This window comes from Rana temporaria, chromosome 4, assembly GCF_905171775.1.
Source record: "Rana temporaria chromosome 4, aRanTem1.1, whole genome shotgun sequence".
NCBI lineage: Eukaryota > Metazoa > Chordata > Amphibia > Anura > Ranidae > Rana > Rana temporaria.
Window position 1 is genome coordinate 95,767,202 of NC_053492.1, and position 144,179 is coordinate 95,911,380.

At 43.8% G+C, this 144,179-nt stretch overlaps 3 protein-coding genes and 6 non-coding genes across 12 annotated transcripts in view; 1 reads left to right on the plus strand and 8 right to left on the minus strand.

The window, feature by feature from the left end:
* Positions 1-4,496: 4,496 nt before the first annotated feature.
* On the minus strand, positions 4,497-77,464 carry COLEC11 (collectin subfamily member 11). 3 transcript variants are annotated; one of them, XM_040348654.1, is made up of 7 exons: positions 77,208-77,464; positions 33,861-34,016; positions 26,179-26,250; positions 14,653-14,724; positions 12,376-12,429; positions 10,121-10,216; positions 4,497-4,942 (listed from the first exon to the last, which is right to left on the minus strand). In XM_040348654.1, the coding sequence occupies exons 2-7, from the start codon at positions 33,988-33,990 to the stop codon at positions 4,533-4,535; spliced, it is 834 nt and encodes a 277-aa protein (XP_040204588.1). In that variant the 5' UTR covers positions 33,991-34,016; positions 77,208-77,464; the 3' UTR covers positions 4,497-4,532. The 3 variants fall into 3 exon arrangements, with proteins under 3 accessions (XP_040204588.1, XP_040204590.1, XP_040204589.1); XM_040348656.1 differs by having other exon boundaries at positions 4,497-4,924; positions 77,208-77,440; XM_040348655.1 differs by lacking the exon at positions 77,208-77,464 and adding an exon at positions 38,820-38,938.
* A 34,875-nt stretch (positions 77,465-112,339) lies between these two features.
* RPS7 (ribosomal protein S7) lies at positions 112,340-127,207 on the minus strand. The gene is made up of 7 exons (XM_040348659.1): positions 127,101-127,207; positions 120,825-120,906; positions 119,803-119,874; positions 117,654-117,797; positions 115,422-115,486; positions 113,547-113,697; positions 112,340-112,452 (listed from the first exon to the last, which is right to left on the minus strand). The coding sequence occupies exons 2-7, from the start codon at positions 120,897-120,899 to the stop codon at positions 112,375-112,377; spliced, it is 585 nt and encodes a 194-aa protein (XP_040204593.1). The 5' UTR covers positions 120,900-120,906; positions 127,101-127,207; the 3' UTR covers positions 112,340-112,374.
* LOC120938396 lies at positions 112,527-112,748 on the minus strand. Its single transcript, XR_005749017.1, has one exon. It is a non-coding gene; the product is annotated as a small nucleolar RNA SNORA73 family (small nucleolar RNA).
* Positions 115,026-115,247, minus strand: LOC120938397. Its single transcript, XR_005749018.1, has one exon. It is a non-coding gene; the product is annotated as a small nucleolar RNA SNORA73 family (small nucleolar RNA).
* Positions 117,122-117,343, minus strand: LOC120938398. The gene has a single exon (XR_005749019.1). It is a non-coding gene; the product is annotated as a small nucleolar RNA SNORA73 family (small nucleolar RNA).
* On the minus strand, positions 119,321-119,542 carry LOC120938400. The gene has a single exon (XR_005749021.1). It is a non-coding gene; the product is annotated as a small nucleolar RNA SNORA73 family (small nucleolar RNA).
* Positions 120,459-120,680, minus strand: LOC120938395. The gene has a single exon (XR_005749016.1). It is a non-coding gene; the product is annotated as a small nucleolar RNA SNORA73 family (small nucleolar RNA).
* Positions 121,061-121,283, minus strand: LOC120938399. The gene has a single exon (XR_005749020.1). It is a non-coding gene; the product is annotated as a small nucleolar RNA SNORA73 family (small nucleolar RNA).
* An 11,197-nt stretch (positions 127,208-138,404) lies between the features above and the next one.
* Positions 138,405-144,179, plus strand: part of RNASEH1 (ribonuclease H1) — a 34,313-nt gene continuing 28,538 nt past the window's right edge. The window contains exon 1 of one of the 2 annotated variants that reach the window (XM_040348658.1): positions 138,405-138,508. Coding sequence is in view for 1 of the 2 variants with exons in the window: in XM_040348657.1 (XP_040204591.1) it covers positions 138,639-138,672 (34 nt within the window). In the remaining variant the exon portion in view is untranslated. Of the gene's footprint in view, positions 138,509-138,567; positions 138,673-144,179 lie in introns of those variants that run through there. The other variant, XM_040348657.1, reaches the window with a different exon arrangement.

The following is a 144,179-nucleotide window of genomic DNA, read 5'->3' on the forward strand; positions in this document are numbered from 1 at the left end:
CCTTTCTCCCTGCCCCGGGTGGCAATGGCGGGTGTGTGAGGGGGTCCTCCCACACAGCCCGCCCTACCTGCTCCGCTTTGAAGCCCAACGGGGCAGAGGGACTCCCTATAAGGGAGTGAGAGGATTAGCCTGCTCAACCAGCCCCATTAGTCCTTCGCCTCTCTTTAGAGACCGCGTGGTCAATGGGCGTGTGTTAACCCAATTTAGAGTGCGTGTGTAGGTGTGGTGGTTTTTGTGGGAGGGGGGTGGGCGTACTAAGCACAGGCTTACCTTGCATAGCACACCCACCGGGAGCCGGGCTGAGACCACCAAACTCAATTCACATGAAGCCGAGACCGGGATCCGAACCTCTAGCTGCAGAGGTGAATGGCTTGTCAGCGCAGTGCCAATCGCGTTGAGCCACCGAAGCTCCCTGTCAATGATTTTGTTATAGTCATCCTTCTAATCTATCATATTTCTGTTTTTTTTTTCCAAGTTACCCTCTTGGTAACTTAAAGCAGAATTCCACCTTTTGTAAAAAAAAAAAAAAAAATGCACCCGTGTGCATTTATTATTGTTTGCATTGGAGCCTGCAGAGCATTGCCCCCAATCAGTGGATAGTGGGTACAGTACTCTGGCTCCTGCAGAGTCTTTCTCCAGCCCTGGTCTATACCAAGGTACTGGTACCTTCAGTTACAAAAATTGAGGAAATATCAATAGACTACAAATCAGATGACATCCCTGCACTTGTGCTCCATGTAGAGCTTCAGTACAAACCGCTTTGTCATGGTAGAAGATGCGACTGCCCGCTTTATGGGGAATGAATGATGCGGCTGTGTAGAAGAAGCCATGAATAGCTGCACCAATTTAAAATTTGACAGAAATATCCCGGGAAAAAAACTTAAGATCCTCCCCCAGTCTGAGTGCTGCTGCATAGGGGACTGAAGGAACCCAATTCAAATTTAGGTACTTGTCCTCCCTGCATTAAAATAATACTTTTAATAGTGATTAATGAATAGAGATGCATTGTTATGTTTCCTTTAAATCTGATCGGACTTGTGCAATGTGTAGTTAAAATTGTAATACATACCTTCTTTTTTTTTTTTTCATCAAAATGCTTGACTAGAGCTGCCACACTAAACTGCATATACCCATTAGGAAAAACAGTCTGCTTGATTTTTACCTAAATCTCATTGAAATAAACATATACTTCACCGGTAAGTAAGTTGTTGCTTTTCTACAAAATATGTATATCTAACTAGATGATTCCAACAGACATAAAAAGTAATAATATAGAGGGAACTATACGCTTGTAATAAACAATCTATGAAATACGTGTTATAGATAGTGCCCAGGTGTAGGTTTAACCTATGTGTATTAATGCACACATTTTTACTTTGCACAATTGATTTGTTCACATACAACTCAGGGAATATGACAATATTACAAAAAAACTAACACAGAACATCAATAATATTATTTCTGGATAGTCTAATTTATCATTTACAGTAGTCCTCTATATTTACACATCTACAATATATATAAATGCTGTTTATCAAAAGTGGTATGCATACTGATGATATGACATTAAATAACGTAAAAAGAAAAAGTGAACCATATGAAAGCACATACATGATGGCAGCTTTTAGATTTTATACCGAAATCCTGCATATTCAGTTAAGAAAGAAAATTAAAAATGTTTAGCGGTATATGTATCATAATTTTAACTAAGATTCTCTAATTTTTCACATAAGATTATATTAGATAATCAGTGAACCTTGCTTGAAAGTTGGGTGAATCTTGTGTGAGAACATTTATAAATAGACCTCTAATGCCGCGTACACACGGTCGTTTTTTGTGATTTAAAAAACTTCATTTTTAAAAACGTCTTTTTAAATCACCGTGTGTTTTATGTCTTCTGAAAAACAACAAAAAAAAAAAATTGAGCATGCTTCAATTTTTTATGTAGTTTTTCAAAACGTCGTTTTTTGTGTCATTTAAAATTACATGGTGTGGGTAAAACGACGTTTAAAACAATGTTTTTTTAAACAACGTTCATAAGCAAGATATGACGCGAGCTTGAATGCAACAGAGTGTCGTCGTACGTGCTGAACGCAACCGCGCTTTGCTAGAGCATTTTGAAAAAACGATGGTGTGTAGGCAACGTCGTTTTTTAAAATGAAGTTTGAAAAACTTTGTTTTGTTTCATGATTAAAAACGTTGTTTTATTTCATCACAAAAAAATGACTGCGGCATAAGTGTTTTTTAAATTTCTTTCTTAATTGAGTGTGCAGAATTGCAGTAAAAATAGAAAAAATTCCATCAACCAAGAAAAACATGCTATTTGACTTTATAGGCCTACTGAGTAAACTGCTTCTACAGTCTTCTTGAAGGACATTGGAAATGTGTATGTCATTACAGTAACATAATTTAAACAATGTGTTTGTAGAGCCTAAAGTGTTATTAAACCCAAACTCTGAAAAACTCATTACATGCTATATAACAGAATGTTCATACTCGAAAAGTGAACAAAGCATTTATTTTTGTGTAGGGTGAAATATACTTGGTTGATCCTGCCTTCAGCTGTCCTTCCCATCGTCTCTGTGTCTCCACTGCAGGCTGAGATTGTGTAAACCAGATGGTGTCCTCTATGGAGCATTTTCAATTTCAGTCCCCTGCCAAGCTCTTAATTTCCTCTTTTTTCTTATCTGTGCATATACACAGTGGTAAATGACACTCCCCTCCCTCCTCCTCCTCCTCCATGTCCTCATATTGCTAAACACTATTGGGGCGAGATCTAGTATACAGCTACATAGTGGTGGCCCGTCCATTAGGAGAGCATGGGTGCTGCCCCCCTGTCCATGAATCCGGCCCCCTAATCTACAAGCGGGCGCCAGACACATGGATTCCAATGTTTTTTTTTTGGTGTTTTTTTAATCACGTAATTAGAGCCAGAGGCTCTAATAGGCTTCAAAAAAGGGTGTGCTTGGGGTGCAGAGCACTGCGCCCTGAGCCCACCCAGGTGTGTGACAATAGTGAATGAATATTGGCTATTTTCACACTAATCCTCCTCCCAGCCAATCAGGAAGCGGGTCCTGAGACCCGTCACCCAATCCTATTGGTTGCCTAGGACGATGACAGAGGAGACACATGGCTGCCGCCGCCCTTTAACCTGGAGTGAAGCGATGCTCGCCTTTATGGGGTAATTGCAGGGCCAAACAACCGGGGGGGCGATTGACCCGACCCGGGCCTCCTGACCTAGTAAGTGGTACCTAGGGAGCACCACAAAGCTCTTGGTGTGCCCCTGGATGTGTTTGTGACAGAAGCAATGCAACCAAATATGAAGTATGTGTGTACAGACATCTCATGCTGCTCTGCTTACCTGCTGAGCAAGGTGGATAATGGAACTAATGTTTGGGTTTGCTTTACAAGCCTCAAATGATTTGATCACCACAAAAGATCCTGTGTGGCTGTCCACGGTAACTGATTATAAGAGATGGACAAAAGTAATAGATGTGGACCTGGTTGCCTTGTAGCTGTCTGGGAAATAGGGAGTCAGTAAATCGCTATGCATTTTTTAGGGTTAGCATTTGACTGTCATTAGAATGAGCTTCAGTCTTAGTAAAGATGGAGAAGGTTTACCCCTAGTAGTCATCTTTAATCCACAATTACAGTATCCCTCATTTCCTTCTCCAATCAGAATTTACATCCTACCCTTCCCAAAGTAATTTGCGGAATATATTAGGAATAAGAATATAGCTAAGTCAATTCGCTAAGCTGGTATTGATCATTATTTGCCATAGCGATCATTATTTTCAACAATTTGAGCCAAAAATAACAGTAACCTTGTAAAAAATAACAATCATTCTAACAAATAATTAATGGTCTATAGTTTAGCAAATTGCATTTATAGTCTGTTAAATAACCCTTTATTTGCATATTTAAAATTGTAGATACAAGTTTTCCTGGGGAGATGGTAATGTGATGAATGTAAATGTCTCCTTAGCAAGAACAGATACCTATTACTTTTTTTTTTCAAAAACGTGATTAGAAAACAGCAACTGACCCTTCAACTATCAGTGGTATAACACAGATATAGTTCAAAAACCTTATCAATGCAACTAGAACATATTTTTTCTAAGTGTTCCACCATTATGTGATATTGCCTCAACTGAGATCTCAGTCTTTTAACATGTGTTGGCCCACCTGACAGATGATTAGACAAGTTACTGCAACAAAGGGGGCATAACCTTACCAGAAATAGGGTCTGGTGTATGGTACAGCTACCAAGAAGAAAAGATATACCATATAACCGCATTTCTGGGCTCATGAGATGGCTGGAATGTAGAACCAGATGCTTCTCCCTTAAAGCTGCCCATGAGGACAGCAGTAGCCATGTAGGCTGCAGGAAATGGTGTGCTATCTCACTGGCAAAAACATCAGACATAATATATCATTGCAAAACTGCATAGCCACACACTCACTTTAAAGTTTCACTGATAAATTGCTGAAGTATGTGCTTTCATATGTAATTTACTTGTATAGAAACACAATTATACATTTTCTTTGTCAAACTCACAAATAAAATACATAGTTATGAGACAAGAAACATCATTCCACCCTCCTGAAGAGACCATCTCAGCACAGTCCTCCTCATCGTAGGCGTTATTTGGCTCCCCTTGCCTCCATTTGTTGAAGGTCTGCAAAGGAGACCGGTCGGAATACACAAAGTGACCTTCCCTATCCAGGTCATTGATGCCAATAAAAATCCTGCTAAGGCCAGCTTGGTTAATGTAAGAAGCCATCAGACTGTTGGTTGCCTCATCCTTGGGCATGCTGAGTGTACCGCCTCTTCCTTGGCAGTAGGCTTGGGCCTCTATGTATTTCTTCTCCTCTTTTACCAGGAAGTAGATCTTAGTGTCTGTCTCGCGCACTCCAGCAACAACTGCGGGGGAGGGCAGTGCTGAAAATTGAGCACTTATATTTCTATAACAATCTTAATGTACATTAAAAAAATTAGGCAGAGATAAAACCACAAACATGCATGACACATTTCTATTTTCTTGTTTTTGGAAGATTACAGGTTTTATTAAATAAAAATAAAGAATTAGTAGGGGGTGCGGCTATGATACTCAGTTTGCAAATAGATGTAGCACCCTGGTGTTTAGGCAGGTTTGCTAGTAAATTTGGTTTCCCTGGTTAATTGTTAGTAGATCCACTGATTCCTCTCTAGTTCTGTACCTGCTGCACCTTCTCTCTTCTGTCGCTAGGTGGCGTTATGCTGGTGATATTAGTTAGCCAAGGGCTTAGCAAGGTCAGGTTATGAATGGATGGGGTGTCTCAGCCAATTGGCGGGGGTTACTTTAGCCCCTTGGCCTGCTGGGAGAGCCTATTTATTTGGGTGAAGTCAGGTGATCAGGGTTCTGTACCACCCTGATGGCTAACTGGGTGGACATGTTTTATGCTGCCCCAGGCTGCTAGATTGGAAGCCTGAGGCCTATCCCGGGACATCTGGCTGCTGGGCTATCTGAGGGACTATCCAAAAGCAGGAGAAGTAGCGTAGGGTTAGGACTGCAGGATTTGAGTCCAACCAAGAGTAACGGATCAGCCGGACGGGGAACCAGTTGTGATCGGAGGTAGAGGGGAAGCTGTCTTCACTAAGGGACCATCCACCTTGTTACTGGAGACCACTGTGAGTAAGCTGGAGCCAGTACCAGAGCAGTCTTTTCACCAGCCAGGGAAGGTGAAGAAGTGGGAAAACTTCAGCAAGTGCCAAGCCAGGGACCCAGCGGGACAGCAGAAATGACACTTGAGGAGCATCAGTGAGTGCCAAGCCAGGGACCTAGAGGGTCAGCAGGGGTGACATTTAAGGAGTATGTGTGAGTGCCAAGTCAAGAACCCAGCAGGGAAGCTGAGGTGACACTTGAGAAAGATACATGGAGTTATGGAAATGGAAGAGCTCAGGGGATCCAGTGGCGATTGGGTCTGAGAGTCTAGTGAGAGACTGGGAGATCAGTGCGTGAAGACCTATAGTAAGAGACTGTAGAGAGTTTCGAGTGCGAGGAGAACTATTTGTGTTACCAATAGTTAAATATAACTACCGTTAGTGACTGTTACAAGATTTTTTGCCAAAGGAGACAGCAGTCCTACCTATACAGAAGTGGTATCCGACTGGAGGCCTTCCACTGTATAGCTGTCTAGAAGTCTCTGAGTCTGCCAATTATCATTGCATCTACTTAAGGGTGTCCTGGCCCCAACCCGCTCTCCCACAGTTCTGTTAAGAGACAATAAATCTCTTTTGCATTCAAAAAGTGTCTGGCACCCATCACTCCATCTTGCATTACACCCATCATGCCTTGTAACCCACTCTACAAAGACGGATGTCAGCTATCCCTGACTCTTTGGCCTGAGGTCTTTGGAGGTTCTGGGACCTTCCTTTATAAATATTAAGAAAGCTCATCTGCACTCTTAGGAGCATCCGCTTTATAGCTGACATCAAGATCGCATGTACAAAAATCAATGTCTCCCTTCCTGGCCTGTGTTGATCGGTTGGCTCCCAGAAACAAGTGATGTGGGATTTTAATGCGATGTACGCTTCCTCATCACATCAGGCTATGTTGTTGCTGTGAAGCACACGCATGGGCCCGCCGGTGCTGCGTGATGTCACTCACAGCCATGAAGGGAAGACACGGTGAGTACGGTAACCCCTCTTGGCTAGACTAAAGCTGTTGCCACAACTACATGTTTCAGAGGCGGAGCCTCCTTCTTTAGGCCTGAAGACCTGAAGAACCTGACCTGAACTAGACCTGAAGAAGGAGGCTCCGCCTCCGAAACATGTAGTCCTGGCAACAGCTTTAGTCTAGCCAAGAGGAGTTACCGTACTCACTAGGTCTTCCCTTCACGGCCGCAAGTGACGTCACGCAGCGCCGGTGGGCGCGTGCTTCACAGCAACAACCCATCCCGATGTGATAAGGAAGCGTACATCCCATTAACATCCCACATCACTTGTTTTTGGGAGCCAACTGATCCACACAGGCCAGGAAAGGAGACATTGATTGCTGTACATGCGACCCTGATGTCCGCGTTTGTGAGTTTAACCCTTTGAATTGATCCTGTTTTTTTACATTAAACGATAATACACTAGGTCCGCTTTGCGCTCTCTTTCTTCTATATGTTACAGACCAAGTCCGCCACCCAGTGGATTCCCGAGAGAGCTGCAGCACCTAGAGCTAAGAGAACTTTTTTTTATATAGACTGTTATTATTTGAATGCTGTGTATGGGGACAGCGCTAGTTTGGTGTTTTGTATTTTTTGTTGGACAATACTATTGTTAGCCTAAAACAATTTTAAAAGATTTTAGATTTCCTTTAGAGACCATTCGCACTTGACTGTCTTGATGTGTTGCATTAAAAAGTGAGCATTAACACGCGTTGCTTTAACGCAGCCCATTTCTTTGAATGGCTGTCAACGCACCAAAGTTGACCAAAAATTTGATGTGCACCATTTTTTCCGATGCAGAGCAACACAATACACAGTAGTGCATTACCATGTATTGTGGTGTGCATCAAAGATGCATTAGGTTTGTGCTTTGAGGTGCTATTAAAACATGGCATGTAGTATGCAGTAGCATGTGTTCTGTTAACACATGAATTATAACTACACTGGAGAGGTGTGAATGAGCCCCTAAAGGATACGCTTTGTTTCCCCAAAACATCAGGAATGGGAAGTTAAAGGGAACCTGTAATAAGAGAAATATGGAGGCTGCCTTTTTTAACCTCCAAATTTTAGTTACCAGGCTGGAATACTGATGCAGTAGATTCAATATTCTAAGATCAACAGTTCCGATTTTGGTCTAACTTCAGTGGAAGCACCATTGTTCTGAGCCAGAAAATCATTGGGTAATTAACCTAGAGACATTCAGGCAGGAAGTAAATGCAGAAAAAGGTCTGCATTGGCAGTCTCAAATATCTCTAAGTACAGGTTTTACATCAGCCACAAGTACAACACACTTGCAGTACTGGCAGTCCGATTCAGGAAAATACTGTATAAGGGGCAAACATAAATCTGGCTGCAGATCCTAGAACTACTGACTGGAAGATCCAAAATACACAGATTAGTAATATTTACAGTAACAAATTTCAGTCAGTTCCTGCATCTTCTAAATCCATATTTTGGGGATAGGGAAAGTTTATAAGTGAAAGATCATGTTGCATGGACAGATATTTTTAAAAATTGTTTTTTTGTTTTTTTTTATTATTATTAAATTTACTTCAGGAATTTTTCTGTTCCCTATAAAATTAGTATTTTCTTATATAATGAGCAGTAAAAGATGAAATAAAAAAATAGAGAGAATTCAAAAAAAGTGAACTAAACTGGTTAAAGAGGAGCTCCAGGCAGAAAAATGAAAAGTCAGCAGCTACAAATACTGTACTTACTAATATTAGAACACTTGCAAGTCCAGGAATCCAGCAGTGTCTTCACCCAAGCTGATTTTTCAATCGGCTATCGGGTGCTGCCGCCGCCGCCATCTCCACTATAGGAAACTGGCAGTAAAACCTTGCGGCGTCACAGCTCGTTCCCTACAGCACGGGCAGGAAGCGCTCTGCGCACTCTCATTGGGCAAACTGCAGAGGAAAAGTTAGGGGGACCGAACTTCCGGCTGAGTTTGCAGAGTTCAAAACCAGGTATCTGCGCCCCCCCAAAAGGTGCAAAATGTGGCAGCAGAGGGGGGAGGAGGCAGACAAGCGGACTTCCCCTTTTGGGTGGAGCTCCGCTTTAAGCACTTGTTAATGAAAATAATATACAAAGTGTACTATAATGTATTTGTTTAAATGTGGAATAGCACAGGCTTGTGTAATGATGGTGCATTAGGTGCAACATAGTACCTGTAGCCACTGATAACATTTTGGCTGTGCAATGAAATGCTCAGTGGTTTGGCTGCTATGAGTAACTGCACTTAGACTTCATGAGCAAAGGTTTGCGGGCACCTATTTGCACTAGACTAGTTGGACATCCTATTGCAAAAAAATATGGTTATTTTTATAGAGTTGACCCCCCCCTCCCTTTGAAACCATAACAGCTTCCATCCTTCTAGAAATGTTTTTACAATATTTTGGAATGGGTCGGTGGGAATATGTGCCCATTATTGGAAAAGCATTTGTGAGGTGAGGAACTGATGTTGGACAAGACCTGGCTCACAATTGGCGTTCCATTTTATCCCAAAGGTGTTTAGTGGAGTTGAGGTCAGGACTGTTGATTGATTGATTGATTTTTGAGCTTAATTAGGTGCCAAATGCCCACTGTGAAGTGAGCGTCTAAGCGCCGCTGGTGAGATGTAACTTTGAATCAATCCGTGGTAAAGAAGAGAGAGAAAAGAGAAGAGAGGGCAGTGAAAGGAAAGGGTATCCAGCCCTTAGGGGAGCAAGAGGAAAGAGCTGTCAAGTGTATGAGAAAAAAATATAAAAGAAAAAAGGAACAGTGGGGATACTAGAGGAGGGGTAGAAGACATCATAGTTATTAGAGAGGCAAGTGGCCCCTTCAATGAGGGGGCGGACTGTGAGAGGGAAAAGAATATACATTTATCCATAGGCCTGGATGAACAGCTCCGTCTTTAGTTTTTTTCTGAAGAGGAGAAGGTTAGGTGTCATCTTAAGTTCCAAGGAGAGGGCATTCCACAGCATGGCACCCCTACTCTGGAGTCGTTTGCCTCCCATGGAAGAACGTTTAGATGGAATGACTGTGGCTAAATGTTGGGTCTTGGATCTTGTTTGAAGGCCACTTTAGTTTCTCCACACACAGTTTGTCATAACATGTTTTTTGGACTTGATATTGTGCACAGAAGTACAGTCATGTTGGAACCAAAACCTTCTGCAACCTGTTGTTACAAGGTTAGAAGCACGCAGTTGGCTAAACTGTCTTTTTGTGCTGTGGCATTAGCAGTATCTGTCACTAGATACACCTGAACTCAATAATTTGGAGGGGTGTGGAAATATTGTTTGCCAAATAGTGTAAGTGTAAAGGTGAGAATGAGATGTGGACACACGTTTTGTACCATATTACATAACGTGTTGATCTTTGTCTTGCTAAATAGGCCTATATAAGCAGCATGGATGCACAACTACAAGGGTAAATTAATACATACCATTTTTTACAAACTTCAGCTCTGTTGACAGCTGCGTGACCTGGATGTCCATCTCTCCAACAGCTTTCCTCAGCTGTCCGCACTCACAGGGTATCCCTTCAAAATGAAGTCGAGAGAGCAGGTATCACTATCCTTTCTTATTTCTTGGCTAATCCTCATAGGAATTGTCTTCAATACATTACATATACCAAGTGCTAGCCATCTGGGATGGGCTGCACACCCAAAATTTGCAGAGATTCTGGTTGAACATGTCCCAACAATGGGATGTGTTCCTAATCAATACCAATACCCCTGGATTCTGTGGCAGAAAGACTGAATTAGATTACTACTGTCATGAAAAATATTGTTTTTTTTTGGTTATACGTGTAATAACAGTATTCAGTATATGAATTTTGTTTTTGAAGGTTCACATAATTTCTCGTAATATTTTATTCATATTTATATTGGTTTCAATGTGTCTTGCAAAAGTGACAATGATGGGACTGAGACAAACCATAATACTAATATAAAAGTAACACTACTAGGGAAGCTTAGAACAATCACCTTTGAGTCTCATGGTTACAATTTTATAAAAAGAAGTTGAGAAAGCTCTAAATACTATTATTGCATGTATTGACCTCATAGGGTTAACAAAATGCAGTGAGGGAAATTTTCTCAAAACTGGCACATACAGAACCTGGAGCAACTGTGCATAGCAATCATCTTCTACCTTTGATTTTTGAAGCACATCTGAGCAAACTGAGGTAAGAAGCTGATTGGTTACTATGCACAGCTGCTGCAGATTCTGTTGCTGCAATTTCTCCTCTGTGTTTATTTTTTAGTTTTTTGTCTTTTGCAAAAACGGTCTTCTAGGCTTAAGGAACACAATAGATTTGGTAAAGGTATTAAGTGCAATGTGGCCAAATGTATATGGTGGTAACATTTGACCCTAAAGAAAATAAAGGTTTGGGGCCAGATCCACATACAATTGCACTTGCGCCGCGTATCAGAGATACGCTACGCTGCTGTACCTTACCTGGCGGAATTTCGAATCCACAACGATTTTGCGCCGTAAGTTACAGTGGCGTAGTGTATTTCTGGCGGCGGAATTCAAATCGGCGATCAGGGGGCGGGTTTCATTTAAATGAAGCGCGTCCCCGCGCCGAATGAACTGCGCATGCGTCGTCCAGAAATTTCCCGCCGTGTTTTGCGCGAAAAGACGTCGCAACGAAATGACGTCCCTATTCAAGGACGACTTACGCACAAAAAAAAAACAAATTTCGACGTGGGAACGACGGCCATACTTAACATGGCAAGTCTATCTATACGCCGCAAAATACCAGCTTTAACTATACACCGGAAAAAGCCGACTACAGACGACGTTAGAAAATGCGACGGCCGCGCGTACGTTTGTGGATCATCGTAAATCGCTAATTTGCATACCCGACGCGGAAAACGATGCAAACTCCACCCAGCGGGCGCCGAAGTATTGCACCTACGATCCGAAGGCGTACGAAGCCGTACGCCTGTCGGATCGAACCCAGAAGCCGTCGTATCTTGGTTTGAGGATTCAAACTAAAGATACGACGCTGGAAATTTGAAAGTACGCCGGCGCATCAGTAGATATGCCGGCGTACTTGCTCTGTGAATCTGGCCCTTGGTCTCTGGAATTTATTAATTTAGGATGGTATTAAAGCTGAAAAGTTGTGCTTTTTAAATAACAATTTGCTGTTATGTCTCTTCTACAAGCCAGCTCCCTTTCTACTAAATATACTTTGAGTCAGACATGAATGGCTCAGTCTATCTTCTCTGCGTGCCATGTTACTGGGATGAAATTTCTTTGCGCAAGCATGGGAGTAATGACATCACAGGGCAGGCAATCAAGATGGCCAAAGATGCTAAACCTGCAAGACTGGGCGAAGATAAAAGATTTAAACAAGCTAGCCACCTTTTCTAAAATGTAAGATGCAGGCAATAGAATGCAACTGCCGATGCCTTTATTATTAATATTCTGTAATCCAACAGAAAGATTGCAGTGAACATGAACTGGCAAGATGGAAAAGATCCTGAGAAGGCCATATACCAGAGATTTTGGGGACAGACGAGTATAAGACTGGAAGACCTGCCTTCACTTTAGGGCCTAGCAGATTTTTAATGCACAAAATCCTGACACTTTGAGGAAAAACTATCACACGGGAAATAACAGTAGATTAAATTAGGTCAGTGAATATTTTTAATACCATTAATGGCATTAATTGTGAAAATCTTAGGTATACCTGGATCTCCATTTGGACCTGGTGGACCCATGTCACCAACATCTCCCTTCTCACCTGAAAAGTAAAAAGAATTGCAATGCTCTATCATTCGTTTTTTGTTTTTTTTTTGGGCAAAAACTGCTTATTCAAGAAGCTTTTAAAATTACTAATATACAAAGGTGCATGTGATTACAATACTATAACAAGAAGCGATATTTGTAAAGGATATCTAGGATTGAAATAATACTATGTATATACAATTACCCTGTAGCAAGCAGGATGCTTGAAGTCCATTATGAAAACCAATTGTTGGAAACATATCACTTAAAAAGGATACCTTAAAAGTGTAATGCCTTGTACACACGAGCTGAATTTCCGACGGAAAAAGTCAGACGGCAGCTTTTCATCAGAAATTTTGTCTGCGTGTATGCCCTGTCTGACTTTTTCCATCGGAAATTCCGACGGAATTAGTTAGAGATTATGTTCTCAATTTTTTCGTTGGAAGAAAATTTGATCGGAAATTCCGATCGTCTGTATGCTTTTCCGACGGAACAAACACCATGCATGCTCGTAAACAATTCAACGCATGCTCAGAAGCATATAACTTCACTTTCTCAGCTTGTCTCAGTGTTTTACGTCACTGCATTCTTGACCGTCGGATTTTAGTGTGACCGTGTGTATGCAAGACAGCTTGAGCAGAATTCCGTCGGAACTCCATCGGAAAAACCTTCGGAGTTTATTCCAACGGGAAAAATGGTCGTGTGTACAAGGCATTACAGGGGGATTTGTAGGAGGAAGGATATGGGTGACTAGAAAGGGGAGAAAGAATCCAAAAAAACACTCAAAGAAACCTCAAGAGGAGTCAACCAATTATTTTGCCACTAAGGCTCGGAGAGTGGAAAAATCACTAAAAACCGCCAGCATGTCCACGTTGTGCGTATCTTTTCAAGATTAGGGCCATTATCCGCGACCAAAGTTTCCATTGCTATGATCCTGTTTAAAATATGGGCCCATTCCAAGAGGTCAGGAGGTAGATTTACAGTGTCGGGATATAGCCAACTGAGCCACTAGTAAATCATGCTGTAAGATGCCCTTTTTTAATTTTGGAGCTGGGCCAAAGGATCATATACAATAGGGCAATGGTAGGGTTGTAGGAAAGGAATATATTTTGCCAGAATGGTAAGGGCAAGCGGCAGTCTCACCAAATGTGAAGGTAGACACTTTCAGTTTCCTGGCATCTCCAGCAAATGTTGGAGGTGGTAGGGTATATACGCTTTAGGTCAACTGGGGTCCGGTGCCATATGGACATAGTAGAATGTTTTCCTGGAAATATGAAGACATGGACAGTTTATGAGTAAAAATTAAACATTTCCTCTAATCCTCTTCAGAAAAGGAGATACCAGGAAATGTTTATTGAAACAGGAGATCCCCTCCAGAAGGGCCCCCTCTCAAAATTCTATATAACTGGGATACAGTGTGGTCAAGCAGTATGTTATGGGAGAGAAAGCCTCCCAGTTGGGTGAGATTGAGCACTGGGTGGGTTTCTTTCCTAAATGTATGGAGAAAGGCAGTAAGTTGTAATTGAGTAATCCACAATTGGATGAAGGGAAATTAAGTTGAGCCTGTGAAATGGTGCAGTCAAGTGTCATAGTTAATGTGGCAGCCCACATGGAAGGATGAATCTATCGCATAAAGAGAGAAGATGTTGGGTCAGGTAAGGAGGAGTAGTCAGGGGCGGTCTTTGAGATGGAGGGAAGGGCCCACAGTTCAAAAGTGTATATAGCCTTTATCATTGTTTTTTAAGGGGCTTTTTTGTTTGATTAACATAGCTGCTCAGAAAAAATATATAAAATTATTATTATTTTTTATACATGATTTATATAGACCCAACATTTTGTATAGTGCTTTACAACATCAATAGAGTTTCTTACAAATGGCATCTTGACTAATATTGAATTCTTGAATACTTGCCCACCAGGTCATCTACACAGATGGGCACAGAGAGACAGTGCACAAAAAGGCATGACTGATGGAAAAAAGATCAGCAGCAGGGAGCCTTAAGCCTCGTACACACGATCAGTCTATCCGATGAGAACGGTCCATCAGACCGTTGTGCTCTGGTTAACCGATCGTGTGTACGAGGCCTTACAGGCAATACTATTGATTAGACCTTTGTTCTCTGATTGTTTTGTTCCAGTTATCTTTAATGTGTATCTAAAGCCAAGAATAAAAATGTACTGTATTTCAGTTTACCATACCAACAGGCATATAGTGTAACCTGGTCTCAGAATTAAATACCTTTAGAACCAATGGGGCCGATTTTACCATGGCGACCCATGCTTCCTTTTATTCCCTTTTCACCCATCATTCCTGCAAAACAAAACATAAATATCAGATTCCTGCAAGTGGTCTTGTAGTCTTGTAAAGTAACATTGGCTTTGCATATTACTATGATTAAGGCTGGCCATAGACCATCCAAACATCAAAAGCAATGTTCTTAATTTAGAGCACTGTAGGCAATTATCATGCTATTTCTGAAATGTAGGAAGGTCATAATGAGTGCCTGAGGCACCCTAGGGAGCCCACAGGGAACAGGTACGGTCCTCATCAATTCTCTATGTAGAAGAGTAAAGGATCCAAAGTATCACATATGTGCTGCTGTCACAACTGGGCCAATGCATTTTGAGGATTAGGCATCCACATCATTAGGAATAATAATAAACATATTTTATCTTAATTAAATGTCAGCAAAATATGAAAAATATACACTCAAAGTATTTACAGACTATATTTATTATATATTTTTATAACTGTGGGCTTTCAACATTTCAGCGACAGTTTGGGGAACATTCCTTTTCAGCATGACTGTGCCCCTGTGCAGCAAGCCAGCTCCATAAGATATGGTTTAATGAGTTTGGATGGGGAGGAAGTCATGTAGCCTGCACACAGCCCAACCCCAACCCTACTGAACGCCTTATGCCTCGTACACATGACCGGTTTTCCCGGCAGGAAAACTACCATGAGAGCTTTTGTCTGGGAATCCTGGCCGTGTGTATGCTCCATCGCAGTTTTCCCGACAGGAAAACTAAGGGAAAAAAGAGAGAACATGCTTTCTTTTTCAGACTTTTTCCTGTCGGGAAAACCGGTCATGTGTATGCTTTTCCGAAGGGAAAACAAACGTGCATGCTCAGAATCAAGTATGAGACGGGAGTGCTCGTTCTGGTAAAAGTAGCGTTCGTAATGGAGATAGCACATTCGTCACGCTGTAACAGACTGAAAAGCACGAAGACTGAAAGCGCGAATCGTCTCTCACCAAACTTTTACTTACACAAGGATCAGCAAAAGCAGCCCAAAGGTGGCGCCGTTTGAATGGAACTTCCCCTTTATAGTCCCGTTGTACGTGGTGTACGTCACCGCGCTTTGGACGGGCGGTATTTGGCCTGAACGTTTGTATGCAAAGCAGGCTTGAGAGGAAACGTCGTTTTTTTTCCTGCCGAGAAAAACGGTTGTGCGTACAGGGCATTTGGGATGAAATGGAATGCTGAATGCAAGCCAGGTCATCCAACACCAGTTCCTGATCTCACAAATTTTCTTTTAGTTGAATAAGCACAAATTTCCACAGACACACTGCAAAAGCTTGTGGGAAGCCTGCTCTTGGTCTATAAACTGTTGGCTGTACAATGTAAAAACAAAGCACACTGAATTTTCAAGATCACATCATTCATTACAATTTAAAAAAAACATTACACTTATATTCCATAAGCTTGAAATCAGGCTTGAAAAAACAGTCTACCAGTGGGCCAAAAACTCTTTAGTGTAAGTCCTCAACACCCACAAATATTGCAAGTGGAGGGGGAAAGTGTAGGAAGATCCTGCCTGTGCTTTTTGTGTGAAGATGACACAAACTCAGCAGACATGCAAGCTTATGACAAGGGGTGAAGCTTCTGCTGAATTTGAATCCACTTCACATTGACAGTGTGGGCAGGATATTCCTATAAGCTGCATGTTTTTATTTGCTGGCCCTGCAATAATCACCATGCTCTGCTTTTATGTTCGATTTATTAGTTTTACAGTAGATTTATTTTGGGATACTTGACACAGTGCTTGCAAGGACTTGTAAAATCGCGATTCTGATGGGCCGTACAGACGACCAAACATGTCTGCTGAAACTGGTTCGCGGACCAGTTTCAGCAGACATGTTCGGTCGTGTGTAGGCCCGAGCGTGCAGGATTCCAGCAAACATTTGCCCGCCGGGCCTTTTCCCAGCGGGCAAATATTTCTGGACTTGTTTTAAAACAGTCCGCTGGAATCCTGCCCGCTCGGACATGTTCGGTCGTCTGTACAGACCTACCGTACATGTCCGAGCGCCCGCCATCCCTCGCATGCGTTGAATGACTTAGACGCATGCGTGGAAGCATTTAACTGGCAGGCCCGCCCACGTCGCCGCGTCATCATCGCGGCGACGGCGCGGACACGCCCCGCGTATTGTTTACGAGCGGATTTCTGTACGATGGTTAGTACAGCCATCGTACAGAAATCCCCGGGCAGACATGTACGGTGAAAACGGTCCGGCGGACCGGTTTCATCGTACATGTTTGCCCGTGTGTACGCGGCCTTAGTGCTTCAGAGAGCAATCCCTGGCACATTCATAGAAAAACTCTCACTTGAGTTTTTTTCCCCCACTGCATGAAGGGCCTTACTAAATTGCAGACTAGATAGAAATTTCATTCCCTTCCCTACATATCCAAATATCTTCTCATAATGAGAAATACTCAGCTTCACAAGGTAAACACCATACTGCTTACTCCTTATGGAGGAACCGGGTGGCATCTCCACAACAGGTCATCTATTTATCATAGACATTCTAAACCCTCCACCCATTCCAGCATTGTGTACTCTATATAACATACCCCCAGGCTACTTTTTGTATTATTCCCAACAAACACACAATTGAGAAACACTCCCCCTCCAATCTGCACAAAACTCACATCCCCAAATCCATAAGGCACAACAGCACCTACTCCATTGCTTCTCTATACCCATACCTCAATGCAAAATTGCTAATAACGTTCGGAAAAACAAAAAGCTTGTGAAAAAATATGTATATAGTTTAATGTCCATAGTGTTGGCATAGATGCACTTTAAATCTATGCAATCAATTGTCACCTAAGGTCTATGGGCCACCAAAGAGAAAAACAGTAAGGTACAACCACTGTGCTGCACTTATGATGATATGTGCAGCGCCTAAAATAACAGATAATAACATCAAAGGTTCATAATTATCCAAAATGGTCCATATTATTTGGATAGTTAAAGGGTTACTAAAGGAATTCTTTTTTTTTTAGCTAAATAGCTTCCTTTACCTTACTGCAGTCCTGGTTTCATGTCCTCATTGTTCGTTTTTGCTTTGATGTTGCTGTAATTCCTCTCTGTTCTGGACACTTCCTGGTTGTTTGTTTCCTGATCACCACAGTACTGGGAGATTTCTCTCTGTGGTGACTAATCAAGGAGGTGTGATTACTGTGGGCCAGATTCTCAAAAGAGTTACGACGGTGTATCTCAGGAAACACCGTTGTATCTCATGTTTTTGGACCCGGGTATCTATGCGAGTGATTCCTAGAATCATTTTCGCATAGATACGGCCAAGATCCGACAGGTGTAAGTCACTTACACCGTCGGATCTTAGATGTAATTCGACGCTGGCCGCTAGGTGGTGTTTACGTTCAGTTCTCATTTGACTATGCAAATGAGCCTGATCCGCCGATTCCCGAACAAATTTGCGCCGCGTAGTCGTCATTTACATGGGCGTCCGCTCCATAGGGCAAGGGGGGGCGTTTGACCCCCCCTGGGATCGTAAAAGAGTGTCACTGCCATGATCATTCATGTCTGCAGTCTGTCAGTGTGTTACAATACATTCACTCCGCTCCCGCTGAGCTGGCTGTGAACGGCAGCTCAGGTGGCCGGCATGGCCGGATTCAGTACTGCAGCGATGAGCTCTGTTCAGGGCTGTAAGTCTGTGTGTCTGAGTTCAGCCCAGCCCCTCCCTCCTCCACACAAAGCTCTATCAGAGGCTGGGTGCATGGATCTGCTCTCTCTTTCCCCGCTCACACTTCTGTCAGAACGTGTGTTGTCTGTGAAGAGGATATGTGGGCGGGAAAGTTAAAACAGAGCAGTCTGCTCAGTCGCCATCCACAGCCTTAGAAAAAAAAAGTGAGCCTCCTGGGACTGTCCATTGCCACCAAGTAAGTGACAAGTGAGCTTCTCCTCCCTCACTTCCTGCCCCCCCCCCTCTGCACAGTACTAGGCTAGCAGCCTGTTATTACTAGCACTGCAGCCTGTGACAGTTTCTTGCCCTCCTATGTTTTTTGATGTGGGTTCACGCACATGTATGCTGCAGTTTGGTCGCAATGCTGGTGTACTGGCACTGTCTTGCTGCATGTTACCCCCAGTCCCCAGATACAGCGCCCAGAGGCGATTCAGTTCGCATATGTTGCGCTTTACAAGTCTCTCTCTCTCTCTCCCATAGACGTCTATTAGGTTGTACATTTTTGCTGCATGTTCTGAAAGTGCACATAAAGTCCTGCATGCTGCATCTTTGTTGCAATTCCAAAAAATGCAGCAATGTGTAATGTAAAGGGGTCCAGAGGTGCAGGGTGCTGTGTAATGTAAAGGGGTCCAGTGATGCAGGGTGCTGTGTAATGTAAAGGGGTCCAGTGATGCAGGGTGCTGTGTAATGTAAAGGGGTCCAGAGCTGTGGGGTGTTGTGTAATGTAAAGGGGTCCAGAGGTGCAGTTGTGGAGAGGGGGTACACAGTAGTGACAAAGAGATATTGAAGATGCAGGGGTCACAGTGGGGCGTTTTTAAATTTTAACGTGGGGGGGCACTTTTAACCCCCGCTAGCGGTTAAAAAATGCGACTGTGTGTCGCCGCTGCCGAAGCGCCCCCCCCCCCCCCCCTGAAAAAATGTTAGCGGACGCCCATGGTCATTTACGTTGTTTCCGTAAGCGTAAGGTTACCACTGCTATATGAGGGGTAACCTTACGCCAGTCCGCCGTATGCCATGTTAAGTATGGCGTCGGCTCAGCGTCGTCTTTTTCCGTCAGTTACGTCGTTTTACAAAGTCGTCCGCGAATACGACTTTACGTCAATGACGCTCACGTCGGCGTCATTGACGTTTTCCGTCGTGAGCTGGAGCATGCGCACTGGGCTCTTTTTCCGCCCGGCGCATGCGCAGTTCGATCGGCGCAGGGGCACGCTTAATTTGAATACAAGCCGCCCCCTTTGAATTACGCGGCCATACGCCGGGCCATTTACACTACGCCGCCGCAAATTACGGAGCAAGTGCTTGGAGAATACGGCACTTGCTCCAGTAAGTTACGGTGGCGTGGTGTAAATGGCTTACACTACGCCAACGTCGATTCTTTGAGAATCTGGCCCTGTGTGTCTGAGGCCCCGTACACACGACAGAGGAACTCGACGTGCTTGGCACGTCGAGTTCCTCGTCTCGTTTTGGGATGAAGCCGCCGAGGAGCTCGGCGGGCCGCCTTCTCCTATAGAACAACGCGGCCAACGAGAAAATAGAGAACATGTTCTCTATTTTCTCGTCGAGCTCCTCGGCGGCTCCATCGAGCCAAAACTGTACAGACGACAGAGATTCTCGGCAGAATCCGGGTTTTGACCGAGTTTCTCGGCGAATTCTGCCGAGAATCTCTGTCGTGTGTACGAGGCCTAAAACTTCTCAGCACCGATCCAGTTACATTTTGCAAAACCTTCACTGCCCTCTATTGGCTCTCTGGCTCTGTACATCAGAGAACCAGGAAACAACAGCAAAAACTAAACTAAACTGTAGGTACATTAGATGATTGTTTTTTATCTATTTTTAATAATTTTTAAAAGGAATCAGTCAACTATTATGGGGCAGATCCACGTACCTGCGCGTAATCTTCCGCCGGGCGCAGCGTATCTAAGATACACTACGCCGCAACTTATTTTTTTTATTTCGAATCCACAAAAAATTTGAGCCGTAAGTTACGGCGGCGTAGTGTATCTATGGCGGCGTAAGGGCGTGGAATTTAAATGGATGTAATGGTGGCGTGTTTTATGTTAATATGTCGTGACCCAACGTTTTTTTTTTAACTGCGCATGCGCTGTCCGTGGGTGTATCCCAGTGCGCATGCTCAAAATTAACCCAGGAAAAAAGCCCATGCTCATGACGGTGATGTCATTCTACGCAAATCCCTATTCTCGAACGACTTACGAAAACAACGTAAAAAAATTCAAAATTGTACGCAGGAACGCCGGCCATACTTAACATTGACTACGCCTCATAACAGCAGCTTTAACTATATGCCGGAAAAAGCCAAACGCAAACGACGTAAAAAAATGCGCCGGCCGGACGTACGTTCGTGGTTTGCCGTAACTAGCTAATTTACATACTCAACGCAGAATTAGACGGAAACGCCACCTAGCGGCCGCCGAAAAATTGCATCTAAGATCCGCCTGTCGGATCGATCCCAGATCCCGTCGTATCTTGTTTTGTAGATACAAAACAAAGATACGACGCAGGAAATTTAAAATTACGCCGGCGTATCCGCCGGCGTAATTCTTTTGTGGATCTGCCCCTATGTCTCTATACCCTGTAAACAGTCATTTCAGCAAAAACATTTTTTTCCTTTAGTGCAGGGGTCTCAAACTCAAATTACCTGAGGGCCACAAGACAAGTTTTCATATGCCATGGGGGGCCGCATGCAAACTTTCAAACTTCAAAAACAACAGTATTGGAACACATTATTAAATTATTAGTGTCAGCGAGCGCATTATTACCACCAGCACTGGTGTAAGTAGGGGTTTGACAAATTTGCTTGGAATCTAGGAGCCAGCTAAAAAAGTTAGGAGCCAGAAAACGCACCCCGTCCCGACGAGCTTGCGCGCAGAAGCGAACACATACGTGAGCAGCGCCCGTATATGTAAACGGTGTTCAAACCACACATGTGAGGTATCGCCGCGATTGGTAGAGTGAGAGCAATAATTCTAGCTCCTCTGTAACTTAAAATATGCAACCTGTAGATTTTTTTAAACGTCGCCTATGAAGATTTTAAAGGGTAAAAAAGTTTGTCGGCATTCCACAAGCGGACACAATTTTGAAGCGTGACATGTTGGGTATGAATTTACTCGGCGTAACATTATCTTTCATAATATTAAAAAAAATGGGGATAACTTTACTGTTGTCTTATTTTTTAATTAAAAAAAGTGTAATTTTTTCCCAAAAAAGTGCGCTTGTAAGACCGCTGTGCAAATACGGCGTAACAGAAAGTATTGCAACGATCACTATTTTATTCTCTAGGGTGTTAGGATAAAAAATATATATAATGTTTGGGGGTTCTAATTAGAGGGAAGAATATGGCAGTGAAAATAGTGTAAAATGACATTAGAATTTCTGTTTAACTTGTAATGCTTAACTTGTAATACCAACGGCCACCACCAGATGGCGCCAGCTTACATCTGGTGGTAATAACTTGTAATACCAACGGCTAACCACCAGATGGCACCAGCTCAACAAAAAAAAAAAAAAAAAAAAAAAAAAAAATTTTTTTTTTTTTTTGCTCCCCTCACTTCCACCCTGCCTGAGGGCCATTTATAACTGGTCCGCGGGCCGCAAATGGCCCGCGGGCCGGTACTTTGAGACCACTGCTTTAGTGACCCTTTAAGATTGAGGAATCCTGGCACCAGTTTTCAGTGTGATTGATAAATAAACACAACACCACAGTGATGGGGCTAATTTGCTTGTCCTCAAATTATAGAGCGGTCTAAAAACACCTTGGGGCAGATTCATCAATAGATACGACGGCGGATCTCCTGATCCGCCGTCGGATCTCTGAGATCCCACCGTCGGAGCTATGCGACTGATTCATAAGAATCAGTTCCGCATAGATCTCCCTTGGATCCGACTGGTGTAAGTGACTTACACCAGTCGAATCTTAGGCTGTAATCTCCCGCCGGCCACTAGGTGTCGTCGCGATTTTTTACCCGTTGCATATGCAAATGAGGAAAACCGCCGATTCACGTCCGTACGCCCGCCCGTCGCTCGTTTTCTACGTCGTTTGCGTTCGGGTTTTTCCGGCGGATAGCTACCCCTGCTTCTATGAGGGGTAGCTAATGTTAAGTATGGCCGACGTTCCCGCGCCGATTTTTAAATTTTCTACGTCGTTTGCGTACCGCGATCGGGAATACCGATGGCCGCAAACGACGTACCCGCCGCAAACAATGACGTCGTAGCGACGTCATTTGGAGCATGCGCACTGGGCTTTTTCGCCCCGGCGCATGCGCAGTTAAATCGGCGCGGGAACGCGCCTGATTTAAATTGTACACTCCCCCTAGCCGCGGAATTTGCATTCCGCCGGGGGGAGTTAGGATCCGACGGTGCAGTTTGCGAGGTAAGTGCTTTATGAATCATGCACTAGCCTCGCAAAATTGCGCCGGCGGATCGTAAATCAGATAGATCCGCTAATCTATCTGAATCCGGCCCCTTATAGCTGTTATAGCTATTAGGCTTGGTTCATAGCTATGCATTTTTTTGTGCGTTTTGCAGTTTGCAGTTTCAACAGTCCATTGAACATGGTTTCCTATGGTACACGTTCACATCTATGCGTTTTTCAGTCGCTTCATTTTTGGAAAGGGTCAGGGACTTTGTTTCCTACAGCAGATTGCATTTTGCGTGTAATGGACGCAAGTGTTGCGTTTCTAATGTATTTTTAAAATGCCTTTTTCATTTATTTATTTTCTCTATAACAGACTGTGTATATCTGGTTGTTAAGAAACGGGTCGCCGCGTCCTTAACAGCCAATGAGTCATCAGCTGTCAACGGGCTTCCCCACTGACAGCTGAATGTAAAAACGAGAATTGCCGGCAATAAATCAGCAAAATAAACGCGGGGGTCCCCCAAAAAATCCATACCAGGCCCTCCAGGTCTGGTATAGATTTTGAGGGGAACCCCATGGCAAAAAAAAAATCCATACCAAACCCTTATCTGAGCATACAGCCTAGCAGGTCAGGAAAGGGAGGGGACGAGTGAGCACCCCCCCCCCCAATTATACCAGGCCACGTGCCCTCACCATCGGGGGGTGCTTTGGGGCAGGGGGGGGGGCTCTGCTCTCCCTCAAAGCACCTTGTCCCCATGTTGATGGGGACTAGGGCCTCTTCCCCACAACCCTGGCCGGTGGTCTGCGGGCGGAAGGATTATTCGGAACCTGGAAGCCCCTAGATCTTGCCCCCCCCCCATGTGACCAAAACACCCTACTCATTCACCAAAAAAATTAAAAAAATTGAGTAAAGACACTTCACAAGTTTTTGACAAGTCCTTTATTAAAAAAATAAAAAAAAACAATGTCCCGCAGTGTAGATCCATCGTCAAACACAATGCCCGTCAGACACAAAACAACAGCAAAACGCATGAAAAACATGTGTACAAAAACACAAAACGCACTGCAAAATGCACTGTAGAAACTGCAAACTGCAAAATGCATAGATGCAAACTGAGCCCTGTGCTGGAAATTCCCAACTAAGATGTGGACCAAATGTCCTCTGCAATCCAGCAGTAGCCTCACAATCATGGGAAATAATAAGGAAATTAGCCATGCCTTTGGATAATCACCATGAATTACACATCTCCTAACAAAACATGCACATCCTCGGATAGCTTCATCAAATCATTCAGTTTAGCACCTCATGAAAGTATGAACGAAAAAGCTACCATAGTGCAGTAAGTTTATTTAAAAACAAAAAGCACTTTAATGTACAAGTAACACACTCACATGTAATTAGAACAAATGCGCATTTATCAAACAATCAAAAGGGCCGCGGCGTCCAGCGTCTTGACGTCACATGCCACACTGTGCACCATTACTAACCTTGAAGTAGTGCTACATATGTAGTGAGCAAATATATCTTTCCTAGGTACATATAGAATAGCAATCATTGCAAGGAACATGATTTAAAAAAAAAAATGTTCACATATTGATTGGATTGTTCACATGAAGCAGATTATTTTTATATGAATATAAAAAAAAGTCTGTGCAATGCAAAGGTTTCCAAATTAGAATCCTGTGTGTGGGTTGCAGCGCCCTCTAGTGGTGACAAGAATAACACATTAATAAAAAAAACTGTAATAACTAACAGATGGTATGCATCTATCCTGGGGAGTCATTTTTGTGTATTTATCTTGTTTTCTATGGCCTGGAATAAATATAACCTTCCCAAATCTTACTTCCACCAGCATCCCCAGCATAGGACGGAATGGCAGACCATAAAGAAATAATGCTTAAGCAGATGCAGTAGTGCCTTCTCTTGTTAATTTGATGTATGAAATGTCACGTTTTATAGATGTCAGAAAAACAGCACACGACGGGGAAGCGGGTTCTTCAATAAAACCTCTCCACTAGACTTTATGTTACTATTATCAAAGCCCATGCACTAAAAGGTAAAGCAATAAAGTCAGTTCTATTTTATTCCTCGGAATCCGTTGCTCTGACCGGCCCCTTGCTGGGGTTTATGGCCAATCGTGAATTTTCCTCTGACTTGTTAACATACATTAAGAGAGCTTGAGTATTAAAAATTGCACTTTGTAAGAAAGAAATCTTTCACCCGACTGCTTACAAACATTAATACCGTTAAAACAGGTCTGTCATTTGCACAGAACATAACTGGCTGTAATTGATTCATGTTATAAAAAAAAAAAAATGGCGATACCTGGCGATTTACAAAGCTACACCATCACATCCAGATTACCAATTTGGGCCTATTTTTTTATAATTTTTTCAAATATTCTCCTGCTATAACCTATCTTCTTTTTTTACGTTTCATCACATTTTCTATTTTACATACAATAAACCAGTAAAATGCATTCAAAATTCAAAGACACGTTCATCCAAGCGCATAGAGTCACCAAAAACAAAGTATGCAAAACATCAATGGTTGGGCAAGAAAACAACCACAAGGGGCAAACCCTTCTTTTTTTTACCTTAGTTCAAATATGCAGATGGCATAGTCACACATATGGGGCTAGATTTAGGTAGAGCCGCGCATTTTTACGGTGGCGCAGCGTATCGTATTTATGCTACGCCGCCGTAAGTTACAGAGGCAAGTGCTGTATTCACAAAGCACTTGCCTCCTAAGTTACGGCGGCGTAGCGTAAATGGGGCCGACGTAAGAGCGCCTAATTCAAATGAGGATGAGGGGGTGGGTTTTATGTTAATTATTGGTGACCCGACGTGATTGACGTTCCAGTGTGCATTGCTCCAAAGTACGCCGAAAGGACGTCATTGGCCATACTTAACATTGCGTACTCCTCCTAATAGCAGGAGTAACCTTGCGCCGAAAAAGCCTAACGTAAAAAAATGCGCCATGCAATTTTCCGAACCAAAAAACACACTGCCTTTTCAGATGTGTGGGGGTGCCATTAAGAATGAACGATAGGCCCCACATTTGCAAAAGAGTAGTTTCTTTTGGCTGTGGGTGGTTTCAGGTGCCGGAATAAATTGCAATTTTCAAGCTATTCCACACCTGTGACCACCCACAACGGTGTGAACCTAGCCTTACCGGTTATGGTTATATTTTGTCATTTTACAGCCCCGATGAGAGAGGTGTGTCTTAGTCCCCAAAATGTGTTGGCTAATTTCCACCCTCCAGGCAGATGTCATATATAGAGCTGTCTGTAGCATATGCTGCTGACTACAACATCTTCATGTTTTTGTGAAAGATTTATTTTATGCTTTACAAATGTCCAAAACCATAATGTCCTGTATTTAGAAGAGAAGATGGGCTACTTACCTTTCTCTCCTGGTGGACCGACTCTGCCTGGTCTTCCTGGTGCACCCTTCACTCCCTTTTCTCCTATTTCACCTGTAAAAGCAAATGTAAATGTAGTATTTTTATGCACTTGTAAGATGTACAGTGCCTTGAAAAAGTTTTCATACCCCTTGACATTTTCCACATTTTGTGTTACAACCAAAAACGTAAATGTATTTTATGTGATAGACCAACACAAAGTGGCACATAATTGGAAGGAAAATGATAAATGATTTTCAACATTGTTTACAAATAAATATGTGAAAAGTGTGGGGTGTATTTGTATTCAGCCCCCCTGAGTCAATACTTTGTAGAACCACCTTTCACTGCAATTACAGCTGCAAGTCTTTTTAGGTCTTTTTAGCTTTGCACATCTTTGCAGTGACATTTTTGCGCAATCTTCTTTACAAAATAGCTCTGCCAGATTGGATGGAGAGCATCTGTGAAGCCAGATGTACGTTTTGTAATGCTACGTCATCACGCTTCCTGATGACGAAACATTACGAAACATACGTCGAGACGCTTCCGGTCACATCATGTCCAGGTCCGAGCTTCCAGTTTGTCTCTCAGTGGCAGTGGAAAGCACGCCTATCTCACAGTGTGAGCAGAGCAGTGTGCGGTTCCCATTCGTGCAAGTCATCCCCAGTGCCGGGACAAGCCACTGCAAATGGAAGCAGGCATTTGTATGTTTCTATTAGTTTTAAAATAAAGCAGTATTACGCTATTGGTTCCCCTCTTGTCTTTCATTCCCTATGGGCAACCTTGGTGGAGAGGTGATTACAGCTCAGAAGCTCCCTGATTCATCCCCAGTCTACTTGTTCCTGAATCCAATCTAAGCATTCACAGACTAACTTTTTAACTAAAGAGGTCATGGACATCTGGTGAGCAGGTTTTTCATTTGAGCACATTTTGTGTGATGCCCCGTACACACGTACGGGTTTCCAGGCGGACTTTTTACCACGGTAAATCCGAGGGGAAAGCCGAGAATCGGCTCGGCAGCTTTTTCCCCCTACACACGGCCGGTTTTCCTGGGAGGAAAGCTGCCATGAGAGCTTTGGCCAGGAAACCCGGCCGTGTGTATGCTCCACCACAGTGTTTCCTATAGCAAAACTGCCGTGAAAAAGACCGCCGGGAATCGCGGCAGGAGAAAAGAGAACATGTTTTCATTTTTCCCGCCGGGATTTCCGGCAGTTTTCCCCATGGAGCATACACAAGGCCAGTTTTCCCAGCCAAAAGCTGTCATGTCAGTTTTCCCAACGGGAAAACTGGTCGTGTGTACGAGGCATCATTTGGATTTCTTGTCGAGTAGTTAAAGACTTTTTTGCACATTTTTTTCACTGAAGATTTATGGACTTTTATTAGATACTTTGTATATATTTTCACTCTTCAAATTTGTTATCTCACTATATTCCACTTCTTATGGTCTGCAATTGGTTTGCCAGCACATTTATTATATTGTCACACATTTAGCACTCCACTAACACTTTCACATTGCATAGTAGCTTGTCTAAAGTATATGGGGAGCAGCGCTATAGCTATTTAATCTATTTTTATTGCCGCAAGGTTTGTTAATTTTTTTGGTGTGTTCCTTGGTTTTCATGATGCTGTTTGCTCACTAAGGGGTAGATTCACGTAGAATGGTGTTTCTTTGTGCGGGCGTAAAGTATTCTATTTACGTTACGCCTGCGTAATTCAAATTGTGAAGAGGTGGGCGTGTGTTATGTAAATCAACCCTGACCCGACGTGATTGACGTTTTTCCCGAACAGCGCATGTGCCGTCCGTGGAATTTCCCAGTGTGCATTGCTTCAAAGTACGCCGCAAGGACGTCATTGGTTTCGACGTGAACGTAAATGACGTCCAGCAGAGGCGTCCCTAGGGGGGGGCCAGAGGGGGCCCTGACCCCCCCCAACATCATGCTGTGCCCCACCATGTGCCCCCCCAAAAAAAATGTATTTATTTTTTTGCAATTTTTGCATTTTGCTCCCCGAGAGGGAGAGCGTCCCCAGTCAGCTCTGCGGGGGATTCCTCCCCCTCCCTCTGCTCGCCGACACTGCATAATGCGAGCGCTCACACAACCAGATATTCTAGCCTGTACCGTGTTTAAGTGTGTGCACTGCAGACTGCAGTACACTGTAATCACTGAACTACATTATCTCCATCCCTTTTCCCCCCCATCTCTCTCCCTCCCCCTCTCCTGTTCTTTCAAAACATTCACAATTTACTTTCACTTTCAGTTAGGCAGATAATATACGGTGCAAATTTCTTTCCTGCATCCACAGATTGCAGGAAAGAAACTTGCATGATTCCCCCATCAACAGACAGTGGTGACAGGGGAATATCCCTCCTGCCCAGCAATTATATTCTCCCGACAAACAGTGATTATAACCAGTGGCTATACACAGGGCTGTCTTAATGAGAGGGCACACCTGGGCACTGCCCAGCGGCCCCAGCTGCATGGGGGGCCCCTGCACTTTCTCCAAAGTAGCTGGTCGTGGAGCCCACGCTTCCCCGAAATTGGGGGCCCCATGATGGCACTGAGAGTGATGGATACACAGGGGAGGCAGGCTGGCAGCGGTGCCCCATGCTGTGCAGAACGATACCTATTATTTCACAGCCAGCAGGGAGGGGCAGGGCCGAAGCGCCAGTGATGCTCTGACCCCACCCCATGCAGCTTGAATACTCGGGACTCGAAGGCTGTGGTGTAGGAGCCGGAGTGGTAGCTGCTGAGCCGGCAGCCCTAAGAGCCCACCTGCGGAAGTAGCATTGTGGATGGTGTCCAGCACTGTTTGCACCGAAATGCTTGGGGGCCTCAGAGCATTACTTTGCCCAGGGGCCCATGATGCTATTAAGACGGCCCTGGCTATACAGCAACCACTAGTGATAATTATAAGAGAATCTGCTCATTAATGGTTCAAATCTCAGCCAGTTTCTGCTGAACCAGCTGAGATTTAAACTGTCTATGGCTGGTCTTAGCTCTTAGGCAGCCCATACATTGATTAGCACTGTGGAGTGTCGGCTTCCTGGCGTGATCGGGCATGTGGGATTTTAAACACACCCGAGCCCATCTCTATTGGTTGTAGACAGTTGAGCTCCCTGCAGGTTGCTTAGCAGCAGTGGACCCTTCTCTGACATGCTGATCGGGATGCAATCCAGGTGATGCTCTTAGTCAAATCCTAGTCATAAATATCAGTGATTTTATTGATCAAAGCCCACACTTTACCGGCATAGAGCCCACATGGCTGCTGATCATACGGTTGATTATATTTATGTGGTTGTTCTCTTGATGCTAATAATACTGTGTTTATTAGATCTGACTGGGAGCATCACCTGGATCACATGCCGATCAGCATGTCACCAGAGAAGGTTATACAGCATTACTGCTGCTAGGTGACCAGCTGGGGGCTCGGCTCTCTATAACCAATAGTGCCAGCCTTCCCCTGCATGCACCCATAATGTCACCAGCACTAGGTCCTAATAGACTGCCGCCGCTGCCAAGGAGACAGATGCCAGACCAGCGCTGTAAATAGCAGGGACATGACAGCTGGGGATCCCCACTGTGGCAGAACACCAGGGCCCGGTGGCAAGACAACCTTTGCAACAATGATAGTTCTCCCACTGCTTTGGACCCTTATATTTTCTTGGTGTGCTGGTGACATATATCTCGTTTTCTGCCACCCTGGGGGGCCCCAGTATAGTAGGAAGGGAGCTCACTGCAGAACATGTGAAAGGGCCCATAGTGGGATCGTAGTAAAGGGCCCCAGGATATATATATATATATATATATATATATATAATTGCATTTTATAGTTGGCCCCCCTACTTTTGTCCCTGTCCCCCCATGTGCCCCCCTAAATATGAAAGCTGGAGACGCCACTGAAGTCCAGCCCCATTCACGGACGACTTACGCAAACAACATAACTTTTTCAAATTTCGACGCGGGAACGACGGCCATACTTAACATTGGTACCTCGCATATACGCCTCATATAGCAGGGGTAACTTTACACCGGGAAAAGCCTAGCGTAAACGGCGTAAATGTACTGCGTCGGCCGGGTGTACGTTTGTGAATTTGCGTATCTAGCCGATTTACATATTCTAGGCGTAAATCAGCGTACACGCCCCTAGCGGCCAGCGTAAATATGCAGTTAAGATCCGACGGCGTAAGAGACTTACGCCGGTCGGATCTAATAGAAATCTATGCGTAACTGATTCTATGAATCAGGCGCATAGATACGACCGCCCAGACTCAGAGATACGACGGCGTATCTGGAGATACACCGTCGTATCTCCTCTGAGAATCTGGCCCTATGGTTCTCTAACAAACCTCTATGGTTTCACAGAACAGCTGTATTTATACTGAGATTAAATTACACACAGATTGACTCTATTTACTATTTAGGTGACTTATGGAGGCAATTGGTTCCACTAGATTTTAGTTAGGGGTATCAGAGTAAAGGGGGCTGAATACAAATGCACGCTACACTTTTCACATATTTATTTGTATAAAAAATAAAAAACATTTATCATTTTCCTTCCACTTCACAATTATGTGCCACTTTTTGTTGGTCTATCACATAAAATCCCAATAAAATACATTTAAATTTTTGGTTGTAACATGACAAAATGTGGAAAATCTCAAGGGATATGAATACATTTTCAAGGCACTGTATCTAAACCTTAAATATACCATTGTGTTTTGCTACATCAGTTCAATAAAGAAAAAAAAAGTTGTTGATGGTGTCAGAAATTCAAAGGTGTCCTGTGTACCCTTCCACTGATATATCTTTCAGAGATTTAGGTTAACCTGCACCTGATGACGTCCATGTTTTGTGATGAAACATGTTGGGCGGAGCTTTCACGTGATGTAATTTCCGCTCTTTGGAGCACACGCTGAGACACAGGCAAAGCGGCACCTCCTGGTCCTATGTTATGAGATACATGCCTATTATGATATGTACTGTAATTGTTTTTTAGAGTTTAAATTAATAAAATGGGTTTACACTATGGAGGCCCTCTCTTCTTCCCTTTGCATTTGTTGGCTACCTTTCTGTGGTTGTGTGAACAACCGGGATTCTAAGTACATATTTGTGTAAAAAAATACTAAGCACCAGGAATATCTTCCCCAGGAGATCTACTAAGTGTGCTAGTGTAAGGGGTCATTTATGTCTGGTGATTGCCGGCAGAAACTGGGGACAAATCTCACAGATGTGCACTGAAATTCACAGACTTTTGATTTGAAAAAGATTTCACAACATTCAGTTTGGATTTGTTCTATGCACAGCACATAGCACTTTTGATGTAACCATACCTGCAAGAGTATGGTATTAATGTGTGATTTACACAACTGATGGGTGTATTTGTTTGTGCAATCACTGCAATACGCACGCCGGCACAAATGTATTAGCGTGCACACTAAGCAGTGGCTTGGCACTGGCATTGGTGCCAAATGGCTTGCTTAAGATGGATTATAAAAAGGACCGGTCAGTGGTCTCCAGCTAGTTCCCACGCTACTTGTGTTCGGACCTGCTACATTTGCCTTCCCATGCTGAACCCAGCTTGACTTTGACCTGTTATTGGATTCCTGCCTACCTGTTGTGACTTTGGATGGTAACCTGACTCTGCCTCTGTCTTACCTTTCTGTACCTTGCTTCCAGGCTGTGAACTGACCTTGGCTTGTATCCTGACTCTGCCTCTGCCTTACGTTTCTGTAACACGCTGTCCAGCAGTTGATAACCTTTTGACTTGTGTCCTGGCTTTGCGCCTGGCTTCTAATCAAGTGTCACAGTGTTCCGACCTCTGGTCCTTGTCTGGTCCTTGTCTGGTTATCCACGGTCATCTGTATCCTGCAACAAGCAGTTGGCACTGCCCACTACATCGGTCTTTATGTCAGTCTGTGTCCTCACATCTCCTGTCACCACTACCAGGGGTGATGGAAAAGAGGTGTAAAAGAAGCCTCTTCAGCTCGGTCTCCACCGGATACATAACACAAGTGTTATTTGTCTTGTGGCTGCTGTTTTAAGTTTAAATCTTCTGTAGTCTGCCCTCAGGGCTGGCGCCAGCATAAGGTAGCATAGGCAGCTGCCTTAGTGCGCCAGGCTGGGGGGGTAATCAGTAAAACCCCCACTTGCTAGGGATTTAAATGTTACGATACCTGTCTTCAGTGCCCTCAAGGTAGCAAACAAAAACATACAAGCTGCACTCGGTAGAAGAGAGATTTTAGTTTGCCTGCTGTTTACTAGCTACAAGCAGAGCAAGGAGAGAGCAGTAGGCAAGTGGGGCAGTCTGCATGTTCTGCTGTCAGAATAGGCATGCAAGGATGCAGAGGAGGGTGGAGCAGTGTCATACAGGCTCCAAAGAGCAATAGCAGAGCTGTGTTGGGTGGGTGAGGCCATGGGGTGCCGGTGGAGGGCCGTGGTAAAGAAGGAAGAAGAAGGGGAGATCAGGGTAAATGACCCCCCGCTCTAATCTTCTGTGTGCCTGGGACACAGCTACCTCTCCTGTCACCGAGTACTCTACACTGACACCGACTGAAGGAGCCACTGCAGGATAGGTGAGATCTGGGAGGACTGGTCATTCCCAAGGTGTGTGTGAGCAGAGTGGCACTGTACCTGTCCTGTCCTGCTGCCCCTGTCCTGTCCCACTGCCCCCCTCCTGTCGCGCTGCCCATCTCCTGTGATGCTTTCCTCTTCTAGTCCCCCATTTCCGTTCTCATTCCATCAATTGATGAAAGATATGGAGGAGATGGACAGAAAGGGCAGGCATAGTCAACACTGATAAGTGTCTATAACAGGTCCAGCAGCTGTATTAACTTTCGTAGCACCAGATTACTGCTGCAGGAGTATGGAGAGGGGGCAGAAGATGGAATATTTCAACTAAGACAGCAGCTACCAGCATAAGGGACACTTCTCAATGAATGCAAGTAGCATCCCTTGTGCTTATTTTATTTTATTTTTTTACAAAACTCAAGCTTTAAGTATTATTTTCAATAACACATAACTGGATTTAAGGTGGGGGGGGCTGTGATATCTACCTACATTTACACTTTAAAGTGGTTGTAAAGGCTGAATGTATTTTACCATTGTATGCATGAAGGTAAAAACCTTCAGTGTGCAGCCCCCCCCCCCCCCCCCCTAATACTTACCTAGACCTGATCTTGATCCAGCGATGTGCATGAGACCAGAGGCTCTCCCAGGTCTCTCCCGAGTCCCTACTGATTAGCTGAGGTGCAGCAGCAGGAGTCATTGGTTCCTGCTGCTGTCAATCAAAGTCAGTGAGGCGGTAGCAGAGGGTGGGGCTGAGCCGAGCTACGCTCTCTGTGTCTTATGGATACAGAGAGTTGGCGTGCTCACGAGCATGCATGAGTTCCCCAAAAGCAAACGGCATGCTATGGGGGCACTCGGCAAGGGGGAGGGGCCCAGAGCACCAGCGCGGGTCCCAAGAAGAGGAGGATCGGAGCTGATCTGTGCAAAATCACTGCACAGAGCAGGAAACATGTTTGTTATTTTTTTTAAATAAAAGTTTTTCCTTTACAATCACTTTTAAACTGGTAAGATACATCTGACTATTTTAGTAAAATAAAAACACAATGAACTTGTAACAAATTAGCAACTTGATGATTTTTTGCCTAAACTCCCAAAGCAAAGCAAATAAACTGAACAAAGTACCTTTTAGACCCGGCACAAGTATCTGAACAGAGCACGACTCATCCGCCATGTGCTGACAATAGCCAGATCCCAGCAGTATCAGGAGCAGCAAGTTAATCAGAGTCGCCACAGAAACCAGAAGTGCCTTCATAATGAGGCCTTGTAGATCATTGACTCCTGAGGAGAAGAATGCATAAACAAATTCACTGAATTAGGCCCACCACATCGACAGCGTGGTCACAGCTTTTACTGGAAACTCCATCTGAAACAAACTGCATGTGTAATGCTCATTCGCTTCTTCACTTCGTTATCTCCAATTGTCAGGGTATTTTAAACAGGACATACACTGTCCATGAGGCTGCACTGGGATTACCTCATATATTTAGCTCCTTCTGTCTAATTTAAACAGACAAACACATTTACTTCAAGAGTTTACTCCAGACAGAGGTTCCGTAATAAATAATTTTATTTTTAAAGCACGTCATGACTAAAAATATGAATGCTTCACAAATACTTTTGATATATATCTCCTAGATGACAAAAAAATAAAACCTTAAAGCGAAACTTCAGTAATTCTTTTCATCTTTCCATCTATTAAAACTTCTGCCCTTGTTGTTTTAACTTTGGATAGTAAAACATTTTTTTGTCTGCCAGTAAATACAGCCCACTTCTTGTTTCTTTTATAGTAAAAAGCCTAAGCTTAATGCCGCATACACACCATCACTTTATGTGATGAAAAAAAACGACATTTTCTGTGAAGTAAAAAACAACGTTTTTGAAACTTCAATTTTCAAAGACGAAGTTGCCTACACACCATCGTTTTTCTCACAATGTTCTAGCAAAGCGAGGTTACGTTCCACCACGTTTTTCCATTGAAGCTCGCTTCATAAGTAGCTTCTGGGCATGCGCGGATGAAAAAACGTTGTTTTAAACGACGTTTTTGCTACACACGGTCAATTTCTGTGAAGTAAAAGTTGACGTTTTGAAAAACGACACATAAAATTGAAGCATGCTTCAATTTTTTTTGGTCGTTTTTTAGAAGACATAAAACGACGTTTTCCCCCACACACGGTCAATTAAAGTGACGTGACGGGAGAAAAAAAACACATGTTCTGGAGCTCACGGAGGACATTACAAGAAAACAATGAAATATAGATTACAGAGCCATTAAAAAGGATCGTAACCCCAAAAGACAACTTGGATGTACTGGCTGCAGCCTCTTCCCTCTACCACAATTTATTTTATATATTTTTTTGATTTAGGCTGCATTTAGGGTTGCCACCTCATCCCTTTAAAACAGAACACATATGAATTACACAGGTTCTGAGGCTAATTTAATGCAGGTAAGGCACCAAATGAGTCTAATTACCACCTTAATTAGCCACAGAACCTGTGTAATTAATATGTGTTCTGTTTTAAAGGGATGAGGTGGCAACCCTAGCTGCATTCACACCTGAGCATTTACAGCTTGTAAAATGCTCGTAAAACGCCAGAAAAATGCCCAACAAGCAAAATCCCATTTATTTAAATGGCTTCTTTTGTAGCCTGAAGAAAAAAACCTGATGCTCAAAAAAGTACATGAGCTTCTTTTTGGGCAGATTACAAGTGTTTTTCTGCTTTTTACATTGGTGACCTTTTGACCTGTGCAAACTCACAGCAAAAAAAAGTGGCAAAAACGCTGTAAAAATCATGGTAAAACACGTGGCTTTCTGCCTGAAAACGAAACGCTCAGGTGTGAATGCAGACTTAGGTGAGAATGACGTTGTTGATGCATGCACATCTGTGCTGAAGACCTCTGCTGGGCTTCGGGGCCTGCTCATGCTCAAGCACGTGAAGATGGCGCAGTGAAGGAGGTAGGCCCCGTACACACGACCGAGTTTCTCGGCAGAATTCAGCCAGAAACTCGATCGGAGCCGTATTCTGCCGAGAAACGCGGTCGTGTGTACACTTTTGGCCGAGGAAACCGACGAGGAACTCGTCGAGCCAAATAGAGAACATGTTCTCTATTTCCTCGTTAGTCAATGAGGAAACTTGGCTCGCCGAGATCCTCGGCGGCTTCACAAGGAACTCGACGAGCAAAACGATGTGTTTTGCCCGTCGAGTTTCTCGGACGTGTGTACGGGGCAGTAGACTTCTCCTTCACTGCGCATGCATGAGAACAGCTCATTAATTGTGGCCATGTGCACTGCTAAATGCATATTACGAATCCCATAGTCCAAAGCCCATCCTGGGGTGAGCAAGAGAAGATGGCTACGTTCTTTTTATTTTTTTATGGAATACATTTTTAATGAAAAATTTGGGTTATATACAAATACAAGAGCTTAGTATTACAGAAACTTCAGCATAAATGTTGGAAATAGTAATTGTCACAGAGAATTATAAGCAATTTGAATTAGAGATTTTAAACAAGCATAAACAGATGAAATAATGGCACTCACTTGTAGTGGGCTCAAGGGTCAGGGGTCCACTCGGTTAGCCTTTTGTGCGAAATCAAAGGGGGTGGAAATATGGGATCGGGCCTAGCGGCCAAGTGGGCTTAACACTAGTGAGATATGGGATGTCATTCCAGACAGCAATAATCCTTTTAGGAGTCCAGATTAAAAAATTGTATACTTTTATTATTATTATTATTCAGGATTTATATAGCGCCAACAGTTTATGCCGCACTTAACAACATGGGGGCAAGACAGTACAATTACAATACAAATCAATACAGGAGGGATCAGAGGGCCCTGCTCGTTAGAAATTACAATCTAGAAGTGGAACAAAAGATAACAGCTGTGGGGGATGAGGTAATGGAGAAAATGAAAATACAGTTGTTAGGTGTGGGTAGGATAGGCTTCTGTGAAGTGTTTTCAGGGATCGTCTAAAAGCTAATAGAGTAGGAGATAATCTGACAGATTGGGGTAAGGCATTTCATAGGATGGGAGAGGCTCTGGAGAAGTCCTGGAGCATGGGATTAGGTGACGAAGGAGCTAGAGAGCAGGAGGTCTTAAACAGAACCAGTAGGTTGGTATTTAGAGACTAGGCTAGTGATGTAGCTGTTAAAAGTTGTTAGTATACTGCCACTTTTCTAAGAAAAAAGATAGGGAGGAAGATCACCTTGAATAAAGACAAAAAAGGAAACAGTAAAGAGGGAGAAGGAAAAGAAAAAAGAAAAAAGGGGGGGGTATGCCAGATCCCATAGGCCAGGGGGAGCTCTTTGGCACATCTGTGCATATGCTGGACTATCGAGCATGGCACAATCAAAGGGACTGAGGTTCCTCTTTAAGTAGTGGATCTGCACAGAGTTTTTTTTTTTTTAATTAGGGATATCATTTAGTGTCACTTTTAACACACATTAATGTACATCACATAAACACATCAAAGCAGACCAGCAACAGGACAAGCACCATTTTTTATGACACAAATATGTGCATTACAACATATTTGCATCATAGATTCATTGCATTATTACATTGGGGTGGCATCGGTATAAATTAAATTGCCAAATTCAAGTATGGTGTGTTCCCATGTGTTGCAATAATGCCTGCTATTATTCTTAGACAAAAGACAAGTCCTTGTCACACCTCTGGTCATGATCAAAGGATGTGTTCTCCTATAAGTCCAAATGCCTACAGCATTGCCCAAAAAAATTACTGTAAAAGTACAAATCTCTTTAATGGAACATGGTAGTATAATGGAACATGGTAGTAACTAATGCAACGTAAGGTGTGTGTGTTCATGGGAACAGGGCTATTCTAAGTTTAAAGCTGAACTCCAGAAACAAACAATTTTATTTAAATATATTTATCAGTAGCCATAAATTATATAATAAATACCACGCATACCATGCATGAAATACATTTACAAAATCAGATATTATCCAGCAAGCCCAACCACTACAGACTACTTAAAGAAAACTACAGGAAAAGGTACTTGTGAGAATTAGAAAATAAAAACCATAGGTTTACATTTATCTGTTTATCCCTTCTAGTGTTCTCTAGAATTATTACATTGAATCACTTGAAGACGTAGGTATTTCCTATGCTCCTCAGCTCCATCTAGTGGCCATAATGTGGTATTTTACTGTTGCCCATAATAATAAAACATTCATTCAGAGGAGAAAACTGCCTAAAGAACATGGGGCAGATCCACATACATCTGCGTGGGCGCAACGTATGTGAGATATGCTACGCCGCTGTAACTTACTTTGCTATTCTTTGAATCCTGAAAGAATTTGCGCCGTAAGTTACGGCGGCGTAGGGTATCTCTCGTGGCGTAAGGGTGCGGAATTCAAATGCGGCGAGTAGGGGGTGTGTTTCATTTAAATGAAGCGCGTCCCTGCGACGAACGAACTGCGCATGCCCCGTCCGTCAAAACGCCCAGGGTGCATTGCTCCAAATGACGTCGCAAGGACGTCATTGTTTTCGACGTGAACGTCGACGTAGCGTCCAGCCCCATTCACGGACGACTTACTCAAACGACATAAAATTATACGCGGGAACGACGGCCATATTTAACATTGAGTACACCACCAGATAGCAGCTTTAACTATACGCTGGAAAAAGACGAACGGAAACGATGTAAAAGAATGCGACGGCCGGAAATAGCTAATTTGCATACTCGACGCGGATTACGACGGGAACGCCACCTAGCGGACGTCGGATTCAAAACAAAGATATGACGCAGGAATTTTGAAATTACGCCGGCGTATCACTAGATACGCCGACGTACTTTCTTTGTGGATCTACCCCCAAATGTTTTTTCCCAATTCACAGAGAACAAATGTACATGCAGCTTCGTTGAATGCAAAGTTTTTCTAAGTAGATCCCTTTGTCTTCTGTATTGTATATGTTTTTAACAAAAAAGGATACTGCACTGTCACTTTCTGTTTTCTGCCTGGTATGCTTTGGGGATATATGTCTAATTATTTCCAGGATTGGAGGAACAGCTATTGAAGGTTCAGTTGCAAAAATCAATTCCATCTTATCCAATTACCTGGTCATCTTCTCTTGGGGAGTTTTATCCCATTGGGGATTAACCTTAGTGATGTGGAAGGAAGCTGGTTTATTGAAGAGGAAGAAGAGTTTACTTAAAAAGTAGATGAATATACTGGATTAATCACTTGGGGGGGGGGGGGTATTTACTAAAGCTGGAGAGAGCACAATCTGGTGCAGCTCTGCATAGAAATCAATCAGCTTCCAGGTTTTATTGCCAAAGCTTTATTGAACAAGCTGACGTTAGAAGCCGATTGGCCATTATGCACAGCTGTACCAGATCTTGAGTGTAGCAGTTTTAGTAAATCTCCCCCTAGGTGTGAATGAGTCTGGGACTATAAAGAACTTTTATATATTTGAATTGCAGTTTGGACATTATTGTAGCATTTTACCTTAATTGAATAAAATTTGCACCATTTTTGGGGGGGAATTTGCACAGATATTTTTGCACATGTACCTGTATATGATTTTTATGATATTTGCACATGATAGTTATAATTATTTAATTCATTTATTGGTATTTACAAAGCACTGTTTTTTTAGCTTTCATACTTTAAATTGTGTTGTGCTATTAATACGGCTGCTATTAATATAGCTGATTTTAGCCTGGACTTTTATATATAACCTCTTGCCGACCGAGGACGTCCCTGGGATGTCCTCGGCTTTGTGCGGTGATATCTGAATGATGCCTGCAGCTACAGGCATCATTCAGATAACGCCGTCTTCAGCCGCCGATTCTGTTCACGATAAGAACGATCAAAGCGGCGATCCCGCCGCTTGATCGTTCTTATAGGCAGCGGGAGGGGATGTCCCCCCCTCCCGCCGCCATCCGGTGCTTCTCCGGGCTCTCCCGTGCCATCAGGGGCCCGGAGAGCGAATCGGTCGGCGGTGCTGGAAAGCATAGAGATGACTGGTGACCAGATGGTCACCAGTCATCTCTATGACCATCGAAGGCCCGGGCGCGACGTTATGACGTCACGCCCAGTACCCGGAAGTAAACAAAGCCGCAATCGCGGCTGTCGGCATGTGATCTGTGATTTTTTTTTTCACCGATTTCATGCTTATAAGCCTGGAGGAGAGATGTGGTGTCTTATTCACCCCACATCTCTCCATAAAGAGGACCTGTCACACTGATTCATATTACAAGGGATGTTTACATTCCTTGTAAGAGGAATAAAAGTGATCAAAAAAAAAAAAAAAAGTGTAAAAAAATAAGAATTAAGTAAAAAAATTAAATAAAAAAAAATTAAAAACGCCTCTGTCCCCGTTATCTCGCGCGCAGAAGCGAACACACATGCAGGTCCCGCCCACCTATGTAAACACCGTTCAAACCCCACATGTGAGTTATCGTTGCGTGCGTTAGAGCGAGAGCAACAATTATAGCACTAGACCTCCTCTGTAACTCGAAAATAGTAACCTGTAAAAAATATTAAAGCATCAACTATGGAGATTTTTAAGTACCGAAGTTTGGCGCCATTCCATGAGTGTGCGCAATTTTAAAGCGTGACATGTTAGGTATCTATTTACTCTGCATAACATCATCTTTCACATTATACAAAAAAATTGGGCTAACTTTGCTGTTTTGTTATTTTTTAATTCCTGAAACCGTTTTTTTTTTCCCCCAAAAAAAGCTGTTTGAAAAATTATTGCGCAAATACCGTGCGAGAAAATAAAGTTGCAATGACCGCCATTTTATTCCCTAGGGTGTCTGCTAAAAAATATATATGTAATGTTTGGGGGTTCTGATTAATTTTCTAGCAAAAAAATTGTGATTTTTACATGAAGGAGAGAAGTGCCTATTAGTTGGTAAGGTAAATGTGAGTAAATAAATAGAACATGAGCTCACTTTGAATACCCAATCATGTGCAAGGGAAATAGAAAAAAAAAGGACTTTTGCTAGTACATGATTGCATTTCCAGAGCAAACACAGCTTCACTTTATGTATTAACATTAATTTTGCTAGGTAAACAGCCTCTGCTCCAGTGATTTCGAATGAATGATTTTAAACAGCATGTCTCTGTGTCAACCTTTTGGTCAACCTATTGCCCTGTACATTAACCTGCTGCAGCAGAGTTCACATTTTAGCAGGGCAGGGGGAGAGACAGCGCAACCACTCTAGTGTACTAAGTTACATATAGTTTATTGAAAACCAATAAAAAATATCTGTATACTCACAAGGGTGAATAAAATAACACATGTAAAAGGAGAAGAGAGAGCATGCTACATCGACCAAATCCAGCACACAAAGCAGATGGATGGTTGAGCTGCGGCTCACACAATGTCCAGATACGGTACCACCGGCTTCTGAATGTGGATCTGCTCAGACTTCTTGGTTCATGGGATTTCACTTGGTTTCCTCATGCCCAATGGTAATAGTCGATAGATGGTGTTACCCCTCGTCACATTAAAGATTAAAGTTGAGAAGCAGGGGGAGGGGGTGTTCTGCTGTCGGAAATTACATCTTACATTAAAGTGAGAAGTGGGGGGTGCTGACTTCTTACCTCTTCTCCCATGCAGCCAGCGAGTTGAGAAGCAGGGTGAGGGGCTGAAAATAACTTCTCACAAGGCGGGGCCTCTAGTAATTTGGGGGGCCCTCTGCAGCTTTGCGGGGCCCTAAGCAGCTTGCATAGTGAGCCTATAGGGCGGATCAGGCCTTGTTAACAGGACACGTTTCGAGAATATCTTTAGAGCAACCTGAGATTACCAAGACCCAGGTGCACTAGCATGGTACTGTAAATAGCTAAGATTGGCTAAGTAACATATAAGACACCATTCACACTTGTAAGACTCCAAGTTGCACGACTTTAGAGTGCAACTTTGGAGGGATGTGGCTTGTTGTCTCTCTGCAAAGTCAGACCCACTGTTGCATGTAAAACATTCAGGTACAACTTTTATGCAACTTTTGAGGGTTAACATTGGAGTCTATGGCCCTCAAGTTGCATGAAAGTCAGACCAAATAAGTGCATGGACTACTGTAAAGTCGCTACAGCTTTAAGACCCCTTTCACACTGAGGGCGTTTTGCAGGCGCTATAGCGTTAAAAATAGCACCTGCAATCTGCCCTTAACTACTTGCCGACCTTGGTCAGCTCCCCTGCGCGAGAGCCCGTAGCTATACATCGGGCTCTCGAAGCGGCCCCCGCTCGCCCCTGACTTTGGCGTCTGAACTCATTTTTTTGCCTTAAAAAAAAGGCCTAAAAAACGCAACTGCCTAAAAACGTCAGTAAACTAACCTGTGCATTGTGTATAAAACAAAATAATAGAACTGATACCCTCAAATATTCCAATACGGAGGGATATGAGTGTATAACCATACACAATGGTAAGTGCTTGGATACAATCCTGCAAGTGAATATAGCATTGGTCTTGAACTGGTAAAAACCTGGAATTCTGGGAATAAGCATGCAATCAGCACTAGTCCTTGGTGTTATCCAATTAAATGTTAGGGGGATAGCTGAAAAAGCATGAAATAAAAAATAGTGGTATGTTGATCAGGGTTGCGTTCACAATCTGTATGTCAAAGATCGACATGTAACCGTGAAGGCTATAATAGAACCATATCCTGGAATCACCTCCCTCACACTGTACCAAAGATCACAATAGAGTGAACAAAACTTGCGTGCAAGATACCAATCCCAGTCCCTCATGGACCAATTATAGTCCAAGGGGCATAGTCCCAAACAAATATGAAGTTCCAGGGAATTCCAAGGAGGGAGGTGATTCCAGGATATGGTTATATTACAGCCTTCATGGTTACATGGCGATCTATGACATACGGATTGTGAACGCAACCCTGATCAACATACCTCCTCTGGACCACTGTTTTTCATTTTGTGCTTTTTCAGCTACCCCCTAACTTTTCATTGGATAACACCTAGGACCAGTGGTGTATTTAGGTTTTGTGCTGCCCTAGGCCTGACTAAACTTGCGCACCCCCTTATTTAAATATGACCCACCCCTTCCTGTCAAAGCCACACCCCTTCGTTTTTAAGACCCACCCTGTCATCTTCATGGGAGGAAGACAGAGCGACGCCATGGGAAGAGGACAAAGGGTTGCCGTGGGTGAAGGACAGAAGGACGCCAAGGAAAAAGGACGCTGTAGGAAGAGGACAGAGGGACGCCGTGGGAGAAGGACGCTGTGGGAAGAGGACAGAGAGGGATGTTGTGGCGGTCAATAAGGCCTAGAGAATAGCAGGCTAAGCACTTCCTAATAGCTCAGTCCCTGGGAATAGTAATGGATAATGGCCAACAGGCCCTCTTACCAGACCCAGCGAAATCGCAACAGTGATCCCTCTGGCTGGACGTTCGCTCACTCTGGGTTGCTCAGGGTGACTCTAGTCAGTAGTGTAGCATGCCTGTATCCTGGCAGTGGCTCGGTCTTTCTCCCTCTCTGGTGGTGCGGGTACAACGTGGCTCTCTCTCTGGTGGTGCGGGTACAGTGTGGCTCTCTGGTGGTGTGGGTACAGCATGGCTCTCTGGTGGTGCGGGTACAGCATGGCTCTCTGGTGGTGCCGGGTACAGCGTGGCTCTCTGGTGGTGCAGGGTACAGCGTGGCTCTATGGTGGTGCAGGGTACAGCGTGGCTCTCTGGTGGTGCAGTGTGGCTCTCTGGTGGTGTGGGTACATCGTGGCTCTCTGGTGGTGCGGGTACAGCGTGGCTCTCTGGTTGTGCGGGTACAACGTGGCTCTCTGGTGGTTCGGGTACAGCGTGGCTCTCTGGTGGTGCAGCGTGGCTCTCTGGTGGTGCAGGTACAGCATGGCTCTCTGGTGGTGTGGGTACAGCGTGGCTCTCTGGTGGTGTGGGTACACCGTGGCTCTCTGGTGGTGCGGGTACAGCGTGGCTCTCTGATGGTGCGGGTACAGCGTGGCTCTCTGGTGGGGCAGGGTACAGCGTGGCTCTTTTGGTGGTGCAGCGTGGCTCTCTGGTGGTGCGGGTACAGCATGGCTCTCTGGTGGTGCGGGTACAGCGTGGCTCTCTGGTGGTGCGGGTACAGCTTGGCTCTCTGGTGGTGCGGGTACAGCTTGGCTCTCTGGTGGTGCGGGTACAGCGTGGCTCTCTGGTGGTGCGGGTACAGCGTGGCTCTCTGGTGGTGCAGCGTGGCTCTCTGGTGGTGCGGGGTACAGCCTGGCTCTCTGGTGGTGCAGGGTACAGCGTGGCTCTCTGGTGGTGCAGGGTACAGCGTGGCTCTCTGGTGGTGCGGGTACAGCGTGGCTCTCTGGTGGTGCAGGGTACATCGTGGCTCTCTGGTGGTGCAGCGTGGATCTCTGGTGGTGCGGGGTACAGCGTGGCTCTCTGGTGGTGCAGGGTACAGCGTGGCTCTCTGGTGGTGCAGGGTACAGCGTGGCTCTCTGGTGGTGCAGGGTACAGCGTGGCTCTCTGGTGGTGCAGGGTACAGCGTGGCTCTCTGGTGGTGCAGAGCACAGCGTGGCTCTCTGGTGGTGCAGAGCACAGCGTGGCTCTCTGGTGGTGCGGGGTACAGCGTGGATCTCTGGTGGTGCGGGGTACAGTGTGGCTCCCTCTCTGGTTTCCCCCAGCACAGTATTCTCTTTTTCTCCTCTTCTAACACCCCCTCCTCCCCTCCAGCAAAATGCTTGCTTGGTGTCTATGGACACACTGGGGCCGGAACTCAGACTACATTTCCCATGATGCCCCCAGAGTCTTCTGATTGGCCTCATGCTTTGGCCAATCATGGGGAGGGAAACAATGGGCAGAAAGCTGGGCGGCAGCGGCGAATCCAAGAGCCGCTCTCTCTCTTTTCACCCTTCGGCTTACAGAAAGGAAAGGGGGTGGCGGGGGAGATATAGACATCCTGCAGCTCTCCTCTCCCTGTTACAGCGGCGCTGCTCTATTTGCCAGAGAACTCGGCAGCAGCGCTGTGACAGGGAGAGGAGAGCTGCGGGCTTTCTGCATCTCCCTCGCCGCCCCCCTCCCCCTTCTGTAAGCCGAAGGGAGAAAAGAGAGAAAGCATCTCTAATTGAATTTGCCACTCCTATTTAAACTGTGGGAGGAGGGTGCAGGACACGAGTGCGAGTACAATTTTTGTGAGGGGGTGGCGGCCGACCTAAGCAGTGATAGTGGCCCTGCGTGCGGGAGGAGGGCGCGAGTGCCATTTTCGTGAGGGGGGGCGGCCCCGCAAAGTGCCGCCCTAGGCCTGGGCCTTGTCGGCCTAGGCCAGATTACAGCCCTGCCTAGGACTAGTGCTGATTGTATACTTATTCCCAGGATTCCAGGTTTTTACCAGTTCAGGTATATCTGCTATATTCCCTTGCAGGATTGCCCAACAAGAATTATCCTGCCTTTGTGGCTGTGTGTGGTAAAGAGATGAGCTCAGGTGTATTATTTGGATATACCATATTTATCGGTTTAAAACACACATGCAGCACCCACCGTATTGCCATGAAGGCAGCACCCACTCCATTGCCATGAATGCAGCACCCACCGTATTGACATGAATGCAGCACCCACCGTATTAACATGAATGCAGCACCCACTCCATTGCCATGAATGCAGCACCTACCGTATTGCCATGAATGTAGTACCCACTCCATTGCCATGAATGCAGCACCCACCGTATTGCCATGAATGCAGCACCCACCGTATTGCCATGAATGCAGCACCCACATTGACATGAATGCAGCACCCACATTGACATGAATGCAGCACCCACATTGACATGAATGCAGACTCACCATTACCGTCAGTGCAGCCTGATTCATGTCCATTTACAGCCTTGGAGGAGACAGGGAGGGGGCGGGACGAGCGCCAACAGACATACATAAGAAACTCCTGTTTTCTTGGCCTCTTTAATTGAAAGTCCCACCTCCTATGATGGACAGAACAGTTGTCCAATGGCAGCGCAGGAGACGGGACTTCCTTTTACACAGAAAGTGCCGTACAGGAAATACTCCTGAATCCTGTATGGCACTCGTCCCGCCCCCTCCAAGACAGCCAGTATTTATATATTTTGTGGCCCCCGGTGCTCGGGGATTTGTTGGGGGCCACAAAAGATATACATGTCAAAATTACCAGGTTGGTCGTCCGAAACCAGTTTGCGGACAGTGATTGGCTGCGGGCCGGACTTTGGACATTCCTGCTGTATATGAATGTAATTATTATTGGAAAACATAGGGTAGGATTTGTCAAGCGACTTTGATGTCCGAAGTTGTATGACAAGTCACAAAAATGTGAAGGGGGTGTACTTATAAGTTCTAATGATCAGGGCCCTCTGATTCCTCCTGTATTGAATTGTATTGTAACTGTACTGTCTGCCCTCATAAAGCGCTGCTTAAACTGTTGACGTTAATAAATCCTGTATAATAATAATAACACTTGGGTGTATTATACTACAGTATGGCCCTCAGATGGCGCTGGCTATCATAGGAAATAAGCATGCTCCTCAGCTCCATCTAGTGGCTACAATGCAGTTTTTTTAATGTTTTTTTTTTACATTCACTAATTTACTTTTGCGTTCCACATCATTCATTCATTTAAGCACACAATTCATGTACAGTTGCCTGCACATTTGTTGAAAATTAGCCAGGTTACATAAGGCTTATGTCAACTCAAACTTTGCTAGTTTTGGATAGAGTGGAAAAGGATTAGAACCCATCTAGAGCTTTATTAGAAATCTACTGACTACAGTTTTACATGATAGGAAGTGAGAGAAAAAGAAAATTCTTCGCTACAAAGGTTTTTGACTTGACAAAAGTTTTATACTTTGCATTCAACCTCCTGAATGTGTCCCCAAGGTAAATGACCGATTACCATAAACAGTATATAATAGAGATTAAGGATTGAACATGCGATATAACATGTTCCTTCCAAAACAGGTAGATAATTTCTTGTCTATTAATCAAGCAAAATTGGGCTTCATTCACAAAGCAGTATTTTCCTTTTTAGAAATTGCAGTAAAATACTTCATAGCATTTTCCTCATTTTTTTTTTTGCAATTCACGAAAACACACTACTTAACCACTTCCATACAGGGCATTTTCATCCCCTTCCTGCCCAGATCAATTTTTAGTTTTCAGCACTGTCGCACTTTGAATGACAATTGCACAGTCATGCGACGTGGCTCCCAAACAAAATTGACGCCCTTTTTTCCCCACAAATAGAGCTTTCTTTTGGTGGTATTTAATCACCTCTGCGGTTTTTATTTTTTGCGCTATAAACAAAAAAAGAGCGACAATTTTGAAAAAAACACAATATCTTTTACTTTTTGATTTAATAAATATCATTTTTTTTTTTAAAACATTTTTTTCCTCAGTTTAGGCCGTAACTTATTCTTCTACATATTTTTGGCAAAAGTTCTAGCATCTACAAAATAGGGAATAGAATTATGGAATTTTTTTTTTTTTTACTAGTAATGGCGGCGATCTGCGATTTTTTTTATTGTGACCGTGACATTGCGGCGGACACATCGGACACTTTTGACACGTTTTTGGGACCATTCACATTTACACAGCGATTAGTGCTATAAAACTGCACTGATTACTGTGTAAATGTGACTGGCAGGGAAGGGATTAACACTAGGGGGCACTGAAGGGGTTAAAAATGTCCCCTGAAGTGTGTTCTAACTGTAGGGGAGGGGGACTCACAAGGGGAGGAGACCGATATGTGTTCCTCTGTACTGGGAACACACATCTGTCTCCTCACCGCTGACAGGACATGGATCTGTGTGTTTACACACACAGATCCATGGTCCTGTCGTGATTGCGGGCAATCGCGGGTGCCCGGCGGACATTGAGGCCGCCGGGCACGCGCACCGGGTCCCAAGCAATGCGGCGGGGGCGTGTGTGCGCCGCCGGCGGGGGCATGGGTGCGCCCCCGGCGGCGCGCGCCTGCCCCCTAGCCACCCAAGAAGGCTATGACACGGTAGGGAACAGGTTAAGTACTGCATGCGGTATTTCATCGAAATATGCGGTATTCATCTCATGAAACCATGCTGTATTTTATCTCATGCGATATCCAGTGGGATTGATACAGTGCTGAAGAATTCAGCCTCATACACACGATCGGACTTCCAACTGACTTTTCGGTGGATTTTGCTCCCAATGGGCGTTGGCCGTGAACTGGGTATGCATACATATGCATACACACGGCAGCACTTTTTCAGCCAACCAAATCACGTGGTTTTTCAGCTCTTTACCGTCACCCTTTGGGCAACTTCTGCTATTGTTGGCTGATCTTTAGCATTGGTTCTGAGCATGCGTGTTTGTACTTTGGACTTTAGTCCAATGGACTTGTGTACACACGATCGGATTGGCCGATGTAGGACATTTGTTGCAGGAAAGTTTGTCTGTTCCCACTGTCATGCCTTCATTAATAAGGATCATAATCTTCTCATTGACTTTTGGTTTAATTAAATTAAAACGATGCTGCCATCTAATGGCCATTTTGTATAACTGTGCTATTTCTATTTCATTGCAGTCATTTAGAATAGTTTATTAGATTTGGTACATGCAAGCCTCTGTACTTTCAATCCCATCAGGCCTTGAATCATCCTTTTCAGTCTTTCCATTTCCACTTTCACCCTGGAAGCAAGCACATGGACTGCTGAGTTCTACGCTACCCCCATCCAGATTCATCTTTGGTATGTCTATCATGTGTGTCTTTAGCTAGATAGATAGATAGATAGATAGATAGATAGATAGATAGATAGATAGATAGATAGATAGATAGATAGATAGATAGAGAGGCACTAATTGTATGATTGATTATTAATTGCAGTTTGTTTGTATCTGTTACAGTTTTACTCTGTCTTGTACTAATAAAAGTTCAAAAGGATTCTGTGCCTACTGGAATGCATTGGTATATGAGGAGTTAGCAGTGTGCCTGAATATACCTCAGGCACGTGTAGTGAGGGGCATAACAGTAAAACGAAAGCTTCTAAGCATGGTGAGAAAGACGTTACACAGTTTATTGAAAGAGACTTTTATGTAGATGATGGTCTGAAATCACTTTCTTCACCTGAAGCTGCAATAAGTCTACTCAAGAGGACTCAAAGCACACTTGCCTCTTCAAATCTTAGACTGCATAAGATCAAACAGCAAGGTCATAATGAAGGCCTTCCCTTCTCAAGATTATGCCAGTGAGTTCAAAGATCTGGACTTAGCTACAGACTCCCTTCCTATGCAATGCAGCCTAGGACTCAACTGGCACCTCAAGTCTGACACCCTTACCTTTCAGGTTGACCAAGAGCCTAAACCCTTCACTTGGCGAGGTGTCTTATCCACCATCAACAGCCTGTATGATCCACTCGGGTTTGCAGCACCTTTGACCGTCCAAGGTAAGATTCTGCTTAGAGAGTTTACTGCAGACACACGTGATTGGGATTCTCCACTACCTCCTGAGAAAGAGACATTATGGGTAACATGGAGAGACTCTTTAAAGACTTTATCCAACCTAAACATACACAGACCATATACCCACTTTCCTCCTGCAAGGGTTCAGTCTAGAAAGTTATGTGTATTCTGCTTCAGTCAAGGCAATAGGAGCAGTAATCTACCTCAAGCCAGTAGACATCGAGGGCCAAATCCATATTTGGTTCGTTATGGGTAAGGCCAAGCTAGCACCATGTCCTGAAACCACCATTCCAAGATTGGAACTGTGTGCTGCTGTACTAGCAGTAGAACTAGCAGAACTTATTACATCTGAGATGGATCTAGAATTCGAGGACACAGAGTTCTACACAGACAGCAAGGTGGTGTTGGACTACATTTACAACGAAAGTAGGAGATTCTATGTCTATGTACAGAACAGAATCCTAAGAATGAGGAAGTCTACACAGCCCACCCAGTGGCGTTATGTCTCAACTGATCATAACCCAGCAGATCATGCCACAAGGTCTGTGCCAGCATCCCGTCTCAAAGACACTACATGGCTTACAGGACCACCCTTCCTGTACAAGCGAGTGCTTACCACTCCAGAAAGGGAGACATATGTACTGTTAGAACCTGAATCTGACTCAGATATCTGTCCTCAGGTTTCCACGCTACATACAACAATTTCTAACCAACTGTTGGGATCCAAGTGCTTCCATAAATTCTCCACTTGGAAGTCCTTACAAAGAGCTACAGCTTGCTTGGTTTGCATAGCCAGATCCTTTAGAGGCACCCTACAAGACAAAGTTGTTGCAAAGGTTGGCATTATTGTCACAAGCCATATACAGTAGATGAGCTCACAGAAGTGAAAAATGTAATCATCCACTGTATGCAACAAGAGACTTATGCACTTGCACTAGAATGTCTTCAAAATTACAAGAGCATTCCAAAGAACTGTCCTCTAAGGAAACTCAACCCCTTTATATACAATGAAGGACTGTTAAGAGTTGGAGGGAGCATCTCAAATGCAGTACTTGATAGTGGTGAAAGCAATCCTGTCATAGTACCAAATAACCATGTTGCTTCTTTACTTGTGGAACACTACCACACACAGACAAAACACCAAGGACGTTTCTTCACGGAAGGAGCTTTGCATGCGGCTGGACTCTGGATAGTGGGAGCCAAGAGACTTGTGAGTAAAACCATTTTCTAATGTATCACCTGTCGTAAGCTTTGTAGTATTTTCCAAACCCAGAAAATGGCCAACCTTCCTACAGACCGACTCAGTACAGAACTCCCTTTCACAAACGTTGGTCTTGATGTGTTTGGGCCTTGGGCTGTTATCACACGTCAAACCAGAGGAGGCAGTGCCAACAGCAAACGCTGGGCTGTCATGTTTACTTGCATGTGCATCAGAGCTGTACACATAGAAGTAACTGAGTCCTTAGACACATCCAGCTTCAGGAACCCATCAATAGAAACCCACACAAGGTACAAAACCCTCACCAAGAATTACCACAAAGCGATCTTTAAAGCCAAAAAAGAACACTTCGCAAACACCATCTCAAAAGCCCTAAACCGTCCACGGGAACTTTTTAAACTAGTCACTAAAACTATGAACCCCTCCTGCTTGGAGCCCCCTGCAAGTGAGACACAAGAATTCTGTAATGAATCATCTGACTTTTTTATCGACAAAATCGAAAAGATTCGGACAACAGTACAACAGAAAAAAAAACATTAACCCCACTCAGATACAGCAAGAAGAAGCAATCAACATAAATAGTCCACGATCGACGAATTTCGAGCTGGTCCCAATTACCATCGATACCACAAAAAACATCATCGGAAGCCTTCGAGACAACACATCACCAAACTACATCATCCCTACAAAACTCTTGAAAGAATGCACTGACATCTTGGCACCCACCATAACGCACATCATAAACCAATCGTTCAGGGAAGGGAGTGTTCCGAGCACCCTCAAGCAAGGCATAATAAAACCCCTCCTAAAGAAACCCAACCTCGACCACAAAGGCCCAAACCATCGCAGACCGGTAACAAGCCTGAACACCATCTCCAAGATCATGGAAAAAGCAGTAGTACAACAGCTTCAGCCCCATCTGGATGACCACAAACTCCTAGATCCACTACAATCAGGTTTTCGCCCAGGCCACGGCACAGAAACGGCTCTCCTCAAGATATGGGACGACGCTCTCGAAGCAGCAGATGACGGAGAATCCTGTCTCCTAGTGCTGCTGGACCTTAGTGCAGCCTTCGACATGGTAGACCACAACATTTTGCTCACGCGACTCAAAGAAGTAGCAGGAGTCTCTGACTCGGCCCTACTGTGGTTCACATCGTTCCTAGAAAATCGCACTCAGACCGTGAAACTTGGAGGTTTTACATCAGAAACACGGACCATTACATGCGGAGTTCCTCAAGGATCACCCCTCTCACCTGTACTCTTCAACATTTACATCCACCCGCTCCTCAAAATCATCAGCAAACAGGACCTGTGCTACCACTCCTATGCGGATGATATGCAGCTGTACCTTTGAATCACCAACAAAAAAGACCAATTTCATGAACTAGGAAAGTACCTTACACTGATCGACAATTGGATGACTGAAAGCTCCCTCAAACTCAACGGATCCAAAACAGAGCTACTCACCCTTCACGCAAATAGGAAATCCATTTCCAGGACCACATGGTCACCACCCACCATCCTCGGACAAACCATTGCGCCAAGCAATAAAGTCAAAAGTCTTGGAGTCATCTTTGATGCAGACATGACTATGCACAAATAGGATCAGTCGTCAGCGGTTCTCATCATCTGCTCCGCATGCTACGTAGACTCATGCCCTTCATCCCGGAAGAGGACACAGCAGTAGTGGTTGGAACAATCATCAACTCACGACTCGACTACGCAAATTCCCTCTACTTAGGACTACTGAAATACCAGATTACACGTCTACAAGTCGTCCAGAACACGGCAGCCAGACTGGTAACTGGTAAAAAGCCGTGGGAACCAATCTCTCCGGCCTTGAGGTCCCTCCACTGGCTGCCCGTACAGGACCGGGTGACATTCAAGACTCTCTGCCTCACTCACAAATGTACACAGGGTAAAGCTCCTCAATACTTAAGCGAGAAAATAAAACCCTACGTCACCCAGCGCGTGCTCCGATCAACCAACCAAAACCTTCTCCAAATCCCCAAATCTCACTACAAATCTAAGGGAGAACGTAGATTCTCGGTTCAAGGACCACGGCTCTGGAATGCTCTACCCACGACCATCCGCTTGGAAGAAAACCATCAGGTTTTTAGGAAAAAACTGAAGACCCACCTCTTCTGGAAGACCTGTAGAAACTCTGGATGCCAGCGTCTTGAGGCGATTAAGTTCGCATTTGTTTGCGCTATATAAGTTTCTCACTCACTCACTCAAAACTCACACATGAGACTCTGACAACCTTCATGGCTGAAGTATCAGCTATAATGAATGCCAGACCCTTGACATCTATACCCAATGATCCTGAAGATCCTTTCTTGCTTACACCTTCCACTTTGCTCACTCAGAAAGTTGGGGAGATCACAGCTCCTTCAGTCAATCTGGACCCAAAGGATTTATACAGATGTCAATGGAAAAAGAGTACAAGTTTTAGCTGACACCTTTTGGAACAAGTGGAAGAAACAATACTTGTCTAATCTACAGACCAGGAACAAATGGCAAGCCCAATTTAGAGCATGGTGCCATTGTTCTCATGAAAGACTCTCAATCAAGGAGAAACGAGTGGCCTTTGGGTCTGATAACTCAAGTGTTTCCCAGTGAAGATGGACACATCAGGAAAGTTGAACTCAAAGTCATTAGGCAAGGCCAGCCTAAACTTTTCCTCAGACCTGTTTCCGAACTTATTCTGTTACTCTCCTCTGGAGTGCCATGATATGTGGTATCCGTGGGAAACCAGGCGGGGAGTGTCATGCCTTCATTAATAAGGCTCATAATCTTCTCATTGACTTTTGGTTTAATTAAATGAAATCTATGCTGCCATCTAATGCCCATTTTGTATAACTGCGCTATTTCTATTTCATTGCAGTCATTTAGAATAGTTTATTAGATTTGGTACATGCAAGCCTCCGTACTTTCAATCCCATCAGACCTTGCATCATCCTTTTCATTTCCCCTTTCACCCTGGAAGCAAGCACATGGACTGCTGAGTTCTACGCTACCCCCATCCAGATTCATCTTCGGTATGTCTATCATTTGTGTCTTCAGCTAGATAGATAGGGAGGCACTAGTTGTATGATTGATTATTAATTGCATTTGGTTTGTATATGTTATGCCACGTACACACGATCGGTTCATCCGATGAAAACGGACCGATGGATTTTTTCATCAGATATCCGATGAAGCTGACTTTCATCAGTCTTGCCTAGACACCATCAGTTAAAAATCCGTTCGTGTCAGATGTAAAACTCTACAACGTGCTGAGAAAAATGAAGTTCAATGCTTCCGAGCATGCGTCGACTTGATTCTGAGCATGCATGGATTTTTAGCCGATGGACTTGCCCACAGACGATCGTTTTTTTTCTATCGTTTTTTTAACCAACAGATAATTTTAAAACAAGTTCCTATTTGTTTCACCGATGGATAAAAAACCAATGGGGCCCACACACGATCGGTTCGTCTGATGAAAACGGTCCATCAGACCGTTTTCATCAGACGAACCGATCGTGTGTACGCGGCATAACAGTTTTCCTCTGTCTTGTACCAATAAAAGTTCAAAAGGATTCTGCGCCTACTGGAATGCATTGGTTTGAGAGGAGTTAACAGTGTGCCTGAATACACCTCAGTCACGTGTAGTGAGAAGCATAACACTCAAAGCGAACATTTGTCTGATGAAAAAGTGAAAAAGTTTGTTCGATGGAGCATACACACGGTCAGATTGTCCACTAAAACAGGTCCGTCGGACATTTGTTGTCAAAAAGTCAGATCGTGTGTATGGGCCTTTAGAATTATTTAGCTAATTAATAAACAAATTAATAAAACCATTGATCCATTCATCTGTGTTACTGGAGGTATGGAAAGGGTGTGTTCTTTGATTGTTTACTTTGTGTTATAATGTATCCCTCTTTCTTTCACAAAGTCTGGAGGTATGCACATTATTCAGGCATGGTCCACTGTTGTCACCATCAGGAAGCAACGCTATGAGAAATGTCATGCAACTGGAGCGCATGTAGATAGGTATTTTATTTTAAAAATAATTATTGTTCATGATACTCAATACTTTAACAAACTAAATGTTGTTCAGTCTAACAAGATACCGGTCATAAAATAAATATGTTGGCTGCCATTGCTAACATATTCTTTTGAAAATAGTAGTTTCTTGCCTATAGGCAGGCGCAGTGTGCTGTCTCCACTGCAGGTGGCGCTTAACCACAGCAGCAATGCAGAGGGAGAGGAAGACATGGAGAACATGGTTCCTCTATGGTTTCCTGAGTCACTGGGGCAGAGATCTAATTGGATGCTGGCAGCCCAGGTAACTTTGGTCATCTTAGGTGTAGCAGAGTCTATTTAAGAACCCCGGCCCCTGAGGTTGTCGCGTCAGGTGGAGAAAGGTGCCCTGTCTGTTAGAGACAGTACTAGAATTAGGAAAAAAGGTTCCTGATGAGGAGGGAAAAAGTAGAATCGCAGTTGTCTGGATACCTCCCCAATTGAGAATAAGAAGGCCAGGCAATATTCTGTCCCCTCTCACCAGACACTGTCGGTTCGGCTCGAACCTGCTTCTTCATGTTATTGGGAACTGCGAGTGTGCTCAGCTGGGTAACTGTCCCACCAGGTTATTGTGAACTATTGCTGCCTTACTTCAATATAAGTTTACTTCAAATATATGAGTCCAGCTTCTGGACAATAGGCATGCTGGAAACCTAGCAGCTGACCGGCATCCGATCAGCACTTGGAGCAAATGGCTGCGAGAGCTGACCAGTGTGTTCTGGTGGAAGGGGGCATTCCTCCCGTCATAATACAATAACTCAGCAGGCAGATCGCTGTTCTAAAATTGCATACTTAGTACAGCAAGCTCCTCGCAAGCCCCTTATTTTATTTTTTTCATTCTGCCCGCCAGGTTGAACGAAAAAAAAAAAATACCTGTGTATACCAGGTTTTACAATATAACCACTTAAGTGACACGCCTCAGGTAAAACACATGAAACAAATCCTCCATAAGTTGTACCTGTTTATCTGTTGTCCTCTCCTTTCTACAGCCGCCTTAAACAAACAGATTAAAGGCTATCTCTTGGCTCCAGAAGGTAGGGGGCAGGGATCCGATGTTACACATCGCACTGCATGAGTGGAGAGTTCAGTGTAATCTGAAACCTTATTGGAAAGAATGGAGACACCCTTCTCCACACTCAGTTATAGCATACCTCCCAACTTTCTGAGATGGGAACGAGGCACACCCATCAGCAAAAGTATGCAGGAATAGTACACACCCTCTTGACACACCCCCTTAAAGGAGAATTCTGCAAAAAAACAAGATTGGTTAAAGCGGAGCTCCGCTGAAAAAAAAATATTAAAAGCCAGCAGCTACAAATACTGCAGCTGCCGTCCGCAGCAGAGGACCAGCAATCGCTCGTCACTCTGCTGCCCCCCCCCCCCGCCATCCTCGGTGAGGGAACCAGGAAGTGAAGCGCTCCAGCTTCACTGCCCAGTTCCCTAAGGCGCATGCGCGAGTCACGCTGCGCCTGCTGACTGGCTCCGGCTGTGCTCTGGGAGCCGAGTGTTCCCAGAACACAACGGGGGGGGGGGCGGGAGGTGACGTCCTGCCCGCAGACTGTGGCCGGAAGTGGGTGCAAATACCTGTATCTGCACCCCCGTCCCCCCTGAAAGGTGTCAAATGTGACACCGGAGGGAGGAGGGTTCCGATCAGCGGGAGTTCGACTTTAGGGTGAAGCTCCGCTTTAAACCCACAAGTGCTTTTTTTTACCATCACTATTTCTTTATATTGGCTTTTGGAATTTACAAATGCAGCAATTTAGAAATCAGATGAAATGTTTAGCGCAGGAAAATACTTTTTGACAGATAGGGACATTGCCCCAAATCAGGGACAGTCCCTCGAAATCAGGAACAGTTGGGAGCTATAGATATAGGGACACATGCACAGTTGAGGCTGTCAATCACCTGCTGTGTAATGTGCATTTTAATTTCAGAGGTTTACAACCACTTTAAAGCATATCTAATCTGAGAATTAAATTGTAATATATTGCAGTTTACAAGTCCTTAGATGCGGTGGTATTATTTTTTTTTTTTTTACGTATCTTCTTTTTTTTTTGAATGGTGAACTTGCCTTACTGTACTGTACCTACTGTATGAAGGAGCAGCATTTTTACCATAGGGCAGGACTACAGAGCACCTTCCCCTCCTCTTCTTTATAACATAATGAGAGCGGAGAGGTTCTGTAGTCCTCAGAGATATCTGGAATGATTGTAACTGAAAAGACTGAACCACAGGCAAAGAGCACCAGGAAGTTATCAGCTTATAGGATTTCTGGCAGGATCAACAAGAATTGTTTATAAAAGATCGATCAATGGTATATTTAACAAACCAAAAAAAGAAAAACAGGATTGTTTTATTTTATTGAGGGACCATGCACACTGGCTAGAGGAGTTTGGCATTTTTCCTGTACTAACTAACTACTGCTATCCTATGGGTCCATGCACATTAGGTCGTTTAGAGCAGTGTTTCTAAACCCTTTTTCAGTCACCCTTTAAAATAATGCACAATCTTGAGGCACCCCAAGAATGTTGTAAAAAAAATAAACTAATTACGTAATGCAGCAACATACATAAATGTAGGACACCAAACATTAGAGGGGATTTATTCTTCCAAAGCAAATACACCGTTGCACACTGGTACTGACTAGTATTCTAGTGTTTTTCTTCTCCCTCACTCAGCTAATGTGACCCCAGTGCTTATGGAGAGGGGCAGGGGAAGGGAAAACAAGGATGCTGTGCAGGTGTCTGACGTCCTACTTATCAACTGATGATGTCATTGGTTGTTAGAACGCCGGTGGCTAGAAGGTTGTAATGGTGCACAGTGAAAACCTGTGGCTTTGTGTATCTAAAAGGCAGGCTTTATCCACCCACTGGGTTGTATACAATTTGTGGCCAATTTTTAGTGTTACTAAACCCAGGACCCTGCATTCACTATATCTGGTCTCCCCCTGTACACAGAACATGCAAATGCAATTATTTTAGTAAATATATAATGCTAAATACCTTTTCTCATCAGCAGTATATAGCAGTCCTGTGACTTCTATTAGTGTCTAGTAAAATCTTGTAGGAGGAGTTTTCGTTCTACCCTGACTGTCCTGATCTGATCTAATAAGGCTGCAGGGCCCCTGGCCCTCTGTCTGGACAGTGCTGATTGGCGCTGTGCTGATCACATGCACCATCCCAAGAAAAAAAAAACTCTCTATCAATACACACCAAACTATGCATGTGCAGAGTGCCCCTAAGGCTCTGTATTATCATGAGATGTATTGGGGACAGTGGAAGAAGGGGAGGATCCAAGACCAGATCAAACAGTCTTTTTACACAATGCTGAGGATTAACCCCTTAGGTTCCATAGTGAGTATAACAAGTTTATTTTACTGCATATACAGACTAGTACAAAAAAAATGCTCAAAATTGGTGTTTTTTTCTGGCAAGAGAACTGGCGTTTTTAAAGGCCAGTGTGCATGGACCCTGTCTGTCAATTCTGTTTCTTGAAGTCCATTAAGGCATATAGCATTGAATGTGTTGAGTAATACTACCTATTGCAGGGGTAGGCAACCTGGGGCCCTCCAGCTGTTGTACAACTACAAGTTCCATCATGCCTCTGGGAGTTATTGTGACTGCCAGCCTTGCAATGCATCATGGGAAATGTAGTTCCACAACATCTGGAGGGCTACTGGTTGCCTACCCCTGGCCTATTGTCTATGAAATTCAATTGGTCCCTTATTGAACGATAAAGTAAAAACAGGATTTTTGTACTTACAGTAAAAATCCTTTAAAGGAGTTGTAAAGGAAAAAGTTTTTTCACCTTAATGCATTCTATGCATTAAGGTAAAAAAAAAATTAAGAGTATACCGGCCCCCCGTTATACTTACCTGACCCCTCGAAAGTCCCGCGCTCTGTCCCGAGATCCTCTTCGCCGCTCAGCCTGGCAGTTGATTGGCTAGAGCGGATGGATTGAGAGCAGCACAGCCATTGGCTGGCGCTGCTGTCAATCACATCCAGTGACGCTGCGAGCCGAGGGGCGGGGCCGAGTGATACAGTGAGCGGCTATGGCCTATTGCTGTATCAGGGGAACGCGCCCGCATGGACTACACACAATGCAAGCTTTCTTGCATGAACGTGTGTAGTTTGTGCGGGGAGGACCAGAGACAGCCGCCGAGGGACCCCAGAAGACGTGGATCGGGGCCACTCTGTGCAAAACGAACTGCACGTTGGAGGTTAGGATAACATATTTGTTATTTTAAACAAATTTTTTTTTTCCCTTTAGTTACCCTTTAAGGAACACAGGGTGGATATGTAGTATTTGGCAGTATTATTATTGATACTGATTATTGATAATTAACTATAACTATATAATATACTATGGGGTTATTTATGAAAAAGGCTAAACCACTTTGCACTACAGATGCAAACTACACTTGAAATTGCATTGAAAGTGCACTTGGAAGTGCAGACGCTGTAAATCTGAGGAGTAGATCTGAAATGAGGGGAAGCTCTGCTGATTTTACCATTCAATCATGTTTAAGCTAAAATGCTATTTTTTCTTTTCCTTGCAAGTCCCCCTCAGATCTACAGCACTTCCAAGTGCACTTTGCACTTGTAGTTTGAACTTGTAGTGCAAAGTGGATTTGCCTTTCATAAATAACCCCCATGTCCCTTATTGAATGATAAAGAAATAAGAGAAGTTATTAATTAGGGTTTACATACACTTAATTTAAGCCCCTTTCACACTGCCGCGACTTGAAAGTCGCGCAATTTTACTGCGATTTCAGGGAACTTGCATCACAGTCGGACCAAAGTAGTACAGGGACTGACTTGAAGTCGCACAGATATGAATGGTTATCATTGGAGATCGTGGGGTACGACTTGTCCTGCGACTCTGATATCTAAAGTCGCACAACTTAGAAAGGGGACTTAAACCTGTATTGTAATGTTAATCTGACCACTGACTGTATATATACTGTACATTCTGTATATATACCATAATTTTACTGTTAAAGTACAACTAAAGACAAAACTTGCTTTTTCATTTTGGATAGAGTAAGGGAGGGTTGCAACCCCTGAAAGTCTTTTTGCCATCTATGTCCCATTGGGGAGATTTTTTTTCACTTCCTGTAACTAGAACTAGCGTCCCCATTGGAAGATTTTGCCTCTATTCCTGTCCTGGTGACAACCTAAAATTTGGGATTTCCTTTTACTTTCACTCTCAGTGATAATGGTAAACAGGACAAATAGAGAGGATTTATCTCCCTAGCGGGGGCACAGACGGCGATAAAAGTTTAACAGATGTTACACCCTCTACACTCTATCCAAAATGTAAAAATAAAGTTTTGCCTTTAGCTATACTTTAATAGTGAACTGCTGCATGTTCAAGCTGTCTTTTTTTATGACCGTTTCTTATGTGACCAAAGAGAACTCTTACCTTTACAAACAGAATAGCGCATCTAAGAGGTCCAACCGGCGTACCTATCAGCCCGATCTCTCCATGGCCACATTTAACCAAACACAAGAAAGCAGAGAAAATGGTATTGGTGGTCCCGCTGGCGTCTTGTTATAGAGCAGAGATGTGCAGGTGTCCGGGGTGTACTGTGCTTCCCACCGTCAGCTGGACAAATAGCTGGCTGTGCGGAGACTTTCACGTTTTTGTTATTGCTCTCTTAGGTTTGTACTCTTGTTCTCTGCTCCTACAGCGATATTTGCATAGAGGTACAGGAAAGAAACTTTTTCTTCTGAGATCTGTACCCACAGTGATTTCCAAGCACAACACAAAGATGGAACTGAGCAAACACTGACTGCTGACTGCAGGAACTGGAGCCACATCAAAAAAGAAGATTTAAGCCGAGATTCCCAAAAATGTTTTTCAAATGAGAGAAAGCTTGTGTCACGGTGGCCAGGCAGGAAGCCGCACAAGAGCAAAGACATGCAGAACTGAATGGGAAAGACTTCATATGAAAACTGCTACTAAAGATCCACTTTATTAAAGGGTTGGCGCACCCAAAAAGGATATTATAGTTATAGGTGGAGTCTGGTGGGCTGAGAACACCGGTCATAAGTTCCCAACCAGTTGGGATCTCGTGTTTCTCCTATAAAATGGGTTTTTGCATTCTTCCTGTTACTTTTTCTGTAGTATTAAAAAAATGTCAGATGCAGCATGGAAGTTTGGAGGCCGACCTCAATGCACTGTCTAATTGGGCGACTGAGTGGCAGATGAGGTTTAATGTTGATAAATGTAAAGTTATGCACTTGGGGGCTAAGAATATGCATGCATCATACATACTAGGGGGAGTACAACTGGGGGGATCCATAGTGGAGAAGGATCCAGGGGTTTTGGTAGATCAGACGCTCAATAATGGCATGCAATGCCAAGCTACGGTTTCCAAAGAGAGCAAAGTCCTTTCTTGTATTAAGAGAGGTGTGGACTCCAGAGAGAGAGATATCATTTTGCCCATGTACAAATCATTAGTAAGACCTCATCTGGAATATGCAGTTCAGTTTTGGGCACCAGTTCTCAAAAAGGATATTGGGGAACTGGAGAAAGTGCAGAGAAGGGCAACCAAACCAACCTTGGAGCTCAAAGACATCTATAGGGCCAAATCTATACACATCCACTAGTAGTTCATACATTGTATGAACAGAGGATCAGCATTTCCCCCCTGACAGGACCGGGAGCTGTGTGTTTACACACACAGCTCCCGGTCCCCGCTCTGTAACGAGCAATCGCGGGTGCCCGGCGGCGATCGAGCCCGCCGGGCACACGCACGGGAGTCGGGAGCGAGCGGGGGGCGCGCGCGCCTCCGGCGGCGCGCACGCGCCCCTAGTGGCCGCTCAAAGAGCCGACGTTATACTACAGGCTCTCGCCCAGGAGAGCCGACCTGCCACCGTAGAATGACGGCGGCTGGTCGGCAAGTAGTTAACCAACAGGGATGGAGGTGTATGCTTTTCATATGCCTCATTTAAAGTTCCAATCCTAGTTTTCCTCCATTCATAACTGTGCGACTTCAAGTCGCACCGACTTCAAAGTAGTGCGAGTTGAGGTCCATAGACCTCAAGTTTACACAGGCATTCCCTGAAATTGTGTCAAAATCGCACAGCTCGGAATTGCAGTCATGTTTACTTTCCTATGCACACTCCAAACCCCATAATCCATAGTCCATCTCAGGAGTGGGCAAGACATGGTGGCTACACTCCTACATACAGTAGGACCATGGAGATCAAACATAATTTCTAACCCCTTTCACACTGGGTGGACTCCATTCGGATCAGCAGGGGATCCTCTCAAAGGTCCCCTGCTGATCAGAGCAGAGCGGGCAGATGACAGGTCCATGTCCACTCAGTTTATAGAGAGTGGTCACGGACAGAGGCTGCTCTGCTCTATGGGTGGCTGAGTGTAAACAGATTCCACTGTCCATTTACACCTGAATCCCTCTGATCTGATCCACCTACATGGAGGAGGACGGATCCCCTTTTGTTTGTTTTTATGAGGTTTGCACCGATACCATTTTTTTTTATCATCAAGTACAAGTACAACGATACTTTTGGTCATATACTCAGCCATACTGAGTACCGACACTTTGTGCTGTGATTTGCGTCTATACAAAATAAAATTGGTGAAAATCGCATTGTAAAGAATCACATGCAATTGGAACAGGAATTCAATCGCATTTGATTTACCCCACTGCTTGTGTGTGTGTGCGCGTCTGCGCGTGGAAAGGGATTAAAGTGCCATCTAGTGGGCAGTTTAAAAAATGTTAGAATTTACAGTACATTTCTGACCACATGCAAAATAATCTACATAGGTGTCCCGGTCCGCTGATAGTAGCAAATCAGGGCCACTGGAGGTGCTCACAAGGCTGGTAAAGATGTAGTGGTGGTTCACCCCCAAGCTGACATCACTTTCACCACATACCCATGGGGTCCCTGAAACTTCTCCTCCAGCCCTTTGAGCACCTCCAGCAGCCCTGATTTTCTACCATCGGTGGATGTAGATTATTTTGCATGTGACCAGATATGTATTGTGAGTTCTAACATTTTTTAAACTTCCCACTAGATGGCACTTTAATCCCTTTCTTTACACACACAGTAGCATTGGGGGAAACCACATGTGATTCAGGCAGGAATCACACCACATTCCTGTTCAAATCACATGCGATTCTTTGCTGTGCGATTTGCGCCCATTCATTTTGTATTGACGCAAATCACATTGCAATGTATCAGTTTCGTTATTAAGATCCTTTGGGCGATACAGTATCGGATCAGAAGTAGGTGGGTTTGAATAGATACAAGTCCGTTTACACCCCCCCGGTTCATAGGGATAAATGGAAAACTGACAGGCGGACCTAATAGGAACAGTCATGTAAAAGTTGGATCACAGAAACAAACAAAAAAAAAGGATTTGGAAGAGACTGAGAGCGTGGGTCTACTACCTGTCACCTGATTGGCTAAAGGCATAAGCGCCCTGATTGGATGCCCAATGGGACAGAAGAAGACACACATGGGAGGACAGGACACCGTATAGGACACAGGAGCTCGCCGGGGGGGGGGGGGGGCACAAAGACTGCATATGATGGGCACAGAGGCTACATATGATGGGCACATGCTGCATATGATGGGCACACAGGCTACATATGATGGACACAGGCTGCATATGATGGGCACAGAGGCTGCATAGGATGGGCACAGGCTGCATATGATGGGCACAGAAGCTGCATATGATGGGCACAGAAGCTGCATATGATGGGCACAGAGGCTGCATATGATGGGCACAGAGGCTGCATATGATGGGCACAGAGGCTGCATATGACGGGCACTGAGGCAGTATATGATGGGCACAGAAGCTGCATATTATGGGCACAGAGACTGCATATGATGAGCACAGAGGCTGCATATTATGGGCACAGTGGCTGAATTTTATCGGGCACAGTGGCTGCATTTTATCGGGCACAGTGGCTGCATTTTATCGGGCACAGTTGCTGAATTTTATGGACACAATGGCTGCAATTGATGGCACAGTGAAGCTGCAATTGAGGTTTTTTTTTCCAGTATTTTTCAGAATTTTTCAGTTTGTTCACAATACAGTTTAATACAGATGGGATAGGAGGGCCCTGCTCATGGAGCTTACAATCAAAAAGTAGGAGGGGGTGGCAAAAAAGGTAATAGCTACAGGGGATGATCTGATGGAGATGACTTGGGTACAGTTCAGGTGGAGGTAGGATAGGCTTTGATGAATAAGTTTGTTTTCAGGGATCGCCTAAAGCTAGACAGGGTAGGAACTGACCGGACATACTCAGCACAAAAATTGTGTTTGAAATCGGACCTGAAACAGTGAACAGGGACACACCGGACCCCTGCTGTGAGTCGCATTCGGCAATAGTGTGAATCCAGCTTTAATGGAACTGTAACATGTTGCAGAGTAGGACTCTTGCTCTCTGTGTGGAAGCAGTGGTTTCTCTGTAGCGGTCCAACACATTTCCTGCTAAGTGAGAGCTAGAGCTCTCCAATCAGCAGATAGGGTGATCTTTGTTGAACGAGAAACTATAAGTCTGACTTGAGAAAAATATAACACAAACATTCTAAAAAGCTCCACACAAGAATGGCTAATACAGAACCAGCGCCAGCAACTGCTGATAAAGAACAATGTCAGAAACTAAACCCAATTTTGTTCAGTAGTACGTCCTCGGTGATGGGAAAAATGTATCATTTGCTGAAACCTGATGTCCTTTAGAGATGTTTTTCCAAGTACCCCATAAGGTAAACCTAGCACCCAAGGAATGAGGTTACCACGTTCATTCGGACAGTCACTACGGTTCACATTCCATTGAGGGTAGAAATATGTTTGCTGGGGCTTGTTGATCCACTGACTCCTAGCCGAGCAGTTAGAACTATTTTGGGGAAACTACTTTATTATGCACGCAAGGCCATTGTCATGCAATGGAAATCCTCCTCCACACCATCAATTAACTTATGGAAATGTCTGGTCAGTTCAGCCCTGCCATCATACAAAACCACCTTTCCGTCTAGAGGTTGTGTCAAGAAATGTCAAAGTGTGGAACATTTGGGTGCAATCCACTTATACTAATGCTGATTCTTCGGATGACTAGTTAACACTTGGATAGGTAATTAACGTTATTTATTGTTGTACAACTCTACATTTATGCTTCATTAGAGGGAGTCTTTCCTGACACATAAGATATGGTAGAGTGTGTATTTTCATAAATTGCCGAGTTATCGCTGTAGGATGTTTGAGAGAGAGAGAGAGTGGCCAATAAGAATCCAAATTTTTTAGCCTGCATTGGCGTATACAGGGGCGGACTGACCATTGGGACCCTCGGGCACTGCACCATCAGGGTTGCCAGGCTCAATAAAACCAGGTATTTATGTTTTTATGTGTTTTTTTTTTTACATCTGTCCCTTATATGTCCGAATCCGACATGCTTTTGATGTGAAAATCCTGAGATTTTAGCTGCCCTGCCTCCTGGCGTGGTGGCCACCTGTAAGCCCAGAGGCCCGATAATATTCTATTGCCCGGGGGCCCCATGAGTTGTCAGTCCACCCCTGGGCGTTTAGAGCGTATCAACTTTTCGATAGTTTAGTCTGCCTTGATTTTAGCTTGCTTGTTTTTAATTGTGCTTTTGTTTCTGTTAGTTTATTTGTTTGTTTTTTGCTATACAATTGAGCCTGGGTATGCCCAAATAGGCTCTGTTATGTACTGTTAACTTGTAAAACCTGTAATAAAAAAAAAAAAAAAAAAAGTTGCACCCACCACCCCAGGTACATGTATGTACATGTATGTACATGCACATGTGGCTGGAAAACAGTTTTATAGCGCAATAAGCAATAACAGGCACATATGCACAGGAAAACGTGATGCCATCCAAATGTGAGAAAAGTCGTTATTTTTCCAGTACATACGAATATACAGAGTAAATACAAGAACATCGTTTTTATTAGTCAATGAACAATGTCCAAGATCAACCAACTGTTGGCCAGTGATCAGCTAATATTTAACTGCATCCGTTTCATAGCTGCCAACATTTTAGAATAATTTAAATGGACAAATTGCTGTACAGGCAAGGACACGGAGTGTGTTCTACACTTTATACTTTACTTTCTTAAAGAAACCACATAGTTACATAGTTAGTCTGGTTGAAAAAAGACACAAGTCCATCTAATTCAACTTATAAAAGAGAAAACTACACACTGGCTTAGTGGTTAAGCCCTTCTATCTTGAATCATAGGGTTGCTTTTCAAATCTCAACCAAGTTTGTGTGGGTTTCCTCCTACACTGCAGAGGCCTGCTGGTAGGTTAATTGACACCTGTCCAAAGATTTTTTTTTTTCTAATTATAATAATATTATGTGAAACTTACCAAAACGAAGCACTCCAGCAGCGCGCTGTCAACGCTGACAGGGCTTCCATCTTCACCCGGTCTTCCTTCCGGGTTGGCGACCTCCAGTCCTATGATTGGACGAGCTGCGATGATATTGCTCATGTGCATGGGAGCGACTGTTCACAAGACAGAGCTCTGAGGGAATGGTATGCTTCTTCAGAGTGCATGTGCCTGTGACGTCACCCGGGGCTTCAGAAGTAAATATCTCCTAAACGGTGCACATTTAGGAGATACTGTATTTACTGTACCCATAGGTAAGCCTTATTATAGGCCTACCTACAGTATAGGCAGGGCCGATCCACCCTATAGGCTCACTTTGCAAGCCGCTTAGGGCCCCGCAAAGCTGCGGAGGGCCCCCCAAATATTACTAGAGGCCCCGCCTGGTCAGAAGTCATTTTCGACCCCTCAACTCGCTGGCTGCATGGGAGAAGAGGTAAGAAGTCAGCACCCCCCGCTTCTCACTTTAATGAAGGATGTCATTTCCGACAGCAGAACACCCCTCCCCCCGCTTCACAACTTTAATCCTTAATGTGACATGTCATTTTGCTTAGGGCCCCAGGGAGGTCAGGATCGGCACTGCCTATAGGTAAAAGTCAACCAAGGGAGTTTATTCCCAATTTAGAGCCCATTCACACCTTGGCGTTTTGTCGCCTGTAGCGCGAAGCGCACAAACGCCAGAGGGACCAAAATACATGTAAAGCTATGGGCATGGTTCACATCTGAACGCCGATGCGCCTGACGCGCATCGCATGTAGTCAATAAAAGTTCCGGACCCGATATGCGCGTATTTGAGCGTTTCCATTTCCCATAGAAAGTAATGGAAACGCTCGATTCAAGCGACTTGCGCGACAACGGGCGTTTGCTACGGGCGTTTTGTCAATAGAACTTGTCGCCCATGCAGAAGATTAAAAAAATCTACCAACATAGCAACAAGTGATGAAAAGATGATAGTTTTTCCTATTGGTTAAAAAAAACCCGTCAAAGTACAAAAACGTCGGACAATGCTGTATGCAAACGCGCATATTAGCATGAATATGCGCGACAAAACGCCGGAAAAAAACGCCGGAAAACGCTGCTATTGCCTACGCCTAGGTGTGAATGCAGCCTTAAGGTTGTAAGCTCCTCAAGGGTTTGTTTTGTAAACAAACACAATGTAAACTGCTGCACAGATTGTAGGTGCTATATCATTACCTGCAATAATTAAATATTATTCCCAATATATTGTTAATTTATCTTAAAGGATAAATTCAGCTTCGAAAACATGTTACATGTTCCACCCGTTTTTAGGGTGGAACATGTAACATGCTTGCGCTCCTGCATTGGCTTGGCAATCTGAGACCTCTGTCCTACCAATCAATGAACTACCACGGCACTGTTGAGCGCTGTGTTAGTTCATTGATTCGTCCTGCCCGTATGAGGTACAAGCAGTCGAAGCAGGCAGCTCACACTGAGGCCTTGTACACACGTGAGGATATCCGCTGGAAACGGATTTGGCGGATTTGGATCTGATGGCTGTACACACCATCAGATCGAAATCCCAGCGGAATACAATACGCGGTGACGTGGCCGCGCCGTCGCCGCGACGATGACGCGGTGACGTGCGCGACCCTGAAGGTAATGACTCAAATCATTACGATGCATGCGAGGGATGGGAGCGGACGGACTGATCCGCTGAGTCTGTACAGACGACCGGATCAGTCCGCTAGACTGGATTCAAGCGGATAGATTTCTTAGCATGCTAAGAAATTTTTATCCGCTGGGAATCCGTCGGCTGGATTTTTATCCACTGGGAAATGTCCGCTCGGACGTACACACGACAGGATCTATCTGCTGGAACTGATCCGCGGATCAATCCCAGCGGATAGATCCGGTCGTGTGTACGGGGCCTGACTGTCTGCAGGAGTCCTGCATGGTCTGCTGATCACTGGTGCAATGGTTTCCAGGTTCCTAGAGAAAAATAATAAATGCCCATTATTTACCTGCAAAAAATGTGCATTTATTAGTTTTTTGTTTTTTAACCACTTCAGCCCCAGAAGATTTTACCCCGTTCCTGACCAGAGCACTTTTTACAATTTGGCACTGCGTCGCTTTAACTGACAATTGCACGGTCATGCAATGCTGTACCCAAACAAAATTTCTGTCCTTTTTTTTCCACAGATAGAGCTTTCTTTTGGTGGTATTTGATCACCTCTGCGGTTTTTATTTTTTGGGATATAAACAAAAAAAAAGCGACAAATTTTGGAAAAAAAATACTATATTTTTTACTTTTTGCTATAATAAATATCCCCAATATTTAAAAAAATGACCTCGTCAGTTTAGGCCAATATATATTTTTCTACATATTTTTGTAAAAATAACACAATAAGCGTATATTGATTGGTTTGCGCAAAAGTTATAGGGCCAGATTCACAGTACAAGTATGCCGGCGTATCTACTGATACACCGGCGTACTTTCAAATTTGCCGCGTCGCATCTTTAGTTTGAATCCTCAAACCAAGATACGACGGCTTCTGGCTTTGATCCGACAGGCGTACGGCTTCGGACGCCTTCGGATCGTAGGTGCAATACTTCGGCCCCTGCTTGGTGGAGTTTGCGTCGTTTTCCGCATCGGGTATGCTAATTAGCTTTTTCGGCGATCCACGAAGGTACGCGCGGCCGTCGCATTCTCTTACGTCGTTGCTAGTCGGCTTTTCCCGGCGTATAGTTACAGCTGCTATTTTGTGGCCTATATTTAGACTTGCCATGTTAAAGTATGGCCGTCGTTCCCGCGTCGAATTTAAAAAAATTTTTTGCGTAAGTCGTCCGTAAATAGGAAAGGACGTAACTCACGTCGACGTTCAAAAAATGACGTCAGTGCGACGTCATTTCGCGCAAAGCACGGCAGGAAATTTCAAAACGGAGCATGCACAGTACGTTCGGCGCGGGAACACGCTTAATTTAAATGATCCACGCCCCCTACCCGGATCATTTAAATTAGGCGGACTTGCGCCGGAGGGATTTACGCTATGCCGCCGCAACTTTACAGGCAAGTGCTTTGTGAATCAAGCACTTGCCCGTAAAACATGCGGCGGCGTAACGTAAATGCGATACATTACGCCGCTGCAGATGTACCTGAATCTGGCCCATAGTGTCTATAAACTATGGGAAATATTTATGGCATTTTTATGATTATTTTTTTTTTTTACTAGTAATGGCAGTGATCTGCGATTTTTAGCAGTGCTGCTTTATTGCCACGGACAGATTGGACATTTTTTACAATGCTATAAATATGCACTGACTACTGTGTAAATGTCACTGGTAGGGAAGGGGCTAACATTAGGGGGCGATCAAGGGGTTAAATGTGTGTTCCCTAGATGTGTTCTAACTGTATGGGGTTAGGACTGACTGGGGGAGGAGACAGAGCTGTTGTTCCAATTAGTAGGAACAACAGCTCTGTTTCCTCTCCCCTGACAGAACAGGGATTTGTGTGTTTACACACAGAAATCCCCATGCTGGCTCTCGGGCCTGCAGGCCACACACATCGGGACCCTCTGGCAGCTCTTAAAGGAGACCCAGTGCCCATAAGGGGTTTAGTGCATCGGTGCCAGTGTGCCACAGTAAATCTACGTGAGCCAGTAGGGAACCACTTAAGGTGAACTTGAGATTATTATTCAGACCACAATAATACATCTAAGGCCTTGTACACACGACCAAACTTTCCGCTGAAAAGAGCCCGCGGACCAGTTTCAGCGGACATGTTCGGTCGTGTGTACGGGGCCTAAGTAGTTACCAGCATCAGTCTCCTCCAGCATTTACAATTATGTGCCACTTTGTATTGGTCTATCAAATAAAATCCCAATAAAATACATTTACATATTTGATTGTAATGTGGAAAATGTCAAGGGGTATGAATACTTTTTTAAGGCACTGTAAGTATATAATTTTATTTATTTTTTTAAACCTTTACAAACATTTCATTCGCAAATGTGGTTAAACACACAATCTACACACAACAGTGCATGCCATATTGCATGTTAGCACACAAAACTCCATGTACTGTATTTTTACTATATTTACTGTATAAAACAGCCAAAGTGATTACAGAAACTCAACTTGAAAAGTTTACACTTCCAAGGACAGAAAATGTCATGGCCAAATCCCAAACTGCAAGTACATTCCTAAAAAGCGTTAAGATTTTCTCTATTCAATTCCTTATGTCTGTCCGGCTTATCTTTTACAATTAATTGCACAGTGCTAGTAGATAGTAGTACGCACATGTAGGCTTGCAGTCACAGAATCAAACATCACATTTTAGAACTACAATGCAAGATGCATACCAAAAATATATAATAAATCAAAGTAGAGCACTTGATAAAGATTTATTATACAGCAAGGCATTGCAAAACTGAAACCATAAATCAGATTTATTGTAAGATTGCAGCCTAAATTTATAAATTCCCCTGATCATTTCTTTAGGCTAAATTCAACATAGGTTTTGAAAGCAGAAGAGCACTCAATGTCCCCAGTCCTGGGGATGGCTTTGTACCGATGGATTGCCAGCTCCCATGGCAGAGCAAACAAAACAGCCTCGAAAAAGATGTACTACACTCCATTAAAACATTGTATATAACACCTCTTGTTTGAATATACTATACACCTACCAGTCATAACTTTATGACCACCCACCCTAATTTTGAGTAGGTCCCCCTTTGCCACCATAACAGCCCTGACCTATCGAGGCATGGATGCCATGCCACTAGACCTCTGAGGATATGCTGTGGTATCTGGCACGAAGTTCTGTAAATTGCGAGGTGGTGCCTCTATTGAATAGACTTGTTTTTTCAGCACATTCCACAGATGCTCAATAATGATCTGTACACACAATTGTTTTTTCCGTCGGAATAAACTTCGACGGGTTTTCTGAAGGAATTCCGCTCAAGCTGTCTTGCATACGCACGGACACACCAAATTCCGACTGTCAAAAACGTGGTGACGTACAACACTACGATGAGCCTAGAAAAATGAAGTTCAATGCTTTCGAGCATACGTCGAATTGTTTCCGAACATGCGTGTTTTTTTTCTCTGTCGGAATTCCATACAGACGAACAAACTTTCTCTTTCTAAGTCTGTCGGAATTTCCGATGGAAAAAGTCCAATGGGGCATACACACGGTCGGAATATCCGATGAAAAAATTCTGTCTGCCTTTTTCCAGCAGAAATTCCAATCGTGTATACGTGGCATTAGAGTCAGTTCTGGAGAATTTGGAGGCCAAATTTGTGTTCCTCAAACCATTCATGAACAGGGCACAATATCCTGCTGAAAGAGGCCACTGTCATCAGGGATTATCATTTCCATAAAGGAGTGTACACCAACCATGTTTAGGTAGGTGGTACGTATCAAATGTAGCCAGGAGCTGGATACATACCTATTTCTGCAATCAGAAGACGAAGTGTAGCATTGTTTTAGGGGAAGCTGTTCCCTCTAGTGTTCCAGTGTGGGATGTCCTGTTACTTTCTTAATTAGAGACAAGGCAGAGCAATGCATTTTGGGACATGTAGTCCATACAGATAGGATTTACCCTCTGGCTGTAATATGTGAAACTACAACTACCAGTTTACTGATTAAGAAGAGCAGACCACTGGGAGGGACTCTAAGAGGGAAGGCTTAAGGCCTGGCGCGCTCTCTTGGGACCAGCATGGATCTGCATGCAGGGGATCTGTTACAGAGAGAGCTGCAGCTGAGTTGCAGCCTGCTCTGGCGGAGTTACCCAGTGGATATCTGGAAGGACACTTGCGGACAGTTCCCCTTCACTGTCCGGTGGCAGCCCGGAGGCCCTTCCTGTTCCATCCACCCTGCAGTGATATTGGATTTGTGTGAGCCGTAGTGCGGCAGATGTAGGGCAGTGTACAAAGAATAGTAGGGTAGAGGAAAGGGGGAAATGGTGTACAGGTGTCAGTGGGATGTAGCGCAGTGTATGGAGATCATTAGAGCAAAGAACAGTGTACAGGAATCAGCAGGGCAGAAGACTAAGTGTCACAAGGGCAGAGGATGGGTAGCCAAGATGAAACAGTGGGGGGGGGGGCAGCATGGCACAGTAAAGGATTTCAGGAGAGTGCGGGAGTGAGGGAAATGTACAGGGGGGCAGGAGTGTGCACACCAGGGTGGTCAAGAGGGAAGAGTACAGGTGTCAGGAGGGCCCAGTTTAGGGGTCAGAAGGGCCCACACCAGGGAGGTCAGTGTGGGGGTCAGAAGGGCACAGTGTGGGGGTCAGGAGGGAAGAGTACAGAAGTTGCAGAACACAGTACAGGGGTCAGGAGGGCACAATACGGGGATTGGGAGGGCACAGTACAGGGTCTGAGAGGACACACAACAAGGGTCAGTATAAACCTGGAGGCAGTGAATATCATTATTCCCATTGTCAGCTAACATGCAGCACTTCTATGCTAAGCTGCAGTAACTAATCAGACTTAGCATAGAGGTGCCTGCAAGCTAATCCATGATGTACTTCTACTGTAGATGAGTTTAAATTCAGAGTCCAGACATACTAGGTCAGGACTCAGCTCCCTCTGCTTGCTATCACATCACCCTCATCACGTCAGGCACAATCTCATAGGTGGTCGGGCAAATCCCGATCCCTCCCATGCAAATATCAATAGCCATGTGAGTCCGCCTCACGGATGTCCCTTCAGGAGAGCGCATGCAAAAGCCGGGGGAGAGACTCGAGTGAGGTAGGGGAAGGTACAGGGGCAGAGATTCAGTCTGTGCGGAGACAGCAATCCATTACACTGTGGTACAGTGATCAGCGATGTGCCGATCGGGGCTCTGATTTTTGACAGTTGCCGAGTATAGCCAGTGCGGGCACTAGGGGCAGCTTGGGCACCCAACAATGAATGGGCCCTGGGCAGCTTCCCCTTTTGCCCTGCGGTAAAGACGGCCCTGAAAAACCGTCATGGAGGGGGAAACATTATGCTTTGGGGGTGTTTTTCTGCTAAGGTGACAGGACAACTTCACTGCATCAAAGAGACAATGGACGGGGCCATGTACCATCAAATCTTGGATGAGAACCTCCTTCTTTCAGCCAGGGCATTTAAAATGTGTCGTGGATGGGTATTCCAGCATGACAATGACTCAAAACACATGGCCAGGGCAACAAAGGAGTGGGTTAAAAAGAAGCACATTAAGGTCCAAAAGTGGCCTAGCCAGTCTCCAAACCTAAATCCCATAGAAAATATGTGGAGGGAGCTGAAGGTTCGAGTTACCAAACGTCAGCCTTAAAACCTTAATGACTTGGAGAGTATCTGGAAAGAGGAGTGGGACAAAATCCCTCCTGAGATGTGTGCAAACCTGGTGGCCAACTACAAGAAATGTCTGACCTCAGTGATTGCCATGTTTTGCGAAGGGGTCAAATACTTATTTCACTCATTAAAATACATATCAATGTATAACTTTTTTGAGATGCGTTTTTCTGGATTTTGTTGTTATTCTGTCTCTCGCTGTTAAAATAAACCTACCATTAAAATTTTAGACTGATCATTTCTTTGTCAGTGTGAAAAATCAGCAGGGGATCAAATACTTTTTTACCCTAACTGTAAAGGTAATAGTGTGTTCTATCTAGTAAAAGGGGACAGTACAGTTTCACAGTCTTTATTTTCTGGTAGTTATTATTAAAGTGGTGTTCCAGCCACAATTTTTTTATTTTATTTTTGAAGTCAGCAGCTACAAACACTGTAGCCGCTGACTTCCGGACACCCGGTCGCAATTGCGACAAGAAATTGTGACCTGGCGCCTGGGGAAGCTTAGGGCTGCAGAAGGCCGCAAAGCCTCGGCCTCAATTACCGGCCGGCGAGGGGCGCGATCGCAGCGGGCCCGCGCCCGCCTGTAATTGAGGCCGCGGCTTTGCGGCCTTCACAGAAGGAAACTGAGGCCTGCAGAAGGCCACAAAGCCACGGCCTCAATTACCAGCCGGCGCGGGCTGGCCGGTAATTGAGGCCACTGCTTTGCGGCCTTCTGCAGGCCTCAGCTTCCTTCTGTGATCTGGCGCCATCTTGTGGTGGCCGTTGGCATTACAGGTTACATTACATTACATTACACGTAGCAAAACAGCAGTTCTAATGTGTTTTTTCACTGTTTTCACTGCCATCTCCTTCCCTCTAATTAGAACCCCCAAACATTATATACATTTTTTTTTATTCTAACACCCTAGAGAATGAAATGGCGGTCGTTGTAATACTTTCTGTCACACCGTATTTGCGCAGCGGTCTTACAAGCGCACTTTTTTGGGGAAAAAAATACACTTTTTTTTATTAAAAAATAAGACAACAGTAAAGTTAGCCCAATTTTTTTTTTATATTGTGAAAGATAATGTTACGCCGAGTAAATTGATACCCAACATGTCACGCTTCAAAATTGTGTCCTCTCGTGGAATGGCGACAAACTTTTACCCTTTAAAATCTGCATAGGCGACGTTTAAAAAATTCTACAGGTTGCATGTTTTGAGTTACAGAGGAGGTCTAGAGATAGAATTATTGCTCTCGCTCTACCAATCGCGGTGATACCACACGTGTGGTTTGAATACCGTTTACATATGCGGACGCTACTCACATATGCGTTTGCTTCTGCGCGCGAGCTTGGCGGGACGGGGTGCGGTTTTTGGCTCCTAACTTTTTTAGCTGGCTCCTAGATTCCAAGCAAATTTTTCAAACCGTGCCTTCAGGCTTCACAACCGGTTTCCCACTGCACATCCGCGAGTCACGCAGCGCTTTCTGAATGACCCCATTGTCCTCTGGGACACACACAGGTCCCAGAAAGCAGCGGGGAAGCAGGAGGAAATTACACCTTGGGCCGCGGCCGAGGTAGGACGGAAGTACACTCAGTAATTCAGAAAAGGTAAGAAACAAAAAAATGTAAATAAATAGTTATCCAAAAACAAGTGGTGGAGGGGTGGTCTTTCCTTTAAGATAAAGTTGTAAAAGTGGGTGGAACTCTGTTTTAAAGACGAAGTAAACCCTTATGGGTTTTACTTCCTCCTTTGTTGTCTGCAAAGTAAAAGCGAAATGAGCTAGTATGCATCGCATACTAGCCTATTATGTGGCACTTACCTGCAAAACGAAGCACAAGCTGTCACCGCTGGAGGCCACATCCATCTTCTCCCCTTTTCCTTCTGGGCCCCCGGACTCCAGCTCTGTGACTGGCCCGGAGTCGCGTGATGTGACTCCTGCGCACAAGCCGCCAGTCGCGGCACTCGCTAGTGAAGAAACGGCTCGGAGGGCCGTTTCTTCACAGTGCATGCACCGAAGACATTGGCGCAGTACAGAGTAAATATCTCCTAAACAGCGCACGTTTAGGAGATATTTACCGTACCTTATTATAGGCTTACCTATAGGTAAAAATTGCAAATATAGGTTTACAACCACTTTAACCTTCATGATTATTATTGACAAGACAGCAATGTAAAAATAATCTGCTCTGGTTATTAAATATTCTAGGTAACTATTATTATTACCTGAGTGACACCAAAAATATCTTTATCTCTAATATTTCTTTAAAACCATTAGCAGCTTATTGAATGCCATTTTACTTTGGAACATAGATATATCGGCCCGGATTCACAGACAGCGGCGCACATTTATGCCGCCGTAGCGTATCTCCTGTACGCTACCCTGACGCAGCGCAGAGAGGAAAGCATGGAATTCACAGAGCACTTTCTCCCAAAACTGTGCTGCATTTCCTAGGCGTAAGCCGGTGTAGGTGGGCGTGAGCCATGCAAATGAGGCGTGACCCCATGCAAATGATGGGCCGAGCGCCGGACAGATACGTATAACGAACGGCGAATGCGCCGTCCCGTGGACGCATCCCAGTGCGCATGCTCACAAACACTTTGGAAAAACTGCCTAAGATACGCCGGATCACTGCCTACGAACTTAACCTACGCCTAGTCATATTCACGTCCAACGTAAACGACGTAAAACGCCGGCTTGTATTCCTTGGTGCAGCCCTTTTCACGTCTGTTGCTGAGTTACACCTCCTTTTTTGGAGCTTAACTTTACGCCAGACGTACAACTTACGCGCACCACTCGTAGCCTGCGTCGGCCGCACGTACGTTCGTGATCGGCGTATCTCCCTCATTTGCATATTTGAATCGAAAATCAATGGGAGCGCCACATGCGTCCAGCGTAAATATGCGCCCACTCTACGCCGGCGTAGGCAAGTTACGTCGGTGGAATGAAGCCTATTTTTAGGCGTATCTTAGTTTGTGGGTACGGCGCACAGATACGACGGCACATATTTGCACTTACGCGGCGTATCTGGAGATATGTTGACGTAAGTGCTTTGTGAATCCGGGCCATCATTTTTAGCAGGGGTTCCCTGAGAAGTCAAAATGTTATCAAGGATTCCTCCAGGACAAGAAAGTTGAGAAAGGCTGCTCTAAAGTATTGAGTTATGCCCTGTACACACGATGGGAACTTCCGATGTGATAAAATACGATGGAATTTTCTTGCATACACACTGTCAGACCAAATTCCGACCTTCCAAAACGCGGTGACGTAAAACAAGAAGTTCAATGCTTCCGACCATGGGTCGACTTGATTCTGAGCATGCATGTTTTTTTCTCCGTTGGAGTTTCACACAGATGATCGGAATTTCCGATAGGATTTTTTTCCATCAGAAAAAAATAAAACATGTTCTATTTCTAAACTCCGACGGAAAAAAGTCTGATGGGGCCCACACACAGTTGGAATATCCGATGAAAAAATTCCGTCTGACTTTTTTCATCTGAATTTCCGATCGTGTGCATTAGGTGCACAAACCAGGCCCATAAGACGTGGTTTCATGACTTTGGCATGGAGGAATTCCAATGGCCTGCACAAGGGTCCAAATCTCAATCATAGGAAAAACCTTTGGGATGAATTGGAATGCTGATTAGGAGCCAGGTCTTTTCGCCCAACAACCGTACTGACCTCAGAAATCCTCTTTCGGCTAACTAGGCCAGTGTTTCTCAACTCCAGTCCTCGAGGCGCCCCAACAGGTCATGTTTTCAGGATTTCCCTCAGATGAAACAGCTGTGGTAATTACTGAGGCAATGAAACTGATCAAATCACCTGTGCAAAATAATGGAAAGCCTGAAAACATGACCTGTTGGGGCGCCTTGAGGACTGGAGTTGAGAAACACTGAACTAGGCACAAATTTCCACAACACACTCTAAAATCTTGTGGAGGCTGTTACACCCAAAAAGGGCGAAGCAGCTACATATGAATGCCTATGGTTTTGAGACAGAATTTGAAACAGGATTTCCATCAAACGTGATGGTCAGGTGTCCACAAACGTTTGGTCATATGGGGTATGATCCAACAAAACTGAAAATATTGTCACTATTCTTGCTATTAAGAAGACTAAGAAAAGATGAACAGAAGTTAGTGAAAAGTTTCCTTACCTTGTATTTCCCCTGAGGCTTGGGACTGGAACTGTCCTCTGACTTGCAATGCCTAAGGACCCCATAGCCGCTGTTTACAAAAGCCTGACAGATCTTAATTGAAAAAGATGCCTTCAGCTCTCCAGCTCAAGAAGTCACAAGTGTTATCTGTAAACAGCTTCCTGTTTGAAAGTTTTCAGCTGCTGTGCTGGATAATTAGGCAAGAAGTGTGGGAAACAAGAAGGTGCCCTGTGATGTAACCCACTCAAACGCTATCTCTTTTTAGATAATGCCATCTGTTAGAACATTAGATGTCAGTGGGGTTCCAGGAAAGACAGGTTACTAAATGTCAGGGGTTACTTTCATGAACTATCATGACATACATTTATAAAGTAAAACATGGATGGTTATGGCTCATTAAATCCTGCTGAGATTTGTAAATTTGTAAAAAAAAAAAAAAAAAAAAGCAAAGTGCATGTACAAGTTTTTATATCACATAAACCAGCAAAAAATGATCAAGTACAGTATACTGTATTATACACTAAATAGGAATTGTCATTCGAACAGCTACCACTGCTAATATTAATAATATATCTAAGTCGAAGAACATAGGTTTAAAACTGAACTCCATGCAGAAATGAAAGACATAAATGAATACAGCTCTGTATTTATTAATACATATTTTATTTTATTAAATGCAAGCAGTGTAAGTACCAGAATTAGATTTGGCATAAGCCTTTTCAGTCCCAGTACAACAGAGTTTAGACTTTAGGAGGGAGAAGCAGCACAAGGAGCCAATCAGTTGTGCTTCAGTGTAAGATGCATGCTGATAGCAAAAAAAAAATGGAAAAAACGCTGGATGAAAACCATTTATAATAGCGTTTTTGTGCCAGCTTCAAGGCTAGCATGCACACTAGCGTGTCTTTTGTTGAAAAGAACAACAGCATGGCTGCTAATAAACTGACAATACTGTATGGATTTTACACAGGTGTCAAACTGGCGGCCCTCCAGCTGTTGTGGAACTACAAGTCCCATGAGGCATTGCAAGGCTGACAGTTACATGCATGACTCCCACAGGCAGCTCTTAAATTAGGCGGTCGCCTAAGGCCTCGCACTCACAGGGGCCTTGCGGCCGCCTAACTTACCCAATCCATTACACCAGTTTTGAGGGACCTTAATGCTGCTGTACTCAGGCAGCATTAAGAGCCATGACTCAGGAGCAGAGCCGACAGCATCCCTAACAACCAGTGAATATCGGTGACCCCACCCTTGTGACGGCAATGACCCAGCATGCCCTCAGTCAATGACATCACAAGAGGGGGGGTTCACCAGGTGACATCACCGGGTGGCCCCCGCCCCGTAGTTATTAAAGAGCAGGATCTGGAGGCCGCCTTGTTAAAGGGGGCTTTTAGATTCCGATAAGCCCCCTGCCTGCAGACCCCCACAACCATCAGCCAGGGTTGTGGGGAAAAGGCCTCTTGTCCTTGAATTATTTTTCCCATCATGGGCGTGAGTGGGGCCCCATGTCAAGTTTTGCCTAAGGCCTCACAGAGCCTAGAGCCGCCTCTGCCCACAGGCAGAGGTGTGATGGAACTTTTAGTTCTGTAGGGCCACCAGTTTGGCACCCCTTTATGTAATCAGAGGAAGTGTTATCTTTCTCAGTGTATGTGTTCTCTTATATTCCTGCTTCCTGTTCCATGATAAAGACATGCTGTAAAGATATGTTCAGCTAATTCTCCATAAAAGTAAAGCCTTTTTGCTGTATATGAGACTTCCAGCATATGATTTCAATACTCTGACAACAGGCTCCTTGCTGAGATCTGGTGTGGAATTTCTGATCAGAAGTGGAATTTTTTGAATACAAGTGGAAGAGTTAAAAACCAGGATTTGCTTTTAGCTGCTTTTAACTGTTTCTGCTGCAAGTGTTCAATTGTTTGTCTTTTTTTCTCTGACACTTTTTAAACAGCTTTATTTTTCTTTTTTTCCTTTCTGCTAATTAAGGGGAGTGTTTAATTGTTAACAGGGGAGTGTCTAATTGTTAACAGGTGAGTATATAAGTGTCTGTAAAAACTCCATACGAGCTGACTCCTTGCTGAGATCTGGTGTGGAATTTCTGATCAGAAGTGGAATTTTTTGAATACAAGTGGAAGAGTTAAAAACCAGGAGTTTAAAACAAGGGTTAAGACAGGAGTCTTCTAAAACTGTAAGTATCATCTTAATCTTCATACAAGTAATTATATTGTAACTGGGAAATGAGTGCTAGCAGGGTTGAAGGTTTTGCTCAGTGCACAGCGTGTCACATGTATGCAAAATTGGTGCAACAGCTCCAAGATGGATACCGCTGTGACAGATGTGAGCAGGTTGCCCTTCTGGAAGCTCGTATTAGAGATCTGGAGGAGCAAGTTGCAACACTGGGTAGAAATGACAACCTTGAAAGGGGTCCTCTGCTCGCTGAGCAAGTGGTCAGTAAGGTTGATGTGGGGGGTGGAGGGGCAAGTCAGGATTATCAGATAGGGAGATGGGTTAATGCAGTTAGAGGGAGTGGAAGGGGCGTGAAGAAAGGGAAGGCCAGTCCTGTATTTGTGCATCAAAACAAATTTGCCAAGTTGGGTGATGATGTGGAGGTGGCAAACACAGAGGTGGCAGCCCTAGATGTTACTGCTACCCCTAACAGCCGGGAGAGCAACCCATCTAGTAGAGGTGGGGAGGGGAGTGCAGGTAGGCCTAGACAGTTGGTGGTAATAGGGGATTCTATAATCAGAAGGACTGATAGAATAATTTGTCGCCAGGATCGCTTCAATCGAATGGTTTGCTGTCTCCCTGGTGCCAGGGTTCGGCATGTGGTGGACCGGGTGGATAAATTACTGGGAGGGGCTGGGCATGACCCAGCTGTCTTGGTCCACGTTGGAACCAATGACAGTATACATGGAAGGTGGAGGCTCCTTAAGAATCAGTTTAAAGAACTAGGCTGCAAGATGAAGGGAAGGACCTCCAAGGTGATATTCTCTGAAATATTGCCTGTGCCATGCGCAACACAGGAAAGGCAGGGGGAGATTAGAGAGCTGAATGCATGGCTAAAGACCTGGTGTAGGAAGGAGGGATTTGGGTTTCTAGAGCACTGGGCTGACTTTTCATTGGGGTGCAACCTATATGCTAAAGACGGTTTGCACTTGAATGGAAGGGGGTCTGCTGTGCTGGGGGAGAGGTTTATGGGAATGCTGGAGGAGTATTTAAACTAGGATTGAGGGGGGAGGGTGAATTAGAATTACATCGAGCAGACAGGTCAGTTAGTGGTCAGACATTAATTGAGAGTGGAATGGGGATAGATGGGGAAGGGTTATGGCAGGTGACAAGAAAGTTCCCATGTTGCAAACAGCCATTGGAAATAATAGTGCCATTTGTACTACTATAAATTATATGAAAAACACCAGAGAAAAATGTAACAATACATTTAAGTGTTTGTTCACCAATGCCAGAAGTCTGCCAAGCAAAACAGGTGAGCTGGAAGCTCTGGTGCATGAGGAGAGCTATGATGTAATCGGTATTGCTGAAACTTGGCTTCAATCCTCACATGACTGGGCTATTAATATTCCTGGCTATGCTCTCTTTCGGAAAGACAGGGTAAAAAGGAAAGGTGGAGGGGTCTGTCTCTATGTGAGAAGTGACCTCAAAGCAAGCGTGAAAGAGAACCTGGTTGATGGAGAGTGTGATGAGGCTGAAGCATTATGGGTGGAACTGCATACAGATGTGCGTAGTTCAAAATTAATCATTGGAGTTTGTTATAAACCACCCAATGTTAATGAGGAGGTGGAGACTCAGCTCCTTGCACAGATGGAAAGGGCTGCAAGGTCTGGGACGGTGATAATAATGGGGAATTTTAACTACCCAGAAATTGACTGGATTAATGGCACTTCTGGGACAGTTAAAGGACAAAAATTTAAAAACCTATTGCAGGACAATTTTATGGTGCAGTTTATTGAGGCCCCAACTAGGAATGATGCCCTGTTGGACCTGATAATCTCAAACCATGCAGAGCTTATTACTAATGTTCAGATAAAGGAACACCTGGGTAGCAGTGATCATAACATGATTTCATTTAATGTTAACTATAAGCAAGAAATACATACAGGAAATATTAAAACACTAAATTTTAAGAGAGCAAATTTTCCAAGGATGAGGGCTGCTCTCCAGGACTTGGACTGGGAGGGACTATTGGCACAGCTGAACACAGAACAGAAATGGGAATTCTTCAAAAAGACTGTGTGGAACCTCACTGCAAAGTATGTTCCCATGGGCAATACGTTTAAAAGGCTAAAAATAAAACCTATGTGGCTCACGGTCAAAGTTAAAAAAGCTATAAACAATAAGAAAGTAGCTTTTAAAAAATATAAAAATGAAGGAACACTAGTGTTGTTTAAATGTTACAAAGAATATAACAGGATATGCAAAAAGGAAATCAAGGATGCAAAAATTCAAAACGAACGACAGATTGCAAAAGATAGTAGGACAAACCCCAAAAAATTCTTTAAATATATTAATAGTAAAAAGGTGAAGTCTGAGCATGTAGGCCCCTTACAAAATAATCTAGAGTGGGTGACTGGGGACAAAGAGAAGGCAAATTTATTAAATGTTTTCTTCAGCTCTGTGTATACAATGGAGCATGGGGGAGCTCATGTCCAAAATGGGGGTGGGAGTGACACAGCCTCAAATCCACAATGGCTCAAAAGTGATATGGTCCAGAAATATTTAGACAGAATAAAGGTGGATAAAGCACCTGGACCTGATGGCATCCATCCACGGATCCTAGGTGAGTTGAGCTCTGTCATTTCAAAGCCACTGTATCTAATATTTAGGGACTCATTAAAGACAGGAATAGTACCACTGGATTGGCGCAGGGCCAATGTGGTGCCCATATTTAAAAAGGAAACAAAGTCTTTACCAAGTAACTATAGACCTGTTAGTTTAACTTCTATAGTTGGGAAGATACTGGAACGTTTAATAAAAGACCACATGGATGAGTTCTTGCTGGAAAAAAACTATTTAAGCAGCAGACAGCATGGATTCATGAAAGACAGAAGTTGTCAGACAAACCTGATTTCCTTTTATGAAGAGGTAAGTAAAACCCTGGACAGAGGCGTGGCTGTGGACGTGATATATTTGGATTTTGCAAAAGCGTTCGATACAGTTCCGCACACACGGCTCATGTGTAAGGTAAGGTCTACAGGATTGGATATATCAGTTTGTAAATGGATAGAAAACTGGCTGAAAGACAGAATTCAGAGAGTCGTGGTTAATGATTCTTACTCTGAATGGTCCAAGGTTATCAGTGGTGTACCCCAAGGTTCAGTGCTGGGACCCTTACTTTTCAATATATTTATAAATGATATTGGGTCTGAGATCAAAAGTAACATTTCTGTCTTTGCAGATGACACCAAGCTATGCAGTGGAATAACGTCCTTGCAGGATGTCTCCAATTTACAAGCCGACCTCAATGCTCTGTCTAATTGGGCGACTAAGTGGCAGATGAGGTTTAATGTAGATAAATGTAAAGTTATGCACTTGGGGGCTAAGAATATGCATGCATCATACATACTAGGGGGAGTACAACTGAGGGGGTCTGTAGTGGAGAAGGATCTGGGGGTTTTAGTTGATCATAAGCTCAATAATGGCATGCAATGCCAAGCTGCGGTTTCCAAAGCGAGCAAAGTCCTTTCTTGTATTAAGAGAGGTATGGATTCCAGAGACAGAGATATAATTTTGCCCCTGTACAAATCATTAGTAAGACCTCATCTGGAATATGCAGTTCAGTTTTGGGCACCAGTTCTCAAAAAGGACATCGGAGAACTGGAGAAAGTGCAGAGAAGGGCAACCAAACTGATAAGAGGCATGGAGGAGCTCAGCTATGAGGAAAGATTAGAGGAACTGAATTTATTCACTCTTGAGAAGAGGAGAATAAGGGGGGATATGATCAACATGTACAAATATATAAGAGGTCCATACAGTGTACTTGGTGTTGAGTTATTCACTTTACGGTCAACACTGAGGACAAGGGGGCACTCTTTACGTCTAGAGGAAAAGAGATTTCACCTCCAAATACGGAAAGGTTTTTTCACAGTAAGAGCTGTGAAAATGTGGAACAGACTCCCTCCAGAGGTGGTTCTGGCCAGCTCAGTAGATTGCTTTAAGAAAGGCCTGGATTCTTTCCTAAATGTACAGAATATAACTGAGTACTAAGATTCGTAGGTAAAGTTGATCCAGGGTAAATCCAATTGCCTCTCGGGGGATCAGGAAGGAATTTTTTCCCCTGCTGTAGCAAATTGGATCATGCTCTGCTGGGGTTTTTTGCCTTCCTCTGAATCAACTGTGGGTATGGAGTTGGGTGTATAGGATTTTACTGTGTTTTTTATTTTGTTTTTTTATTTTTTGTGGTTGAACTGGATGGACTTGTGTCTTTTTTCAACCTGACTAACTATGTAACTATGTAACAGGTTATAGCTTCAGGCACACGCAACGCACCCAGGCACTGGAAAGAGAACTCTGCCACTGTGAGTACAGTGAGTACTGTATACAAGCTACAGAAAGATGGCAAGTGGTTCAGATGTGACGTTTGCAATTGCAAAGCTGAACAGTGCCAATTACCAGCTGTGGAGGATTTAACTACAAATTCGTCTGAACAAGGATGACTTGTGGCAAGTCAGACCCACAAACGGAGAGACAGAGGATTGGGACAGGAAGGATAGACAGGCAAAAGCAATTATAAGCTTACTAGTGGAAGATGACAAGCTTATTTACAAAACAGAGAAAATGGCCAAAGGTATGTGGACTTCATTACAAAAATTAGATTAGCGTTCAAGCATCAACAGCAAGCTATTTTTACTAAGAACATTGTACAAGATGAGACTAGAAGAAGGCCAGCAAATGTTTGATCACAAGAAAGCTATGCTAGAGATCATAGAGTAGCTACACGCCATCGGAGAGGACATCAAAGATAACCATATTGTTGCCCTGCTCCTCTGCAGCCTTCCAGAGACATATACTGCTCTTATTAACGCTTTAGAAACCAGACCCAAGCAGGAGCTGACACTGGAATATGTTGGATATGTGGATGCTGACTTTTTGTAGACATTGGGATAGACATGTCAAAACCATTTCCCACTTTTGTAGACACCTGGGATGTATAAAGCTCACGCAATCAGAAAGGGTCCATCATAGAACCAAACACATCAATGTCAAGTATCTGTGGATGGGACCAGGCTGGTTGATTCTTTCTGTGGCTTTTGAATAAGGATTTGGGTGTCTCTTTTTGGATCTGTCACTCACATCTGGGGGCTTACCCTGGGAGCAGTGGCGGCTGGTAAAGTTTTAGGATGGGGGGGCGCCAGACCCCGCCCTTCCTTTTTAAACCCTCCCACTTGGTGGAGATGGGCGTGGTTTCATAAAAATAGTGGGCGTAGCTCTAAGGTGGTGTGATTAGCATCCGAGATTAATGAGGGTTGGAGGGAGAGAGAGGGAGAGAGAGGGAGAACAGGCCCAGATTCTACACAACAATAGAAATATGTGCATTCTAGAAAGTTTAACAATCAGCAGATAAAGATACTTCAATCATCCCGGCACCATGGTTGTTATGGTGTCAGGATGATTGAAGCGCATTATTTCTATTATTACATTGTAATATAAAATGAAACCATTCAACTCACCATAATGCAGAATCAGTGGGAGCCCCGAGCGTGTCGCCTGCCACCAGATGCCATCAGGTGTCCCCAGCGGAGTCCCTCCTTATTTCACGTGTCCCCAGCGGAGTCCCTCCTTACATGCAGCCCTGTTTCACATCAAATGTAGCCTGAGTCACATCAAATGCAGCCTCTCTCCCTATCACTTGCAGCCAGCGCATGTCCCCATCAATAGCAGCCTCTGCCCCTATCAATAGCAGCCTCTGCCCCTATCAATAGCAGCCTCTGCCCCTATCAATAGCAGCCTCTGCCCCTATCAATTGCAGCCTCTGCCCCTATCAATTGCAGCCTCTGCCCCTATCAATTGTAGCCTCTGCCCCCATCAATTGCAGCGACTGCCCCATCAATTGCATCGACTGCCCCATCAATTGCATCGACTGCCTCATCAATTGCATCGACTGCCCCATCAAATGCATCGACTGCCCCATTAAATGCATCGACTGCCCCATCAATTGCAGCGACTGCCCCATCAATTGCATCAACTGTCCCATCAATTGCATCAACTGTCCCATCAATTGCAGCGACTGTCCCATCAATTGCAGCAACTGCCTCAATTGCAGCCACTGCCCCATCAATTACAGCGACTGTCCCATCAATTACAGTGACTGTCCCATCAATTGCATCGACTGTCCCATCAATTGCAGCGACTGTCCCATCAATTGCAGCGACTGCCCCATCAATTGCAGCGACTGCCCCATCAATTACAGCGACTGCCCCATCAATTGCAGCGACTGCCCCATCAATTACAGCGACTGCCCCATCAATTACAGCGACTGGCCCATCAATTACAGCGACTGGCCCATCAATTACAGGGACTGTCCCATCAATTGCATCGACTGTCCCATCAATTACAGCGACTGCCCCATCAATTACAGCGACTGTCCCATCAATTACAGCGACTGCCCCATCAATTGCAGCGACTGCCCCATCAATTGCAGCGACTGCCCCATCAATTGCAGCGACTGCCCCATCAATTGCAGTGACTGTCCCATCAATTGCAGCGACTGTCCCATCAATTACAGTGATTGCCCCATCAATTACATTCTCTCTCCTATCAATGGCACCCTCTGCCCCATCAATAGCAGCGCCTGTCCCATCAATCCATCAATTGTGGTGCCGCTGAGAGGGGGGGTTTGTGCCGCCGAAATTCTCCCCGAAAATTACATTTTTCTTAAAGATGATAAAGGGGGGGGGGGGTATTGCCACCGAAATCCCCCCTGAAAGTTACATTATTTTTCAAGCTGACAAACGGCCGACATTCTCCCTGAAAATGACATTCTTTTTTATGATGATAAGGGGGGGTTGCTGTGCCACTGAAATTCCCCCTAAAAATGACATTATTTGTTAAGATAATATGCGGGGGAGGGGGGCGGGGGGGATGCCGCCGACGACCTCTACGTAGAGATGAAAATCCAACAGAGGGGCAGCTGCAGTGCACTTACCGTTTTGGTGGAGCCATGGCTGTGGAGGAGTCTGCTCCTCATACTTCCTGTCTTCTCTCTCGGGCGCATGAGAGAGACAAAACAGGAAGTGACATCATGGCCCTAGATGTCAATCAATCTGCCCGGCTGTAGTAATAGATACTATAAGCGCCGGGCAGACACTGTGGCGGCTCCGTAAGCGCCACAAGGCGGTACTAAAGCCCGCAAATGAAGCGCCGCGTCTGCAATCTTTTGATTGCATGGACGTGGCACTTCCCATAATGCACGTGGCCGGCGCCACATAGTGCATTTGGTAAAGGATTTTTTGATATTTAAACATTTTCTTTTTCTTAAAGGGGCCGTTTTTTTTTTTGTGACTACAGGAGGGGGGGGGCGGTGCCCGGGCACCCCCTATGGACGGGCCGCCACTGCCTGGGAGTGCTTGACTTCCTCTCCCTCACCCTGCGTATCCACAACTCCCGGTTACAAAACAGTGGACCTGTGGGCTGTTTCATCCTGGCCTTTCCTTTTTGTACATACTTGGAAGACGTTTGATTTTAATAATCTGCTTGCCATACTATCATATCAAGGTGGAATTTGGCCACAGCTTTCACAACTATATTCTCTCTGCTTCTCCTGAGGAAGCAAGGTTTTGAACGTGCAAAAGGTGTTGAGAATACCAGCACAGATTTTCCAGGCTGATGACTGATTTTAATACAGACCATATAGGTTCTATGCAAAAGTTTCAGTAATTGAACTGTACAGTATTTAGAATGTACTTCTATCTTTGCTATACATGTATGACTTGCTGTTTTTAAATGAATGAAATACATTTTTAGTCGGAATGCTTTAATAAGCATTCCCAGTATTGATATTCGTTTTTTATTATTAGTGGGAATGCTTTAATAAGCATTCCCAGTATTGATATTCGTTTTTTATTATTAGTGGGAATGCTTTAATAAGCATTCCCAGTATTGATATTCGTTTTTTATTATTCTTCTTCTTAATTTTAATTAGTGGGAATGCTTTAATAAGCATTCCCAGTATTGATATTCGTTTTTTATTATTAGTGGGAATGCTTTAATAAGCATTCCCAGTATTGATATTCGTTTTTTATTATTAGTGGGAATGCTTTAATAAGCATTCCCAGTATTGATATTCGTTTTTTATTATTCTTCTTAATTTTAATTTTATTCCGTACGTTTTTTGGCTCTGCGTAACTTCTGCATACTTTCAGCTATTGAGACCATTCAACTTTTAAAATGTTCATCTCGTTCAGCTAACGATGGGACTTCTTCAAGTTTTTTTGTACTATTTATACTTTTTAAAATATTAAGCTTTTAGACACTTTTTTTTAACATTGAAGTCAATGAGAACATCCTTTTTCCTGCTTCAAAACACACGTTCTGCCAAAAGTTTCAGCTCCTTCATACTTTCACTTACAGACACCAAACAAACTTTAAAGCGTTTACAAAATATTCAGCTATCCAAACATGACTTTTCAGATTGATATCTTTTACGGTTTTTGTGAAAACGCAATTTACGTTTAGCGATTTTTTCAGAAAATGGAATCGGTTATAATGTAACCCTATGGAAGGGATTTAGAGTGTGTCATGTGACCTTTACAGTGGAGATCTTTGAAAACAAAAATTATCTTTAAAAAAAGGGCGAACAAATTGCTCTCACGCCCACAAGATCTACTTGTCATACACAATTTATATATCAAAACGTAGGTATGCTTGTCTGGTTTCAGGCAATGTGATCAGTTTTGCGATAGGCATTTGACTTTTAGTTCCAGGAGCTTCTAAAGGACAAGTGCCCCAAACGCCCTCCCATTGACCGTCATGTTAAAAAGTCTAAAAAAAATTCCTGCAAAACACACAAAGACGCTCTTTTCTAAATCGCTGACATGGCCACATTTTTAAGTTTATCAACATAAATTTCATATCGATGCGTTCACAAGGGCCGTGTCTTTCAAACGGTGAAGTCGCTGTATCGATCGCATGTACGGTTGTGGATTTATTACGTTTTGTTTGAAGGCGTAATTCATGTATTGGTCTGTGAATTAAAAGGCGTTTGTAATGGAATTTCTTTCCATAAATAGCTTTCCTTACCTCAGTGCAATATTCCTCCTCACTGACCTGGGGGGGGGGACCTCTTGAGGGGGGAGGGGCGACCAGGAAGTCAGCATACTCTCTACTTTGCAGATAGAGAAAGGAGCTGTGTGTCCTAAAGATAGTGTAGTGGTTATGGTGAATGGCTTTGGCGCGGGCTCAGCAATTCAGCATTCCCACTCGCATTTTCCTCAGGGAATGCATTTTCTAGTTTTAATTTTAATTTTATTCCGTACGTTTTTTGGCTCTGCGTAACTTCTGCATACTTTCAGCTATTGAGACCATTTAACTTTTAAAATGTTCGTCTCATTCAGCTAACGATGGGACTTCTTCAAGTTTTTTTGTACTATTTATACTTTTTAAAATATTAAGCTTTTAGACACTTTTTTTAACATTGAAGTCAATGAGAACATCCTTTTTCCTGCTTCAAAACACACGTTCTGCCAAAAGTTTCAGCTCCTTCATACTTTCACTTACAGACACCAAACAAACTTTAAAGCGGTCACAAAATATTCAGCTATCCAAACGTGACTTTTTAGATTGATATCTTATACGGTTTTTGTGAAAACGCAATTTACGTTTAGTGATTTTTTTATCGGTTATAATGTAATCCTATGGAGCAGGTTTAGAGTGTGTCATGTGACCTTTAGAGTGGAGATCTTTGAAAACAAAAATTATCTTTAAAAAAAGGGCGAACAAATTGCTCTCACGCCCACAAGATCTACTTGTCATACACAATTTATATATCAAAACGTAGGTATGCTTGTCTGGTTTCAGGCAATGTGATCAGTTTTGCGATAGGCATTTGACTTTTAGTTCCAGGAGCTTCTAAAGGACAAGTGCCTCAAACGCCCTCCCATTGACCGTCATGTTAAAAAGTCTAAAAAAAAATCCTGCAAAACACACAAAGACGCTCTTTTCTAAATCGCTGACATGGCCACATTTTTAAGTTTATCAACATAAATTTCATATCGATGCGTTCACAAAAGCCTTGTGTTTCAAATGGTGTAGTCGCTGTATCGATCGCATGTACGGTTGTGGATTTATTACGTTTTGTTTGAAGGCTACGATAACTGATTTTGCGTGTGGATGAAAGCGTTTCTAATGGTATTTTGATTCCCTAAATAGCTTTCCTTACCTCAGTGCAGTCCTCCTCCCCCACCTCATGTGGAGAAAGCCTCTTGAGGGGGAGGGGCGACCAGGCAAGTCAGGACACTCTCTATATTGCAGATAGAGAAAGGAGCTGTGTGATATTAGGCTTTATAAGTACTGAAGGAACACTGCTTGTATGTCCTAAATATACTGTAGTGGTTATGGTGAATGGCTTTGGTGCGGGCTCAGCAATTCAGCATTCCCACTCGCATTTTCCTCAGGAAATGCATTGTCTAGTTAGTGGGAATGCTTTAATAAGCATTCCCAGTATTGATATTCGTTTTTTATTATTAGTGGGAATGCTTTAATAAGCATTCCCAGTATTGATATTCGTTTTTTATTATTCTTCTTCTTAATTTTATTCCGTACGTTTTTTGGCTCTGCGTAACTTCTGCATACTTTCAGCTATTGAGACCATTTAACTTTTAAAATGTTCGTCTCATTCAGCTAACGATGGGACTTCTTCAAGTTTTTTTGTACTATTTATACTTTTTAAAATATTAAGCTTTTAGACACTTTTTTTTAACATTGAAGTCAATGAGAACATCCTTTTTCCTGCTTCAAAACACACGTTCTGCCAAAAGTTTCAGCTCCTTCATACTTTCACTTACAGACACCAAACAAACTTTAAAGCGGTCACAAAATATTCAGCTATCCAAACATGACTTTTTAGATTGATATCTTATACGGTTTTTGTGAAAACGCAATTTACGTTTAGTGATTTTTTTATCGGTTATAATGTAATCCTATGGAGCAGGTTTAGAGTGTGTCATGTGACCTTTAGAGTGGAGATCTTTGAAAACAAAAATTATCTTTAAAAAAAGGGCGAACAAATTGCTCTCACGCCCACAAGATCTACTTGTCATACACAATTTATATATCAAAACGTAGGTATGCTTGTCTGGTTTCAGGCAATGTGATCAGTTTTGTGATACGTATTTTAGTTTTAGTTCCAGGAGCTTCTAAAGGACAAGAGTGACAAAACCACTCTCATTGACCGTCCATGTTAAAAATTTTAAAAATTTTCCTGCAAAACACACAAAGACGCTCTTTTCTAAATCGCTGGCATGGCCACAATTTTAAGTTTATCAACATAAATTTCATATCGATGCGTTCACAAGGGCCGTGTCTTTCAAACGGTGAAGTCGCTGTATCGATCGCATGTACGGTTGTGGATTTATTACGTTTTGTTTGGAGGCGTAATTAATGTATTGGTCTGTGAATTAAAAGGCGTTTGTAATGGAATTTCTTTCCATAAATAGCTTTCTACCTCAGTGCAATATTCCTCCTCACTGACCTGGGGGGAGGGGAAACCTCTTGAGGGGGGAGGGGCGACCAGGAAGTCAGGATACTCTCTACTTTGCAGATAGAGAAAGGAGCTGTGTGTCCTAAAGATAGTGTAGTGGTTATGGTGAATGGCTTTGGTGCGGGCTCAGCAATTCAGCATTCCCACTCGCATTTTCCTCAGGGAATGCATTTTCTAGTTCTTCTTCTTAATTTTATTCCGTACGTTTTTTGGCTCTGCGTAACTTCTGCATACTTTCAGCTATTGAGACCATTTAACTTTTAAAATGTTCGTCTCATTCAGCTAACGATGGGACTTCTTCAAGTTTTTTTGTACTATTTATACTTTTTAAAATATTAAGCTTTTAGACACTTTTTTTTAACATTGAAGTCAATGAGAACATCCTTTTTCCTGCTTCAAAACACACGTTCTGCCAAAAGTTTCAGCTCCTTCATACTTTCACTTACAGACACCAAACAAACTTTAAAGCGGTCACAAAATATTCAGCTATCCAAACATGACTTTTTAGATTGATATCTTATACGGTTTTTGTGAAAACGCAATTTACGTTTAGTGATTTTTTTATCGGTTATAATGTAATCCTATGGAGCAGGTTTAGAGTGTGTCATGTGACCTTTAGAGTGGAGATCTTTGAAAACAAAAATTATCTTTAAAAAAAGGGCGAACAAATTGCTCTCACGCCCACAAGATCTACTTGTCATACACAATTTATATATCAAAACGTAGGTATGCTTGTCTGGTTTCAGGCAATGTGATCAGTTTTGTGATACGTATTTTAGTTTTAGTTCCAGGAGCTTCTAAAGGACAAGAGTGACAAAACCACTCTCATTGACCGTCCATGTTAAAAATTTTAAAAATTTTCCTGCAAAACACACAAAGACGCTCTTTTCTAAATCGCTGGCATGGCCACAATTTTAAGTTTATCAACATAAATTTCATATCGATGCGTTCACAAGGGCCGTGTCTTTCAAACGGTGAAGTCGCTGTATCGATCGCATGTACGGTTGTGGATTTATTACGTTTTGTTTGGAGGCGTAATTAATGTATTGGTCTGTGAATTAAAAGGCGTTTGTAATGGAATTTCTTTCCATAAATAGCTTTCCTTACCTCAGGGCAATATTCCTCCTCACTGACCTGGGGGGAGGGGAAACCTCTTGAGGGGGGAGGGGCGACCAGGAAGTCAGCATACTCTCTACTTTGCAGATAGAGAAAGGAGCTGTGTGTCCTAAAGATAGTGTAGTGGTTATGGTGAATGGCTTTGGCGCGGGCTCAGCAATTCAGCATTCCCACTCGCATTTTCCTCAGGGAATGCATTTTCTAGTTCTTAATTTTAATTTTATTATTCCGTACGTTTTTTGGCTCTGCGTAACTTCTGCATACTTTCAGCTATTGAGACCATTCAACTTTTAAAATGTTCATCTCGTTCAGCTAATGATGGGACTTCTTCAAGTTTTTTTGTACTATTTATACTTTTTAAAATATTAAGCTTTTAGACACTTTTTTTTAACATTGAAGTCAATGAGAACATCCTTTTTCCTGCTTCAAAACACACGTTCTGCAAAAAGTTTCAGCTCCTTCATACTTTCACTTACAGACACCAAACAAACTTTAAAGCGGTCACAAAATATTCAGCTATCCAAACATGACTTTTTAGATTGATATCTTATACGGTTTTTGTGAAAACGCAATTTACGTTTAGCGATTTTTTTATCGGTTATAATGTAATCCTATGGAGCAGGTTTAGAGTGTGTCATGTGACCTTTAGAGTGGAGATCTTTGAAAACAAAAATTATCTTTAAAAAAAGGGCGAACAAATTGCTCTCACGCCCACAAGATCTACTTGTCATACACAATTTATATATCAAAACGTAGGTATGCTTGTCTGGTTTCAGGCAATGTGATCAGTTTTGCGATAGGCATTTGACTTTTAGTTCCAGGAGCTTCTAAAGGACAAGTGCCTCAAACGCCCTCCCATTGACCGTCATGTTAAAAAGTCTAAAAAAAAATCCTGCAAACACACAAAGACGCTCTTTTCTAAATCGCTGGCATGGCCACAATTTTAAGTTTATCAACATAAATTTCATATCGATGCGTTCACAAGGGCCGTGTCTTTCAAACGGTGAAGTCGCTGTATCGATCGCATGTACGGTTGTGGATTTATTACGTTTTGTTTGGAGGCGTAATTAATGTATTGGTCTGTGAATTAAAAGGCGTTTGTAATGGAATTTCTTTCCATAAATAGCTTTCTACCTCAGTGCAATATTCCTCCTCACTGACCTGGGGGAGGAGAAACCTCTTGAGGGGGGAGGGGCGACCAGGAAGTCAGGATACTCTCTACTTTGCAGATAGAGAAAGGAGCTGTGTGTCCTAAAGATAGTGTAGTGGTTATGGTGAATGGCTTTGGTGCGGGCTCAGCAATTCAGCATTCCCACTCGCATTTTCCTCAGGGAATGCATTTTCTAGTTCTTCTTCTTAATTAGTGGGAATGCTTTAATAAGCATTCCCAGTATTGATATTCGTTTTTTATTAGTGGGAATGCTTTAATAAGCATTCCCAGTATTGATATTCGTTTTTTATTATTAGTGGGAATGCTTTAATAAGCATTCCCAGTATTGATATTCGTTTTTTATTATTAGTGGGAATGCTTTAATAAGCATTCCCAGTATTGATATTCGTTTTTTATTATTAGTGGGAATGCTTAATAAGCATTCCCAGTATTGATATTCGTTTTTTATTATTCTTCTTCTTAATTTTAATTTTAATTTTATTCCGTACGTTTTTTGGCTCTGCGTAACTTCTGCATACTTTCAGCTATTGAGACCATTTAACTTTTAAAATGTTCGTCTCATTCAGCTAACGATGGGACTTCTTCAAGTTTTTTTGTACTATTTATACTTTTTAAAATATTAAGCTTTTAGACACTTTTTTTTAACATTGAAGTCAATGAGAACATCCTTTTTCCTGCTTCAAAACACACGTTCTGCCAAAAGTTTCAGCTCCTTCATACTTTCACTTACAGACACCAAACAAACTTTAAAGCGGTCACAAAATATTCAGCTATCCAAACATGACTTTTTAGATTGATATCTTATACGGTTTTTGTGAAAACGCAATTTACGTTTAGTGATTTTTTTATCGGTTATAATGTAATCCTATGGAGCAGGTTTAGAGTGTGTCATGTGACCTTTAGAGTGGAGATCTTTGAAAACAAAAATTATCTTTAAAAAAAGGGCGAACAAATTGCTCTCACGCCCACAAGATCTACTTGTCATACACAATTTATATATCAAAACGTAGGTATGCTTGTCTGGTTTCAGGCAATGTGATCAGTTTTGCGATAGGCATTTGACTTTTAGTTCCAGGAGCTTCTAAAGGACAAGTGCCTCAAACGCCCTCCCATTGACCGTCATGTTAAAAAGTCTAAAAAAAATTCCTGCAAACACACAAAGACGCTCTTTTCTAAATCGCTGGCATGGCCACAATTTTAAGTTTATCAACATAAATTTCATATCGATGCGTTCACAAGGGCCGTGTCATTCAAACGGTGAAGTCGCTGTATCGATCGCATGTACGGTTGTGGATTTATTACGTTTTGTTTGGAGGTGTAATTAATGTATTGGTCTGTGAATTAAAAGGCGTTTGTAATGGAATTTCTTTCCATAAATAGCTTTCCTTACCTCAGTGCAATATTCCTCCTCACTGACCTGGGGGGAGGAGAAACCTCTTGAGGGGGGAGGGGCGACCAGGAAGTCAGGATACTCTCTACTTTGCAGATAGAGAAAGGAGCTGCGTGTCCTAAAGATAGTGTAGTGGTTATGGTGAATGGCTTTGGTGCGGGCTCAGCAATTCAGCATTCCCACTCGCATTTTCCTCAGGGAATGCATTGTCTAGTTAGTGGGAATGCTTTAATAAGCATTCCCAGTATTGATATTCGTTTTTTATTATTCTTAATTTTAATTTTAATTTTATTCCGTACGTTTTTTGGCTCTGCGTAACTTCTGCATACTTTCAGCTATTGAGACCATTCAACTTTTAAAATGTTCATCTCGTTCAGCTAACGATGGGACTTCTTCAAGTTTTTTTGTACTATTTATACTTTTTAAAATATTAAGCTTTTAGACACTTTTTTTTAACATTGAAGTCAATGAGAACATCCTTTTTCCTGCTTCAAAACACACGTTCTGCCAAAAGTTTCAGCTCCTTCATACTTTCACTTACAGACACCAAACAAACTTTAAAGCAGTCACAAAATATTCAGCTATCCAAACATGACTTTTTAGATTGATATCTTTTACGGTTTTTGTGAAAACGCAATTTACGTTTAGTGATTTTTTTATCGGTTATAATGTAATCCTATGGAGCAGGTTTAGAGTGTGTCATGTGACCTTTAGAGTGGAGATCATCCACAAAAACTATTATCTTTAAAAAAAGGGGGAACAAATTGCTCTCACGCCCACAAGATCTACTTGTCATACACAATTTATATATCAAAACGTAGGTATGCTTGTCTGGTTTCAGGCAATGTGATCAGTTTTGTGATACGTATTTTAGTTTTAGTTCCAGGAGCTTCTAAAGGACAAGAGTCATGTTAAAAAGTCTAAAAAATGTTTCTGCAAAACACACAAAGACGCTCTTTTCTAAATCGCTGACATGGCCACATTTTTAAGTTTATCAACATAAATTTCATATCGATGCGTTCACAAGGGCCGTGTCTTTCAAACGGTGAAGTCGCTGTATCGATCGCATGTACGGTTGTGGATTTATTACGTTTTGTTTGAAGGCTTCGATGACTGATTTTGTGTGTGGATGAAAGCGTTTCTAATGGTATTTTGATTCCCTAAATAGCTTTCCTTACCTCAGTGCAGTCCTCCTCCCCCACCTCATGTGGAGAAAGCCTCTTGAGGGGGGAGGGGCGACCAGGCAAGTCAGGACACTCTCTATATTGCAGATAGAGAAAGGAGCTGTGTGATATTAGGCTTTATAAGTACTGAAGGAACACTGCTTGTATGTCCTAATGATAGTGTAGTGGTTATGGTGATTGGCTTTTGTGCGGGCTCAGCAATTCAGCTATTCAGCATTCCCACTCGCATTTTCCTCAGGAAATGCATTGTCTAGTTCTTAATTTTAATTTTAATTTTATTATTCCGTACGTTTTTTGGCTCTGCGTAACTTCTGCATACTTTCAGCTATTGAGACCATTCAACTTTTAAAATGTTCATCTCGTTCAGCTAACGATGGGACTTCTTCAAGTTTTTTTGTACTATTTATACTTTTTAAAATATTAAGCTTTTAGACACTTTTTTTTAACATTGAAGTCAATGAGAACATCCTTTTTCCTGCTTCAAAACACACGTTCTGCCAAAAGTTTCAGCTCCTTCATACTTTCACTTACAGACACCAAACAAACTTTAAAGCGGTCACAAAATATTCAGCTATCCAAACATGACTTTTTAGATTGATATCTTATACGGTTTTTGTGAAAACGCAATTTACGTTTAGTGATTTTTTTATCGGTTATAATGTAACCCTATGGAAGGGATTTAGAGTGTGTCATGTGACCTTTAGAGTGGAGATCTTTGAAAACAAAAATTATCTTTAAAAAAAGGGCGAACAAATTGCTCTCACGCCCACAAGATCTACTTGTCATACACAATTTATATATCAAAACGTAGGTATGCTTGTCTGGTTTCAGGCAATGTGATCAGTTTTGTGATACGTATTTTAGTTTTAGTTCCAGGAGCTTCTAAAGGACAAGAGCGACAAAACCACTCTCATTGACCGTCCATGTTAAAAAAAAATTAAAATTTTCCTGCAAAACACACAAAGACGCTCTTTTCTAAATCGCTGGCATGGCCACAATTTTAAGTTTATCAACATAAATTTCATATCGATGCGTTCACAAGGGCCGTGTCTTTCAAACGGTGAAGTCGCTGTATCGATCGCATGTACGGTTGTGGATTTATTACGTTTTGTTTGGAGGCGTAATTAATGTATTGGTCTGTGAATTAAAAGGCGTTTGTAATGGAATTTCTTTCCATAAATAGCTTTCTACCTCAGTGCAATATTCCTCCTCACTGACCTGGGGGAGGGGAAACCTCTTGAGGGGGGAGGGGCGACCAGGAAGTCAGGATACTCTCTACTTTGCAGATAGAGAAAGGAGCTGTGTGTCCTAAAGATAGTGTAGTGGTTATGGTGAATGGCTTTGGTGCGGGCTCAGCAATTCAGCATTCCCACTCGCATTTTCCTCAGGGAATGCATTTTCTAGTTCTTAATTTTAATTTTAATTTTATTATTCCGTACGTTTTTTGGCTCTGCGTAACTTCTGCATACTTTCAGCTATTGAGACCATTCAACTTTTAAAATGTTCATCTCGTTCAGCTAACGATGGGACTTCTTCAAGTTTTTTTGTACTATTTATACTTTTTAAAATATTAAGCTTTTAGACACTTTTTTTTAACATTGAAGTCAATGAGAACATCCTTTTTCCTGCTTCAAAACACACGTTCTGCCAAAAGTTTCAGCTCCTTCATACTTTCACTTACAGACACCAAACAAACTTTAAAGCGGTCACAAAATATTCAGCTATCCAAACATGACTTTTTAGATTGATATCTTATACGGTTTTTGTGAAAACGCAATTTACGTTTAGTGATTTTTTTATCGGTTATAATGTAATCCTATGGAGCAGGTTTAGAGTGTGTCATGTGACCTTTAGAGTGGAGTTTTTTGAAAACAATAATTATCTTTAAAAAAAGGGCGAACAAATTGCTCTCACGCCCACAAGATCTACTTGTCATACACAATTTATATATCAAAACGTAGGTATGCTTGTCTGGTTTCAGGCAATGTGATCAGTTTTGCGATAGGCATTTGACTTTTAGTTCCAGGAGCTTCTAAAGGACAAGTGCCTCAAACGCCCTCCCATTGACCGTCATGTTAAAAAGTCTAAAAAAAATTCCTGCAAACACACAAAGACGCTCTTTTCTAAATCGCTGGCATGGCCACAATTTTAAGTTTATCAACATAAATTTCATATCGATGCGTTCACAAGGGCCGTGTCTTTCAAACGGTGAAGTCGCTGTATTGATCGCATGTACGGTTGTGGATTTATTACGTTTTGTTTGGAGGCGTAATTAATGTATTGGTCTGTGAATTAAAAGGCGTTTGTAATGGAATTTCTTTCCATAAATACCTTTCTACCTCAGTGCAATATTCCTCCTCACTGACCTGGGGGGAGGGGAAACCTCTTGAGGGGGGAGGGGCGACCAGGAAGTCAGGATACTCTCTACTTTGCAGATAGAGAAAGGAGCTGTGTGTCCTAAAGATACTGTAGTGGTTATGGTGAATGGCTTTGGTGCGGGCTCAGCAATTCAGCATTCCCACTCGCATTTTCCTCAGGGAATGCATTTTCTAGTTCTTAATTTTAATTTTAATTTTATTATTCCGTACGTTTTTTGGCTCTGCGTAACTTCTGCATACTTTCAGCTATTGAGACCATTCAACTTTTAAAATGTTCATCTCGTTCAGCTAACGATGGGACGTCTTCAAGTTTTTTTGTACTATTTATACTTTTTAAAATATTAAGCTTTTAGACACTTTTTTTTAACATTGAAGTCAATGAGAACATCCTTTTTCCCGCTTCAAAACACACGTTCTGCCAAAAGTTTCAGCTCCTTCATACTTTCACTTACAGACACCAAACAAACTTTAAAGCGGTCACAAAATATTCAGCTATTCAAACATGACTTTTTAGATTGATATCTTTTACGGTTTTTGTGAAAACGCAATTTACGTTTAGTGATATTTTATCGGTTATAATGTAATCCTATGGAGCAGGTTTAGAGTGTGTCATGTGACCTTTAGAGTGCAGATCAACCACAAAAAATATTATCTTTAAAAAAAGGGGGAACAAATTGCTCTCACGCCCACAAGATCTACTTGTCATACACAATTTATATATCAAAACGTAGGTATGCTTGTCTGGTTACAGGCAATGTGATCAGTTTTGTGATACGTATTTTAGTTTTAGTTCCAGGAGCTTCTAAAGGACAAGAGTCATGTTAAAAAGTCTACAAAATGTTTCTGCAAAACACACAAAGACGCTCTTTTCTAAATCGCTGGCATGGCCACAATTTTAAGTTTATCAACATAAATTTCATATCGATGCGTTCACAAGGGCCGTGTCTTTCAAACGGTGAAGTCGCTGTATCGATCGCATGTACGGTTGTGGATTTATTACATTTTGTTTGAAGGCTTCGATAACTGATTTTGTGTGTGGATGAAAGCGTTTCTAAAGGTATTTTGATTCCCTAAATAGCTTTCTTTACCTCAGTGCAGTCCTCCTCCCCCACCTCATGTGGAGAAAGCCTCTTGAGGGGGGAGGGGCGACCAGTCAAGTCAGGACACTCTCTATATTGCAGATAGAGAAAGGAGCTGTGTGATATTAGGCTTTATAAGTACTGAAGGAACACTGCTTGTATGTCCTAATGATAGTGTAGTGGTTATGGTGAATGGCTTTTGTGCGGGCTCAGCAATTCAGCTATTCAGCATTCCCACTCGCATTTTCCTCAGGAAATGCATTGTCTAGTTATTCTTCTTAATTTTAATTTTATTCCGTACGTTTTTTGGCTCTGCGTAACTTCTGCATACTTTCAGCTATTGAGACCATTCAACTTTTAAAATGTTCATCTCGTTCAGCTAACGATGGGACTTCTTCAAGTTTTTTTGTACTATTTATACTTTTTAAAATATTAAGCTTTTAGACACTTTTTTTAACATTGAAGTCAATGAGAACATCCTTTTTCCTGCTTCAAAACACACGTTCTGCCAAAAGTTTCAGCTCCTTCATACTTTCACTTACAGACACCAAACAAACTTTAAAGCGGTCACAAAATATTCAGCTATCCAAACATGACTTTTCAGATTGATATCTTTTACGGTTTTTGTGAAAACGCAATTTACGTTTAGCGATTTTTTCAGAAAATGGAATCGGTTATAATGTAACCCTATGGAAGGGATTTAGAGTGTGTCATGTGACCTTTACAGTGGAGATCTTTGAAAACAAAAATTATCTTTAAAAAAAGGGCGAACAAATTGCTCTCACGCCCACAAGATCTACTTGTCATACACAATTTATATATCAAAACATAGGTATGCTTGTCTGGTTTCAGGCAATGTGATCAGTTTTGCGATAGGCATTTGACTTTTAGTTCCAGGAGCTTCTAAAGGACAAGTGCCCCAAACGCCCTCCCATTGACCGTCATGTTAAAAAGTCTAAAAAAAATTCCTGCAAAACACACAAAGACGCTCTTTTCTAAATCGCTGACATGGCCACATTTTTAAGTTTATCAACATAAATTTCATATCGATGCGTTCACAAGGGCCGTGTCTTTCAAACGGTGAAGTCGCTGTATCGATCGCATGTACGGTTGTGGATTTATTACGTTTTGTTTGAAGGCGTAATTCATGTATTGGTCTGTGAATTAAAAGGCGTTTGTAATGGAATTTCTTTCCATAAATAGCTTTCCTTACCTCAGTGCAATATTCCTCCTCACTGACCTGGGGGGGGGGGCCTCTTGAGGGGGGAGGGGCGACCAGGAAGTCAGCATACTCTCTACTTTGCAGATAGAGAAAGGAGCTGTGTGTCCTAAAGATAGTGTAGTGGTTATGGTGAATGGCTTTGGCGCGGGCTCAGCAATTCAGCATTCCCACTCGCATTTTCCTCAGGGAATGCATTTTCTAGTTTTAATTTTAATTTTATTCCGTACGTTTTTTGGCTCTGCGTAACTTCTGCATACTTTCAGCTATTGAGACCATTTAACTTTTAAAATGTTCGTCTCATTCAGCTAACGATGGGACTTCTTCAAGTTTTTTTGTACTATTTATACTTTTTAAAATATTAAGCTTTTAGACACTTTTTTTTAACATTGAAGTCAATGAGAACATCCTTTTTCCTGCTTCAAAACACACGTTCTGCCAAAAGTTTCAGCTCCTTCATACTTTCACTTACAGACACCAAACAAACTTTAAAGCGGTCACAAAATATTCAGCTATCCAAACATGACTTTTTAGATTGATATCTTATACGGTTTTTGTGAAAACGCAATTTACGTTTAGTGATTTTTTTATCGGTTATAATGTAATCCTATGGAGCAGGTTTAGAGTGTGTCATGTGACCTTTAGAGTGGAGATCTTTGAAAACAAAAATTATCTTTAAAAAAAGGGCGAACAAATTGCTCTCACGCCCACAAGATCTACTTGTCATACACAATTTATATATCAAAACGTAGGTATGCTTGTCTGGTTTCAGGCAATGTGATCAGTTTTGCGATAGGCATTTGACTTTTAGTTCCAGGAGCTTCTAAAGGACAAGTGCCTCAAACGCCCTCCCATTGACCGTCATGTTAAAAAGTCTAAAAAAAATTCCTGCAAACACACAAAGACGCTCTTTTCTAAATCGCTGGCATGGCCACAATTTTAAGTTTATCAACATAAATTTCATATCGATGCGTTCACAAGGGCCGTGTCTTTCAAACGGTGAAGTCGCTGTATCGATCGCATGTACGGTTGTGGATTTATTACGTTTTGTTTGGAGGCGTAATTAATGTATTGGTCTGTGAATTAAAAGGCGTTTGTAATGGAATTTCTTTCCATAAATAGCTTTCTACCTCAGTGCAATATTCCTCCTCACTGACCTGGGGGGAGGAGAAACCTCTTGAGGGGGAGGGGCGACCAGGAAGTCAGGATACTCTCTACTTTGCAGATAGAGAAAGGAGCTGTGTGTCCTAAAGATAGTGTAGTGGTTATGGTGAATGGCTTTGGTGCGGGCTCAGCAATTCAGCATTCCCACTCGCATTTTCCTCAGGGAATGCATTTTCTAGTTCTTCTTCTTAATTTTATTCCGTACGTTTTTTGGCTCTGCGTAACTTCTGCATACTTTCAGCTATTGAGACCATTCAACTTTTAAAATGTTCATCTCGTTTAGCTAACGATGGGACTTCTTCAAGTTTTTTTGTACTATTTATACTTTTTAAAATATTAAGCTTTTAGACACTTTTTTTTAACATTGAAGTCAATGAGAACATGCTTTTTACTGCTTCAAAACACACGTTCTGCCAAAAGTTTCAGCTCCTTCATACTTTCACTTACAGACACCAAACAAACTTTAAAGCGGTCACAAAATATTCAGCTATCCAAACATGACTTTTCAGATTGATATCTTTTACGGTTTTTGTGAAAACGCAATTTACGTTTAGCGATTTTTTCAGAAAATGGAATCGGTTATAATGTAACCCTATGGAAGGGATTTAGAGTGTGTCATGTGACCTTTACAGTGGAGATCTTTGAAAACAAAAATTATCTTTAAAAAAAGGGCGAACAAATTGCTCTCACGCCCACAAGATCTACTTGTCATACACAATTTATATATCAAAACGTAGGTATGCTTGTCTGGTTTCAGGCAATGTGATCAGTTTTGTGATACGTATTTTAGTTTTAGTTCCAGGAGCTTCTAAAGGACAAGAGCGACAAAACCACTCTCATTGACCGTCATGTTAAAAATTTAAAAATTTTTCCTGCAAAACACACAAAGACGCTCTTTTCTAAATCGCTGGCATGGCCACAATTTTAAGTTTATCAACATAAATTTCATATCGATGCGTTCACAAGGGCCGTGTCTTTCAAACGGTGAAGTCGCTGTATCGATCGCATGTACGGTTGTGGATTTATTACGTTTTGTTTGGAGGCGTAATTAATGTATTGGTCTGTGAATTAAAAGGCGTTTGTAATGGAATTTCTTTCCATAAATAGCTTTCCTTACCTCAGTGCAATATTCCTCCTCACTGACCTGGGGGGGAGGGGAAACCTCTTGAGGGGGAGGGGCGACCAGGAAGTCAGCATACTCTCTACTTTGCAGATAGAGAAAGGAGCTGTGTGTCCTAAAGATACTGTAGTGGTTATGGTGAATGGCTTTGGTGCGGGCTCAGCAATTCAGCATTCCCACTCGCATTTTCCTCAGGGAATGCATTTTCTAGTTGTATATTTTACCTGCGTTTAAGGTGTGACTCAAAAGGTCTCGTGGGCTTTAAATGAGTTGTTGTTCATTACAACATATTAAATGTTTGTACTTGGCTTTAAAGAGGCGCTCCAGGCTCTGTCAGAAAAAATACTGTAGCTGCTGACTTTTAATATTAGGACGCATACCTGTCCACAAATCCAGCGGTGTCTTCACTAAAGCTGATTTTTCAGTCAGCTATCGTGTGCTGCTCCCATCATTTCTGATAAGGGAAATCCATGTAACTGTCATTTTTAAAGCTAATAGCTGAAAATGAACTGTTACTTTTTTTGAAAATAAGGATTTTTATCCTGGAGTGTCAGCTTTGTGGATTGAGTAGTAATTTACATAAACTTTAAGCTGGCCATAGATGGATCAAAATTCAGCCAGTTCAGCAGGGACCAGCCAAATTTTGATCCATCTATCTATGCCCTGTCCCATTGACAGACGTTGATTTATTAATCAACTTTTGTCTAATTGGAATGTTGGAAATTTTTCATTCAATCAGTGGCTGCAATGCTGATCAGTGCATTCTAAAAGTAGAGTCCTGCTGTTAATCTGGCTATAGATGAGTCAATGGTTGAAAAAACTGACCTAATTTGAGTGTGAATGGGGAGTTTCCTTTCACTGGGCCTTTGTATTGTGACAGCAGGGAGACTTCCCCACCATCAGAATACACTGATCAGCTCTGCTGGCTATAGCCGGTTGCAGGGCTTTTTTTCAGGGGGAACTTGGGGGAACTCAGTTCCACCACCTCTGGCTCATACCCGTTGGTGCCTGCTCACCACAATCACTTGTAAACACAGAAGTCTGGTTTCTGTGTGTACAAGTCACAGCTCTGCACTCTGTGTGTTACCCCCTGAACTCTACACTCTGTATGTAATGCAATCCTGGTTTTTAATGCCCCCTTTAAGACCCTTCTACTGTTTATGAAATCTGAACGGGGCCGTGGTTGAGTTCCTGCACCTACTTTCTGAGAAAAAAAGCTCTGCCTGTTGTACTGATCGAGTAGGAAATATCTGATGGATGGTTGTACATTAGTCAATCAGTAGATTGACTTCTGTACTATCTCCCTGCACATGTTGTACCTGTACATTGATCAAAATGTGTCCGGTCCCTGCTGAATGTTGATCCATGTATCACACTGAAAGCGCCGGTTGTTCGCTCATTTTAGTGGCGCTTCAGCGCTGTTTAAGCGACGCAAAGGCTAGTGGGGCACCTTTAACCCCAAAACTCCCATTTTGCGACACTTTAAAAACCGCACAAAGATGCTGCTTGCAGGACGTTTCAGAACGTCCTGCAAGCGCACCGCCTGACTGTGAAAAGACACACTGCAATGAATGGGAGGTGGTTTTCAGGTGCTCAGCAGAGGCTATTTTCCCGTTAAAGGCCCTAAAAACTGCCCCAGTGTGAAGGTGGTCTCAGAGTACAATAACTCAGTGTGGGGGTTCTCCATTCTCCTTGCTTTTGTGGATGTGATCAAATAAAAAATGATCCGTATATGGCCAGCCTCACACTTGTACTCCATATATTTTATGTGTTCCATATGTCGGGATGAGACTTTTTTTTTTCTTTACAGTTGCCCATTGCTGTGTAGATTGCAACTGTTTTAACCACCTGCCTACTGGGTACTTTTACCCCTTCAGCTTTCAGCTCTGTCACACTTTGAATGACAATTGCACGGTCATGCAAAATATGCAATTTTTATAATTTTTTTTCACACAAATAGCGCTTTATTTTGGTGTTATTTAATGACCACAGGATTTTATTTATTTTTGCTTTATTCTACGGTGTGTGTTTTTTTTTTTTACAAGACTTTACACTTCCTTCGTGAAATGGTGTACAGTGTACCCCATTACCATTTCACACAGGGGGGGGGGGGCAGGATCTGGGGGTCCCCTTTGTTAAAGGGGTCTTCCAGATTCTGATAAGCCTCCCGCCCGCATACCCCAACAACCACCGGGCAAGGGTTGTGGGGATGAGACCCTTGTCCCCATCAACATGGGGACATCCTCCCCATGTTGAGGGCATGTGGCCTGGTGCGGTTCAGGAGAGGGGGGGGCCGCACTCTGTCCCCCCCTCTTTTCTGCGGCCGGCCAGGTCAACGTGCTCGGATAACGGGTCTGGTTATGGATATTTAGGGGGAACCGCACATCATTTTTGTTTTAAATTGACGGCGGGGTTCCCCTTAATATCGATACCAGACCTAAAGGATCTGGTTATTGAATTTGCGGGGACCTCCGCGCATTTTTTTTTTCCCGGACCCAAACTTTTTCCAATTATTCGGGTTCGCTCAACCCTAGTTAATACATTACCAAAGTGCCGCCGTTTAGGTGTTTTGTTGAGCCATATGTTGGGCAGTACGGCCGCCTTATGGGGGGGGGGGGGGGCAGTGTAAACTGACTTTTGTTGCCCAGGCTAGGGGATCAGGTAGTGGATTGCTGTCCTCGATCCTCACATTTAATGTCCACAGATGGACTGACGGATGTGGCGTTAGGGTGCCCAATGGCAGGTATCTGTTTAGGTGGGTTGGTATGGTTCCTCCCGGGATTTCTTCGGTGGACCTCACTGCCCATAACTCTCCCTCTGGCCTCCTACTCGTCTCACTCGCAGGAGACGTCACGTGACTGGGGCGCAATGATGAAGTCAACGCGTTTCGCCATGCTGATGGCGTAGCTTCATCTCGGACGTTCATCCATCACCAGGCATATTTATACATTGGCCGGCTGGAGATTATAACCATGGAGAAATTTAAAGGGAAATTGTCACAGAGGCATGTCGAGTTCCGTTATGCAGTAGACAACAGACAATCCATTAGTAGAAATCTATTGAGTAGATTATCATGCCGCTTGTTATTTAGAAGTAAATTGACGCCATAAGTGAGGCTATGTCAATCTCCTTACCAGTGCGGCTTTAGTCATAGACTGACCGATTTGGAGATGTTAATCCCAGAGGTATGTGGTAAAGGGAATTAGATAAACATACACATATGTGTGGGAAGAGGGACAGGGTTAGAAAGGAGACATATAACAAATAGGAAGCGTAAACGCAGTCATTACATTCATTACTTTAGCATGATGAACTGGGGGCTTGCTGTTAGGGGGAAGAAACAAGGAAGAACAGGGAAAAGCCTAGATAGTTCATTTCTAAGTCAAGCCACTGTTATAGTTAATCAATTCGATCATTTAGTGGAGATCCATATATAAAAATTAAAGTAGGGAATATAGTTATCCCTCTATTCACATATATCTCCACACGGGCAGGGGTAATTTAAGGATTGATAAATATATCAATAGTTAAATGGATAGAGAAATTCGTTTTCCCTGCTGCATGTACAAATATACAGACAAACAGAAGATGCAAAAAATGGTTTCGGCTAAGATAGAGAGCTATATACAGTGCCTTGCGAAAGTATTCGGCCCCCTTGAACTTTGCGACCTTTTGCCACATTTCAGGCTTCAAACATAAAGATATAAAACTAATTTTTTTTGAAGAATCAACAACAAGTGGGACACAATCATGAAGTGGAACGAAATTTATTGGATATTTCAAACTTTTTTAACAAGTAAAAAACTGAAAAATTGGGCGTGCAAAATTATTCAGCCCCCTTAAGTTAATACTTTGTAGCGCCACCTTTTGCTGCGATTACAGCTGTAAGTCGCTTGGGGTATGTCTCTATCAGTTTTGCACATTGAGAGACTGACATTTTTGCCCATTCCTCCTTGCAAAACCGCTTGAGCTCAGTGAGGTTGGATGGAGAGCGTTTGTGAACAGCAGTTTTCAGTTCTTTCCACAGATTCTCGATTGGATTCAGGTCTGGACTTTGACTTGGCCATTCTAACACCTGGATATGTTTATTTGTGAACCATTTCATTGTAGATTTTGCTTTATGTTTTGGATCATTGTCTTGTTGGAAGACAAATAAATCTCCATCCCAGTCTCAGGTCTTTTGCAGACTCCATTAGGTTTTCTTCCAGAATGGTCCTGTATTTGGCTCCATCCATCTTCCAATCAATTTTAATCATCTTCCCTGTCCCTGCTGAAGAAAAGCAGGCCCAAACCATGATGCTGCCACCACCATGTTTGACAGTGGGGATGGTGTGTTCAGGGTGATGAGCTGTGTTGCTTTTACACCAAACATAACGTTTTGCATTGTTGCCAAAAAGTTTGATTTTGGTTTCATCTGACCAGAGCACATTCTTCCACATGTTTGGTGTGTCTCCCAAGTGGCTTGTGGCAAACTTTAAACGACACTTTTTATGGATATCTTTAAGAAATGGCTTTCTTCTTGCCACTCTTCCATAAAGGCCAGATTTGTGCAGTATACGACTGATTGTTGTCCTATGGACAGAGTCTCCCACCTCAGCTGTAGATCTCTGCAGTTCATCCAGAGTGATCATGGGTCTCTTGGCTGCATCTCTGATCGGTCTTCTCCTTGTATGAGCTGAACGTTTAGAGGGACGGCCAGGTCTTCGTAGATTTGCAGTGGTCTGATACTCCTTTCATTTCAATATTATCGCTTGCACAGTGCTCCTTGGGATGTTTAAAGTTTGGGAAATCTGTTTGTATCCAAATCCGGCTTTAAACTTCTCCACAACAGTATCTCAGACCTGCCTGGTGTGTCCCTTGTTCTTCATGATGCTCTCTGCGCTTTAAACGGACCTCTGAGACTATCACAGTGCAGGTGCATTTATACGGAGACTTGATTACACACAGGTGCATTCTATTTATCATCATTAGTCATTTAGGTCAACATTGGATCATTCAGAGATCCTCACTGAACTTCTGGGGAGAATTTGCTGCACTGAAAAGGGGCTGAATAATTTTGCACGCCCAATTTTTCAGTTTTTTATTTGTTAAAAAAGTTTGAATTATCCAATAAATTTCGTTCCACTTCATGATTGTGTCCCACTTGTTGATTCTTCAAAAAAAAATTAAGTTTTATATCTTTATGTTTGAAGCCTGAAATGTGGCAAAAGGTCGCAAAGTTCATAGGGGCCGAATACTTTCGCAAGGCACTGTATATATAAATAGTAGTCATGCGAAATGGCATTCATGTCATGAGTCCAGGAAGACCTGTAGGTTCAATTCAGTGTTTAGGCCAACTGGCACTAGCGATTTTAGGCGATAGACCCACCATTTTACTTTCTGTAGGAGAATGCGGTTGTAATCTCCTCTTCTGTTTGGTAATTTTAGTGCATAGATGCCTTTAACAGTGAGTCCCCCGGAACTCCTGCCATGATACTGAGCGAAATGTTTCGCTAGTGGTTTCTTAGGTATTATCTCCCTCAGATGTTCGCCAATGCATATTTTGAGTGATCTCTTGGTTTTTCCGATATAGATTTTTGGACAAGGGCAGGTGATCATGTAGAGGATGAGCAGTTTATCAAACTCCTAATTTCAAACGAACCATGTCCAAGGGCGTCTAAAAATGTTGATGTGCGATGCACATAGTGGCAAATCTGACACCTGTTGCACGGAAACATGCCAAGGGTTCGGGGATAGTCAGAGCCCTAGGGCGGCTACTGAACTTGGAGAAATCCAGCCTGATCCCGTCACAACATATAACCTACCTGGGGTACTTGTTGGACTCAACTCTATTAAGAGTATTTTTCCCGACGGAGAAGGTCTTAAAACTGGACAGAGTTGTGGCCTCCCTCCAGGGCAGTCAACAGGTCTTAAAGGAACACTAAAGGTTCGTTTTTTTTTTATTAGATCAATTGATTGCTGTAAGCTAGAGCATTTAAATATCACTTACCTCGTTTTTCCTTTTGACCTCCAAAATACAGTGATCCAGGTTTGAAAATGCCATTTCCTGTCTCTCCTCTTCTTGCTTTCCACCAGCATCTGAGCCGTTTTGCATGGTGGAAAGCAGAATGTGCTCACCCCCTGCCTATGGCTACAGCCCTGCATGAAGATGCTCTCTTATCCCTCACAGGCATGGCCCTGCATGAAGATGCTCTCTTATCCCTCACAGGCATGGAGGCTAAGCCTAATGGGAACTGTAGTTCCTATTAGGCCGTAATGTAGCAAGAATAATTGCGCACCGCAAACCAGGAAGTCAGTGAGAATAACGATTTAGGAGTGCTGGAGGTGAATAAAACAGCTCGATTTCAACAGGTATCAAACTAGTTATAATGCAAAAACATTACTTTTTACTTTATCAGCTACTGTCAGACTTTAATTTAAGAGGAAAATATTTTTGTCTTTACAACCCCTTTAATAAGGCCCCTAATGTCAACACTAAGGCTGTTGACGTCTACCCTCCGAGCAGTCCAATGGGCAGGTCTACACTTTCGCCCCCTGTAGGCCTTCGTTCTAAGGGTATGGGATCACAGTCTAGAGGTCCTAGACGCCTTAGTCCAGGTACCAGATCAGGTAAAAAAAGATCCCTCTGGTGGTGTAGGAAGGTCACAAACCTGTCACAGGGACGTCTGTGGCGTCTCGGGTAGTAACCGCAGACGCAAGTGGCAGGTGCTGGGGGGGGGGGGGGGCACACCTGGGATCGCTTCCAGCACAGGGCATCTGGAAGTGCTAAGAACTAAACAGATCGTCCAATGAGAAGGAGCTGAAGGCAGTTGGTCTCGCCCTCAGGTTTTTCCAGGAACTCCAGGGGCACCACACTCAGATGAGGACAATTCTTCAGCCGTAGCTTACCTAAACAAGCAGGGCGGCACGAGAAGCGGAGTTCTGTCGGCCCTAGCAGCAGACATTCTGGGCCGAGATCAACACTCTCAGCAGTCCGAGAGGAGAGAAACATGTGGTGGCAGACTCAGTTGAAGACAACTGAGAGAGCGCGAATAGGCCCTTAATCAGGAGGTTTTCTGTCTCTTGGCCAAGAGATGGGGGACCACCGGAGGTGAACCTCTTTGCGTCACAAGATAACGCGAAAGCCCTGTTTTTTCTCTAAACAGAGGAGAGGGAGCACTGGAGGTAGACCCACCGACCCAAAGCTGGCAGTTCAGAATGTGTTACGCATTCCTGCCACCGGTATCATTACCCACAGTTCTGAGGAAGTTTCAGATGGAAAACACTTTCCTGATCCTAGTGGCACCACATTTGCTCAAGAGAGCATGGTTCTCAGTCCTCAAACAGCTGGCTGTAGAACCTCCCTTATTCCCAACACCTCAAGAGGATCTCCTCTCACAGGGTCCAGTCCTCTGCCCACAAGTGGAAGCTAGCGGTGTGGCTACCGAGGAGGCCATACTAAAATCTAAAGGGTTTTCAGAAGGATTGATTGCCACCCTCCTTAATAGCAAGAAAAAATTAGACTCGCAGAATTTACAGGAAAGTTTGGCTTCGCTTTAAGTTGTGCGTAGGATGCTCCTGTTAGTGCAGAGCCATTCTAGAATTCCTACAGTGTGGAGCAGATAAGGGACGTTCCGCAAGTACCCTCAAAGGTCAGATTTCAGCACTTGGTGCATATTCGGAAAAACCTATGGCCACCAACCCCTGGGTAGTCTGGTTTTTCAGGGCATCATACCCCATTGCAAATCACTTTAAAACTTGGGCCTTGTAGACCTAGGGGCACATGGAGTTTTCACGCAATTGGGTGGAGGAGCCAACAGTGGAATAAGTACTAAAGCCTCACTGACTGATAAATGAGGGATCAGCCAAAAGACAAAATTAAATGGGACACCTTTAAAGCTACCACAAGGGGGGTTTAGATATCAGCCATTAAAGCGGTCCGGACAGAGAGTAAGCATAAGGTGTCAACTTTGCAGAACAAGGAGCAGGAAAGTGCACAGGCTCATGCCAATACACCTTCTCCAGGCACGCTGGCAAATTTGCAATTCTCCAGAAGAGCCTTATATATCTAAATTATCAGGATTTGGCCTTAAATACTGTGCAACAGAGGGCTGAATGTGTCTTTGAGAAAGGGGCTAATGGCATGCTTCAGGAGCTACTGGCAGCTGTAGATAGGCCCCTGACAGTGGTCCTGTGTATTTCCTCCCCCTGGCCAGAGTGATGCCAACGACCAGGGATGAAATTTTGCAAGAATTTGTTGTGTTCTATAAGAGGTTGTATTTGCCTATAGCACCATATGATGTAGGGCAGTGGTCATCAACCCTGTCCTCAGGGCCCACTAACAGGCCAGGTTTGCAAGATAACTGAAATATGTCACAGGTGATACAATTTGCTGCTCAGTGATTGCAGTGTTCTAGTCTGCATCTCCCCCAAGGTAATACACAAAACCTGGCCTGTTAGTGGGCCCTGAGGACAGGGTTGATAACCACTGATGTAGGGGACCTTCTGGATACTCTAGAGCCCTTACACTTACCCAAGCTACCGGAAGAGATTAGAGTTTGTTACCCCCTTTAAGACACACCCCCTCCACACAGGAGCTGAGGCTGTCAATCAGCTGGAGAGCCCTCCTTGTCACCATTTTTCTCTTGGCATCAGCAAAACCTGTCAGAAATAACACTTGGTGCTCTGGATTGAGACAAGTACACAATAAAGCATATGCTTTGTTCGTATTTGATGTCCAAGGTTTACAACCGTTTTGAGAGTTCCATCTGCTACCTCTGCCTACTGAAAATAAACCATTACCCCTAGAACCAATATGGGTCCCATGCCAAGTAGCTGCCCTGTTACATTGTGAACACAGGTCAGCAGCTGGGCACAGGCACCATTCAAACATTCTCTGGAGCATGTGGATAGCATTATGTCACCACCATGCCTGTATCCCCAACCTAAATCAGAACACTTTGCATTCATTCAGAAAATTAAAAGCGTTATTTGTATGGTGCCCTTGCTGAGCAGCCAACCTCCTGTGTTCACGGCATGGCAGGCAGCATTGGAGCCCATAGCATTCCTTGTAGCGATAGCAGCTCCTGAAGGGGATTTTTGAACCTTCTATTGTGAAAGACATCCTTTTAAAAAGGGCATAAACCTGGGGCATCTTTTAGACAGCTTTAGCAAACCATGCTTTGAGCCACAAGATCTCATAGTAGAAACAGAAATCAGGGCCATTCTATAGAGCAAACAGAAGGTAATTGCTCAAAGTATGGTCCTATCCTAGAATACATGTTTTTTGTAGGTTGTTCAATGCATTAATACAATTAGCTGTGGTTTAACAGAAATTGCAGCACTAGCTGGTTGCAGAGTTGGGCCCACGAGTGTAAAGAGAGCCTTTAACCACTTCTGAACTGCTGCACGCTGATACAAGACGGCATTTTGAAGGATATCAAAGCAGCACTACAAGTATAAGCAGGTCACTCATGAATCAAGCCGTTTAACAAATAACATGTACTTCCCGCTGATAAAGGCACCAAACGCCTGCACAGCTACTCAAACATTAAACAATTCTCTGTACAAAAACAGCAGCTTAGTTTCTAGGCGGGGGATAAATAGTAATAAAAAAAAAATAAGACAGAGTACAAGTATTTTTTTTTAATTACATCAATAGCACTCTACAGCTGAAATTCAGGGAATTCAAAAATCACATCTTTGCCTGTGAGTTTTTTGTAGACACCAGAAAATGTTTCCACCTAGACAGAAATGGGGAGAAAAAAAAAAATTACTCCAACAGTAACAACAGATTGAAAACATAGGATTATTCACATTATGTATCCTGCATGGTTTTTCTCCCCAGTAATAGCCCGAGAGCTCTGGGAAGTTTTAGGAATATACAGGATGATGTCCACACCAGCACAAATGCTGGGGACATGCATGTTCTCCAACGTTGTGGAACGGGACTGTACATCACAGCACCAGAAGATGCTACGCTCCCATACGCCACGAGGACAGAGCCTGAGAGAGCAACCTCACAGGATATCCACGTTGGGGATTAAAAGTAAAGTTGCATGAGACAGATGTGAAAGACTGGCAATACTGCACCATTCTTTAAATACTAGATGCTTGGCTATAATGTTGACCCACTTAGCATCAATATTCCAAGTTCCTTGTTTTGAAAAGGCATTCACACAAGAACTTCATTGCACTGGCTGAAAAATTGTTCCAGGCCAAGTGACCCAAAATAGTAAGTCTGTTGACAAAAGCCTGGCAATTTGATAAGGAGCGATCAATGACAACCTTCATCTCTCTAAAAGGCTCTTTATGCGTCACATTTGCCAACAGGTACAAACTATAGGAGCTATATACAAATGTCAACCAAAGCCACGCTCAGTTTTGCTGGGATGGAGGGCAGATTTTTTTTGCAAGAGACAAGATACCTTCAATTCCTGGTTAAAAAAAAAAAATCTGAAGGTCTAGACCAGGGATATGCAATTAGCGGACCTCCAGCTGTTGCATAACTACAAATCCCATGAGGCATAGCAAAACTGACAGCCACAAGCATGACACCCAGAGGCATGATGGGACTTGTAGTTTTGCAACAGCTGGAGGTCCGCTTATTGGAGATCCCTGGTCTAGACTGTTCAATCTCAACTAGGGGGGGGGGGGGGGGGGGGGGGGGGAGAGGATAAGTCACTAACCAGCAAACCCAGTTTGTGATCAAATGACCAAGGGCCTTACTCTAAAGACATGTGGCCTTTATTGAACAAAGCCCAGAAGGTTTGCCCTTCCATTGCCAGACAACATTCAAAAAAAAAAAAAAAAAAAAAAAAAAAAAAAAAAAAGTTACCTTGTGTTCAACATTGTTCTGTTGTGCTTTGTCCAAATGGACTTTGATAAGCCGACTGCCGTCCAACTTCACACGGATTCTCTTGCCCACAATTTCACTTGGGTACACCAAATCTTCGAGGATGGCATCATGTACTGCAGTCAAAGTACGGCTGGGATAAAACAGTTGCAGCACGAGTTAGCAATAACAAAAATTATCCAAAATAATCTCCCCACTGTGGGTGGTTCATATTTTAGGTAAAGGTTACCTGTGAGAGACTAAACATTTGTCAATGATCACTATTGGAGATCAAATTAGCCTAAAAGGAAAATAAAAGCTGTCCACAGAAACCAATCGTAGCCAATATAAAAAGGAAGGGTGGATAGTGTGTGTGTATTTATTCATTCTCTCTCAACAGGACACACATGATTGTTTCTTAAAACTGTTGCATAGCCCCCCCTGCCCAAAAGCTATTGATTTTAATGTAACCTACTACTAAGCTTTACCTGAATAGATTAGAACCTTCAGACACAGAAGACTAAGGCCCCTGTCACACTTTTACAACTTGTCCCACGATTTGGGAGTGCAAAGTATACTGCATGACAAGTCGTTCCCCATGATTTCCAATGACAACCATATTAGTCCGATTTCAAAGTAGTCCCTGCACAACTTTAGTCCAATTTTGATGCCAATTACACAGGCATTCCTTGAAATCACGGCAAAAATCGCTGCCGCACAAGTGTGAAAGGGTCCTAAAGCTTACATTCTAGCAGAAGGTCCATAACCAAAATCAAAGGGTGGTTATAAAGGGAGTGGTCTTGGAATGCCCTAGACCAATGATGGCAAACCTTGGCACCCCAGATGTTTTGGAACTACATTTTCCATGATGCTCATACATATGCATTTATTGCGTTTTGTAGAAACTCACTACAGTCATTTAACATGGTTTCCTATGGATGTAGTTCACATCTGTGCATTTTATGGAAAGGGCCAGGAACGTTGCTCCTCCATTAGTCCGGTGTTTAATAATAATAAAAAAAAAACAAGTTAAATAAAAATCCCAAATTGTGGGTTGTCCCCATAACAAACGGTGGTGAATATCTTTTAATGAACACACCAGTTCAGGTGACAACCAGGGATTTTCACTGTAGAGGCATTTTCTCACTTTGTTTTTGTTGCTAAATCCCCCAATGAAACAGACTTAAAAAAAATAAAGACCGCTCATAAGATTTGACCCTCCTTACAATATCCACAAGGTTGGGGGAGGGGTGTGGAGAAGTTTTGCCTTTTTACTTAAAATTTCTTTTAAGGGTGCCGGAAAGTAAAAAAGCTCAACTCTAGACAAATTCGATTTTTGTTTTAGACAGAATGTGGAGGAATCTAGGTGAAATCACCCTAAAGTAACAAACCGTAATATTGATCGATTCTTTAAATAAATGCCAAAAAGTTTGCCTTTTTTTTTTTTTCCAACAAAAAAAATTAAACTATATATTTTTTTTAATATGTATCCTGCATGGTTTGTCTCCCCAATCACAGCTTGCAAGCTCTGGGAAGTTGTAGGAATATACAGGACGCCAGCCACACCAGCCCAAAGGCCAGGGACATGCATGTTCTCCAACATTGTGGAACGGGACTGTACGTCATTGCGCCAGAAGACGCTACGCTCCCATACGCCACGAGGACAGAGCCTGAGAGAGCAACCTCACAGGATATCCATGTTGGGTTAGTTCAATTTATTTTTCATAAATAAAACACTGCAGGAGTAAAATGCAGACATCTACTGCACCTCAAAAACCTGATGTCTAAGCAAGAACTTCAACTCGGTACCTGGGCAATGGGGCTGAGAGAGGAAAACAGCAGTTCTTTCAAGCTACAAGTTTGTGAAAGCCCACTTACCTCCTGGGACGCTTCTGCTTGTTTTTTGTGCGGCTTTTTCTTGTTGGTTTGGGCAGAATCCTTCTCTGTATAGGGAAATACAATTCACATCACTACACAGACATTAGAGAGAACTACAAAACATACAAATTATCGAAACACACAAGATCCTTTGGAGACCATGAATAGGGTAAGAGGACTCAACAGCAACTTTAATGAAAAAAAAAAAATAGAAAGCCCAACAAAAACCACTACACCAATCACTAAAATCTTTAGCTGCACTGAAAACCCAAGCGAAGTAGTCAGCCGTGACCGACTAAGAAAATGTAGCCTAGGTCAGTAGGAACCAGCAGAGAACACCTGCTGATACTTCTCTCAGCAGCTGCCCGTGCAAGAACTTTACAAGTCTACAAACATGCTCTAGCACAGGAGTCTTCAATCTTTCTAAACAAAGTGCTAGTTTATGGTCCAGATTTAAGGGGGGGGGGGGGAGGGATTATGAATGTCTGGACATTAAGGGGGTTCAACTAAAAATGACTGGTTGACCCTTAAAAAAGGGGTTGTAAAGGTTTGATTTATTTTCTAAAATCGGTTCCTTTAAGCTAGTGCATTGTTGGTTCACTGACCTTTTCCTTTGATTTCTCTTCCAAAACGAATTTCTCACTTCCTGTTTCTCCCCCGGAAACTTGCCCCACCCCCTGTGTTCTGGCTGGGGGTTAGTCAGCCAGAACAGCTTACCGAGGAGGAACAGAAAGTGAGAAATTCAGACAAAGAAAAAAAACATTTAGAAGGGAAATCGAAGGAAAAGATAAGTGAACCAACAATGCGCTAGCTGAAAAAGAAACCCATTTAGAAAATAAAAACAAATCTTTACAACCCCTTTAAGGGTCAGTCATTTTTAGTTTGAGATTGTAAAGCTTTTAATAAAATACGGTATACAATTACCTGTTCAGTGCCCCCCCCCCCCCCCACAACTTTCCTTTAGCGTACCCTGCCGGTGCTCTCCTCCCTTTTAAATGCCTCCATAGCAAGCTGCGTGCAATGGGGCATTTGTGCACGTTTGCTCCTGAGCTGGGCTGTGTCCATGGCACACAGCATGGCTCGGCCCGACCCCTCAAGATATTTTGAGCGACAGCAGCAAGTGGTAACAGCTCCCGCCATTGTCTGAGCATGTGAGGAGAGAACAGCTCCGCTGCTCAGGCACAGAGCTGGATTGACTTTGGGCTTAAAGCTGAACTTCCCTTTGGGGTAAAGTTTAGCTTGAACACCAACATTTACCAAAATAGGCATCCAAGAGAAAGCATCGACCAACTAACTCCTCATTCTAAGTGCTGACATTTTTTAAATTCTACGATTTTTGTCTCTTCAAAACATGGAGTTCTAGCAATTCAAAAACCTTTCAGTAAACAGGTGAAGAATCAAAGCCAATACATGGCTGAGAATCCAATATGCATACAGCAACTAGAGCAAGGATATGCAATTAGCGGACCTCCAGCTGTTGCAAAACTACAAGTCCCATCATGCCTCTGGGTATCATGCTTGTGGCTGTCAGAGTCTTGCTATGCCTCATGGGATGGGTAGTTCTGCAACAGCTGGAGGTCCGCTAATTGCATATCCCTGCACTAGAGAATAGAGAAATGCTACCAAGACCAAACACCGATCAAGGTCATCAATTGAACACAGGAGATTGTGTGCAGTGTTACACTAACAGGTATATGTAGTTTTATATCCTGCATGGTTTGTCTCCTCAGTAATGGCCCGAGAGCTATGAGAAGTTTTAGGAATATACAGGACGTTGTCCTCACCAGCCCAAGGGCCAGGGACATGCATGTTCTCCAACGTTGTGGAACGGGACTATACGTCATTGCACCAGAAGATGCTACGCTCCCATACGCCACGAGGACAGAGCCTGAGAGAGCAACCTCACAGGATATCCACGTTGGTATTACAAGTAAAAGCTGCATGAGACATATGAAAGACTGCACCTTTTTGTAAAAGGCTAGTTGCTTAGCCATTACACTGACTTCAATATTTTAAGCCCCTTGTTTTGTACAAGCATGCAAACAGGGAATTTTTACTGTGCTGCTGGCTGCACAATTGTTGCAGGTCAAATAGACCAAATCATAGACTGGAGCTCCACTTTGATGTGCAAGAATACTTTCTAGGCAAATGATTTCTCCAATACTTGTCTTGTGAGTTTAGGTGTAGACATTCTCGGAAGGAAAAATAAATGATATGGGTACATTTTCTCACCTGAGCAATGAAGACGACGTGCTTGCCGCTGAACTTTTTTTCCAGCTCGCGCACCAGCCTAACTTGGATCTTCTGGAAAGATTTCAGCTGAGGGACTGGAACGAAGATGATTATTGCTTTTCTACCACCCCCGACTTCAATTTCCTGTGAGAAATAGCAAAAATTCAGGTGTGTATACCATGGTTTACCCAAAGATCACCTTCACTGGGCCATAGAGGCAAATTAAATCCAGAAGATACAATTTGAGAGGAAACCTTCCAGAACAAACATTTTCCTTCAGAAAAAGCTTAAATGGTTTCCAAACACACCCCTTTGCTAAAAAGGTTTGCACTCTACCTTGAAAAGTCAAAACCCTTTTTGCCCAATGGACTCTTCTGTGGTCAATGAAGCTTCTCTTCAGAGTAGCTTACACTGAGCAGATGACACAGCGGTCAGCTCTCACATGAGTGCACCGACTCTGAAAGTTCTGGTATTGGCCCTTTTTAGAATATCCAAAAGAGAATGGGGTATCTGGATGGACAACACTAAGGCCCCTTTCACATGGGGCAGATCCAATCAGCAGACTCTACTAGGTCAGCGGGAGATCGCTCCGTTGATCCCCACTGAGCCGGCGGATGACAGGTCTGTCTCCGCTCACTGCGCAGGGAGGGACCAGTCAGAGCCCCGCTGATTTCTATGGGGAGAGCGGACGAAAGACGGACACAGCATGTCTGTTTTAATGAGATCCCATATGATCCACAAGATGGGTGGCGAACGTGTCGTATCTCCATACGTCAGTTTTGAGCAGATCGGATGGCAGCGAACACATCTCCGCTGACATTCGTCTGCCCATAGGAGTCAATCAGTAGTATGCTCGGATCCGTCTGAAAAAAATATATTAAAAAAAAAAAAAAAAAAAAAAACGGACAGGCAATCCGAGCGGGCTTATCGTGTGAAAGGGGCCTAAATGTTGTATTATGCAACAGTAAGTCCATCGTTAGAAATTTAATAAAAAGAAATACAGTAATTGTCCAGCGCGCCCGCAAAATCAGACGAGGCTGAGCGATCGCACCCCCTCCCCCCTGAAAGGTGCCAAAATGTGACACCGGAGGGATCCAAAAAGCAGAGGTTCACTTTTTGTGTGAACCTCCACTTTAAAGTACAACTAAAGTCAAAAGTGTTGTGCCAAGAAAAGTAAAATCTTCCATTGGGGACAATAGTTCTGGTGACCTGGGGGTCCCCAAGAGATTCAATACAGTGTAGCTTAGATTTTTTTAATTTAAGTTTTTGAAGGGTCACCAAATGACACATTATTCAAGCTTATGTGCACATTGCATTGACATTCTGATAGGTGCACAGAGTAAAAATGCATCAGGTCTTTAAACACAAACTCAATGCAGAGTGGTGGCATAAATTGGGCACATAGAACACAATTTGTCTGACAGAAATTAGCCATTAGGGGATGAACATGTGTTGACTGACTAACTGCACATTTATATTACTACTTCCTGAAGCAAAATAGGATGCTTGACCAATCACAAAAAATAAAATCCAGCTTCCTAAACCATGTACTATCCTTCCCCAAGCCATTAAAAACCTCACACGTGAAAATTCTCTAATGTAAATACATCACTATATACCCTTTAAACAAGTGAAAGCAACATTTAAAAAAACAGCAGTATTTTTTGTTATGTATCCTGCATGGTTTTTCTCCCCAGTAATAGCCCAAGAGCTCTGGGAAGTTTTAGGAATATACAGGACGCCATCCACACCAGCCCAAAGGCCGGGAATAAGCATGTTCTTCAACGTTGTGGAACGGGACTGTACATCATTGCACCAGAAGATGCTACGCTCCCATACGCCACGAGGACAGAGCCTGTGAGAGCAACCTCACAGGATATCCACGTTGGTAAATAGGATTTATAAAGACCAGCAAAAGCCAAGCCCAGACTGAGGGCCAACTATAATAAAATGTAACAGGAAGTTCCCATTAATAAGGCCAATTTGGTGCTTAGTATGCCAAGTTTGAAAGACATTTGTAAAAATCCTTCACACCCCCCACGCACTTAGAAGAAAACCTTTAAGTGGTAATTCCCCTATGCTCCCCCAGACAAGTCATTCATTAAGGTCAATAAGATATGAGAGATGTTTAAGAGCAATTGTATCATACCTTTGCTGCAGTAATGTTTAATTCCCTTAGTTGAGCTTTGAGGTCAGAGTTCATCTCCAACTCCAGCAGAGCCTGGAATTAAAAAAAATGACTAGATTAATGTGCAGCTTGATGCAAGTAGGAGCACAGTGATGTTAAATAGAATTTTAAACGCAAAAGTCACTTCACACCTAAAAAAGGAACCAAAGAACAAAAACACACAAGCATGCCACAAGGATATACACCTACCCTTTTTCAGCCCACTCCAGTCACATGATCCCATGTCAGCCAGTGATAGCTGCAGGGAATGGAGAGAGCGCCAGACAATGTCTGAGATGTGGGAGCGATGTGACCTATAGGCTCTCAAGGTGCAGCCATGTCACATGACTGGACCAGGTTGGGAAGAGGTAACGTACCATATACACTTTTTCACAGATTAAAGAGTTAGGAGAGGGACATTTTGGACCAATTCAGCATTGGGTGAATCTTACTTCAACATTCTCACTTTTACCATCAGGAGAAAACATGAATTTTTACTACCAGGCAACCAATTGTTTACAAAAACACTCATGCATCTTAAAAAATGGACAAACTAGGTATATTTCATTAGGATCTCCCAACCATAAGACAGATGCTGATTTGTGTTCTCAAACATTATAATGCATTCAGTTTTAAAGATCTGTATCCTGCATGGTTTGTCTCCCCAGTAATAGCCCAAGAGCTCTGGGAAGTTGTAGGAATATACAGGACGTTGTCCTCACCAGCCCAAAGGCCAGGGACATGCATGTTCTCCAACGTTGTGGAACGGGACTGTACGTTATTGCACCAGAAGATGCTACGCTCCCATACGCCACGAGGACAGAGCCTGAGAGAGCAACCTCACAGGATATCCACGTTGGGGATTAAATTCTTGTCTGCAAACATCTGAACCAAAGAGAACCCAAATACAGTTAAATGTGGGGATAATCAGTAAATATATATATATATAGAGACACACACACACAAAAGGTGAAAAACTTCTTTAAAGCCATGAAATCACTTACCTGGGAAATGCCAGACTCAAACTCGTCTGGCTTTTCGCCATTAGGCTTAACGATTTTGGCGCTTGAACTGAACATGGCCTTTCTGTAAGAAAAGGGAAATCAAGAATCATTTAGAAAAGGATAGTCATCAGAATTATCTTTACATCAACACCCAGCATCATTCACCTCAATCATTCAATAGCACTCAAACCACCAAAAGCAATTTCTGGAAATAATGTGTTACTAATGCAATCAATATCTGTATCCTGCATGGTTTTTCTCCCCAGTCAGGGCCTAGAGGCTCTGGGAAGTTGTAGGAATATACAGGACGCCATCCGCACCAACCTGAAGGCTGGGGACATGCATGTTCTCCAACATTGTGGAACGGGACTGTACGTCATTGCGCCAGAAAGACGCTACGCTCCCATACGCCACGAGGACAGAGCCTGAGAGAGCAACCTCACAGGATATCCATGTTGGTTAAAGTTCAACTGTACATTTGGAAAGGGCAGCAACATTCAAGCCCACATTAAGGCCTGTAACTGCATTAACCACATGGCAGGCAATACCCACTAGCAGAAGTTTTCAACACTCGTCTGACACAGATGTTGGCCTTTCACACTAACCCAGTGGTAACATCTCAACAAACTGCCACATGCACCACATAAATCATTCATGTTGAATTTTAGGCAGTTCTATTCAGAATGAATGCACTACACCAAGGTACATGATAAGAACAAAGCCCCAAAATAGGGCCACAAAGTCCAACTACAACGAACATAAAGTACTTGGAAAAGCCAGCATGGAGGCCATGAAAACTACTCAACTTAAAAACGTATTCTATTCATTAACAGTCCTTAGGCCTCATTCACACAGGACACATCAATGCATACAGCCTGGCAAGGCCAGGTTTACCTGTACAAAGATGTAAAAGGTGTTCTGTGCAGGCAGTCCCAATGCCATCAATTGGTATGCACAGACACAGTTGCTCCTCCCAAGTGGACATCAATGTGGGTGCATGTCCCTGAACTCAGTGTACATTTGTTGGGGGGCACACAGATGTCCAAATCAGGAACAGCGGCTGCCTCCCAAGTTACATCAATGGGACTGCCAGCATGGAACACATGTGCATAGCTGTGTGGGTACAGCCTTCGATAGGTGTATGTATTGGTATGCCTCATGTGAACGAGGCCTTAGCCTGGGTTCACACTATTGCCAACACAGACATTGTGCATGTGACTCGCACATAATTGTGCAGATCGCATGCAATGTCAGTTTGTATGGCTGAACTTGCATGGCATTCGCACAAAAATGCTGCAGGAACCGGATCGCATGGGTGACAAAACTTTATATTGACACCCGCAGCGGTTCAGAGGGCATTGTGAACTGCCTGCTGGGGAGATGCAATGCGGGAACTGTCACTGGAATTGTGCTGGGTCCCACATCGCAATAGTGTGAACCGGGGTTTACCGTCACTAAACCCAGGACCCGCATTCCCTATCTGGTCTCCCAGAGTACACGGAAATGCAATTATTTTAGTAAATATAAACTGCTAAACACCTTTTCTAAGCAGTATATAGCAGTCTTGCGACTTCTATCAGTGTCTGGTTAAATCTTGGAGTTTTCATTAGGCTCTGACTGTTTTATGAGGCTGCAGGACCCCTGACCCTATGTCTGGATAGAGCAGATTGGCTCTGCAACGATCACTCTCCCCTAGCCTCTGTCTTACCAGGAGTCCAGATGGATTTGGGACAGTGGAAGGAGATTAGAGAAGACGGGATTGAACAGACTTACACAATGTAGAGGATTAACCCCTTAGGGTCTACAGTGAGTAACAAGCATGCTTTATTGCATATAAAGACCGATATTACTGTTGTGTGTTTAAAGAGGGGGTTCACCCTATAAAAAAAAAATTCTAGCATTAAATTAAGCATAGTAGCGCGAGCTACAGTATGCCTTTATTTTTTTGCCCCGTACTCAGAAAATGCAGCAGAAATGATTGCAAACAATACTGCTTAATGCGCATGCACTTAACGTTCCAATATGGCCGCTATGCGTTTCAATAGGTTTCTTAATCTGACAGAACTTGAATGCAGTGGCGGACATCTTACACCCAGGCAAGTCTTCAATTTCACTTATTTTAGCAGTTAAAGCGGTGTTTCACCCTGCAGAACAACTTTTTAGCATAAAATTCGGCATAGTAGCGCGAGCTACGGTATGCCGGTCTTAATTTTTTTATCCCCGTACTCACTGTTATATCATACATAGAAGATTCCGAGAGGGAGGGTGATTGACGGCCGGCTCTGGCACTGGCACGTCACGTTCCCCGAAGACAGCCGGAGTAGGTCTCGGCTCTTCACGGCGCCTGCGCACAGACTATGCGCAGGCGCCGTGAAGAGTCAAGCCTATTTCGGCTATTTCCGGAGAAGCGTGGCGCTCCAGAGCCGGCCGTCAATCACCTTCCGTCTGGATTGGAACTCCCATTCCCTGTGGGCAGACGGAATCTTCTATGTACGATATAACAGTGAGTACGGGGATAAAAAAAAAAATTAAGACAGGCATACTGTAGCTCGCGCTACTATGCCGAATTTTATGCTAGAAGAAAAAATTTTTTTTTATAGGGTGAACCCCCGCTTTAACTCACCTTATATACTGAAATATGACCAAGTGAAAGTCTATTTCAGAATATAATCAGTTTGGCGTTGAGCAGTGCAGGGCGTACCAAGATGGCAGTCGCAATCTTCTGCCTTTTCAAATGCAACACAACAGCATCAGTTTACTGCTAAAATAGGTGAAATTGAAGACTTGCCTGGGTGTACGATGTCCGCTGTCGCCTTTTTTCGTCCCGTCAGATTAGGGAACCTATTGAACACTTAGCGACCATGTTGGAATGCATGGCACAGTAGGCATTTTTTGCACAGAAAGTCACTTCCGTTACATTGTCTGATGGGTAGCGGTATACTGACAGGACACCGATCATTAAAAGGGACACTAAAGGTTACGTTTTTTTTTTGTTTTTTTTTAAATAACAAACATGTTATACTTCCCTCCACTGTGCAGTTGGTTTTGCACACAGTTGCCCTGATCCTGGTCTTCTTGGGTCTCTCTACGGCTGTCTCGGCTCCTCTCCGCAAGAACTAACCCCCTTCATGGGAGCTCTCTCCCATGTGAGGTTAGTTCTTGCGGGCGCGCTCATGTGATGCAGTCGGGGGCTATAGCCACCGGCTGTATCACTCTGCCTCCCGCGTCATTGATTTGACAGCAGCGGGAGCCAGTGGCTGCGCTGCCATCAACCAACGAATGAGCCAATAAGCCAGCGCGTTCACGACACGGGACTTTCGAGGGGGCGCCAATCAGCGGATGTTTTTTCCACCTTAAGGCATGGAATGCATTAAGGTAAAAACACAGGTACCTTTACAACTCCTTTAAGTCTTTTCTTTTTAACCTTCCTTTAACAGACCAAGCTGAATAATTTCAAGCAAGTATCCCCATTTGATGACTAGAAGCGCCATGACCCCCTCTTGCTCAATCACTATACATCTCCAACACCATACTTTCCCCCGTCCTATCACTGCACCCCGAGCACTGTTCAGGTCAGATCTAGGAGATTACAGACATAAGGGACACATTACACCTCCCTTCTTCCCACCAAGCCTCATGTACACAATGATTAGTGATGATCTTAAAGGCAGAATACACTCTCCGAGTGATCAGATGTCACAGCAGTATTCATTAATACAATCATACTGACCATACATTCTACAATCTGAGACCTACCAACAAGCATGCAGTGCATGGGCCTAGCTGATGTTATAGAAATGCAACGGCTTGTATGTTTGTCCCATTAGGCTAAAGTGTGAGGGAAATGTAGAGTAGATCAGTGGTCAACTCCTGTCCTCAGGGCCCACTAACAGGACAGGTTGGCAAGATAACTGAAATACATCACAGGTGATATCATTTGCTGCTCAGTGATTGCAGTATTCTAGTCTGCATCTCCCCAAGGTAATACAGAAAACCTGGCCTGTTAGTGAGCCCTGAGGACAGGAGCATTGGAGTAGATTGTACAGCGTATAGTCATGTATGAGCCCCATAGAGAGCACACACACACAGTGTATAGTCATGTATGAGCTCCATACAGAGCACACACACAGCATAGTCATGCATGAGCTCCATACAGAGCACACACACACAGCATAGTCATGCATGAGCTCCATACAGAGCACACACACAGCATAGTCATGCATGAGCTCCATACAGAGCACACACACACACACAGCATAGTCATGCATGAGCTCCATACAGAGCACACACACACAGCATAGTCATGCATGAGCTCCATACAGAGCACACACACACACACAGCATAGTCATGCATGAGCTCCATACAGAGCACACACACACACACAGCATAGTCATGCATGAGCTCCATACAGAGCACACACACACACACAGCATAGTCATGCATGAGCTCCATACAGAGCACACACACACACACAGCATAGTCATGCATGAGCTCCATACAGAGCACACACACACACACACAGCATAGTCATGCATGAGCTCCATACAGAGCACACACACACACACAGCATAGTCATGCATGAGCTCCATACAGAGCACACACACACACACAGCATAGTCATGCATGAGCTCCATACAGAGCACACACACACACACAGCATAGTCATGCATGAGCTCCATACAGAGCACACACACACACACAGCATAGTCATGCATGAGCTCCATACAGAGCACACACACACACACAGCATAGTCATGCATGAGCTCCATACAGAGCACACACACACACACAGCATAGTCATGCATGAGCTCCATACAGAGCACACACACACACACAGCATAGTCATGCATGAGCTCCATACAGAGCACACACACACACACAGCATAGTCATGCATGAGCTCCATACAGAGCACACACACACACACAGCATAGTCATGCATGAGCTCCATACAGAGCACACACACACACACAGCATAGTCATGCATGAGCTCCATACAGAGCACACACACAGCATAGTCATGCATGAGCTCCATACAGAGCACACACACAGCATAGTCATGCATGAGCTCCATACAGAGCACACACACAGCATAGTCATGCATGAGCTCCATACAGAGCACACACACAGCATAGTCATGCATGAGCTCCATACAGAGCACACACACAGCATAGTCATGCATGAGCTCCATACAGAGCACACACACAGCATAGTCATGCATGAGCTCCATACAGAGCACACACACAGCATAGTCATGCATGAGCTCCATACAGAGCACACACACAGCATAGTCATGCATGAGCTCCATACAGAGCACACACACAGCATAGTCATGCATGAGCTCCATACAGAGCACACACACAGCATAGTCATGCATGAGCTCCATACAGAGCACACACAGCATAGTCATGTATGAGCTCCATACAGAGCACACACAGCATAGTCATGCATGAGCTCCATACAGAGCACACACACAGCATAGTCATGCATGAGCTCCATACAGAGCACACACACAGCATAGTCATGCATGAGCTCCATACAGAGCACACAAAGCATAGTCATGCATGAGCTCCATACAGAGCACACAAACCGTGTATAGTCATGTATGAGCTCCATAGAGAGAACACACACACTGTATAGTCATGTATGAGCCCCATAGAGAGCACACACTGTATAGTCATGTATGAGCCCCATAGAGAGCACACACACACACAGCGTATAGTCATGTATGAGCCCCATAGAGAGCACACACACACTGTATAGTCATGTATGAGCCCCCATAGAGAGAGCACACACACAGTGTATAGTCATGCATGAGCCCCATAGAGAGAACACACCGTGTATACTTAGTCATGTATGAGCCCCATAGAGAGCGCGCACACACACACACAGTGTATAGTCATGTATGAGCCCCATAGAGAGCACACACACAGCGTATAGTCATGTATGAGCTCCATAGAGAGAACACACCGTGTATACTTAGTCATGTCTATTAGTGTGTCCTATGCTGTATAATAAATAGCACTCTCCCCGCTCCCCACATACACACGTGGAGTCCCGGCTCCATCCCCCCACCACATCCACCATCACCAGCCGGGCCTCTCGGATCCTTCCATCCATCGCCATCCTCCGCACACACCGCCCCGCACAGGGAAGCCAGCCCACGCCAGGGAAGAGGGGGCCCTGTACCGTCAGCACACGCCGCCATTTCGGGCCGTCGGCGAGGGGAACACGCAGAAAAAAGACACATTGCTCTCAGAGGATCTGCCGCACTCACCGTCCTCTCTCAGTGACGGCCTAGGAAGAGGGCGAGATCCCGCGAGAGAGGCCCAGATCTCGCCCGGTCGAAAAGGATGATGGGAAATTGGGAGCTAGTATTTCAATGGGCTGCCACGCCTTCTTCCTTACGCTGCTCCTGGCGGAAGTAAAGGGGAATGTACAGTAAGGGCGGAATCAGATCTTTGTGAATAAATAGTAGCTAGTCCTATAAAGGGTGGAAAGGCGATCTTGTTGATAACAGTAGCCGATTTATAAAGCACCATCATACTCCAGTTCATAAAGTATCTCTAGATAATTTCACTCTTTTTTTTAGTTTTGAATTAAAGCAGAACTTTACCCAGAAGGGGAAGTTACACTTAATGGCCATATACATGATCAGACTTTCTGACAACGGTCCAACGGACGTGTTTTAAATCAGACAGTCTGTCCGTCTGTATGCTCCATCGGACAATTGTGGTCTGTGGAAATTCCAACAAACGTTCGCTGTGAAAGCTCTCAAACTTTCCGACAACAAATGTGTTACAGCGGATCATCCGATCGTGTGTACACAAGTCCATCGGACTAAAATCCAAAGTACAAACACGCATGCTCAGAACCAAATGCTAAACATCAGACAACTGTAGCGCTACCCCCTCAGGAGCCGCTGGTTGTTGTTGGGATCGGCATATTAAGTTACCTCTCAGTGTATGAGCCCCATACACTGAGAAACAGCACAGCACCCAATGATACCATCCCTACTAAAATGCTGAAGGAATGTGCCGACATCCTGGCGCCGTCCATCACGCAGCTTATAAACAAGTCATTTAAGGAAGGCATAGTGCCCTCCCAGCTGAAAGAGGGCACAATCCAGCCCATCTTGAAGAAACCTACCCTTGACCCCAAGGACCCAACTCATCGCCGTCCCATAACAGCCCTCAACGCTCTCTCCAAGGTAATGGAGAAAGTAGTGGTACAACAGCATCTGGATACCTACAATCTACTTGACCCATTTCAATCAGGTTTCCGTCCCGGACACGGGACGGAGACAGCATTGCTCAAAATATGGGACGACGCCCTTGAAGCCGCAGACGAAGGAGAATCTTGTCTCCTGGTGCTGTTGGACCTTAGTGCAGCCTTTGACACGGTAGACCACAAACGGTTACTGACTCGGCTGGCCGAGGTAGCCAGAGTCGCAGAAGATGATTTACTTTGGTTTTCCTCCTTTTTAGAAAACCGTTCACAAACAGTGAAATTGGGACCTTTCACTTCTGAAAAGCGCACGGTGTCATGTGGAGTCCCTCAAGGATCTCCCCTGTCACCGGTGCTTTTCAATATCTATCTTCGCCCTCTCTTTGAAATCATTAGTAACGAAAAACTACTATATCATTCATATGCAGACGATACGCAACTGTATTTTCGCATCTGCAAAAAAAATGATCATCATGCCAGTTTAGAGAAATGTCTCTCTTCAATAGAAAACTGGATGACAAAGAGTTATCTCAAACTCAATAGTTCTAAAACAGAACTTCTTCCGTTTCATGCCAGTCGGAAGAATCAACTAGCAACAACTTGGACCCCCCCGCCCATTCTGGGCAAATCATCACCCCTAGCTCCAAAGTCAAAAGTCTCGGTGTCATCTTTGACACCTACATGACAATGGACGCACAAATAGGGTCAGTAGTCAGCGGATCTCACCATCTGCTGCGCCTACTACGCAGACTTATCCCATTTATCCCAAGAAGACATAGCAGTCATAGTGGGAACAATTGTGAACTCCAGACTGGACTATGCAAATGCCCTCTATCTCGGACTCCCAAAATACCAAATCTCTCGTCTGCAAGTCGTTCAGAATACGGCCGCCAGACTTGTGACTGGGGAAAAACCATGGGAATCAATCTCACCTTCGCTGAGAATCCTTCACTGGTTGCCAGTAAAGGACAGGATTGCTTTTAACCTCCTGGGCGGTGTTCCCGAGTCTGACTCGGGGTGAGATTTTTGGGCTAGGATCGGTAACCCCGAGTCAGACTCGGGCTTGCCTCGCTGGATGTACAGGGAGTTTTACTTACCTTGTCCCTGGATCCAGCGATGCCACTGCGCTGTGTGAGCGAGCGGGACCTCGCTCGATTCACACAGCATCCTCCTGTGACGCCGATCTCCGTTCCCTGCGACGTTACGACGCACAGGGACGGAGAACGGCGCCAAATTTAAAAAGGTAAACAAACACATTACATACAGTATACTGTAATCTTATAGATTACAGTACTGTATGTAAAAAAAACACACCCCCCTTGTCCCTAGTGGTCTGCCCAGTGTCCTGCATGTCATTTTATATAATAAAAACCTTTTTTTCTCCCTGCAAACTGTAGATTGTCCATAGCAACCAAAAGTGTTCCTTTATGTCAAAAATAGTTTTAGATCAGCTAGAAAACAGCGATAATAAATTATAATCACTTGCAGAATTGTGCGATAGCGATTTGTGGGGAAATTCGTCATAAAAAAAAAAAATAATGACAACGACAATTCTGCAACTGAGCAAATTTCAGCGATTTTGAGTTGATTACATTATTGAATAATTTTTATTATAATTATATTATTATTTGTTATAATTATTTATAGAAATAAATGGTGATTCTGCGCAACATATCACACTAATGGAATAGTGATATGTTGCGCAGAATCACCATTTATTTATATTCCTGTTTTATGTCATGTAAACATAATTAGGTTTTGCTGCACTATATATTTTTGGTGGATTCACTCATTTAGGATCCATTTTAGCGCAAAAGCACTTGTCACTTTATCCACTATAATTATTTATAGTTATTTATTATATTATAATTTATAATTTTGTTTTTAAAAAAATGTCATACCCGGGATGCCTATTAGAATCTTGTTTGGTCAGATTTAAGTGAGTTATTTCTAAAAACTACAGGCCTACAATATAAAACGCCAAATTTCCTTGCAAATAATGGTACCGCTTTCAGCATGTTTTTTCTGAAAGAATCATACCACCAGGGAGGTTAAAGCACTCTGACACATAAGTGCATCCATGGGAAGGCTCCGCAATATCTATGCGAAAAGATAAAAGGCCACAACGCCAATCGCGTATTGCGATCCATCGACCAAAATCTGGTCCAGATACCCAAAGCCAGATACAAATCCAAGGGAGAAAGAAGGTTTGCGGTACAAGGTCCTAGACTATGGAACGCTTTACCAACCAGCATTCGGTTGGAGGAAAACCACCTAACCTTCAGAAGACAGGTCAAAACTCTGCTTTTCTGATGCTCTGGAAAGACAGCAACAACTAGCGCCCAGAGGCTATTCAGTTCGCATGTGCCGCGCTATATAAGTTTTCATTCATTCAGGTGTTGTCTAGGGGTGTAGTTGATGAGCAGAGTAGTGAGCGAATGTCCAGTCAATGAATAAAAGTTTTAAATGCTTTATTTCCAGGCCCAACATCAACATGAGGTAGAGCAAAAAGGTTGATGAAGCAATAGAGAACTTTGCAGTATCAGGCCTGGATAAGAACCAAGCAATCCTGCTCTGAACAGCACAGTAGTAGTAGTTACAGTTCGTCGCCACTCTAGTCAGAGTGGGTGAAGTGCCCCGGACAGACTCCTGCCACAAGTCTGGCAGCCGAAGTGTCACTTTAGATTGCTGGGAGGAACAGACCTCTGCCACAGGCCTGGCTCTAGGGCCTCTGCCACAGGCCTAGTACTTTAAGTGAACCCAATGGATTGAGCGAATCCTCCCAGTAAATTAGGTCAGGGTCACCGGGTGACAGTGCAAGTGTACCTGTCAATGTCCCGGTCACCAGATCCCCGATGGTTCGTTCAAGCCCTGTTGGACAATCTGCCTCCGGGTTCTCCTCAAGCCGACTCCCCACCGGCATCCAGCCGGGGATCTCCTCAGCAGAGTTGGGAACCCAGTAAGTCACTGGGGCCCCTTTTCAGAAACATGGAGCTCCACATAGCGTGTGACCCCGGCCTGGTAGGCCATCACCGGGGTCCGTTGGATGCGCACACCCTGAAAGTGGGTGCCGCACCTGGAACCCACAAAGAACACAAAAATGGCGTCTGCCACAGATATACTCTCCCCCACCTTCCCCCTTGAGGGAAAACTCCTCTAATTAGCTGCTGGGGAAAAGTGGCTCTGCCAGAACCCCTCTAGCGCCACCTGTCGCCCAGGGGTGGAATCAGCACCCCTGGAGCGCAGACTGACCTACAGGACTGACAGCAGCCCATAATTTAGCAAATTGCGAATGGGAGCAAAATAACTCTCCCGTTCCCCACTAACTTTAGCGTAGTGCCCATACTGAAAGTAAGGGGGCGCTACATAACAATAGCAGAAGTGTGGCGGTAAAGAGCTGAAAAACCACGTTGTTTAGTGTATGTTGGCTAAAAATGTTCTGTCGTCTGTATGCATACCAAGTTCACGGCCAACGCCCCAACGGAAAAGTCAGATCGTGTGTATGAGGCTTTAGACCCCTTTCACACTGGAGGCGTTATTCAGGCACTTTAGCGCTAAAAAATTACTCATCTGCAATACCAGTTTGAAAGTCCAAGTGCTTTCACACTGGGGCACTGCATTGGCAGGACGTAAAAAAAAAAAAAAGTCATGCAAGCAGCTTCATTGAGGCGCTTGCCTATTAAAATAAAATGGGCAGTGGCAATTTGCGAGCACTTTTAACCCTTTTAATGCTAATGGGGGTTAAAAGCACAAAGACAACGGTAAAACGTTGCTACAACTAGCGGCGCTTTACCGCTGATGCCCCCGCACTGACAGTGTGAAAGGGTTCTTAGTGTGGACGCGAATCACAGCAGGGGTCTGGTGCGTCCCTGTTCTCCATTTCAGGGACGAATCAGGCAAGTTTTTTTTTGCCTGAATTCGGACCTGAAATTGAGCCAAAGACACACAGGACCCTTGTGCAGTCCGCTCCGCAGCCGCCACAGAGATGTGTGAACCGGTGTTTCATCAGATTAGGCAACCCGTCAGTTTTTTTGTAATGGAAGGAACGTTCCATCACCGCCATCTTGCTACACCCCGCACTCGTCCAGTCATACCTCCCAACTGTCCCTTATTTTGAGCAATGTCCATCTGTCCCTCATTTTGGTCTGATCTATATAGTTGTATATTAAATGCTCTTTAGTAAATTCAGCTCTCTGCCCCTTTTTTTTCCCTGACAGCTCAGACAAGCTTTATAAATTAATTTTAAACAGGTGAACAGAAGACTGCAGATAAACAGGTACGGTTTCATCTCTACGTATTACCTGAGGCCAGTCACTTTATTGGGCAGATGTAAAAGTTTGCAACCACTTTAAGTTTTGGTACTACATTTATTTTGGAGGCTTCTGGGACACATCATAGGTCTCAGAAAGCTGCAGGACCATTCACAAAGCACAGCGCTGCTCACACATGTGCAGTGGGATCCCAGCTGTGAAGCTACAAGCAGTCACAGCCAGGTTGCCAAAGTAAACGGCCAGCTCAGGCAAGGACAGCACTGGAACCCTAGACAGGTAATTGTCCCATTTTTAAAAGCCAGCAGCTACACCATTTGTAGTTGCCGACTTTGAATTTTTTGTTTTCAGGTTGAAGATCCTCTTTAAGTAGGAAATGTTAACAGGAGAAAAATTGGTATATTACGCCGACAGCTGAGCGATCACACAACTCCCGATTGTTCCGTTTTCGGTCTTCTTGAGGCAAAGAGCGGTGAATATCAGTCACCGCTCGCTCTGCCTCCAGCTCATGCCTACGACCCACAAGAGAAGTATGGCCAAAACCGCTTTTGTTTAGCCATACGTCTCTTTGAAAACCCAATGCCTATTTTTTTTTTCTTCTTTGCTTTGTAACATCCATCACCAGACCCTCATTTCCACCTTCTTGCTTTTAGACATGACATTTCAATGAGGTTATTTTGGGATGATAGTACAAAAATGTGAATAAACTAACACGATACACTAACATTTCAGGGCCACGGCAGACCCCTTTCTCCAGGTGATGGACAGCATTGAGAAAGAGGTCCGCCCTGGCCCTCAAACATCGGTGTATGTCTTTTTTAGCACATTTTTGGATAATCATCAAAAAATAACTTCCTTTAAATTTTGAGGTCTATGGTTTGAGTGCTGGCTTTTTATTTTTTTCTGTCCATGTACCATTGGCAAATTATTCTCATTTTCTTTCCCAGGAGACACAACAGTAAGTGAGGAGAATTCCACTCTTGGACAATTGTCACCAGAACAGGTGTCCCCATTGGAAGATTTCACCTCACCTCTTGTTTTGAGGACAACAAATGTTGGCTGTCCCTTCCCTTTTCTGTGACATTGGTCGCTAGTACAAAAAGAATGGTGAATCTCCCCAAAGGGGACACAGACACCAATAAATACTTGGCAAAGGGTCTAACCCTTCCTTAGTCCATCAAAAAAAAAAAAAAAAAAGTTTTCCTGGAGATGCACTTACATTATGTTGACCTGATGTAACCTGTGGCAGTATAGCACTACAGAGAAGACATGTGGGCTGACATTGCTGATCTCTTCATCGCAAAGGCTTAAAGCGGAGTTCCACTTGTTTTTTTTTTATTAACAGTCAGCAGCTAAAAGTAGAACTGCTGACTTTTAATAAAACACACACACTCACCTGTCCCATTGTCCAACGATGCAGCCGCCCGAAGCCTCGGTTCACTCCCCCCCCCCCCCCGGATTACTAGTGTGGGCACCCGGCTGTGACAGATTGACGATTTGCGGTCGGATGTGCGCTGTGCATGCGCAAGTCGCAATGCACGTCCTGAATGGCCAGGGAATCTTCTGGGACTTGCGACATGTCCCAGAAGATTGCAGGGAGGGAGGAGGAGAAAGGGAGTCACCTAGGCGGCACAAGAGGAAGTAGGAGCTGGGTGTCAAAACTAGCTTTCTTCAGAAAGCAACTATTTTTCAACAGACCAAGCAAAAATGGCATTAAGACAAACCATTTACCACTGAAAGGGGTGCTACAATGGTCAGCTTTTGTTCATTTATGTAAAACCTGTATCTTAAAAAAAAAAAAAAACACCCTCTTGATGTAACTGCTTATATAAAGTGTTGGCTGGAATACAGCTTTAATTCGTTAGTCAAGTCCATGGTTATGGTCACACTGAAGGGAACAAAGAAATGCTGAACGGCAACACTCCGATGCAACACCTTTATTGTGTCAATAGTATAAAATCCAGTCAGTCCATACAGTAACAGATGTTTGGGTGCAAAATCGAATGTGTTTCACACCACTAAGTCGCACAATTTCCTATGCGACTTTGCCCTGCCACTTCATGTACTAACTTCAATGAACGTAATCCGACTTTGAGATGATTGCTACTTGGCCTTTGACCAAAGCAATTCCTTTGCTTCTGGTATATCATGTCAAATTTATAAAAAAAAAAATATATATTGGTGTGGGGTCCCTTCCCCAGGACCATACCAGACGCATGATGTCACATGGGGTGGGGGTCTCCAGGTGATGTCATCGGATGGCCACGCCCCTTCACTATATAAGAACTGGCAGACAGAGCTGACAACTCTGGGGGGGTGGCAGCGGCAGAAGATCAGAGAAAGAAGATACCAGAGAAGGGGGAAGCCCGGAGGAAGAAGATACCAGAGAAGGGGGAAGCCCGGAGGAAGAAGATACCAGAGAAGGGGGAAGCCCGGAGGAAGAAGATACCAGAGAAGGGGGAAGCCCGGAGGAAGAAGATACCAGAGAAGGGAGTACCCCGGAGGAAGAAGATATCAGAGAAGGGGGAAGCCCGGAGGAAGAAGACATCGGTGGCGGAATGGAAGAAAGAAGACACAGCTATGATGGGGGACATTCTTCATTTTTAACAACGGACTTGTCAAAAACCGTCTCCTGTTTTTTGTAAGACTACACTTCTTTCTTTTGGTGAATGGATAGAGGTACAATGTACCCCATACTCATTCACATGGGAACCCATCCCCCCCATCTTGAGGGCTTGTGGCCTGGTATAGTCCGGTTGGGGGGGGCGCACTCATTTGTCCTTCCCCCGTTTCCTGACCTGCATGTTCAGATAAGGGTCTGGTATGGATTTATTTTTTTTGGCGTGGGGTTTCCCTCTAAAATCTATACCAGACCATAGAGTCTGGTAGGGTCTTAGGGGGACTCTACGCTGTTTTGTTTGGCTTCAAGATCCTCAGAGCACAAGTTACATGCCACAAGTCGGATCAGTTAAAGGGGAGTTACAGCCTTTTTTTTTTTATGTTTATTAAGCCCAGGTTCACACTGGGTACGTTTTGCTTCGATTTGAGATGCGATTTTACATGTGAAATCGCATCTCAAATCGGCGGCAATTTTCGGCAATGACACCGTCCTAATCGGTGCGACGCCGCACCGATTTCAAAAAGTAGTTCCTGTACTACTTTTTGCAATTTCTGGCCTCAATTTACATTGACATCTGTGCAGAAACCTGCACAGATGTCTCTTAAATCGCGGCCGAAATCTGGACTGCCAGCAGGAGTGAAATCGTGCGAGTTGAGCTGAACTAGCGCGGCTTCACTCCCGCAGCCCAGTGTGAATCAGGGCTTAAAAGTCAGCAGCATCAAAAAATGTAGCTGCTGGCTTTTAATAAACATACACTTACCTGTTCCACGGTCCAGCGACGTGCCGCTGGGAGCTTTCTTCCGGTCTCCCCCCCTTCATAGCCGGCGCCTCTACTGCAACTGTGGGAACCCGGCCGTGACAGCTTTCGGCTTCTCGGCTGGGCACTCACTGCGCATGCGCGAACGGCGCATCGCTCCCTGATTGGACAGGCGATCGCCTAGGACCTGTCACGTGTCCCAGGTGATCTCCTACAGGGAGGGGCCGCTAAAAGGCGATATGACGTATCGCCTTAGTGGTCCCTGGGCGGAAGGAGGAAGTGGGACAGGAAGTCGCACTCCTCCTGAAGCCCCCACTCCCCCCGCAAAGAAAATGACATGCCAAATATGGCATGCAAGGGGGCGAGGAGTGGATTAAGCAGAAGTTCCACTTTTGGGTGGAACTCCGCTTTAAGATGATGATCCGTCTTGGGTGCGACTTAAAGTACATTCAAATCAATGGGCTGAAATCGAGCCCAAGTCGGACCAAAGTAGTGCAGGAACCTTTTTCAAAGTCGGAGCAACACAAGTCAAACCAGTTAGGACGGCTCTCATAGGGAACCACTGATTTTTACATGTCATGCAACTTGTGCTCTCGAATCAGAGCGCATGTTGGACCAGTGTGAACCATCGCTTGATCTGCTAGTGCATCTTACACTACCCTATACCAAAAATTGACAGTGCTGCTCCCAAGGGTGTACTTGGTGCTTCTCTATCTAGAGTATAGACACACTAAGACAGGAAATGTATAACTGGCTGGATCAACGGGTCAAAATAAAAGGCAAAAAGAAAACTGAGTACCCCCGCAAGCTGATTCCTAGGAGGTTGATCCCTAGCTACACTCTGTGCATCCATTGGAACACACAGCACTGCTTGGCCCCACCCCCTTGTCACTGCATTTGATTGACAGCAGCAGGAGACAACGGCTCCTACTGCTCTCACCGAGTCCAGTGAGGAGGGAGAGAGACACTGCTCTCATGCACAGCCCTGCACCAAGATTGGGCTCAGGTAATTATTTTGGGGAGTTGAACCTAAAAGGTTTTAATTTACCTTAAAGGGGTTGTACAGATTCATTTTTTTTTTTATTATTATTATAACAAACATGTCATACTTATCTGCAAAGGTTTTGCACAGAGGGCCCCGATCCTCCTTCTGGGGTCCCCCCAGCGGCACTCCTGGCCCCTCCTCAAGGGCCCCCATGGAGAGCCGCATTCCATAAGGGCACACTTCCGAGTCCTGCTGCATTCATTAACACAGACAGCAGGACTCGGCCCCGCAGGTCACAAAGGCTCCTGCTGCCATCAATTTATCCAATGAGAACCCGAGACAGTAGCTTGAGCTGCTGTGCTCGTCTGTCCATGGAACAATGGCGCTCCTGGACAAGGCTCTGTACCCATGTGATCAGCTGTGTCCAATCACAGCTGATCACATGTAAACAAGGAAAGGTTGGTTATCGCATGCCTCCCAACTTTTTGAGATAGGAATGAGGGACACCTACTAGAAAAAGGATTAGTTCAGGGGTCTCAAACTGGTGGCCCTCCAGTTGTTGCAAAACTACAAGTCCCATGAGGCATTGCAAGGCTGACAGTTACAAGCATGACTCCCACAGGCAGAGGCATGCTGGGACTTGTAGTTTTGCAAGGGCCGCCAGAATTTACAAATGCAGCAATTTAGAAATAGGATGAAAGGTTTAGCACTGAAAAAACACTTTTTGATAGATAGTGCATTTTATATACATCTATATAGATCAGACCAAAATGAGGAGCAATGAGGGACATTGCTACAAATCAGGGACAGTTGGGTGCCATGTTATCGGCTTTCTTTTCCTCAAACTGACAGCGTGAGGAGAGCCTATCCGCTACATTTTCTCACACGTGAGACTTGTACAGATGATGATTAGTGCCCTTTCAATGTTGCCTGCCAATCAGAGCCCATCAGTGCTCCTCTCATAAGTGCCAATCAGTGCAGGAGAAAAAAAAACAGCACTTATTTACTTGATTTTCTAATAGAAACTTTATTTTTTAGCAAAAAAATAAATAAAAAGCCCAGTGGCAACTAAATAACACCAAAAGAAAGTTCTACCCGTCTCAAAACAAATGTCATTTGGGTACATTGTTGCATGACTGCGCAATTGTCAAAGTGTGACAGCGCTGGAAGCTGAACATTGGCCTGGGCAGGAAGGGGTGCAAGTGCCTGGTTTTGAGGTGGTTAAACCACCTTCTCACATTTCAGCCATGGCCATTTTTCTCTGCAGATCCCTCCCTGTGTCCCTTCTTCCCCTCCCTGTGTCCCTTCTTCCCCTGATCAGAAGTTGGGCGGTGCACATGAGCTTTGTGTATCGTATTCTGTACTATGAACTATAACGGGGCCATACACCTCATGGCACAGGAGAGGAGCCGAGATCGCTCATTCAGAATCCCCACCACCCCCCGATCCCCAGCAACTCTCCCACACACACGTGTCTCTTCTTTGCCTTTCCCGCGCCCCGTACTCAGCGTGCTCTCTGTGCTTGTCATTGAGGGGTTTACCTCGTCCGTTGTCAGCTGTCCGGAGCGTCCAATGAGGAGCCTAGGGGGCGGGCTGTGCTCAGCGTGCTCGCAGAGTGTAGCAAGATGGCGGTGATGAAATGCCACTTCCGTTACAAAAAAAACTGACGGGTCGCCTAATCTGACGAAACACCGTGCATTTATTGAGTTTACCTCGTCCGGGGTCAGCTGACCAAAAAAGTCCGGGGTGTCCAATAAGGAGCTTAGGGGCGGGGACTAAACTTGCTTTACGTTATTGAGTTGAAGCATTATTGCGCACCCGGATACAGGTACCATAGAGAGCGGGTATAGGAGGGGAGGATAGGATTATGTATGTATGTATTCTCATCACATGTATCCGTTGACACCATTCCTTGGCTGTCCTGATGCCACTGGGTTAGCATCGCAGCCAGGGATTTAATGTTTTCTGGACATTCTACTGATAGTAGACCAGGTATTTCCCCAGTATAGGTTTCCATTGAGGGCCAGTTCACATTATATGCAGTGACAGTTGTATTACCATATTGTAAAATGTGTGTCACTGCAGGGATACCCAGATAATAATTGTTTCCTGGTCACACTGCAACACAACTTAGTGCTACGCTAAAATGCAGACAAGCTGCGTTTTATTGCAGTGCACAGCCCAAATTGCACTGCAGTGTTGATCATCGCACCACCCAACATTGTAGTAAATGAAGTGTATGTTTTATATACTTCAAATAAAGTTCGTCCAAAAAAATAAAAAAAGAGGGAGCAGTGTGCTGCAATTGTGCATCGCTGCCCCCCTAGTGCAGCAGCAAAGCAGTGCAAATAATTGCTCCAACTGGGCTGGCTGTGCCCCCTTCTACTTCCCTTAGAGCCCTTTCACACTGTTTATTTATTTATTTTGCAGTGATTTACTGTCGTTTTGAAGTGTTTTTAACACCCGCTAGTGGCCGAAAAAAGGGTTAAAAGCGCTCGCAAAGTCCTGCTGCTGAGGCGCTAAATATTGATTTCAATGGGCAGAAGCGCTTTAGGAGCGGTGTATACACCCATTGAAATCAATGGTCAGCACCACAAAGTGCTTCAGCGGCGGTGCCAAAGAAGCTGCTTGCAGGACTTTTTTTTTTGATGTCCTGCCCGCACAGCGCCGCCAGTGGGAAAGCACTTGGACTTTCACACTGGAATTGCAGATGAGGCATTTTTCAGGCACTTTACATGCGCTTTTTTTTAGCGCTAAATTGCCTGAAAACGCCTCCAGTGTGAAAGGGGTCTTAGGCCTCATTCACACTTGGCGGACTCCGTCGCTACGGATGACAAGCTTCTCTCTGTTCACTGAGTGGGGAGGGGCTTGTCGGGCACCGCTGTGTTCTATGGAGCGACCTGATGAAAACGGACAGCATGTCCGTTTTCATCAGATCTTACCCAATCCGATCCGCATGGACGGTGGGGACGTGGCCCCCATACGTCTGTTTTCAGCGGATTGGATCGGGTCGGATGTCAGCGGACATGTCTCCGCTGACATCTGACGCTCCATAGGAATGCATGGAGCGCCCGTTCAGGTCCGTGACAGACGGACCCGAACGGCCCGTAGTGTGAATGAGGCTTTAGGCTTGATATACGTGCATTTAGTGTGTAAAACTGAGAATCCTGTGTGTTTCCTGCACTGCATTGAAATCACACAGCATTCATGCCAACTGCAATGGATGTCAATGTTGAAGGGGTTGTAAACCTTCATGTATGCTATGCTATGCATGCGCTGTCACCCCTGAGAGGACTTCCATCTTCCCGGTCTTCCTTCCGTGTTCGTGGCCTCCAGCTACATGAGTGGCTGGAAGCGCAATGACGTCACTCTCTCACAGGAGCTGCCGATTACGGCACAGGCTCTGAAGGTCCAGATATCTCCTAAACAGTGCAGGTTTAGGAGATATTTACACTACCTACAGGTTAGCCTTATAGATGGTAAAATTGAGTTTACTACCACATTTAGCTTTGTGTTTGTTGGCCGATAATTATGTGCTGTTTGTATGCAAGACAAAAGTCTGACGCTTTGCGGAAAATCCAATCGTGTATACGAGGCTTTAGACTAGGTCAGGGGTGCCCAAACTTTTCTCAAAGAGGGCCAGATTTCATGAAGTGAACATGCGTGAGGGCCGACCATTTTGCCTGACATTCTTTGAACCATTAAAATTTGGTCTAAGTGTCTTTGTCCAAGCACTAATACACAGCCCAACAAGAATTCTCTTGCCTGTGGCTGTGTGTGGTGAAGAGATGAGCTCGGGTGTGTTATTTAAATATACCGTATTTATCGGCATATAACACGCACCTTCACTTTAGGAAGGAAGTTTCAGGGGGAAAAAAATGTAAATAAAGAACTGTGAAGCAAAATAAGGGTCATTGCCCATGAATGCAGCCTAATCAGTGCCCATCTGCAGCCTCGCCATTGCCACGAATGCAGCCTGATCGATGCCCATCTGCAGCCTTGGAGGGCTGGACGAGCGCCAACAGATTACATAAAGGAGAATCTCCTGTTTACACAGCAGCCTCTTTAATACAATGTACCGCCTCCTATGATAGACAGACCAGTCGTCCAATGGCAGCCCAGGAGACGGGACTTCATATTACAGATGCCACCGAAACAGGAGATTCTCCTGTATGTAATTTGACAGCACTTGTTCCCCCTCTCCCTGTCCCCTCCGAGGCAGCGCCGATAAAAACAGTATATATCCAAATTACCAGGGGGGCCACATTTAACTGGAACGGGGGCTGCAACTGGCCCCCTGGCCGGACTTTGGACATGCCTGGTCTAGGTTCACACTTGAGCATTTTTTATCACGTTTTTCAGGAATGCAGAACAGTCAATTTAACATGGCGTCCTATGTGTCCTATTCACATCTTTGCAGTTTCCTGCAGCGTGTTTTTGGAAGAGGTGCAGGGACTTTTTTACACACGAGAGTGTCTTTTTGGATCTTTAGACTTTAATGGAAGTGTATGAAAATGCATATACATGCGTTTATAGTAGGGGTCACAGTGTGCAGAGCCTGTGCAATGATTCCACCACTGCCGCCACACACAGTTGCCCATTAGGATCATTTAGAAGACGTGGCTGTGTGCAACTATGCAAGGGCTGTACAATGCACCTGCATGCACACCAGCTTTCAAGTTTAGTATTTTATGCAGCCCCCAACGCATAACTGCATACAGCCATTTCTTCTAATTCATCTCAATGGGTGGCTACATGAAGCTGGGCCTAGGAGAGTCATTGCACAGGCTCTGCATGTTCTACAGCCGTGTGCATGAAGCCTAAGATGGGTGGGAAGCTTGGTTCAGGAGACATAGCTCACATCGGGTCCAGTGGTGTCCTGCTCCTTTGTGATACTGCACTTTTATGATTTTATGAACAATAAGTCGTATATTGCAAATTTTTGTTTTGGTGGCTGTGTTAGTTTTCTTTTCTTTTTTACGTTTTCCTTCATTTTATCCTGATAATCCTGACATTTACACACTTCCTGTCCTAGGGCAACACTTGTACTGGGCAGCATTGTCATCCAAAGACAGGACTTAGGACTAAATAACACTTCCTTTCATCTTTATAACAAAGGAGGTGTTTTGTAGTCCACAGAAATAGCGGGGAACAATGCTAACTGATAACAGTCCAGAGGCAGAGAGTACAGGAAGTTATCAGATCGCAAGGTTTATGTGTGTGTGTATATGTAATATATATACAGCCCTCAAAATTTCCACTCGCCTGCTAGCATTTGGCGAGTGGATTTAAGCTGGGGGCGAGTGATGACAGGGCTGCATGACCAATCTTTCTTCAATCTGTGCCTACACTTAGAGCCCCGATGCGATTGGCGGCCAAAGAGGAAAGGTGCATGCTCGGGAAAAGTAGTCTGTTGAGCCGCGCACAGGCAGAGCAGTACACAGGTGCTCTCCTTACAATTCTCATTAAGCCATGGGACCTAACAGTATGACCTCTCTGAGCCTACCCCCTCCCCTGGGCCCCGACCAATGTAGCTGGAGAGCAGGGAGCAGAAAGTAATGAGTCAGGTGGAGGATTGCGAAAATTACCACTCCGGGTGTCCCAGGTAGGCAGTGCAGCGCTCACTGAAAGTTGCCCTGACATGAGAGCGGCAGCCTTCCAGTTTGTGCAGTTTTCTTCTCCTTGTGCTCTATGTAAGTGTCCAGCAGTTTAGCCTGAGCACTGTGAACAGACTGGTCTCAATGTGTGCTGTGCGGTGTCAATGTGCGCTGTGCTATGGTGTCAATGGCTGTACAGTTGTGTGGATCCCAGCGCTGGATTGTACTCCCTCCCGCTGTGCTGCAGCTCCTCTCCTCACTGCCAGCCTGAATAAAAGGGGGAAGTGGGGACATGCAAGCGCGGAGCCGCACACACAGGCTCCTGATGATGAGATGAATGGGAGAGGGAGAGGGAGAGAGAGGATGGATGGGAGTTGCAGAGGAGACAGCAAGAGAATGGGGAAGAGATCCAGTTCTAGTGCCCTGTCCCTCTGGTCTGCCCCCAGTGCCCTGTTCCATTTTGTTAAAGTTGTTTTGGTAATATTTAATTGTGTAATTTGATTCTGCATAAAACATTTAACAGTGTCATTCCATGAGATAATCTACGAGGGCGTGTTTAGGGGCGCAATTAGGCGTGGAGCAGTGTACGAATTAGGTGGGGCAACTGGTGGCGAGTAACTCTTGAGGCCTGGCTAGTAGCTCAGGGCTTGACATTTTGAGCCCTGATATATATATATATATATATATATATATATATATATATATATATATATATATATATATATATATATATATATATATATATATATATATATTATACTCACTCTATCACACACAGTATGTCACAAGTGAGTACACCTCTCCCATTTTTGTAAATATTTCATTCTATCTTTTCCTGTGACAACACTGAAGAAATTACACTTTGCTACAATGTAAAGTAGTGAGTGTACAGCTCGTGTAACAGTGTAAATTTGCCGTTCCCTCAAAATAACTCAACACACAGCCATTAATGTCGAAACCACTGGCAACAAAAGTGAGTACACCCCTAATTGAAAATATCCACATTGGGCCCAAAGTGTCAATATTTTGTGTGGCCGCCATTATTTTCCAGCACTGCCTTAACCCTCTTGGACATGGAGTTCACCAGAGCTTCACAGGTTGCCACTGGAGTCCTCTTCCACTCCTCCATGACAACATCACAGAGCTGGTGGATGTTAGAGACCTTGCGCTCCTCCACCTTCCATTTGAGGATGCCCCAAAGATGCTCAATAGGGTTTAGATCTGGAGACATGCTTGGCGAGTCCATCACCTTCAGCTTCTTTAGCAAGGCAGTGGTCATCTTGGAGGTGTGTTTGGGGTCATTATCATGTTGGAATACTGCCCTGCAGAACCAGTCCCAGAAGGGAGGGGATCATGCTCAGTTTCAGTATGTCACAGTACATGTTGGCATTCATAGTTCCCTTTACTGAACTGTAGCTCCCCAGTGCCGGCAGCACTCATGCAGCCCCAGACCATGACACTCCCACCACCATGCTTGAATGTAGGCAAGACACACTTGTCTGTGTACTCCTTACCTGGTTGCCGCCACACACGCTTGACACCATCTGAACCAAATAAGTTGATCTTGGTCTCATCAAACCACAGGACATGGTTCCAGTAATCCATGTGCTTAGTCTGCTTGTCTTTAGCAAGCTGTTTGTGAGCTTTCCTGTGCATCATCTTTAGAAGAGGCTTCCTTCTGGGACGACAGCCATGCAGACCACTTTGATGCAGTGTGTGGCGTATGGTCTGAGCACTGACAGGCTGACACCCCCCCCCTGTAAACATTGGATGTTTTTTCACCTTAATGCATAGGATGTTTGCAGTTTTTTACCAAAAAATACTGGAGGAACATTTGCATTCATCAGCCAGGAAGCTGTGCATGGGACGTACTTGGACATTCCAACATGACAGCGATCCAAA

Bases quoted from the DNA above. Each gene is read 5' to 3' on its own strand.
- RPS7 (XM_040348659.1), bottom strand. From the start codon at position 120,899: ATGTTCAGTTCAAGCGCCAAAATCGTTAAGCCTAATGGCGAAAAGCCA. The intron at 119,875-120,824 runs GTAAGTGATTTC...TTTTAATTCCAG, and splicing joins TTGAGTCTGGCATTTCCCAG to GCTCTGCTGGAGTTGGAGAT. The intron at 112,453-113,546 runs GTAACTTTTTTT...ATTTCTGTCTAG, and splicing joins AGAACAATGTTGAACACAAG to GTGGAAACATTTTCTGGTGT.
- COLEC11 (XM_040348654.1), bottom strand. From the start codon at position 33,990: ATGAAGGCACTTCTGGTTTCTGTGGCGACTCTGATTAACTTGCTGCTC. The intron at 14,725-26,178 runs GTAAGTAGCCCA...TTTGTTTTGCAG, and splicing joins CGGTCCACCAGGAGAGAAAG to GAATGATGGGTGAAAAGGGA. The intron at 4,943-10,120 runs GTATGTATTAAT...CTCAATTTTCAG, and splicing joins GCTGAAGTTTGTAAAAAATG to CACTGCCCTCCCCCGCAGTT.